General features: G+C 42.8%; 1 protein-coding gene across 1 annotated transcript; it reads left to right on the top strand.

Moving 5' to 3' along the window:
• The first annotated feature begins 35,487 nt into the window (after positions 1 to 35,487).
• On the top strand, positions 35,488 to 136,917 carry PKP1 (plakophilin 1). The gene is made up of 14 exons (XM_077295390.1): positions 35,488 to 35,837; positions 51,864 to 51,955; positions 74,375 to 74,832; positions 79,054 to 79,201; positions 94,963 to 95,170; positions 101,065 to 101,242; positions 114,965 to 115,079; positions 115,170 to 115,328; positions 119,487 to 119,663; positions 121,679 to 121,832; positions 121,963 to 122,149; positions 129,141 to 129,225; positions 136,486 to 136,587; positions 136,726 to 136,917. The coding sequence occupies exons 1-13, from the start codon at positions 35,630 to 35,632 to the stop codon at positions 136,558 to 136,560; spliced, it is 2,244 nt and encodes a 747-aa protein (XP_077151505.1). The 5' UTR covers positions 35,488 to 35,629; the 3' UTR covers positions 136,561 to 136,587; positions 136,726 to 136,917.
• The last annotated feature ends 7,262 nt before the right edge of the window (positions 136,918 to 144,179 follow it).

Genomic DNA, 144,179 nt, shown 5'->3' with positions numbered 1-144,179 from the left:
TAATAATAATAATAATAATTTTTATTTATATAGCGCCAACATATTCCGCAGCACTTTACAATTAAGCGGGGACATGTACAAACAATAAATTCAGTACGAGTTAAGACAATTTAAACAGTGACATTAGGAGTGAGGTCCCTGCTCGCAAGTTTACAATCTACAAGGAAATGGGGGGACACAATAGGTGAAAAGTGCTTGTTATTTCAGGTCTGGCAATTATAATACATAGGGATTTTCATACAAAGCTGCAAGATCCGGTCATCAGCCCGTGTGTTTAAGTGCAATAGTCAAGTATCAAGTGCAGTTAATCGTGTGCATGGAGGGTGTGGAGATAGATGAATAGTAGGGTGCAGATTCAGAGTAATATTTGGAGGGAGGAAACAGGGCAAAGTTAGTTTACTGAGTAGTTGATGTGGTAGGCTTGTTTGAAGAGATGGGTTTTTAAAGCTCGCTTGAATAGGTCGGGGCTAGTTATCAGTCTGATCGTCTGGGGAAGTGGATTCCAGAGAGATGGCGCAGCACGAGAGAAGTCTTGGAGATGGAGGTGTGAGGTTCGGATTACAGGGGATGTTAGTCTTAGGTCGTTTGTAGAACGGAGGGCACGTGTAGGGCGATATACAAAGATGAGAAAGGAGATATAAGGTGGTGCAGAGCTGTGGAGAGCTTTGTGGGTGAGAGAGATGAGTTTATACTGGACCCTGTAGCAAATGGGTAGCCAGTGTAATGACTGGCACAAGATGGAGGCATCGGTGAAGCGGTTGGACAGAAATATGACCCTGGCTGCCGCATTCAAGATGGATTAGAGAGGAGAAAGTTTGGTAAGAGGGAGACCGATCAGGAGAGTTGCAGTAGTCCAGATGAGAATGAATAAGAGCGACAGTAAGAGTCTTAGCAGTTTCAAAGGTGAGAAAAGGTCGGATTCTGGAGATGTTTTTAAGATGCAGGTGACAAGAGCGAGTGAGTGATCGGATACAGGGAGTAAAGGAAAGTTCGGAGTCGAATATGACCCAAAGACAGCGGGCATGCTGCTTTGGAGTTATGGTTGAACCCTCCAGGGTAATTTCGATGTTGGGTAGAGTGAGGTTAGTAGAAGGGAGAAACACAAGAAGTTCCGTTTTGGAGAGATTTAGTTTCAGGTAGAGGAGGACATGATGTTAGAGACAGCCAACAGACAATCCTTGGTATTTTGAATTAGGGTAGGGGTGATGTCGGGGGAAGAAGTGTATAATTGGGTGTCATCAGCATAGAGATGATACTGGAACCCAAATCTGCTGATTGTTTGTCCAATAGGGGCCGTGTAAAGAGAGAAGAGGAGGGGGCCTAGGACTGAGCCTTGCGGAACCCCGGTAGTAAGGGGACGAGGAGAGGAAGAGGAGCAGGCAAAAGATACAGTGAAGGAGCGGTCAGAGAGGTAGGAGGAGAACCAGTAGAGGGCTGTGTCCTTGAGGCCTATGGAGCAGAGCATAGTGAGAAGGAACTGGTGATCCACAGTGTCAAATGCGGCAGATAGATCCAGGAGAATCAGCAGAGAGCAATGACCTTTGGATTTGGCTGTTATTAGAGACTTTAGTGAGGGCAGTTTCAGTGGAGTGTAAAGAGCGGAAACCAGATTGTAAGGGGTCAAGAAGAGAGTTATCCGAGAGATAACGGATTAGACTGGAGTGGACCAAGCGTTCCAGGAGTTTAGAGATGAAGGAAAGGTTAGAGACAGGTCTGTAGTTAGCAGTGCAGTTCTGGTCCAGGGATGGCTTTTTAAGTAAAGGGGTTATGATGGCATGTTTAAATGAGGAGGGAAAGATACCTGAAGAAAGAGAGAGGTTAAATATTTTAGTCAGGTGAGTGGTGACCACTGGTGAGAGAGACTGCAGGATATGTGAAGGAATGGGGTCACTGTTGCAGGTTGTAGGCTGAGCAGAAGCGAGGAGCTTGGAGACTTCTTCTTCTGAAACAGGCTCAAAGATGTCTAGTGAGCTTGAGGTGCGGCAGGGAAGGGGATCCAGGCACTGAGGAGATTGCGCTAAGATATCCTGATGGATGTGGTTGATTTTTTTTCTAGGAAATAAGTGGCCAGATCCTCACCGCTGAGGTTGGTGATGGGGGCCTGTACTTTAGGTTTCAGGAGGGAGTTTAAGGTTTCAAAAAGTCATTTTGGGTTGTTGGATAGTGAGGTGATGAGGGTGGTGAAGTAGGATTGTTTGGCCAGATAAAGGGCAGAGTTATAGGTTTTGAGCAAGAACTTATAGTGGATGAAGTCTTCTGCTAAGAGAGATTTTCTCCACTGCCGCTCTGCACACCTTGAGCAACGCTGCAGGAACCGTGTTTGCATAACGTGCCAGGGCTGCCGTTGTCTGTGTCGGGTCTTTCTGCGTGTAGAAGATGCTGCTTCACCTAGGGCATTCTTCAGTGTATTATTGAAGTGTAACAATGCTAAGTCTGGACAGGAGAGGGAGGGGATGGGGGCTAGAGATGTGGTAAGTGGGGGTGTCCCGGGTGAGGAGACAATTCTTGACAGAGAAGGAAAGAATTGGAGCACAGAGCGAGCATACACACCGCTTGAGCAAAGCTACAATGTACATGTCAATCTAAGGCTGGTTTCACATTTGCCTTTTTTTGTTGCTGCATTTTACCGCAAAAAAACGCATGCGTTTTTTTTCCCTATATTTAATATTAAAAAGGCATGCGTTTTTTTGTATGCGTTTTGCCGCGTTTGACGATGCATGCGTCTTTTCTATGCTTGTGTTTTGTTGCAGAAATGCAACATGTAGTAATTTCTAGAGGCGTTTTTTGCCTCAAAAAAAACGTATTGCTGTCTATGTAAACGCATGCGTTTTTAAGCACATGCGCTTGGTTGCGTTCTAAACGCATGCGTTTCAATAGAAAAAAACAAGAATACACACTGATAAGCCACCCCCCACCATCAAGGTGATAAAGGGATCCAAACCCTAACCCTACCCCTAACCCTAACCCTAAAGCCGGTAATTCAATTGCCGGCTTTTCATTTCTCCTGCCTAAACCCGACATGATATGAGACATGGTTTACATACAGTAAACCATGTCATATCCCCCTTTTTTTGCATATTCCACATTACTAATGTTAGTAGTGTGTATGTGCAAAATTTCGGCACTGTAGCTACTAAATTTAAGGGTTAAATCGTGGAAAAAATTGGCGTGGGCTCCCACGCAATTTTCTCCGCCAGAGTGGTAAAGCCAGTGACTGAGGGCAGATATTAATAGCCTGGAGAGGGTCCACGGTTATTGCCCCCCCCTGGCTAAAAAGATCTGCTCCAGCCACCCCAGAAAAGGCACATCTGGAAGATGCGCCTATTCTGGCACTTGGCCACTCTCTTCCCATTCCCGTGTAGCGGTGGGATATGGGGTAATGAAGGGTTAATGTCACCTTGCTATTGTAAGGTGACATTAAGCCAGATTAATAATGGAGAGGCGTCAATTATGACACCTATCCATTATTAATCCAATTGTATGAAATGGTTAAAAAAAACACACACAATATTGCAAAGTATTTTAATGAAATAAACACACAGGTTGTTGTAATATTTTATTGCTCTCTCAATCCACCTGAAGACCATCGTTCTGTAACAAATTAAAAATAATAAACCAACAATATACATACCTTCCGTAGATCTGTAACGTCCCACGATGTAAATCCATCTGAAGGAGTTAAAATATTTTACAGGCAGGAGCTCTGCTATAATGCAGCTGTGCTCGTGCCTGTAAACCCCGGGGAATGAAGGTAATGTAGGTCAATGACCTGTAGTTACCTTCAGTCGCGGTGATGTGCCCTCTGCTGGATGTCCTCATATGACCTCGAGCCTGGGAACTTTTTCCCACGCTCGACGTCAACCCTGTGTCCTCGTTAGTCACCGCGACCTGCACCACGCACCACCACCTATACCTTTCATTGGACGCCCCTTAGCAGGGTCACGGACCGGGCCTAGCCACCGTGACAACCCCAGAACTGAGACAGAGAAGCCCGGTACCGAGTACCCCGCGGCCCTGCGTCTGGGGGTGCTCCACATGCATGAGGTATCAGGGTCTCGGCTAGCATTTAGAGCTTTGAATTGAAGTTTGAATGAAGACATGGTAGGATAGGGAGCATTGTAATCCTTCTTTGCTGGGAGCTCTGAGGACTCATGCAACAGCTCAGTACTATTGGTAGAAAAAGGAAAGGAAAGTAAAACAGGTAGTTGACTGATCAATTGACCCAAAGTAGAACATTTTATAATGGCACAGAAGCAGTCAGCCATGGTCTATGCATAAGGTATCAGGGTCTAGGCCAGCATTTAGAGCTTTGAATTGAAGTTTCAAATAAGACAATGTAGGTAAGGGAGCGGTGTAATCCTTTGCTGGGAACCCTTATGCCTCATGCATACACCCCATCAAACGTCATCGAACATGTGGCCCAAATGCAGGACAGGAACGCGAGGGTGATGCCGATTGTCAGGGATAGCCTCCTCCAAGAACAAGAGGCCCAGATAAGGGTCTACAATTGATAGGCAAGTCTGAGACAGTTTAGCCCTGGGGACCAGGTGTTAGTGATGATTAGAGTTGAGCGACTTTGTTTGAAGCCCCACTTATTCAGCAATCTATAGCCCTTACTGAATAAGCTGCAGAGGGAACCCAGATACATGGAGCGTGCCGGCTGATTAGCTGATCGGCGCTGCAGCTGCATATGTAACAGCTGTGTCACAGTCACAGCACATGCATGGAGAGCCCAACAAACACTACTGTCCATGCATATGCTGTGATTGTGACATAGCCACGACACATGCTGCTATGGCGCCGATCAGCCGGCGAGCTCCATGCATCCAGGTTCCCTCTGCAACTTATTCGGTAATCGCTATAGCTTGATGAATAAGCGGGTACATGAGCAAATTCGCGCAACTCTAGTGTTGATCCCAATGGTGGAAGGTTTGTTCCTGGCCAAGTGGCAAGGGCCATACGAGTTGGTCCAAAAGTTGAATGACGTCAACTGTAAGGTCCAGCAACCAGGGAGAAGAAAGCCATACCAAGTGTACCACATCGACCTGCTCAAATCGTGGTGAGACAGGGAGCAGGTAGAAGCTACATGCCTGGGAGTCAGTCCTGAAGCCAGGGTCGAGGATGTCACAGTGGCAGAGAAATTGTCACAGGCATGGAAAAAACAGTGCGTGGGCTTCTTCAGTGGAACCGGGACCTGTTTACGGTGTTACCATATTGTACGCAGGTACTGGAGCATGAAATCCTGACTGAACCGCATGTGAGAGTGAACCAAAAGCCATATAGGATTCCCAAAGCCTGCCGCGAGGTGATCTCCAAGGAGGTGAGGAGCATGGTGAACCTGGGCATCATCGAGAAGTCAAAGAGCGGCTGGTTCAGCTCTATTATCCTTGTACTGAAGCCGGATGGAGACAGACACTTCTGTAATGACTACAGTAAGCTAAAGGAGGTGTCGAAGTTCGACGCATATCTGATGCCCCAAGTCAATGAGTTTATTGAGAATCTAGGATCAGCCAGATATATCACCACCCTGGACCCAACGAAAGAGTACTGACAAATTCTGTCCCCAAGTGCCAAGGAGAAGATGGCCTTCTCTACACCTGATGGTTGCTTTTAGTATACCAGAATGCCATTAGGACTACAAGGAGCCCCTCCTACCTTCCAGAGGGCCATGGAAGGGATCCTAGCCTCTCACAAAAAGTATGCTGGATGACATTGTGATTTTCAACCCAGATTAGGGAAGCCACCTGCAGCAGGTCCAGGTGGTACTGGATGCAGTGAAGGAGGCAGGGTTTGCCATAGACCCAAAGAAATGTGCCCTGGGGAAGAGAAGGCAAAATACTTGGGCTACACCATCAGAAGGGCGAAATAAAATCACAAGTAGATAAGGGTGAGGCAATCCAAAAGTGGCCACAGCTGATCTCCAAAAATCAGGTTATGGCGTTTCTGGGAATTGTGGGATGCTATCAGCGATTTATCCCGAATTTCACAATGATTGCCATCCCCCTTACTGATTTTCTTAAGGGCACAAAGACGTCGATGGCCAAATGTTCCTCTGAAGCTGAGATGGCATTCCAGGAGTTGAAGCTTGCCCTATGCAAACAACAGGTCTTGGTCGCACCTGACTTCACTAAGGAGATAGCGCTCCAGACGGATGCCCCCGAGGTCGATTTGAGAGCTGTGTTGTCCCAAGACATAGATGGTGATGAACATCCAGTCCTATACCAGAGTAGGATACTCTCATCCTGTGAAAAGAACTATGCCATCGTAGAGAAAGAGTGCTTGGTGATCAAGTGAACAATCGACACACTGAGATACTGTTAGGTAGGAATTTCAGGCTAGTGTCAGATCATGTGCCCCTGAGATGGATGAGGGAAAAGAAGAGGAAGAATGTCCAGGTGACTAAGTGGTTTCCAGCACTCCAAGACTAGTTTTCATGTGGAGCACAGGCCTGGGAAGTTACATGGTAACGCAGATGCCTTGTCCAGATTTCCCTGTTTAGCAAGTGAAGGTGCCAAAACCCTCAGCTTTGGGCAGAGGGAGGAAATATGTGACAAAGTCACTGGCGAGGTGCTGGAAGAAAGAGACAGTTGCCATTGTGGGTTGTCATTATGATTTAAAAATAGAAAACACAGTAGTTCGACAATAAATGGCTTCACCCAACCACTAACCATGAGTGGAGAAAAAGGTTTGGTGTTATCAATCATTCATATTCTCTAAAAAAAAGCCATGTAAGCAAAAATTCTGCTGGGGTATGTAAACTTTTGAGCACAACAGTATGCTTTGCTTACGCTAATGGCTTCAGTTATTTAAAAATCCATAAGTTATTCCTTCAGCACACTAAGTGTTGCAAGGAGTTAACAGCCAATTTGTTTATAGGACTGAGTTTTTTTGGGACAACCATAAAGCAGCTAGGAGGTTTTCCACCTTATCTCGACCCCAGGGTGTGGTTTGGGGAATAAGTAGCAGGACTTCAGAGGCAGTGGGTATTCAGTGTCTGGAAAGGAACACTCCAAAAAAAGTGTTTGTGGTTTAAGCTAAAACCTGAACCTTGGGTCTTGGTAACTCTGATCAGGATGATCCCGCTAACAGAAGGACTGTGCTTTGTGCTACTACTTTGTTTTTGCTGTTTTTGCCCAGAGGGCTGTGTTTACTTTATGCTTCACCTTGGTTTATGCTGCATCTAATAAACTAAGGAAGTTTTTAAAGAGACAGTGTTCCAGTGTCTACCTCTGTGTACAGCTGAGTATACATTATATATATATATATATATATATATATATATACTGTATTTATATATAATGTAGCTGCAAGATCTGAGAATGAAACACAGTAACCACCTAGAGCAAGAAGCATTCACCATTACAGAAGCAGACATCCAACAGCTGGTCAAGAACATGAAGAGCTGGACAGCACCTGGCCCAGACATGATCCACATCTACTGGCTGAAGAAATTAACAGCGGTACATGAACGCATGGCAAAGCAGATGAACAACTGCTAGAAGCAGGCCACCACCTAGCATGGCTAACACAAAGAAGAACAGTGCTGATCATGAAGGATCCTCACAAAGGAACAGTTCCACCCAACTACCGCCCAATAACCTGCTTACGACAACATGGAAACTCCTGTCAGGCCACCAAGCTACAGAACCACATGAACCAGTACATGAATCCAGTTCAGAAAGTGTGAGGCAGCAACTGGTGTGTGATTTGCGAGGGTTGCCATGTGTCCCCCAGGATGTGCTCAGAAACGTATTAGATCCGCTGGAATGCCGTGTGGTCACAGCAGGATGCCTGTGAGCAGGGGTGGATTAAGGGTAGCCAGGGCCCGGGGCTGTTCAGACACTGTGGGCCCCCCCCCCCCGGTCATGTGACGGGGGTCATGTGACGGGGGTCATGTGACGGGGGGGTCATGTGACGGGGGTCATGTGACGGGGGTCATGTGACAGGGGTCATGTTATACCTGAACCAGATTATTCCAGAAAATGGCCGGGCCCTACTCTACTGTAACCTATTAAATATTTGTTAAAATATGCAATACAATTTAGGTATATTTGGATTTATTTTTCAATTTTTAAAATGACCAATATCACATACAAGGAACAAATACCACCGCACCATGACCAGACCACAAATTACAACCACAGTGATCGAATAATATCACATACAAGGAGCAAATACCACCGCACCATGTCAAGACCACATATTACCACCACTTGGTGACCAAATAGCACATACAAGGGACAAATACCGCAACACCATTTCCAGACCACATAGTGAATGAATACTACAATACTGATCAGTAATAAAAAACAACAACACAATACTATCACCATAAGTGCCAGTATTCACAGGAGATCTGTACTTAGTATGCAGTGTCTGTGTGAAGTCCTTCATCTTTCATCCAGCACAGACCGCCATCATTTCTTCCAGCCAGGACTCGTTTCTGCAGGAAATAACACAATTATCTCGAGCTCCGCTTGGAGAACACATTACTTAATTTTTCCCAACTTATACATTACACCACATGAAGAAAAAAAGGCGACATAGTGTCACTCTGCACAGTAACAGGACCGCCCCCCCATTTAAAACAGTGTCCTCAAAAAGTAAAATAAATACATCACTGCAGTAATAATATCCCTTAATTAGCCCCTATGTCCAGCATTGCCCCCAGACAGTGTGTTCAACAATCTGCCCCAGTATGTCCAGCATATAGCCCCAGAGTGTCCAGCATTGCCCCCAGACAGTGTGTCCAGCAATCTGCCCCAGTGTGTCCAGCATATTACCCCCAGTGTGTCCAGCAATCTGCCCCAGTATGTCCAGCATTGCCCCAGTGTGTCCAGAAATCATCTGCCCCAGTGTGTCCTCCAGCATTGCCCCCAGTGTGTCCAGCAATCTGCCCCAGTGTCTCCAGCATTGCCCCCAGTGTCTCCAGCATTGCCCCCAGTGTCTCCAGACTCCAGCATTGCCCCCAGTATCTCCAGCAATCATCTGCCCCAGTGTGTCCTCCAGCATTGCCCCCAGTGTGTCCAGCAATCTGCCCCAGTGTCTCCAGCATTGCCCCAGTGTCTCCAGCATTGCCCCAGTGTCTCCATCAATCATCTGCCCCAGTGTGTCTTCCAGCATTGCCCCCAGTGTGTCCACCAATCTGCCCCAGTGTCTCCAGCATTGCCCCAGTGTCTCCAGCATTGCCCCAGTGTATCCAGCATTGCCCCAGTGTCTCCAGCAATCATCTGCCCCAGTGTGTCCTCCAGCATTGCCCCCCAGTGTGTCCCGCAATCTGCCCCAGTGTGTCCAGCATATTACCCCCAGTGTGTCCAGCATATTACCCCCAGTGTGTCCAGCATATTGCCACCAGTGCGCCCAGCATATTACCACCAGTGTGTCCAGCATATTACCACCAGTGTGTCGAGCAATCTGCCCCAGTGTCTCCAGCATTGCCCCAGTGTCTCCAGCATTGCCTGTCGTGATTCTCAATGGCGAGAGAACATAGCCCAGCATATATGAGAACTAGCTCTTGGAAGATGGAAACTATACTGACCATGAACTAAACCTGCCGCACAACTAGAAGTGGACGGGTAGCATGCCTACGTTTTTTTATCCCTAGATGCCCAGCGCCAGCCGGAGAACTACCTAATCCTAGCAGAGGAAAAGACAGTCCTGGCTCACCTCTAGAGAAATTTTCCCAAAAGGCAGACAGAGGCCCCCACATATATTGGCGGTGATTTAAGATGAAATGACAAACGTAGTATGAAAATAGGTTTAGCAAAATCGAGGTCCGCTTACTAGATAGCATGAAGACAGAAAGGGCACTTTCATGGTCAGCTGAAAACCCTATCAAAACACCATCCAGAAATTACTTTAAGACTCTAGCATTAACTCATAACACCAGAGTGGCAATTTCCGATCACAAAAGCTTTCCAGACACAGTAACGAAACAGCAGCTGTGAACTGGAACAAAAAGCAAAAACAAACAAGGACAAAAGTCCAACTTAGCTGAGAGTTGTCTGGTAGCAGGAACATGCACAGAAAGGCTTCTGATTACATAGTTGACCGGCATGAAACTGACAGAGGAGCAAGGTTATATAGCGACTCCCACATCCTGATAGGAGCAGGTGAACAGAGGGGATGATGCACACAAGTTAAATTCCACAAGTGGCCACAGGGGGAGCCCAGAATCCAATTTCACAACAGTACCCCCCCCTCAAGGAGGGGGCACCGAACCCTCACCAGAACCACCAGGGCAATCAGGACGAGCCCTATGAAAGGCACGGACAAGATCGGAGGCATGAACATCAGAGGCAGTGACCCAAGAATTATCCTCCTGACCGTATCCCTTCCATTTGACCAGATACTGGAGTCTCCGTCTGGAAACACGAGAGTCCAAGATCTTTTCCACAACGTACTCCAACTCACCCTCAACCAACACCGGAGCAGGAGGCTCAACGGAAGGCACAGCTGGTACCTCATACCTGCGCAACAATGACCGATGAAAAACATTATGAATCGAAAAGGATGCAGGGAGGTCCAAACGGAAGGACACAGGGTTAAGAATCTCCAATATCTTGTACGGGCCGATGAACCGAGGCTTAAACTTAGGAGAAGAAACCCTCATAGGGACAAAACGAGAAGACAACCACACCAAGTCCCCAACACAAAGCCGAGGACCAACACGACGACGGCGGTTGGCAAAAAGCTGAGTCTTCTCCTGGGACAACTTCAAATTGTCCACCACCTGCCCCCAAATCTGATGCAACCTCTCCACCACAGCATCCACTCCAGGACAATCCGAAGATTCCACTTGACCGGAGGAAAATCGAGGATGAAACCCCGAATTACAGAAAAACGGGGACACCAAGGTGGCAGAGCTGGCCCAATTATTGAGGGCGAACTCCGCCAAAGGCAAAAAGGCAACCCAATCATCCTGATCCGCAGACACAAAACACCTCAAATATGTCTCCAAGGTCTGATTAGTCCGCTCGGTCTGGCCATTAGTCTGAGGATGGAAAGCAGACGAAAAAGACAAATCTATGCCCATCCTAGCACAGAATGCCCGCCAAAATCTAGACACGAATTGGGTCCCTCTGTCAGAAACGATATTCTCCGGAATACCATGCAAACGAACAACATTTTGAAAAAACAGAGGAACCAACTCGGAAGAAGAAGGCAACTTAGGCAAGGGAACCAGATGGACCATCTTAGAGAAACGGTCACACACCACCCAGATGACAGACATCTTCTGAGAAACAGGCAGATCCGAAATAAAATCCATCGAGATGTGCGTCCAAGGCCTCTTCGGGATAGGCAAGGGTAACAACAATCCACTAGCCCGAGAACAACAAGGCTTGGCCCGAGCACAAACGTCACAAGACTGCACAAAGCCTCGTACATCTCGTGACAGGGAAGGCCACCAGAAGGACCTTGCCACCAAATCCCTGGTACCAAAGATTCCAGGATGACCTGCCAACGCAGAAGAATGAACCTCAGAGATGACTCTACTGGTCCAATCATCAGGAACAAACAGTCTACCAGGTGGGCAACGATCAGGTCTATCCGCCTGAAACTCCTGCAAGGCCCGCCGCAGGTCTGGAGAAACGGCAGACAATATCACTCCATCTTTAAGGATACCTGTGGGCTCAGAATTACCAGGGGAGTCAGGCTCAAAACTCCTAGAAAGGGCATCCGCCTTAACATTCTTAGAACCCGGTAGGTAAGACACCACAAAATTAAACCGAGAGAAAAACAACGACCAGCGCGCTTGTCTAGGATTCAGGCGCCTGGCAGACTCAAGGTAAATTAAATTTTTGTGGTCAGTCAATACCACCACCTGATGTCTGGCCCCCTCAAGCCAGTGACGCCACTCCTCAAAAGCCCACTTCATGGCCAAAAGCTCCCGATTCCCAATATCATAATTCCGCTCGGCGGGCGAAAATTTACCGGAAAAAAAAGCACAAGGTCTCATCACGGAGCAGTCGGAACTTCTCTGCGACAACACCGCCCCAGCTCCGATTTCAGAAGCGTCGACCTCAACCTGAAAAGGAAGAGCAACATCAGGCTGACGCAACACTGGGGCGGAAGAAAAGCGGCGCTTGAGCTCCCGAAAGGCCTCCACAGCATCAGGGGACCAATCAGCAACATCAGCACCCTTCTTAGTCAAATCAGTCAATGGTTTTACAACATCAGAAAAACCAGCAATAAATCGACGATAAAAGTTAGCAAAGCCCAAAAATTTCTGAAGACTCTTAAGAGAAGAGGGTTGCGTCCAATCACCAATAGCCTGAACCTTGACAGGATCCATCTCGATGGAAGAGGGGGAAAAAATGTATCCCAAGAAGGAAATCTTCTGAACCCCAAAAACACACTTAGAACCCTTCACACACAAGGAATTAGACCGCAAAACCTGAAAAACCCTCCTGACCTGCTGGACATGAGAGTCCCAGTCATCCGAAAAAATCAGAATATCATCCAGATACACAATCATAAATTTATCCAAATAATCGCGGAAAATGTCATGCATAAAGGACTGGAAGACTGAAGGGGCATTTGAAAGACCAAAAGGCATCACCAAATACTCAAAATGGCCCTTGGGCGTATTAAATGCGGTTTTCCACTCATCCCCCTGCTTGATTCGCACCAAATTATACGCCCCACGGAGATCAATCTTAGAGAACCACTTGGCCCCCTTTATACGAGCAAACAAATCAGTAAGCAGTGGTAACGGATATTGATATTTAACAGTGATTTTATTCAAAAGTCGATAATCAATACACGGCCTCAAAGAGCCGTCTTTCTTAGACACAAAGAAAAAACCGGCTCCTAAGGGAGATGACGAAGGACGAATATGTCCCTTTTCCAAGGACTCCTTTATATATTCTCGCATAGCAGCGTGTTCAGGCACAGACAGATTAAATAAACGACCCTTAGGGTATTTACTACCCGGGATCAAGTCTATGGCACAATCGCACTCCCGGTGCGGAGGTAGTGAACCAACCTTGGGTTCTTCAAAAACGTCACGAAAGTCAGACAAGAATTCAGGAATCTCAGAGGGAATAGATGATGAAATGGAAACCAAAGGTACGTCCCCATGAGTTCCTTTACATCCCCAGCTTAACACAGACATAGCTCTCCAGTCGAGGACTGGGTTATGAGATTGCAGCCATGGCAATCCCAGCACCAAAACATCATGTAGATTATACAGCACCAGAAAGCGAATAACCTCCTGGTGATCCGGATTAACACGCATAGTCACTTGTGTCCAGTATTGTGGTTTATTACTAGCCAATGGGGTGGAGTCAATCCCTTTCAGAGGTATCGGAGCCTCCAATGGCTCCAAATCATACCCACAGCGTTTGGCAAAGGACCAATCCATAAGACTCAAAGCAGCGCCAGAGTCAACATAGGCGTCCGCGGTAATAGATGACAAAGAACAAATCAGGGTCACAGATAGAATAAACTTAGACTGTAAAGTGCTAATTGAAACAGACTTGTCAGGCTTCTTAGTACGCTTAAAGCATGCTGATATAACATGAGTTGAATCACCACAATAGAAGCACAACCCATTTTTTCGTCTAAAATTCTGCCGCTCGCTTCTGGACAGAATTCTATCACATTGCATATTTTCTGGCGTTTTCTCAGTAGACACCGCCAAATGGTGCACAGGTTTGCGCTCCCGCAGACGCCTATCGATCTGAATAGCCATCGTCATGGACTCATTCAGACTCGCAGGCACAGGGAACCCCACCATAACATCCTTAATGGCATCAGAGAGACCTTCTCTGAAAATCGCCGCCAGGGCGCACTCATTCCACTGAGTAAGCACAGACCATTTGCGGAATTTTTGGCAGTATATTTCAGCTTCATCTTGCCCCTGAGACAAGGACATCAAGGCCTTTTCCGCCTGAAGCTCTAAATGAGGTTCCTCATAAAGCAACCCCAAGGCCAGAAAAAACGCATCCACATTGAGCAACGCAGGATCCCCTGGTGCCAATGCAAAAGCCCAGTCTTGAGGGTCGCCCCGGAGCAAGGAAATTACAATCCTGACCTGCTGTGCAGGGTCTCCGGCAGAGCGAGACTTCAGGGACAAAAACAATTTGCAATTATTTTTAAAATTTTGAAAGTGAGATCTATTCCCCGAGAAGAATTCAGGCAAAGGAATTCTAGGCTCAGACATAGGTGCATGAACAACAAAATCTTGCAAATTTTGTACCTTTGTGGCGAGATTATTCAAACCTGTAGCTACACTCTGAAGATCCATTTGAAACAGGTGAACACAGAGCCATTCAAGGATTAGAAGGAGAGGAAGAGAGGAAGGCTGCAGTATAGGCAGACTAGCAAGTGATTCAATTAAGAGCACACTCAGAACTAGAGGGAAAAAAAAAAAAAAATAAATTGTAGCAGACTTCTTTTTTCTCTCCTTTCTCAGCCAGTAATTTACCCCTTTTTTGGGCCGGTCAAACTGTCGTGATTCTCAATGGCGAGAGAACATAGCCCAGCATATATGAGAACTAGCTCTTGGAAGATGGAAACTATACTGACCATGAACTAAACCTGCCGCACAACTAGAAGTGGCCGGGTAGCATGCCTACGTTTTTTTATCCCTAGATGCCCAGCGCCAGCCGGAGAACTACCTAATCCTAGCAGAGGAAAAGACAGTCCTGGCTCACCTCTAGAGAAATTTTCCCAAAAGGCAGACAGAGGCCCCCACATATATTGGCGGTGATTTAAGATGAAATGACAAACGTAGTATGAAAATAGGTTTAGCAAAATCGAGGTCCGCTTACTAGATAGCATGAAGACAGAAAGGGCACTTTCATGGTCAGCTGAAAACCCTATCAAAACACCATCCAAAAATTACTTTAAGACTCTAGCATTAACTCATAACACCAGAGTGGCAATTTCCGATCACAAAAGCTTTCCAGACACAGTAACGAAACAGCAGCTGTGAACTGGAACAAAAAGCAAAAACAAACAAGGACAAAAGTCCAACTTAGCTGAGAGTTGTCTGGTAGCAGGAACATGCACAGAAAGGCTTCTGATTACATAGTTGACCGGCATGAAACTGACAGAGGAGCAAGGTTATATAGCGACTCCCACATCCTGATAGGAGCAGGTGAACAGAGGGGATGATGCACACAAGTTAAATTCCACAAGTGGCCACAGGGGGAGCCCAGAATCCAATTTCACAACAATTGCCCCCCAGTGTCTCCAGCATTGCCCCAGTGTCTCCAGCATTGCCCCAGCCCCAGTGTCTCCAGCATTGCACCAGTGTGTCCAGCATTGCCCCAGTGTCTCCAGCATTGCCCCAGTGTCTCCAGCATTGCCCCAGTGTCTCCAGCATTTCCCCAATGTCTCCAGCATTGCCCCCAGTGTCTCCAGCATTGCCCCAGTGTCTCCAGCATTGCCCCCCAGTGTCTCCAGCATTGCCCCAGTGTCTCCAGCATTGCCCCAGCCCCAGTGTCTCCAGCATTGCACCAGTGTGTCCAGCATTGCCCCAGTGTCTCCAGCATTGCCCCAGTGTCTCCAGCATTGCCCCAGTGTCTCCAGCATTTCCCCCAATGTCTCCAGCATTGCCCCCAGTGTCTCCAGCATTGCCCCAGTGTCTCCAGCATTGCCCCCAGTGTGTCCAGCATTGCCCCAGTGTCTCCAGCATTGCCCCAGTGTCTCCAGCATTGCCCCAGTGTCTCCAGCAATCATCTGATCTGCCCCAGTGTGTCCTCCAGCATTGCCCCCAGTGTGTCCAGCAATCTGCCCCAATGTATCCTGCCCCCAGTGTCTCCAGCATTGCCCCAGTGTCTCCAGCATTGCCCCAGTGTCTCCAGCAATCATCTGCCCCAGTGTGTGTGTCCTCCAGCTTTGCCCCAGTCAGTGTCTCCAGCATTGCCCCAGTCACTGACTGTCCAGCATGCAGCATTATTGCCATTACTTATGTTAGCAAAATACACAAAAAAAAACAAAAAAACAACCGAGTTCTCCTCACCTGACCAGCGCTCCAGGCGACGAGCTTCCTGCAGCAGCGCGCTCTCGCCGGCGTCTGTTATATGCCGGCGACGTGTGCACTGCGCATGCGGCCGCTGACTTCAGCTGCCAGCCTCCAATTGGCTGGCGGCTGCCTGTTGTTAACTATTGATATGCGGGCCCGCGCCCGCACATCAATAGGAAACCGCCGTAGCGCCGGTAGGGGCCCGGTGAGCAGATGAGACGGGGCCCGATGCGGGCCCCCTCACTCTGCCCACCGGGTCTGGGCCCATAAATTATACATACGCCAGTGGTCAGTCAGGGGGCCGTGCAGCAGTGCAGACAGTAATGCCCTGATGGCGGCAGCCGGCGGGCAATCTGTGCGGTAGTAGCCCAGGGCCCCCCCACACCACTGGGCCCTGGGCTACCGCCCAGATTGGCCCTCTTATAATTCGCCCCTGCCTGTGAGTCACAAGGCAGAATAAAAGTAAGCATGAACCTGGTCAAGTTATTTGACCAAGGAATTGTTCAGGGAAACCCGGTAGAGCCTTTCATTTTTTAAATGGACTGCAGGAAGGTAGTGGGGCCAGTACATTTCCTCCAGGCCGGATCTTACAAGTGGCCCATGGCCACAGAATCCAGTGAGAGAAAAAACCCTACAGGAAGGGTTTGGTGTGTCAGTGTGAAGTTTGGCGCAAGCAGAGCTGTAGGCTCTGCAGGGCTACACCTGTGTGAGGGAACACAGAGTCAAGCAGAGCGAACTCCTGGCACCCCGCTGTGGGATACAGTGGTGCAATTGCTATCACCAACTGGTCACACTTATGGACTGTTTCATTTCCCGGCTGCGATCAGGAGGATACTGAGTGCTGTACACTTCTGTGAGTTGTTTGACATTAAACATGTTTTGCTCTGAACTTTCCCTGTGGTCGCTGCCTGTCACACTGTACCCAACCCACTGCACTACAAAAGGCATTTGGACCAACACCAGAGGCTCTAAGCACCTGCTCCTAGCAGATAGAGCAGTCGCTCAAGACTCAAGATCCAGACAGACCAATCTCATCACAGCCTGGATTGACTGCAGGAAAGCCTATGACTCAGTGCCATACACATGGATCTGTGAATGCTTGGCTCTCTACAATGTTAACAGGAAATTAAGAACCTTCCTCACAAACTCAATGGGGCTGTGGAGAACAACATTGGACGTCAACTCAAGAAAACTAGCACAAGTGACAATCAAATGTGGCATATACCAAGGTGATGCACTGTCCCCATTGCTGTTCTGCATAGGCTTGAACCCCCTCAGTCAGAAAATTACAGAGTTTGGCTATGGATACAAGTTCAAGAGGTGGACCCACCATCAGCCACCTCCTCTGCATGGATGACATCAAGCTGTATGCGAAAAACCAACGAGGCATCAATTCACTGATCTACCTGACAAGGGTCTACAGCAAAGACATCGGAGAAGTGCAGCCGATTGGTAATAAAGAGAGGCAAGGTAGTCAAGATTGATGGAGAGGAAATCACAGGGCACATAGCAGATGCACAGACATGCTACAAGTACCTCGGTATCCCACAGGGATACGGTAACCATGATGAAGAGGCAAGGAAAGCATCAACATCCAAATACCATCAAAGGGTAAGACAGGTCCAGAAGAGCCAGCTCAATGGGAATAATAAAATCTGCTGCCATCAATACATATGCCCTGTCAGTTATCAGATACCCTGCTGGCAGGGGTGGATTAAGGGTAGCCAGGGCCCCGGGCTGTTCAGACACTGTGGGCCCCCCCGGTCATGTGATGGGGGTCATGTGACGGGGGTCATGTGATGGGGGTCATGTTATACCTGAACCAGATTATTCCAGAGAAATGGCCGGGCCCTACTCTACTGTAACCTATTAAATATTTGTTAAAATATGCAATACAATTTAGGTATATTTGGATTTATTTTTCAATTTTTAAAATGACCAATATCACATACAAGGAACAAATACCACCGCACCATGACCAGACAACAAATTACAACCACAGTGATCGAATAATATCACATACATGGAGCAAATACCACCGCACCATGTCAAGACCACATATTACCACCACTTGGTGACCAAATAGCACATACAAGGGACAAATAACGCAACACCATTTCCAGACCACATAGTGAATGAATACTACAATACTGATCAGTAATAAAAAAAAACAACACAATACTATCACCATAAAAGCCAGTATTCACAGGAGATCTGTACTTAGCATGCCGTGTCTGTGTAGAGGTAATACAGAGATCACTGGTGGTATTATACACAGGAGCTCTGTATATAATGTATAGGTAATACAGTGATCACTGGTGACATTGTACACAGGACCTCTGTATATAGTATACAGTGTATAGTGTCAGTGCATAGGTAACACTGACTCACCAGTGACGTCTCTAGGTGAAGTCCTTCATCTTTCATCCAGCACAGACCGCCATCACTTCTTCCAGCCAGGACTCGTTTCTGCAGGAAATAACAGTTATCTCAAGCTCCGCTTGCAGAACACATTACTTAATTTTTCCCAACTTATACATTACACCACATGAAGAAAAAAAGGCGACATAGTGTCACTCTGCACAGTAACAGGACCGCCCCCCCCCCATTTAAAACAGTGTCCTCAAAAAATAAAATAAATACATCACTGCAGTAATATTATCCCTTAATTAGCCCCTATGTCCAGCATTGCCCCCAGACAGTGTGTTCGACAATCTGCCCCAGTATGTCCAGCATATTGCCCCAGAGTGTCCAGCATTGCCCCCAGACAGTGTGTCCAGCAATCTGCCCCAGTGTGTCCAACATATTACCCCCAGTGTGTCCAGCAATCTGCCCCAGTATGTCCAGCATTGCCCCAGTGTGTCCAGCAATCATCTGCCCCAGTGTGTCCTCCAGCATTGCCCCCAGTGTGTCCAGCAATCTGCCCCAGTGTCTCCAGACTCCAGCATTGCCCCCAGTGTCTCCAGCAATCATCTGCCCCAGAGTGTCCTCCAGCATTGCCCCCAGTGTGTCCACCAATCTGCCCCAGTGTCTCCAGCATTGCCCCAGTGTCTCCAGCATTGCCCCAGTGTCTCCAGCAATCATCTGCCCCAGTGTGTCCTCCAGCATTGCCCCCAGTGTGTCCAGCAATCTGCCCCAGTGTCTCCAGCATTGCCCCAGTGTCTCCAGCAATCATCTGCCCCAGTGTCTCCAGCATTGCCCCAGTGTCTCCAGCAATCATCTGCCCCAGTGTGTCCTCCAGCATTGCCCCCAGTGTGTCCAGCAATCTGCCCCAGTATGTCCAGCATATTACCCCCAGTGTGTCCAGCATATTACCACCAGTGTGTCCAGCATATTACCACCAGTGTGTCCAGCATATTACCACCAGTGTGTCCAGCAATCTGTCCCAGTGTCTCCAGCATTGCCCCAGTGTCTCCAGCATTGCCCCCCAGTGTCTCCAGCATTGCCCCAGTCCCAGTGTCTCCAGCATTGCCCCGAGTGTGTCTAGCATTGCCCCAGTGTCTCCAGCATTGCCCCAGTGTCTCCAGCATTGCCCCAGTGCCTCCAGCATTGCCCCAGTGTCTCCAGCATTGCCCCAGTGCCTCCAGCATTGCCCCAGTGTCTCCAGCATTGCCCCCAGTGTCTCCAGTATTGCCCCCAGTGTCTCCAGCATTGCCCCAGTTTCTCCAGCATTGCCCCAGTGTCTCCAGCAATCATCTGATCTGCTCCAGTGTGTCCTCCAGCATTGCCCCCAGTGTGTCCAGCAATCTGCCCCAATGTCTCCTGCCCCAGTGTCTCCAGCATTGCCCCAGTGTCTCCAGCAATCATCTGCCCAAGTGTGTGTGTCCTCCAGCATTGCCCCAGTCAGTGTCTCCAGCATTGCCCCAGTCACTGACTGTCCAGCTTGTCCAGCATTGCCCCAGTGTCTCCAGCATTGCCCCAGTGTCTCCAGCATTGCCCCAGTGTCTCCAGCATTGCCCCAGTGCCTCCAGCATTGCCCCCAGTGTGTCCAGCAATCTGCCCCAATGTCTCCTGCCCCAGTGTCTCCAGCATTGCCCCAGTGTCTCCAGCATTGCCCCAGTGTCTCCAGCAATCATATGCCCAAGTGTGTGTGTCCTCCAGCATTGCCCCAGTCAGTGTCTCCAGCATTGCCCCAGTCACTGACTGTCCAGCATGCAGCATTATTGCCGTTACTTAGGTTAGCAAAATACACAAAAAAAAAAAAACAACTGAGTTCTCCTCACCTGACCAGCGCTCCAGGCGACGAGCTTCCTCCAGCAGCGCGCACTCGCCGGCGTCTGATAGACGCCGGCGACGTGTGCACTGCGCATGCGGCCGCCGACTTCAGCTGCCAGCCTCCAATTGGCTGACGGCTGCCTGTTGTTAACTATTGGCATGCGGGCCCGCGCCCGCACATCAATAGGAAACCGCCGCAGCGCCCGTAGGGGCCCGGTAAGCAGATGAGACGGGGCCAAATGCGGGCCCCCTCTCTCTGCCCACCGGGTCTGGGCCCATAAATTATTCATACGCCAGTAGTCAGTCAGGTGACCGTGCAGTGGTGCAGACAGTAATGCCCTGATTGCGGCGGCCGGCGGGCAATCTGTGCGGTAGTAGCCCAGGGCCCCCCCACACCACTGGGCCCTGGGCTACCGCCCAGATTGACCCTCTTATAATCCACCCCTGCCTGCTGGCATAGTATGCTGGCCCAAAAAGAGATGGAAGCTGCGGATGTGTAGACACAATAGCTCCTCACAATGCATGGATGTCTCCACCCTAAGTGTAACACCCAAAGATTGTATACCAATAGAAAGGATGGTAGTCCAGGCTTGATTAGCATCCAAGCCACTGTAAGGTACTAGCAGGAACGCGGGATGCAGTGACGAACAGGAGGCAGAGCAAGAGTTAACTTTTTTTATATATATATTTATCTCAACAGTAAATACTCCACGCAAGGAGTAAGGGGGGTGTAAATATACAGGCCCACAATGTGTATATGGCAATAAAGTAACTACAACAGATGAAATAATGGGTTAACTTATCAGTCTCTGGTTCCTGGACGATGGTGGCTGGAAAATCCCACAATGGCGCCGTAAGTGGCGCAAGAAGTCTCTGAGCCGGTCCTGGAGAAAAGTGTAGCACTGTCTCTGTACGGCGATGAAGTATCCTGGTCTTCTTTCACATAGCCTTGTGATCCTGGAACGAGGTGCTGAATAAGGAAAAGTCTGCTGCACGGCTAAGAATGTACAAAGTCCCGGACTGGAGGCCGCAGTCTCATCGCTGTAAACCGCGTTCAACGCCAGATCAGCGTTTCCAAGAGACAGCAGATGTAAGGCTGGTTTCACATTTGCGTTTGTGGCCGCAGCGTTTGTACCACATATAAACGCATGCGTCATGTATTCCTATATTTAACATTAAAAATGCATGCTTTTTTTTGTTCGCGTTTTGCCGCGTTTGACGACGCATGTGTCGTCTCATCGTTTGCGGCTTGGCGCGGAAATGCAACATGTAGTAATTTCTAGAGGCGTTTATTTGCCGCCAGGAAATGCATGCGTTCGATTGCGCAAGGATTGCGACAAAAAAACGCACTGCTGTCAATGTAAACGCATGCGTTTTTAAGCACATGCGTTTTGTTGCGTTTTTGAACGCATGAGTTTCAATAGAGAAAAACATGTCTAGACACTGATAAGCCACCCCCCACCATCAAGGTGATAAAGGGAGGGTGTGGACAGTTGCCGGTCACTTCTCACCAGACCCTGAAGCAGACGAGACACAGACAGGCTACATCTTGGAGGAAAACAAGACCCTGAACAATGTGAGTATATCCTAGCCAATGCCTTCATTTTCTATTTTCTGTCTCTACATGTCCTAATTTCTGCTATTTCTTTCTTTCTACATGCACCAGAATGTCTTCTTCAGATTCTTCTTCTGGTGAGGAGTTTCGGCCAGGACAGTCGGAAGTGGAGCATGTCAGTGAGGTGAGTATTTGCCTCGTCAGATTGGTAAGTATTCACTGTCACATCGACACATGTGACAATTTGATTTTTTCTTTTTTTTAGAGCTCTTCTACTGCGGCAGAGACAGGGCAGGAGCAGTGGAGTCAAGGTCCGGTGGAAAGACGGCAGCGGGTACGTATACAAGGCTGACTGTCCTCAGTGTAATATTCTTGAATCTTCCTTTCTTTCCACTCGTATTTCTTTACTTTTTTCTTCTGGAATCCTTTTGTATGTTGACTTTCCTATTCATGCCATTTCTCAGCATCTTTTTTCTTTCTTTTCCTTATGTTAATTGAGCAAACTTTAATGACTTTCTTTAATTTTTAGGTTTCACAACGGGAGGATGATCTGATAGAGAATGACCTCCTTATCACCCTGGTTCAAGAGCGAGTCCCGTTGTGGGACACCCGGGATCCACTGCACTCGAACAACATCACGATCCGCCGGTTATGGAATGAGGTGGCCCAAGTGATGTGGGATGGCTGGGACAACGCCCCGACACGGGTCCGAACTGCATTTGGTAAGTATTGCACTGCAGTGTGAAGTAGCAGAGACCTTGGGCGTGCTCACTCGACTGTGTGTGATGAAAGAAACTCTCTGGAGTTTCTCTCATCACACACAGTTGTGTGAGCACGGCCAAAAGTACTTTTTCTGACGACAATTTTTTTTTTAACAGTATCCAAAGTCATAACATGTTGGCGTTCGATGAAGGACCGCTTCAATGCAGCGCCCCAGAGTCCTGGTCGTTGCAGTACTGTGGCTCCGCCACTAAGGGGAGCTACGGTGCGTCCGATGGCACTGAAGGAGTTCATCTGATCAGGTATCACAGACACCAATACATTTCACAGCTGGGCCTCCGGGGGGAGCTAAGGGTTCTATTCATTAGGCCACTCCCCACCATAGTGGGTAAACTGGGGGTCAGGCAGGAAGTTAGATTAGAAAGCTGACTGGATTGGACGAAGCAACACCTGGTGGCAGAGGGTGTTGTGGAGGAAGAGACAGTAGGGTCTCTGTCAGGGGTGGGATCCTGACAGAGGCTTGGAATTGAAAAGAGCGTAACGGGTCCGCGCCAGCTCCGGGAAGCGGCGGGACCCAAGAAAGGACTAGAAGCGAGATAGATTGTGCTGAGTGAGAAACGAGATCAAGCAATAGGAGAATACCAGTAGGGGTCATGCTGTAAGACCGGAGCAACACCCTACTGAGGCGCATTACCGGTGGCCGGAACGCCGAGGGAGTGGAATAACATTCAGCTTCAAGCAATACTCCAAACAGCGGCAGGGCAGTCAGTCTCAGGCGGGCTGTCTCACCTAAATCACCTATGAAGTCTTGGGAGGCAATTGCGGGAGAGGGGCGACTCTAGGGTCCCGGAAGAACTCCAGGCCTACCCGACAAACGGGTGCCGTTCTAACTGTGACATCAGGAAGGGACGGATGATTAGCAGAAGATCAGTTAATCGAGTTGTTGTGAGGGAACTTAAGAAACAGACACAACAGTTGTGGGGTACTTTCCGTAAGCATAGCAGGGAAGGACTACAACACATAGCGCTAAGAAGGAAGGCACCGATTTCCACCTGTGAAGAGAACTCTGGAGGTGCCATTGGACCGGCCGGACTTGCGCAGCCTGGTGAACTGTATTCTGGACTGAGGACCCAGAGATCTTCAGTAAAGAGGTAAAGAGACTGCAACCTGGCGTCCTCGTTATTTACCGCGACCTGCACCCCACAACTGCACCGTTACAACACCACTTATTTCACCGGACGTCCCCCACTGACAGACAGGGCCTCGGACCGGGTCTAGCCACCGTGACAACCCCAGGACTGAGATCCCAGAGGCCCGGCTCCGGGTACCCCTCGGCCCTGCGGCGGTGTGGGGGCGCTCCACTAGTGTTTACCTGGTGAAAGTTATCCTTCCTTGCCTCCAAGCGTAACATCACTCTCGCCGTGAGGAATGCAATACCACTGTGATGACCAGGACCCTAGGGCACCACACTTACATAGTAACATAGTTAGCAAGGCCGAAAAAAGACATTTGTCTTTTCAGTTAAGCCTATATTCCGTCAGAATAAATGCCCAGATCTACATCCTTCTAAAGAACCTAATAACTGTAAGATACAATATTGTTATGCTCCAGGAAGACATCCAGGCTTCTCTTGGACCCCTCGACTGAGTTCGCCATCACACCTCCTCAGGCAAGGAATTCCAGATTCTCACTGCCCTAACAGTAAAGAATCCTCTTCTATGTTAGTGGAAAAACTTTCCCTCCTCCAGACACAGAGAATGTCCCCTTGTGACCGTCACCTTCATTGGTATAACCAGATCCTCGGAGAGATATTTGTATAGTCCCCTTATATACTTATACATGGTTATTAGATCACCCCTCAGTCATCTTTTTTTTAGACTAAATATTCCTAATTTAGCTAATCTCTCTGGGTATTGTAGTTCCCCCATCCCCTTTATTAATTTTGTTGCCCTCCTTTGCACTCGCGCTAGTTCCATTATATCCTTCCAGAGCACCGCAGCCCAAAACTGTACACAGTAATCCATGTGCGGTCTAACCAGGGATTTGTAGAGAGGCAGCATAATGCTCTCATCATTAGTGTTGAGCATTCCGATATCGCAAGTATCGGGTATCGGCCGATACTTGCGGTATCGGAATTCCGATACCGAGATCCGATATTTTTGTGATATCGGAAATCGGAATCGGAAGTTCCCAGTGTATGGTTCCCAGGGTCTGGAGGAGAGGAGACTCTCCTTCAGGCCCTGGGATCCATATTCATGTAAAATATAAAGAATTAAAATAAAAAATAGGGATATACTCACCCTCTGGTTGTAACCGCTGCAACCGGCAGCCTCCGTTCATAAGAATGCAGGGAGTGAAAGACCTGCGATAACGTCGCGGCTTGTGACTGGTCGCGTGAGCGGTCACGTGACCGCTCACGCGACCAATCACAAGCCGCGACATCATCGCAGGTCTTTCACTCCCTGCATTCTTATGAACGGAGGCAGACGCTTGGACCGGTGAGAGCCGGGGCCGCCGGAGGGGTGAGTATATCAATATTTTTTATTTGTATTCTTTATTTTACACATGAATATGGATCCCAGGGCCTGAAGGAGAGTTTCCTCTCCTTCAGACCCTGGGAACCATCCAGGATACCTTCCGATACTTGTGTCCCATTGACTTGTATTGGTATCAGGTATCGGTATCGGCGATATCCGATATTTTTCGGATATCGGCCGATACAATCCGATACCGATACTTTCAAGTATCGGAAGGTATCGCTCAACACTACTCATCATGTGTATCCACACCTCTTAATGCACCCCATGATCCCCATGTGTGATTCTTCACACATACATGCATACACATACATACATAGATACGCATACACACACTTGCATAAATACATACATACATACATATAAATACAATACATACAGTGGGTACGGAAAGTATTCATACCCCTTTAATTTTTTACTCTTTGATTCATTGCAGCCATTTGGTCAATTCAAAAAAATACATTTTTTCTCATTAATGTACACTCTGCAGCCCATCTTGACTGAAAAAAACAGAAATGTAGTAATTTTTGAAAATTTATTAAAAAAGTAAAAATGAAATATCACATTGTCATTAGTGTTGAGCATTCCGATACTGCAAATATCAGGTATCGGCCGATATTTGCTGTATCGGAATTCCGATACCAAGTTCCGATATTTTTGCGATATCGGAAATCGGAATCGGAAGTGTGCGGTGCATATGGTTCCCAGGGTCTGGAGGAGAGGAGACTCTCCTTCAGGCCCTGGGAGCCATATTCATGTAAAAAATAAATAATAAAAATAAAAAATATGGATATACTCACCCGTCCGGCGGACCCTGGACCTTAGCGGTGTAACCGGCAGCCTCCGTTCCTAAGAATGCAGGGAGTGAAAGACCTTCGATGATGTCGCGGCTTGTGATTGGTCGCGTGAGCGGTCACATGAGCGATCACGCGACCAATCACAAGCCGCGACGTCATCGAAGGTCCTTCACTCCCTGCATTCTTAGGAACGGAGGCAGACGCTTGGACCGGTGAGAGCCGGGGCCGCCGGAGGGGTGAGTATATAAATATTTTTTATTTTTATTCTTTATTTTATACATGAATATGGATCCCAGGGCCTGAAGGAGAGTTTCCGCTCCTTCAGACCCTGGGAACCATTCCGATATTTTGTGTCCCATTGATATGCATTGGTATCGGGTATCGGTATCGGCAATATCCGATATTTTTTGGATATCGGCCGATCCAATCCGACACCGATACCTCTGCATATCGGAAGGTATCGCTCAACACTAATTGTCATACGTATTCAGACCCTTTGCTCAGTATTGAGTAGAAGCACCCTTTTGAGCTAGTACAGTCATGAGTCTTCTTGGGAATGATGCAAAAATTTTTCACACCAGGATTTGGGGATCCTCTGCCATTCTTCCTTGCAGATCCTCTCCAGTTCCGTCAGGTTGAATAGTGAACAATGGTGGACAGCCATTTTCAGGCCTTTCCAGAGATGCTCGATTGGGTTTAGGCCAAGGCTCTGGCTGGGCCAGTCAAGAATGGTTACATAGTTGTTCTGAAGCCACTCCTTTGTTATTTTAGCTGTGTGCTTAGGGTCATTGTCTTGTTGGAAGGTGAACCTTCGGCCAAGTCTGAGGTCCAGAGCACTCTGGAGGAGGTTTTCATCCAGGGTATATCTGTACTTGGCCGCATTCATTTTTCCTTCAATAACAACCAGTCGTCCTGTCCCTGCAGCTGAAAAACAACCCCATAGCATGATGCTGCCACCACCATGTTTCACTGTTGGGATTGTATTGGGCAGGTGATGAGCAGTGCCTGGTTTTGTCCACACATACTGCTTAGAATTATCACCAAAAAGGTCTATTTTCTGTTGTGAATTCTGCTCTTGGGTTCCCTCCGGTGGTTGTTGGTAGTAATGCAGTTGTCCCTGGGTTGCAATCCTGGGCAGGTGTCCCTGCTGAATGCAGCTCTGACTGGGATATTTAGGTGTGCAGGATTCATTAGCCCTTGCCAGTTGTCCATTGTTCTTGGAGGTTTTGCATCTCTGTCTGGTTCCTCCTGCCCTGCTACCAAATCAGCAAAGATAAGTGTCTGGTTTTGTTTTTGTAGCACACATGCTGTGTGCTTTACAATTCAGTACTATTCAATGTTTTGTCCAGCTTAGACTGCGTTTGGATATTTCAGTCATGTTGGATTCTCAGGAGATGCAGATATACATTCCATGTCTTTAGTTAGATGGTGGAATTTTTGTATTATCTGCTGTGGATATTTTTAGGGTTTTTATACTGACCGCTTAGTATTCTGTCCTATCCTTTCCTATTTAGCTAGTGTGGCCTCTTTTGCTAAATCCTGTTTTCTGCCTGCGTGTGTCTTTCCTCTAATACTCACAGTCAATATTTGTGGGGGGCTGCCTATCCTTTGGGGTTCTGCTCTGAGGCAAGATAGAATTCCCATTTCTATCTATAGGGGTATTTAGTCCTCCGGCTGTGTCGAGATGTCTAAGATGTGTTAGGTACACCCCACGGCTACTTCTAGTTGCGGTGACAGTTTAGGGTTTGCGGTCAGTACAGTTTCCACCTACTCCTGAGAAAGTCTCATGCGGCTCCAAGGTCACTGGATCATAACAGTGCAACTGGCCAACAATTAGTTAAATGCATCTCAGAAGAAGGGAAGAAAGAGCCATTTTATTTTCTGTAGCCTGCTTTGTCTTTTCTTCCCTCTTTTCCTCTGGGTGGCTGAGGAGCCTTGTGCTAGCATGGATGTTCAGGGATTAGCTTCTCGTGTAGACCAGCTTGCTGCTAGGGTACAGGGTATTTCTGATTATATTGTTCAGACTCCAGTTTTAGAGCCTAAGATTCCTACTCCTGATTTGTTTTTTGGGGACAGGTCCAAATTTTTGAGTTTTAAAAACAACTGTAAACTGTTTTTTGCTCTGAGACCTCGATCCTCTGGTGATTCCATTCAGCAGGTTAAAATTGTCATCTCCCTGCTGCGTGGTGATCCTCAGGATTGGGCATTTTCCCTGGAATCTGGGAATCCGGCCTTGCTTAATGTAGACGCCTTTTTTCAGGCTTTAGGATTATTATATGATGAACCAAATTCTGTGGATCAAGCGGAGAAGACCTTGTTGGTCCTGTCTCAGGGTCAAGAAGCGGCAGAATTGTATTGTCAGAAATTTAGAAAATGGTCTGTGTTGACTAAATGGAATGATGATGCTTTGGCGGCAATTTTCAGAAAGGGTCTTTCTGAATCCGTTAAAGATGTTATGGTGGGGTTTCCCACGCCTTTTGGTCTGAGTGATTCTATGTCTCTGGCCATTCAGATTGATCGGCGCTTGCGGGAGCGCAGAACTGTGCACGCTGTGGCGTTGTCCTCAGAGCAGATGCCTGAGTCAATGCAGTGTGATAGTATTCTGTCTAGAACGGAAAAACAGGGATTCAGACGTCAGAATAGGTTGTGTTTTTATTGTGGCGATGCTTCTCATGTCATTTCAGTCTGCCCTAAGCGTACAAAGAGGAATGCTAGTTCATTTACCATCAGTACTGTACAACCTAAATTTTTATTATCTGTGTCCTTGATCTGCTCATTGTCATCATTTTCTGTCATGGCGTTTGTGGATTCAGGCGCCGCCTTGAACTTAATGGACTTTGAGTTTGCCAGGCGTTGTGGTTTTCCCTTGCAGTCTTTGCAGAACCCTATTCCGTTAAGGGGCATTGATGCTACACCTTTGGCTAAAAATAAGCCCCAGTTCTGGACACAGGTGACCATGTGCATGGCGCCAGCCCATCAGGAAGATTGTCGATTTCTGGTGTTGCATAATTTACATGATGCTATCGTGCTGGGTTTTCCGTGGTTGCAGGCACATAATCCTGTGTTGGATTGGAAGTCTATGTCTGTGACTAGTTGGGGATGTCAGGGGGTTCATAATGACGTTCCTTTGATGTCAATCTCCTCTTCTTCCACTTCTGAAATTCCAGAGTTTTTGTCTGATTTTAAGGATGTATTCGATGAGCCCAAGTCCAGTTCCCTTCCATTGCATAGGGACTGTGATTGTGCGATTGACTTGATTCCAGGCTGTAAGTTTCCTAAGGGCCGACTTTTCAACCTGTCTGTGCCTGAACATACCGCCATGCGGAGTTATGTTAAGGAGTCTTTGGAGAAAGGACATATTCGGCCATCTTCTTCACCGTTGGGAGCGGGATTTTTTTTTGTTGCGAAGAAGGATGGCTCCTTGAGACCCTGTATTGATTATCGCCTCTTGAATAAGATCACGGTCAAGTTTCAATACCCTTTACCTCTGCTTTCCGATTTGTTTGCTAGGATTAAGGGGGCTAGTTGGTTTACGAAGATTGACCTTCGGGGGGCATATAATCTTGTTCGTATTAAGCAGGGTGATGAATGGAAAACTGCGTTTAATACGCCCGAAGGCCATTTTAAATACCTTGTGATGCCATTTGGGCTCTCTAATGCTCCATCTGTTTTTCAGTCCTTCATGCATGATATCTTCCGGACTTATCTTGATAAATTCATGATTGTATATTTGGATGACATTTTAATTTTTTCCGATGATTGGGAGTCTCATGTGAAACAGGTCAGGATGGTATTTCAGATCCTTCGTGATAATGCTTTGTTTGTGAAGGGGTCTAAGTGTCTCTTTGGAGTGCAGAAGGTTTCTTTTTTGGGCTTCATTTTTTCTCCCTCATCTATTGAGATGGATCCGGTTAAGGTTCAGGCCATTCATGATTGGATTCAACCCACATCTGTGAAGAGCCTTCAGAAATTTTTGGGCTTTGCTAATTTTTATCGCCGTTTCATTGCTAACTTCTCCAGTGTGGTTAAACCCTTGACCGATTTGACAAAGAAAGGCGCTGATGTGACGAATTGGTCCTCTGCGGCTGTCTCTGCCTTTCAAGAGCTTAAACGCCGATTTACTTCTGCCCCGGTGTTGCGTCAACCGGATGTTTCTCTTCCGTTTCAGGTTGAGGTTGACGCTTCTGAGATTGGGGCAGGGGCCGTTTTGTCTCAGAGGGATCCTGTTGGTTTCTTGATGAAACCGTGTGCCTTTTTTTCCCGTAAGATTTCGCCCGCTGAACGCAATTATGATGTCGGCAATCGGGAGTTGTTGGCTATGAAGTGGGCGTTTGAGGAGTGGCGACATTGGCTCGAGGGAGCTACGCACCGTATTGTGGTCTTGACCGATCATAAAAATCTGATTTACCTCGAGTCTGCCAGGCGGCTGAATCCTAGACAGGCTCGATGGTCTTTGTTTTTTTCCCGTTTTGATTTCGTGGTCTCGTGTCTTCCGGGTTCTAAGAATATTAAGGCTGATGCCCTCTCTAGGAGTTTTTTGCCTGATTCTCCTGAGGTCCTTGAACCGGTCGGCATTCTGAAAGAAGGGGTGGTCCTTTCTGCCATTTCCCCTGATTTACGACGGGTTCTTCAGGAATTTCAGGCTGACAAACCTGACCGCTGTCCAGTGGGGAAACTGTTTGTTCCTGATAGATGGACTAGTAGAGTGATTTCTGAGGTTCATTGTTTTGTGTTGGCTGGCCATCCTGGTATTTTTGGTACCAGAGATTTGGTTGGTAGGTCCTTTTGGTGGCCTTCTTTGTCACGTGATGTGCGTTCTTTTGTGCAGTCCTGTGAGACTTGTGCGTGGGCTAAGCCTTGTTGTTCCCGTGCTAGTGGGTTGCTTTTGCCTTTGCTGGTCCCTGAGAGGCCCTGGACGCATATTTCTATGGATTTTATTTCTGATCTTCCGGTTTCCCAGAGGATATCGGTTATCTGGGTTGTTTGTGACCGGTTTTCTAAGATGGTCCATTTGGTGCCTTTGCCTAAATTGCCTTCCTCTTCTGATTTGGTTCCGTTGTTTTTTCAGCATGTGGTTCGTTTGCATGGTATTCCGGAGAATATTGTGTCCGACAGAGGTTCTCAGTTTGTTTCTCGGTTTTGGCGGGCCTTTTGTGCTAAGCTGGGCATTGATTTGTCTTTTTCTTCCGCATTTCATCCTCAGACAAATGGCCAGACCGAGAGAACTAATCAGACTTTAGAAACTTATCTGAGATGCTTTGTGTCTGCTGATCAGGATGATTGGGTGGCTTTCTTGCCATTGGCCGAGTTTGCCCTTAATAATCGGGCTAGTTCAGCTACCTTGGTTTCACCCTTCTTTTGTAATTTTGGTTTTCATCCTCGTTTTTCTTCAGGGCAGGTTGAGCCTTCTGACTGTCCTGGTGTGGATTCTGTGGTTGACAGGTTGCAGCAGATTTGGGCTCATGTGGTGGACAATTTGGTATTGTCTCAGGAGGAGGCTCAACGTTTTGCTAACTGTCGTCGGTGTGTTGGTTCCCGGCTTCGGGTTGGGGATCTGGTCTGGTTGTCTTCCTGTCATGTTCCTATGAAGGTTTCTTCCCCTAAGTTTAAGCCTCGCTTTATTGGTCCTTATAGGATTTCTGAGATTATTAATCCGGTGTCTTTTCGATTGGCCCTTCCGGCTTCTTTTGCTATCCATAATGTCTTCCATAAATCTTTATTGCGGAAATATGTGGTGCCCGTTGTTCCCTCTGTTGATACTCCGGCCCCTGTGTTGGTTGATGGGGAGTTGTAGTATGTGGTTGAGAAGATTTTGGATTCTCGCTTTTCGAGGCGGAGGCTTCAGTACCTTGTCAAATGGAAGGGTTATGGCCAGGAGGATAATTCTTGGGTTTTTGCCTCTGATGTCCATGCTGCTGATTTGGTCCGTGCCTTTCATCTGGCTCGTCCTGATCGGCCTGGGGGCTCTGGTGAGGGTTCGGTGACCCCTCCTCAAGGGGGGGTACTGTTGTGAATTCTGCTCTTGGGTTCCCTCCGGTGGTTGTTGGTAGTAATGCATTTGTCCCTGGGTTGCAATCCTGGGCAGGTGTCCCTGCTGATTGCAGGTCTGACTGGGATATTTAGGTGTGCAGGACTCATTAGCCCTTGCCAGTTGTCCATTGTTCTTGGAGGTTTTGCATCTCTGTCTGGTTCCTCCTGCCCTGCTACCAAATCAGCAAAGATAAGTGTCTGGTTTTGTTTTTGTAGCACACATGCTGTGTGCTTTACAATTCAGTACTATTCAATGTTTTTTCTTGTCCAGCTTAGACTGCGTTTGGATATTTCAGTCATGTTGGATTCTCAGGAGATGCAGATATACATTCCATGTCTTTAGTTAGATGGTGGAATTTTTGTATTATCTGCTGTGGATATTTTTAGGGTTTTAATACTATTACTGACCGCTTAGTATTCTGTCCTATCCTTTCCTATTTAGCTAGTGTGGCCTCTTTTGCTAAATCCTGTTTTCTGCCTGCGTGTGTCTTTCCTCTAATACTCACAGTCAATATTTGTGGGGGGCTGCCTATCCTTTGGGGTTCTGCTCTGAGGCAAGATAGAATTCCCATTTCTATCTATAGGGGTATTTAGTCCTCCAGCTGTGTCGAGGTGACTAGGATGTGTTAGGTACACCCCACGGCTACTTCTAGTTGCGGTGACAGTTTAGGGTTTGCGGTCTGTACAGTTTCCACCTACTCCTGAGAAAGTCTCATGCGGCTCCAAGGTCACCGGATCATAACAATTTTCATCTCATCAGACCAGAGAATCTTAGTTCTCATAGTCTGGGAGTCCTTCATGTGATTTTTTTTCGCAAACTCTATGCAAACTTTCATATGTCTTGCACTGAGGAGAGGCTTTCATTGGGCCACTCTGCCATAAAGGCCCAACTGGTGAAGGGCTGCAGTGATAGCTGACTTTGTGGAACTTTCTACCATCTCCCTACTGCATCTCAGGAGCTCAGCCACACTGATCTTGGGGTTCTTCTTTACCTCTCTCACCAAGGCTCTTCTCCCACAATTGCTCAGTTTGGCTGGACGGCCAGGTCTAGGAAGACTTCTGGTGGTCCCAAACTTCTTCCATTTAAGGATTATGGAGGCCACTGTGCTCTTAGGACCCTTGAGAACTGCAGAAATTCTGTTGTAACCTTGGTCAGATCTGTCCCTTGCCACAATTTTGTCTCTGAGCTCCTTGGCCAGTTCCTTTTGACCTCATTATTCTCATTTGGTCTGACATGCACTGTGAGCTGTGAGGTCTGACATGCACTGTATAGACAGGTGTGTGCCTTTCCAAAGCAAGTCCTGTCAGTTTAATTAAACACAGCTGGACACCAATGAAGGAGTACTATCGTCTCAAGGAGGATCACAAGAAAATGGACAGCATGTGACTTAAATATTAGTGTCTGAGCAAAGGGTCTGAATACTTATGACCATGTAATATTTCAGTTTTTCTTTTTTATTACATTTGCAAAAATTTCTACATTTCTGTTTTTTTTCAGTCAAGATGGGGTGCAGAGTGTACATTAATAAGAAAAAAATTAACTTTTTTTAATTTACCAAATGGCTGCAATGAAACAAAGAGTGAAAAATTTAAAGGGGTCTGAATACTTTCCATACCCACTGTACATCCCTGCGCCTGCATGTCTGGCACCTGTTCGACAGCCGCAACAGATGCAGGGATTACCTGTTTGCCAGGCAATCCCTGCATGTGTTGTGGCTGTCGAACAGCCACGAGACATGCAGACGCTGGGATTCAAACATATTGTTCGAACACGCAAAAGTCACTTGGTTAGCACATGAGAATGCTCTGATAACATCTTATCTGAACACGTTGGCGGATAACTAGAGATGAGCGAATATGTTTAGCTCCCTCCTTATTTGGCAAGCTATAGCGCTTACCGAATAAGCTGCAGAGGAAACCGGATACCTGGATCGCTCCTACTGATCAACTGCCCAGTGCCACAGCTGCATGTGTCGCGGCTGTTTCACTGTCACAACACATGCATGGAAGCCTGTTTGTTGCAGCTGTGGCGCTGGTCAGCCGGAGCGCTCCAGGTATCCGGTTTCCTCTGCAGCTTATTCGGTAAGCGCTATAGCTTGCCAAATAAGGAGGGAGCCGAGCATATTTGCTCATCTCTACTCATAACTACTGAATAGCTCAAGTGTAAGATCTTCTGCCTGGTGCACACGAGTCACCAGGTTTGAGTCCTGCCAGTCTACTGAGTGTGCCTGCATGACATGCTATGGTAGTTTCCACGACACAGGCGCTGCACACTCACATAATAATCTGACAAGCGGGAGTTACCTTTGACTGTTACATGTGCCGATAATACAGAACATGAGGTCAGATATTTTATATGTAAGGGATGCTGAATAATGCTATTTTAGACCGGTAGTGGCTAGTCATAATTGATTCTCACTATATTTGTCTGCCGTGCTCCCTCCCCTGACTCGCCCTGTGACAAAGCTGGGCAAAACACTCATTGGGGTGCAGGGAAACACATCAGGAGGATGTTACACTATGGAAATAATCATCTTATTTACTTTTAGTCACATCCCTTTCAGTGCTTTGTTGCCTACATGGCTTTCTAATTTCTATCTCCGGTCACATGAATAGTTCTCTAGTAAATACACATATATGCACATAGTAATGTAATGTGCATATTGTAATAGCTGTAATAGTTGTTTTTTTCCTAATTTTAAGTGTATTTGTTCTTAACCTGTTTTAACAGATATCATGAGATTCATATTTTTGTTCGTTTTGGTTGTAGATTTTGAAGTGTTTGAGGTGTCTTGGTTATTTATTACTAAATTTATGGCTTAGGAATTAAATATATGCATGTTACTCAAGTAGGGCACCAAAAAAATCCCTGAAAGACTGTTGGCCAAGAGTGCTATGGCTCCAGATTATACTAGATTCACATAAGTTAGTGCCTCTATTGCTGTCTCCATTAGAAAAAATGGATTCTGACAGAGACGGGAAAATATGCACGAACATACTGACAAACGAGCCTAAATTGTAATTTTGCAGAATAAATTTGGATTTTGCTGTATATACTGTAACGATAATTTAGGTACCGTACTTATTAGGAACTTTTTGGGTACTTTATTTGCATGGCTCATTTTCAGATTTAGGAAATAGTTAATTGGAGGATAAGCCTAAATGTTGGGGAACAGGTCTGTAGGTGTGATGCTAAAGGTGTGGTTCTTAGTCTGTAAAGTTGGTGTGTATGTCAGAGTGGTGGTGCGTGCATTTCATCTGGGTGTGTATAACACGACAGGCCTAACAAGCTATGTGACACAGTATGTGACTATGCCTTACTCTGAGTAATAGTCGCTTACACCCACACGTTGCATAATAACCTATCTTCTACTGAGACGATACACATCTCTCGAGCTTGTCTTGTAAGACAGTAGCACTAGTATTCTCCTGTCATTACTGCTCTACTAATATGCACAGGATAAAATGCCCCAAAATACATCTCTATGCATTTCTTACGTATGTGTGAAGGATGCCTTGCAGTGCCCTGCCCGAATCTATGTGACTAAACTGGTCATAAACAGATTTTAAGACACAACTAAGGAGTGGTTCCATAATATCAAGGTGTGTCACACAAACGCCGACACGCCCTTACAGAATTAGACTTGTACAGACTTCACTGTCAAGTAAGTCATCAGAGAGAGATACATCTATTGAGCTACGTGAGGCTTTTTTTTTGCATTCGTCTTTAACTGAGGAATTTGTTTTCCGTGGCATAGACCTTCATTTATAAACTCTGTGTGTACACACTGCGCTCACCATGTTGTCTTCACCGTCGCCACTGAAAACTGCCCTAGCATCAGAAATCTTTCTGTGGCAAAATGAATCTTCCTTAGCTGTCCCTTCAGATAATCATCTGAGAAGTGGGACTAGCAGGGACCAGCGTGTTCAAGAGCAAGTAATGATGACAGTAAGGAGGCAGAAGCCAAGGAGTTCGCAGTCTTCTGCCGTGAATTACGGCACTAGAGGTAAATGTGGTTGCTATGTAGCGTACCATTGTCTGGTAGGGGAATAATGGCTTAGTTAGTCTGTATCTGTTCTCATTTATTTCAATTGTACATGGTCATTATATATGTTTTATTTCATGAGGCCTTATGGATCCAAACAGCGTATTTTTATGGTGTTTTTTTCCTGAAGCCATATCTTGGCTATTCCATGGTGCCACAGTGGTTTCTTTCATCGTTTGCCAAAATGGACACACAAAAAATGCGCCACATGTGGGAAGTTATACATCTCTTGCTTCTTTGGTAATTTTTTTATTGAAAGGTGTGACATTATTTCATGTTTTTTTCCATTGAAGGGATAAGGTAGATTTATCAGTATTGTCTAATTGTTAGTGCAAAATTAAGGTTCCTTGAGATTGAAAGATGATCGTGGACAAGCGTTCCCAGAAATGCTCATCTCCCGATAATCATGCAGTACAAGCAGATTGCCGATCACCCCACAAACAAGCTTGTTTGTCTGGTGAAATGATCTTTTGCTCTGCCTATAGATCATCTTTTTCGGCAGCTCATCATGTGTAAACAGGACATATGCTGCGGAGAACATTGGCAGCCTAGATGCACTGATCAATCTGTGTGTATTGCTAAGCATGGTCTGCCTGTCTAAGCAGGCGATTAAACGGAAAAAAAAAAATTACAATCGGCGGCCATTTAATGCTGTGGGTCAGATCATGTAAATGAACCTTTAGAGTGTGCTAGATTGGTCAAAGTAACTAATGCTTCTACTTGATAAATCTGGCATATTTTTAGAGTGCCAATTAGCTGGCTTTCTTTGTTCCAGAAATGTGCTCCACAGACCATTCTCTCTTTCACCTAAACCATGCTCCTTTTCATCGAAACCCGCCGCTTTTCAATTAGGAGGCAGAAAGTGTCCAAAACCCCATAAATAAGTATTCTGGTGCAGTTCGCTTGATAAATTTTCCTAATGCATATAAAAATGTTTGCAAAAAAACATAGCAGTTCTTATTCTCTATACAAGCCAGAAAAACAAAATCAGTAAAAAAAACGCTCTGTATAGAAAGGCTAAGAATGGTTTAGGTTTGTATCCGTCTACAGCTCTGTGTGTGCTTTACTTGCATTGTGAATGTAAGCACAGCCATAAGCTATAGAGACTACCACTCTCATCCGCTGAATGAACAAGTATAGTACATGATGGATTTTATCCTACACGCTCCAGAAAGGCTCAGCTTCACTAGCATTAGTCAGTGAGCGGTCAGTTGTGCACACGGAGCATGAAGTGGTACGTAGGGCTGAATTTATTATTTTTCATCAGCTCAAGGCTGTGCACTAAGAAATTCCCTTATTCCAGCAATGTGTCACTTACTGGGCTGCTTGTTGCAATTTTTATAATTTTTTTGTTTAATCGGCAGGAAAGGACAACTTGGCCTGCTGCCAGATATTCAAACCATGCCCCAATCATGGATTGGTAGCTTTCTGCCTATGCACAGTGTACATATAAAGCTGACAATCAGTGGTGTGGGTGGGGATATACAGAGCTCAGCATTCAGAGAACTGGCAGATCTGCAGCAGATAAAACAATTTTTAATCAAAACTTCAGGAACCAGTAATGTAAGTGACACATCACTAGAATCAGGGTCACCAACTCTCTACATGATGGTGCTCTCAGCAAAAACCTGGTGACAAATTCCCTTTAAAATGTGGAAAAGGACTGCACTGCCTGTGACGCAGCTCACACTGTCAAAGATTTCTGCAGCATGCTGCTTCCACATTGCGGTGAGGGGGTACAAGCAAGTTGCAAAGCATCCAGCTAGTTCACACTTTTTGCCTCTTGCTTGTTGTTTTATCATGAAGGTTGTTATACTGCAATGTAACATCTGTGCCATTGTATCTTCAGACTTAAAGGGAGCCTGTCCACTTGGAACTGCTGTGCTCAGAACGAGCAATTATGGAAATTAATAAAATAAAAGTTATATTGACTATTTTAAGAAAAACATATATACCAATTTGCTCATCTCCTCTTGTTCTATAACATGATTCCCATAGATTGCACAGTATTCCCAAGCCAGTAGATTCCCTCTCTGCCTTTTATAGCTGAAAAACTTATGTAAAAACCTATAGTGCAATACAGTTTTATTCATCTACATGGAGTTATACTGTGGAAAAATGAAAGACTACTTGCCATATAACAGTATGATTAGCAGTTTTCTCTCATGTTTATGCTATATTTTTAACATACTGTATGTATTATACCTACAGAAATATGACTATAGAAAAGTACTATGCACTTTTTTGCTTGGCATCTGGATGTATTCTTCTGACATGGCAAAAGTTTGTGCACCCCATTCCAAAATGATGCCATTAAAAGGATTTTGTAAGCAAGGGAGTCTAATATGATTCTAACAAAGTGTAAAAGCATTCAGTCAGGAATCCATGCTATTTCACAGTCCACTCATATGCCAACACTTTCTCTTTTGCTTCTCTCAAAGCAGCAATGTATCTCACTGTACGGCCAGGTATGGACTGGGGCTGAAATTCAGTCCTGGCATTTGAAATCACACAGGCCCATGTTGTCCCCGTCCCCATGAACCAGATTGGACATATTACTAATATTACCTTGGATGGAGGAAAGGAAGATTTACTACAAGACCAATATTTCTAATGATTCCCCTGACCTGCTGGGATAAGTGATGGAGTCAGCGACTTTGTGCTTTGTCGAAACTCTTAACAGTATGAGTGTCTTGAGAACACCAATTCTGTTAACAACTTAGCAGACAAGGCAGCCCATGGCCAGACAGGCCCTTCTGGCATTTGCCAGAATTGCCAGATGGCCAGTCCGGCCCTGTATAAGGCTATGTGCACACGTTGCGGATTTACTTCGGATCCGCAGCGTTTTTTTCAACGCAGAAATGCTGCAGAACCGCAAGTGATTTACAGTACAATGTAAATCAATGGAAAAAAAAATGCTGTGCTACTGGTGCGGAAAATTCCACACGGAAAACGCAGCGGATTATAAAAAGGAGCACATCACTTCTTTTGTGTGAATCTGCAGCGTTTCTGCACCCATTCCATTATAGAAATCAGCAGGGGTAAAAACGCATGAAATCCACACAGAATCCGTAGTAAATCCGCAGGAAAAACGCACAAAATCCGCAAGAAAAACACGTCAAATCTGCACCTGCGTTTTCTGCCAAGAGATGCAGAATCCACACAGAAAATTCCAGAGGCAAATCCGCAACGTGTGCACATACCAAGGCTGTGACGTATGGTGAGATACCTCCTAAAGTCCATATTGATACATGAAAGATATATATCTTTGTAACGTGTTAGCCAGTGGATAGAAAAATATTTAGAATTGAGAGTCCTCAGTGGTTGATACCTTTTAATGGCTAACTGAAAAGATGGTAACAAATTGCAAGATTTCGAGACTACTCCGATCTCTTCATCAGGCATAGACTAAGAGAAATTCTGAAGAATCACATAAATAATGCCATAGATAAGATAGTTGACATGAAGCAGAATTACCATTATGTGAGTGATAAACAGTTATGTCCATAAATATTGGAACAGTTCATAGATAAGGAGTGTGAATGTTTTATTGTCCTCCGATTGGGGTCTGGTTCTATGTTATGATGACCCCACATGGTCTGGGGAGCAAATTCCTTAGTTGATGTAAAAAGACATAAATCCATGCAACACATTCATTCCTGCACTGAGAGTGTCAAAGGTCATCATCAGCTTATATTCCCAGACTCTTCTGTCTCTCTGAGATTTGAAGTTACCTTTTTAATGCAAGTAATTTCATGTCCATAATGCTATGATCGGGGAGACAAAATGTATTGCCACAGGTAGATCCATTCTTTTTTCTCTTATTGTACGGTGATGAGAGTTCATCCTTGTTCTCAGTTTCTGCCCTATCTCCCCCACATACAGACACCCAGTTGGACATTTAGTACAAATTATTAAGTACACCACATCAGAAGTGACGCAGCTGAAAGTACCTGGTATCTTGTAGCCGCTGTGATGTGGATTGAGCGAGCTGCCATAGCACCGCTCACAGACAAAAATGGCAACATAAGGTATTTACAAAAATACCTATTTAAAAGATTTAAATCAATGGACGGAATATACATTGCCGTGGACCGCCCTTTTAATCAATTTCCCCTGCTCCAGTGCTGAGTCACAGTTGCTGCTCCAGGTGTGCATTATTGTCTACAGTCCTGATATCAACTCAATAGCACCGTAGCCAAACATTGAGCTCAGAAACTGTGCCTGAGAAGACACATGAACCTCTCAGAGTCACAGAGATGTCTGATTGGCTGCAACACAGTCAACTATCAGTGTTGTAGAAATTAACAGACCCCAAAAGCAGCGGAAGAGACTCAGAGATGGACCGGGGGAGGGTGAGTAAAGTTCAGTTTGTGTTTTGGAAAGAAAATCTGGTAAAAAGTAAGTTTTTTTAAAACTGAAAACCATCTTCATGCAAGATATGATCTTAAAGGGGTATTCTCAAGTTGTGTCTTGAGTAGTTCAGAGCAATGCAATCTCCTTACAGCCGGGTTGCTAGTGGGGTGGGCTCTTCTCTCACTGTGACAGCTTTGGTGAATAGTAATACTTTAATATTAGTAGAACTATAAAGCTCTGCATGAGTTCTGCTATAACACATTCAGCTATCAATGGTTAGTTCTGATTATACACTTTACACATAGAGATGACAGAGAATTTAAAGAATCACAAAGGTTAGGACAGGGCGAACAGAGAACTGTGATTTGGAGACCTGCTGTGAAAGCTACTATGCTGATGATTAGTGTTGAGCATTCCGATACCGCAAGTATCGGCCGATATTTGCGGTATCGGAATTCCGATACCGAGTTCCGATATTTTTGCGATATCGGGAATCGGGATCGGGATGCATATTCATGTGTAAAATAAAGAGTAAAAATAAAAAATAGGGATATAATCACCCTCGGACGCGCCCTGGTTGTAACCGCTGCAACTGGCAGCCTCCGTTCCTAAGAATGAGCGAGTGAAGGACCTGCGATGACGTCACGGTCTTGTGATTGGTCGCGTAACCGCTCACGTGACCGCTCACGTGACCACGACATCATCGAAGGTCCTTCACTCGCTCATTCTTAGGAACGGAGGCTGCCGGTTGCAGCGGTTACAACCAGGGCGCGTCCGAGGGTGAGTATATCCCTATTTTTTTTTTTTATTCTTTATTTTACACATGAATATGGATCCCAGGGCCTGAAGGAGAGTTTCCTCTCCTTCAGACCCTGGGAACCATCCAGGATCACTTCCGATATTTGTGTCCCATTGACTTGTATTGGTATCGGGTATCGGTATCAGCGATATCCGATATTTTTCGGATATCGGCCGATACAATCCGATACCGATACTTTCAAATATCGGAAGGTATCGCTCAACACTACTGATGATTTATTATTGCATTTCTTCAGAAGATGAGAGGAAGGGGAGCAGCTAACTGTTGTATAGAAATCAACTGGCTGGAGAGAGGTGGCTAGTATGTTAGGAGTTCCTCTCTTGGAATGTAAATACTGCACACTGTGCCAAGCACTAAAGGTCTGGCTCCATGGAAACAAGCTGTACACTATTAAAGATAAAAGCTCTCATTGCATCACAATTATATTAGAGAAAAAATCACAATTATAGCAGATAGAAAAAGCAAGTCAGCTGCAAACTTTTATGCTGTCTAACAAATTAAAGGAATTTAAGAACACTCCTTCAATAAAAAGTGTATCTTAGGACTGTTTTTTTATGTATGTGATCTATCTTTAAATCTCATGGATAGAAATCGTATCTATTATAATCTATATAGCCATTCACATGTCCATTTTTTTACGGACCATGTGCCCACAAAAATTCACAGAGATTTCTGTTTTGCGAGATCTCGATATTCAAAGTAAACAAGCACGGTTTGCTCTTTTATATATTAATGCTATTTGACGTTTTTATTTGTTATGAGCACATTTCACTTAGTGCTCCATATAAGATATGTCCGCCATGCTGATCGCTCTGTACAGTTAGCTGCAGGAGTCTGACATATTCACAGCCAAGCTCATCCTTTAACTGCTAGATATCTTGGTCTGCCCAACATTACAGCATATCATATCCTGCCTGAGGTGGGGTCTGATAAGCTTTTGTCAGTCAAGAACTGACAAGATAGACTACCGGCAGTATTTCCCAAACTCCAGTCCTCACGGACACCAAAAGGTCATGTTTTCAGGATTTCAATAGTGCTGCACAAGTGAGAGAACTCCTGATACTCCCATCACCTGTGCAATACTAAGTAAATCCTGATAACATGACTTGTTGGGGTCCGTGAGGACTGGAGTTTGGGAAACAATTACGGTATACAGAACAAAGAAGACAAATATCCATATAAGCTAAAAACAGACATGAATGCATCTGATAACGAATAATTACTGTTCCAATAGTCCATGCTATAGCTTGTAAGGCAATATCCCAATGATATATGGAACTACAGGTAAATAAGAGACACAGGAGTACCTGTGATATGGATACCTGCAAACGAGACTAGCAGTAACAACCCTGAAGCTGCCTAGCCATGCAGGAATAACATGCTAAGACATGAAACATGAGAGCACGCATAAGAAAAAATACATATATTAATATAAGAAATGCAAAGTTAGGGATACCAGCTGCAGTTGGTTTGGGAGTAGAGCTGGGTGGCACGTTTTTTCATTAGCTGGGCTGGTGCAATGTCATCACTGCAGCCTGGTTAATCAAAAGGTGCTAGAGGAATCCCGGAGGATAACAAATTCACGAGCCTCCCATTCAATAGCAAGAGACTACTAATCTGGCCAAAGGATCAGAGTCTCAAGAATCGATCTGCCCAACTCTAGTCATAAGCATTATGACTCTCATCTTACATCCTTCTCCCAGCATAGTTCTTCCACCCCTTGTTTCTGTCCTGTGTTTCACTTTCATTCCTTCTGTGTCACTGTGCATAATTGAACATTCTTTTAACAGCATGGTCCCGCTACCCCTTATACTTAATTTCATTAGTTTCTGTCTCTATGTCAGAAGTCCGGACAGTCTTCCTTTCCTTCATTCTGTGATCCGACAGCCCTCCCCATTGCCTCCTGCACAAGCCTTTGATTACAGAGGGAAGACTCAGAAGCACTCATTGCATTTACTGAGTGTGGAGGGCTAAACTCAATCTCGGCACAGTCGTTAAAGATATGACCTGTAAGGCCTCATTCAGACATAAGTGTGTTACTTACGTGTTCTATCTTTGATTTTCACATATAGAACATACTCCCATTATAGTCTATTGAGTTGATCACATGTCCATATTTATTGCAGGCCGTGTGCTCACAAAAACATTCCAGAGACATGTCCATTTTTGATAGGAGACAAATCAAAATTACCCCTACCTGTCTATAGGTCCATGAAAATCACTAACATCACATGTATGGCATCAGTGGAAATGTGTCCATGATCAAAAGGGGTGTCCACTTCTTGGACAACCTCTTCTCAATTAATATGTTTCCTTCAAGTAAAGTAATCACACCTTTACTTACCACCAGTGCTTTTGCTGTTCCAGTGGTGTCGGCACTGGCTCTCCCGAAGCTCTTTTGACATTGTTATGTCACTCGACCAATCAGTGACCACTTCACAGTCCCCTCCTTCGGACGTAAGTGACACCTATAGCAAGTGATGAACTTTGCCTGCCTTCTCACTTCCACCAGACGTCTAATTTGTCTGAAGGAGGAAAGAGTGAAGTGGCCGCCGATTGGCCATAGAGATTGGGTGATATAACAATGTCATGCAAGCCTTGGGAGAACCAGTGATGACACCGCTGGAACAGTGTTTTATTTATGTATTTATTAGTCTGTGAAAATCCCTGGTAAAAACTGATACTGACAAATCACTGATGTAACTCAAATCCAAAACACTGATGATTAACAGTCCATGTTTTTACATATAAGAAAAAACATGGACGTCTGAATGAGCCCTAGGCCTCAGTATTGGTAAGAAAGTTGAGCATCCCTGAACGCTTAGTAAAAATAAAAACTGTAATAATCCATTTATACTAGAAAACCGGTGGCACTAAACGATTGCCAATCTGTTACTTGTTTACCAATCGACAATCGTTTAGTAGCCTGTTTGCACATGTAGACCACAGCTCAGATGCAGAGTGAACAATCTATAATAGAGTGTTCAGTGTGCATAGTCTGCAATTGTTCTTGATCGTGATGAGCGAGTGTACTCGTTGCTCGTTTTCACAAGCACGCTCTGGTGGTCTCCCAGTATTTGTTAATGTTTGGAGATTAAGTTTTCATCGCCTAAGCTGAATGATTTACAGCTATTAGCCAGGCTGAGTGCATGTGGGGGTTGCCTGGTTACTAGGGAATACTCACATGTAATCAAGCTGTCTAGTAGCTGTAAATTATTCAGCTGCGGCGATGAAAACTTAATCTCCGAACACTAATAAATACTCGGAGATCACCCAAGCGTGCTCGGGAAAACCCGAACAACGAGTACACTCACTCATCAGTATTCTTGATTATTTTTGTGCAAACAAAAACATCATTTCACCAAGGAATGAGCTTTTGTTGGAGTAACTGATGATCGGCAGCCGATTTAGACTGCATGATTAGCCAAGTAACCAGTGCCCAATGGGCTCCATGGCAAAATTTGGCCCTGGGCGCCCACCAGCTTGTTAGTCAGATGTATGGGTCCCTGTAGCATTCTAGATTCTAGGAAGTCAGATTTGTTCGCTCCTCTTCACCCCTCATAAAAAAGTCATCATACAGCTACTCATATTGCTACTGTACAAGTACCACAAAAAGGGAATAAATACCATTGTATAATGACCATATATTACTGCCACATAGTGTCTGAGTATAACCACCATTCTGTTACTGAACAAGTTCTACTATACCAATAAGACCAGCGTATACCAATAATACCACATACAAGGAATGAATAGCATCACACCATGATCAGACCACATATTATCACCATATAATAACTGAATAATACCACAATACTGATCATCATTAACAAAAACACAGTACGAGCACTAATACTACCACCAGTGACATTATACACCAGAGCTCTGTAGATCATGTACTGTAATCTCTATATGATAAATCTACGGTTTTACTTGTAATGCCTCTAATTTAACTCATTCCATTTTTTCTTTTTTATCATATGGCACAGACTGTTATGACTTCTTTCACTCGTCTCCACAGAAAGTAACACACATACATCTATAATTGAACAATTCTACAGCAAACTCCACACTGTTTTTACCACTCTTACACTGCACCAGAGGAAGAAGAAAATTTCAATAGTACCACCCTGGTGCCCAACACAATAACAGTGCCTCCTTTTTTTCTCCCAAGTCAACAGTATTGGGGGGGGAAATAAAATCTTATAATAGTGATATCTCCCTTTATGACCCCTTTGCAGTAGAAATGCCCCCCTCTGGGGATCTCAAATAATAATGCATATGTAAGCCACATACAATAGTAAAATTCCTCTTTATAATCAAATACAATAGTAATGTTTGTCTTTGCGCTCAGATAAAATAGTAATGCCCCTTCCCCAGTGGCAACAATACAACAGTAATGTACACCATTTCTGCCTCCATACAGTGATAGTCCACCTTTTATGTCTCAGTACAGTTGGGATCATCTCATATTGTGGCTTCAGCAATTAATAATAAATAATATATGGGCCACACTGGCGAAAATTATTAATGTTCCCCATTGTGGAGCTGTAAGGGGTTACAAGGACTGATGCGCGCCCTCATCCCTTTAGTTACGTTCCAGTTCAATGTGATGTATTAGTACTGTATGTGTCTCGTCTAGTACTGTGTATATTATAGTATATGTGATAAGTGTATATTTTGTTTTAGCTGCTTTTGCACTTTGTAAATTGTTTCAGTATAGGGAAAGTGCAGAGCCCATTTCTGGCCAATAGATGTTTTGGAGTGTTTTTTTGTTTATTTTTCATGATTCCATAATTTTTTCCTCAGCATTGAGTGATTCCATAATTTTTCCCTATGCTTGGTTAAAAAAAGTAACCATTACTGACAACCACATTTTTTGTTCTTGATTTCTTTTAGTGTTTCTTAAAGCCAGAATGTTGCCATTTGAAATGACTTTAGTTTTGTGCCATGTTTGTGATCTGCTTTTTTTCTACAAAATTAAACAAGTGAATGAATATCCTCCAAGGCCGGTGATTCCATAATTTTTGCCAGGGGTTGCAGATAGATAGATAGGTAGATGAATCATATTCAGTAGAATCCCATTGTTTGGGTAGCACTGTTCTAAAGGATCTGTTTTTAAAATCTGCAGTATATCAATTTTCGTCAAAATTTCTTTGTAATTAACTATTGTAATGCATAAGGAAAAATGCAAGGCAAATCTGTCAAATTTGCGGCAAACACATGCAGATTTGCTGCAGAAAATCCACAGAAAGTCTAATACATCTGCATTTATCAAAACAGTCATTTTGCAAAGAAATACAAAAAGCACATCGCTCTTCATATAACTGTTATGGAGCCCAGTAAACTGAACATTTTTGTTCTGTGAACCTTAAAATACCCTTCTCTACTCCTGAGGGCTCATTCGGATGTCAGTGAATTTTCTTGTGTGAGAAAATCAATCCAAGCTTCATCAAAGTTTCTTTTTATCCAAGTTTGGGCAGAGTGTCAGCTTTCATCACCAAAAGAGTTTGGGCGCGTTTCATAAGTTTTTATCCAATGAAAAAAAATGATGGAAGTTTGTCAAGCTTCTCCTATCAAACACTCCATGATAAACAGACAGCACATGGATGGCATCTGACTTTTTTAATGGATTCAGAGACTTGCATTGATGATTTTGATCTCATACTCGGGTCAATATCGGACAAGTCTTACTTCTTTTGGGACATGTAAACAGCCCTAGAGACTATCATAGGTACAAACGCTATCCATGAAAAACAAGGACAGCGCTCGTACAAGAAAACTGTTGTCAGAATGAGCCCTTAGTAATAGTCCTGTCCTCCTTTCTTTAAACAGTTAGGAATGAAGGTGTGGGGAGTGACATCTCTAAAAATCTAAATGACATTTACTCTAAGTTATTAAGATGCCCAAAATTCTGCAAGTAAAAATGCATGCGCTTAAGTAAAAAAAAAAACAGGTTTACGGGTTTCCATATTCTTGAACATTGTATCACTTCTTATAGTATGTAATATGATCTCCATTAAATGTCAAGTTGGTGGTATCTGTTATGCATTTAAGCTGGAACTTCATTATTGTTTCTATTACACTACCCTCTTCAACATTGAGATTCCAGCACCAACAATAAAAAGTCATGGCATTATGGAAATTACAGGATCAATAGACATGTTAATGATAATCAAATGATTGAAAAATGGAAGAAACATTTTCAAAAAATCTAAATTTATTTATTATAGGGTATTAGTGCTATGCAGAGAAATAAACGCACTTACAATACATCAAAGAGGTTATGTGAAGAATTTTCTGCCATGCTAAATGTACGTGGGCGTGCAAATAGTCAAGAGCCACTGCTGGCAGATCTCTTTGCAAATACCGACAAATGACGTTCGTGATGTGCACGATGGATCACAAGTTAAGAGATGCAGCAGGCACTGACAGCACGTTTAGGCCATGAAGGCTGTATACAGTATCATCTGCAACATACAGCCAGGCAGAGGCATATCTAGGGGGGGTCAGCCGGGGCATGTACCCCAGGCGCAGCCGACAGGGGGGTGTAGTCGGGCCACCTAATGCGGCAGTCTGCAGTGTCTCCCCCGGCGGCTGCATTCTGCCCCCCCCCCCCCCGGACTGGGAGTCAGCTATTCTCTGTGCCGACTGTCAAGCTGACAGCTGGCACAGAGAAGCTGCAGCGCGCCGGCACCCAGGGATCAATTGTACACGCATCTTACAGAAGCAAGTACAATTGAGGCTCTGACTACCGGGTCAGAGCGACGCGAGCACCGTGATCATGTCATGTGATCACGCTGCTGACGTCACCCACCGGCGCTGCAGAGCAAGAGACCCAAAACTGTAGTAAGTGCTCCAGCTGAAGATACCGAAGGTGCAGGGGAGAGAGATTTAATGTGAGTGGGGATGGGGGGATTTATTGTGGGGGGATTTAATGTGAGTGGGAATGGGGGGATTTATTGTGTGGGTTGAGAATTTGAGTGGGGGTGGGGGGATTTATTGTGTGAGGGAAGAATTTGAGTGGGGATGGGGGGATTTATTGTGTGTGGGGGAGAATTTAGGTGGGGATGGGGGGATTTATTGTGTGGGTTGAGAATTTGAGTGGGGAGGGGGGATTTATTGTGTGAGGGGAGAATTTGAGTGGGGATGGGGGGATATATTGTGTGGGGGGAAGAATTTGGGTGGGGATGGAGGGATTTATTGTGTGTGGGGAGAATTTGAGTGGGGATGGGGGATTTATTGTGTGGGTGGAAAATTGGAGTGGGGATGGGGGATTTATTGTGGGGGGGAGATTTAATTTGAGTGGGGATGGGGGATTTATTGTGGGGGGAGAATTTGAGTGGGGATGGGGATTTATTCTGGGGGGGAATTGGAGTGGGGATGGGGGATTTAATGTGTGGGGGTAGATTTGGAGTGAGGATGGGGGATTTAATGTGTGGGGGGAGATTTGGAGTGGAGATGGGGTTATTTATTGTGTGTGTATGGAGATTTGGAGTGGGGATGGGGGGATTTAATGTGATTTAGATGAAGAGCAAAGGGGGAGATGGTGGCATGTATGAGGAAACAGTACAGGGGAATGGGGTATGTATGAGGAAACGTACGGGAGAATGGGGGGAATGTGTGAAGAAACCGTATGGGGGAATGGGGGGCATGCATGAGGAAACATTATGGGGGAATAGGGGGCATGTATAAGGAAACAGTACTGGGAAATGGGGGGCATGTATGAGGAAACAGTATGGGGAATGGGGGCATGTACGAGGAAACAGAATTGGGGAATGGGGGGCGTGTATGAGGAAACAGTACTGGGGAACGGGGGGCATATATGAGGAAACAGTACAGGAGAATGGGGGCATGTATGAGGAAATGGGATGGGGGCATGTATGAGAAAACAGTACAGGGGAAAGGGGGGCATGTATGAGGACACCGTACAGGGGAATGGGGTATGTATGAGGAAACAGTACGGGGGAATGGGGGGCATGTATGAGGAAACCGTACGGGGAAATGGGGGGCATGTATGAGGAAACAGTATGGGGGAATGGGGGCATGTACGAGGAAACAGAATTGGGGAATGGGGGGCATGTATGAGGAAACAGTACTGGGGAATGGGGGGCATATATGAGGAAACAGTACAGGAGAATGGGGGCATGTATGAGGAAATGGGATGGGGGCATGTATGAGAAAACAGTACAGGGGAAAGGGGGGCATGTATGAGGACACAGTACAGGGGAATGGGGTATGTATGAGGAAACAGTACGGGGGAATGGGGGGCATGTATGAGGAAACCGTACGAGGAAATGGGGGCATGTATGAGGAAACAGTATGAGGGGCATGTATGAGGAAACAATACGGGGAATGGGGGGCATGTATGAGGAAACAGTACAGGGGAATGGGGGGCATGTATGAGGAAACAGTACAGGGGAATGGGGGCATGTATGAGAAAACAGTACAGGGGAATGGGGGCATGTATGAGCAAACAGTACAGGGGAATGGGGGTATGCACAAGGAAACAGTACAGGGGAATGGGGGCATGTACGAGGAAACAGTATGGGGGGATGGGTGCAGACAGTATGGGGAGCGAACGGGGGAAGGTATGCGGACACAGCAAGAGTAGCGATGTGAAAAATGTACAGGGAGTGAGGGTGGTGGGATGTGTGCTGACACAGTATCGGGAGTCAGGTAAGCAGGCAGTATAGAAAGTGAGGGGGGTAAATATATGAGGAGATAATATAGTGAACAGGGGGATGTGAGAGGAGACAGTATGAGGAGGGAGGGGAGTAGTGTGAGGAGACAGTATGGGGGGAGAAAAGTGAGTGGGCACAGAATAGAAGCTGAGTAGTGGGGACAGTGTAAGGGCACAGCCAGGAGGGGACAGTATACCAAGGAGGGGGAGTACAGTATAAATACTGGGCCCTATAGGGGGGCACAGTATGAGAGGCCAGTGTGAAGAGGGGGACCGGTATGGAAAGGAGAGGTCAGTGGGAAGAGCATGTACAGTGTGGGGGTCATATTTTGTGCAGACAATATAGCAAGGGGCAATTTTTTTTATTCAGGAGCATTATAATGATACTTCTATCTTTAAGGGCATCATATGGAGCTTTTCTGCAAAAGAGCAGAGAAGATGGAAGTCTGCAGAGATGGCTGTGGATTAGAAAACATCATGGGGTCTGGACAAGATGAAGAAAAGAAAGAGAATGACTCCAGACTCCAGGGAAGACGTCATCTATAAAGTACCTGGATGTCAATTTTATTTGTGATACTAATTCTCATGATCTTATTTATGTTTGGAGCATTAAAAGGGGATGTCCAGGTGTGTAATATGTCTGCAGTCATTCATTGTGACTGCAGACTTATGAGTTCTCAGAGTGCGCACTGCACGCTGTCTGGATTCTCTCGTGCTGGCGATTTACATACATGCGGTCATGTGCTGACTAGACATGTGTGGCCTCAGTCAATGAAAACTAACTGAGTGAGGCCGGGCACGTCTAGTCGGAATGTGGTCAGAAGTATGCAAATCACATACGTGTGCTGACATGACTGTCCACCGGCAAGTGAGAATCTTAAAAATGTGCAGTGCATTAGTTGTGAGAATTTAGAAGCCTGCTATGTCAGCATTCAGCTCTGCAGGTTCCAGTAGTCATCACATGGACAATTCACTCATATGCAACTTTCATACCTATGGTCCTGTGACTACGAGCTTCTCTTCCTGCTTCTCTTAGTTTTTCACTGAACATTGAGAGCATTAGGGAGAGAGGCTCGTCGGTACATGACTAAGTGTGCAAATCGCATATGTCCTGGGGGGGGGGGCGCCAAAATGAATTCTTGCCCCGGGTGCCAGAAACCCTAGATATACCTCTGCAGCCAGGCATTATTGTGTTGAAAATGCCTTCTTGGACATTTTGAGGAAATGGCCATACCATTGGTTTGGATTAAATCAATATATTGCCGAGATGTTAGTGTACCTGAAAAACGACTAATAGGGTCCAGCTATCTTAAGCCATTCCATACAATTATCCCAGTAGCACTAAGCATTTGCATGACATTGGGATATGGGCCAGATATCCAGCTGCAGATGTTTTCATTGGCCATCAGCTACTGCTTTCAAACACCATCATGATGCAGAGCAAGATGACAATGAAGGTTGGAATGGAGATCTATCCTCTTCATCTATCCTTTTCTCTTGGACACAAGGATAATCACTATTGATCTGAAGTTCATGTGGCCAACACCATAAAGAGGCCTTCAGGAGGGAGCGTCACACCGTCTGCTCATAATCGAATGTCGTAGTCCAAAATGTTTTCAACATCACAACACCAGGCTGCATATTTTTCAAGCTACTGTGAGCGGCTTGCATGGTTTAACCATACTACACCGACCTATAGCATCTACAGACTTGACTCCCATTGAGCACATTTGGGAAATCATTGGTCAGCAATTGTAAAAGGAGCTGCCAGCAGCAGATCTTGATGATTTAACGCCCAAGTGAATTCAGCATGGCAGAACATTCCTCAGACAACAAATAATAATCTCATTTATAGCATGTGAAGGCATGCAAGTGCATGCATGTGTGCGTGTGGCATTCATACTGAGAGAAAAATGAAATGTTTTGAAAAGTTATTTCGCTTTTTTCATTAACAAATCTATAGATCTTTTGATTTCCATTATTGTACAAATTTTCCTTGTTGGTAGTGCAATTTTAACGTTGAAGAGCGTGTAATAGGAAAACCATGAGGCAGATGTGGACAGTCACCATTTTTGAGTTCGCATTAACACTAAATTATGTTTAAATTGTTTGTTTTCTGTCTTAATAGCTGGTTCAATGTACGAGACCCTGGACGATTCTTACAACATGAATCGCAACAGTACAGGCAATAATTATGCAAAATACACATGGGGTTATCCGGTAAGTTTGCGCGTAAGTTATAAACTAATTAAAATAGAATGTTATAGGTGTTTTCCTGCAGAACTTCATTTTTATGTCATCTTCTGATGTTGAGTTGGCACCATTTTGGGCACATTGTTAGGCGTTGGGATTCTGCCGCTGCACAGGGGGAATTCCAAGCCATTTCTTCTGCGGTCTCCCATTCTCTCTCAGCTGCAGAGGACCCTGCTCAGCAGAGACGTCGGTCCCAGCATCTTGCTCAGGCAAATGCTGTGCATCTGGCTGCTGCTGCCTCCTCAGGTCCAGCTATAGCAACCAGCATTAGTCAGCGGCGATCAGACGCTCCTGGGATTAAGTCCTGCTTTTGTCCTTCTGAGCATGCCCGTGAGACGACCTCTCATTGGTGGTCGGAGGTAACATGCCCAGGTCCTCAATCAGCTCGGATTGGCCCACTAACAAGGTCCTTGCAGACTGCAGCTATAAAAGGATCTCACGGCAGTACGGCTGTGAGCTAGTATAGCCTAAAATCGTGGTGTGTGTGCAAGCGTGTAGGTTTCTGGTGCTAGCTCCTAATTATCCCCTACCCACGTGTTGTAAATGTGTCTGGGAGATTGGAGCAAGAGACAGCGCCTACTAGTGGCATCGCCAGTGCGACGCCATGCGCTCAGTTTTCACAGAACCCGATAGGTAGCGTCTGGTAGTGGGGTTCGCCAGTGCGCACTCAGTGCGCTAAATTCGCTAGTTAGCGATTGCTAGTGGCATCGCCAGTGCGATGCCGTGCGCACTAGTTGTACTAAATCTGCTGTGCCCTGTGACCGCTAACATGGTATGGATTCCATATACTAAGGTACAGCGGTTCTGTGAAGCAACAGAGTTCGCCGCAGTATACACTGGGTGACTGCTAACTCGCGTGTGTTCAGTGCGATACAGCCATATATCGTCTGCCATTGCTGAGCAGCAGTTACCAACTCTGCACGGTGGACCCCGGCAGGGCCGGACTGGCCATCGGGCAGTTCTGGCAAATGTCAGAAGGGCCGGTGGCAGTAGTGGGCACACTCTCCCCGCTGTCGGCGCACTCCCGGCCCCGCATTCAACTATACCGGCGTATGACGCCAGTACAGTTGAATGCAATGATGGAGGAGAGAGCGTCTGCTGACGCTTCCTCTCCCATCATTCCCCGCTCTGCCTGTCGCTGACACTGCGGGTGCGCGATGACGACATATCATCGCGCACCTGCTGTGTGGCCGGGCAGACTGCGACTGCTGAGACCAGAGCCAGAGCAGCGCGGGGCAGGAGGAAAGGTGAGTAGAGTGGTTTTTTTTGTTTTTTTTTTTATCAATGAGTGATGACTGGATTGTGGAGCTATTGGGGGGGGCTGCATTCCATTCTATGGGCCTCTGCTGCATTATATTCTATGGGGCTGGCTGCATTCCATTCTATGGGCCTCTGCTGCATTATATTCTATGGGGCTGGCTGCATTCCATTCTATGGGCCTCTGCTGCATTATATTCTATGGGGCTGGCTGCATTCCATTCTATGGGCCTCTGCTGCATTATATTCTATGGGGCTGGCTGCATTCCATTCTATGGGCCTCTGCTCCATCATATTCTATGGGGCTGGCTGCATTCCATTCTATGGGGCTCTGCTGCATTATATTCTATGGGGCTGGCTGCATTCCATTCTATGGGCCTCTGCTGCATTATATTCTATGGGGCTGGCTGCATTCCATTCTATGGGCCTCTGCTGCATTATATTCTATGTGGCTGGCTGCATTCCATTCTATGGGCCTCTGCTGCATTATATTCTATGGGGCTGGCTGCATTCCATTCTATGGGCCTCTGCTGCATTATATTCTATGGGGCTGGCTGCATTCCATTCTATGGGCCTCTGCTGCATTATATTCTATGGGTCTGGCTGCATTCCATTCTATGGGCCTCTGCTGCATTATATTCTATGGGGCTGGCTGCATTCCATTCTATGGGCCTCTGCTGCATTATATTCTATGGGGCTGGCTGCATTCCATTCTATGGGCCTCTGCTGCATTATATTCTATGGGGCTGTGCTGCATTCCATTCTATGGGCCTGTGCTGCATTCCATTCTATGGGCCTGTGCTGCATTATATTGTATGGGGGCTGTGCTGCATTACATTCTATGGGGCTGTGCTGCATTACATTCTATGGGGCTGTGCTGCATTATATTGTATGGGGGCTGTGCTGCATTACATTCTATGGGGCTGTGCTGCATTATATTGTATGGTGGCTGGCTGCATTACATTCTATGGTGGCTGGCTGCATTACATTCTATGGGGGCTGTGCTGCATTACATTCTATGGGGGCTGTGCTGCATTACATTCTATGGGGGCTGGCTGTATTACATTCTATGGGGGCTGGCTGTATTACATTCTATGGGGCTGTGCTGCATTACATTCTATGGGGGCTGTGCTGCATTACATTCTATGGGGGCTGTGCAGCATTACATTCTATGGGGCTGTGCTGTATTATAGTCTATGGGGGCTGGCTGTATTACATTCTATGGGGGCTGAGCCGTAATGCTGGATACAGCTGTAATTATATGTTATACAGTCGTGTTACACTCCCCTCACTTCTTGTAGCCTACAAGTGTACAAAGATATTATACAGTCACCATGTGACAAGTGGGCCTGTGTGACTTCAAATGCCAGGGCTGAATTTTAGTCCCAGTCCGGCCCTGGACCCCGGATTGCGAATTCACCTTTTTATTATTATTATTATTATTATTATGGTTGGTTCCGCCAACCCTAACACACATACAGTACCACTTTTTGCATTCCTTTTCCATATTTTTTTGAACTCTCAACAAAAAAGAAGTGGAAGAGCTATGCATGCTACAGTTTGCATCACTTGCATTTATTTTATGTCATTTTTATTTTTTGCATGTAGTATTTGTTACCCCCATGCGATTCCTAAACTTTGTGCAATATCAAACAATCTTTTTTTTTTTTTTGCCTTTGACTTGTTTTCCAACCTGGGAAACAGTCACACAATTCGCAACATGACACTAAAATTGCTCCACAATATCATAAAATCACTGCAAGAAAGTACTGGAGTACATTTCTACATTTTGCTACTCCAATCTCTGCCCTTAACAATAAATATAAAAAAGAAAAAAAACAGGTGAAGGAATAAAATAGACTGCAAAATAAAAGAATTAGGCACAAATAAAATATTTAAAAACAGGCACCTGCCCCCCCTTCCTTCCCAACAAATAGATTAAAATAGGCATAATGTTTTTATTTTTGCACCTATTATTTAGTTGATGTTTGTCATTGAGTTTTCGTTTGCATTTTTTAACATGCATTTTTACAGTGTTTTTGATGCTGCATTTTTTGTCTCTTTTTGATGTGTCATGCTTTGTTTTGATACTTGCTAATATTTGGTTTTGACAAAAAATGTATTTATTAGTGTTGAGCGATACCGTCCGATACTTGAAAGTATCGGTATCGGAAAGTATCGGCCGATACCGGCAAATTATCGGATCTAATCCGATACCGATACCCGATACCAATACAAGTCAATGGGACTCATGTATCGGACGGTATTCCTGATGGTTCCCAGGGTCTGAAGGAGAGGAAACTCTCCTTCAGGCCCTGGGAACCATATTAATGTGTAAAATAAAGAATTAAAATAAAAAATATTGCTATACTCACCTCTCCGACGCAGCCTGCACCTTACCGAGGGAACCGGCAGCGTTGTTTGCTTAAAATTCGCGCTTTAACTTCCTTACGTGAAGTCCCGGCTTGTGATTGGTCGCGCGCCGCCCATGTGGCCGCGACGCGACCAATCACAGCAAGCCGTGACGTAATTTTAGGTCCTTCAGTATTTTAAAATTACGTTCCGGCGTTGTGATTGGTGGCGTCGCGGTCACATGGGCGACGCGACCAATCATAAGCCGTGACGTCACGGGAGGCAGGAGACGCGCGCATTTTAAAATGCGCGCGTGTCCAGCCTCCCGTAAAGTCACGGCTTGTGATTGGTCGCGTCGCCCATGTGACCGCGACGCGACCAATCACAACGCCGGAACGTAATTTTAAAATACTGAAGGACCTAAAATTACGTCACGGCTTGCTGTGATTGGTTGCGTCGCGGCCACATGGGCGGCACGCGACCAATCAGAAGCCGTGACGTCACGGAAGGAAGGAAAAGCGCGCATTTTAAGCAAAGAACGCTGCCGGTTCCCTCGGTAAGGTGCAGGCTGCGTCGGAGAGGTGAGTATAGCAATATTTTTCATTTTAATTCTTTCTTTTACACATTAATGTTGTTTCGATACCGATACCCGATACCACAAAAGTATCGGATCTCGGTATCGGAATTCCGATACCCGCAAGTATCGGCCGATACCCGATACTTGCGGTATCGGAATGCTCAACACTAGTATTTATATATCATGCTTAGGTGTGGATAACATGCATTTTTTTATGTGTTTCTGCCATGGAAACACACTAAAAACGCATGGGTGTTTTTTTCATGCAGATTTTACGCATCCAGTACAAGTCTATGATTTTTGTTTGTCTTTCACCCCATTGACTTGCATTGATGAGTGTGATTCAATTCTCGTAGATAATCTTTTCTCAGTCCGATACAAGCTTAGAAATTTTTTTCCAAATGAGCACTGACTCATTGGATAACATTAGTAAGAGTGCAATGCAATGTTTTCTTGTATTGCACTCTTCTGTATTGTATGCCAATTGATCAAGCCCTAATTCTTTATATGGAGCAACATTTAAGTGCTGCATAAATAACGTGTTCATTTTAGTCTGTGTTTCAGCACGATTATGTTGATACTAAATGTATATAGTTTATTTTTATACTATAAATACAATGTTTTAACAAAAATCATTTGTTTTTGTGTCGTCATCATATTCTGACAGCCATAAGTTTTCCATTTTTCCATCAATGGAGCTGTGGAAGGGCTTATTTGTTTGTGTGACAAGAAGTAGTTTGCAGTGCTACTATTTTCTGCCACATACAACTTTTTGATCACTTTTTATTACACTATTTGTGGAAGTAAAATGTACAAAAGAAACAATTCAATAAACGAGTCTTAATCTAAGCCTCTTTGTGGTAGCAGTTTTAGAGCTACCAGGCGACGAGTAGCAGGCTCATGTGACATGGAGTGATTTTTTTATTCCAATGTTTTGCCAGATGGCACTAAGACCAAATATATGACTATAAGCACGAGTCCTGAAAAAGAGTAATTTCCCCTGCCAAAAAGGACCATGTAGCAAGACATGCCAGAAGGTAAAAACATGGCCCACAAAAGAAATGCTATAACAACCCACAGTATAGTTCTGGGATATACCTTAGGTATACAAAAATGAATAAGTGTATAAAATTTTCAAATTACTATTTTTTACCTCCACCTTACTCTCCCATCAAAAAACCATAACAATGCTATGTTGATTGTTAGGTACGCGTGTCAAGGAATATTCTTTGTTACTTGTACATAAATCAGTTTTTCTCATCAAACTTTTCACCATGATACAGTATCTTCAGAAGTTTTGCTCCCAAGCTGAACTTCCACTCAGACCAGCAGACACAGAGCATGCTGCTCTCTGGTAGCTTGCTTTTAATCGATCATGCTTAGTCCCACCTGAAGCTACTGGTCAAGAGGAAAAAAATAAGGATGGGAGTATTGGAGTGACCTACCCAACCTGACTCTTCAGTTACTTCTCAAACCTTGACCCAAACTCCCATTAAATAATCTACTCAGTAACATTACCACTGGTCATAACTTTTCCAGGCAAGAAGCCTCAGTGACAAATTCCTGCAATCCACCATTTTACCTCCTGATTGTTTCCTTTATTCAAAGCTGTGGGGCTTGGCACCTTCCGTCCCCGAATAGTGGATCCTTAACAATGCATCTGAATTAGCAAGTAATTTACTTGGCCAGTGTAGTCTTGTAAGGCCAGGAACCAGTGTGTTGCCCTAGCATTTATTTCCTTATTGTGACTCTTCCACTTCAAAGGAACATTATTTGAGATAAATCTATTTGCTTAGATGCTCATTTCTATTACATTCTTGAGACATTAGATACCCAGACCCACCTCTGATGCTCCTGTTAGTTAAACAAATTATTTAGAAAAAATCTGGTGCTCGCTACCAACACTGGCTGTCTACACAATCACATTTTCAGTTTTTTTAAGTGCCCTCTGTTGCATGGGACCATTGAATCATTACTGATTTCTTGATTTTTGAAAAGTCAAGCAAGCTGCCCAAGAAAGTTCTTACTTGCTTTTCAGTGAGCGGCAGTGGCCAAGCTTGCATTGCTTTACCTTATTGACTTGGGGTTTAAATATATTAAAAAAGACCAATACATGGTTTCAATTTATTTCATACAAATAAATACATTTTCATCAATACCAGATGCATGTAATGTAGTCATATATATTGCAGGACAGTATAGGGAAATGGCCAGCATCCCCTTATGTATGCTTGCCCATAATGAATTCTCTTTTTGCATGCAGTATAGAGATTTATTACTATGTATTACTATTGGCTTAGTATTAAATATGTACCGTCGTACTAGTCTGTATAAAATACTGGAGAAAGAATAATTATGTGATTCATGTGATAAGCCAATTATTATGTTTTTTTTCCAGAGGGTGAGGAATATAGCTTATGAGTATATGAAAGTATGAAGCTAAATGTTAGCATATGACAACTTTATTGAAGAATGTTAAATATGTGGAATGATCATACCTAGTGCGTGTCACTTTGTTCTAAAGGGCATGAATATGCTTTATAGTATTTAATTTCTTATGATTCTTAGGATAAATGATGTATGATAATACAGGAGATTAGATCTACTCTGTACTGTATTTGATACATTATAACTTAAGCCCAAGGATAATTCCAAATGTAAACATTCTTCAATAAAGTTTGTAATATACTAACATTGCTCTTCACACTTTGAATAAATACTTCTTCTTGTGATTGATAGCTCCGAGCCAGGGAAATATGCTCTGCAGCTGCATTCCATTCTAATGTGTGTCACTTTGCTTCAAAGGGGAAGATTTGGCTACATAGTATTTAACTTAAGATACATGGCACATGATAATAGGTCACGTCTACCCTGTAGTGTAGGAGTTATTTGATACATTATGAGTAGTGTTGAGCGATACCTTCCGATACTTGAAAGTATCGGTATCGGATAGTATCGGCCAATATCAAAAAAATTTCGGATATCGCCGATACCGATACCCGATACCAATACAAGTCAATGGGACACAAGTATCGGAAGTGATCCTGGATGGTTCCCAGGGTCTGAAGGAGAGGAAACTCTCCTTCAGGCCATGGGATCCATATTCATGTGTAAAATAAAGAATAAAAATAAAAAATAGGGATATACTCACCCCTCCGGCGGCCCCTGGACCTTAGCGCTGTAACCGGCAGCCTCCGTTCCTAAGAATGAGCGTGTTAAGGACCTTCGATGACGTCGCGGCTTGTGATTGGTCGCATGACCGCTCATGTGAACGCTCACGCGACCAATCACAAGCCGCGACGTCATCGAAGGTCCTTCACGCGCTCATTCTTAGAAACGGAGGCTGCCGGTTACAGCGGTTACAACCAGGGCGCGTCAGAGGGTGAGTATATCCCTATTTTTTATTTTTATTCTTTATTTTACACATGAATATGAATTCCGATACCGCAAATATCGGCCGATAATTGCGGTATCGGAATGCTCAACACTAATTATGAGCCCAATAATAATTCTAAGTCATTCTTCAATAAAGTTTGTCATATTTTAACATCGCCACCAAAATCTGTTCCTGCAACTTCTGCTTCTGTCGCCAGGTGCCACCACATTTACTCTGTGGGCAGCGCTGGTAATAAACAGAAGCTCTAGGAGGTGCAGACTCTTTCCAGCCATCAAAGTTGAAGTGGCTGGGACCAGCAGTGGTGCCCAGTCTGACAGTATGGGTGTGTGTGCTGTACAGCTGAAGTAATCAGCTCCCTGCTCTGGCCAAATGGAGAGCACTACACCCTACTGAAGCTTCCAGCTTGCTATTTAGTTTTTGCGCTGGTTTAGGTCTGTGTTTTTAGCTCCAGTTTAGTATTATTTTCCTGTTTTGACCTCGCCTTGTTTTTGACATCCCTCCTGCCTGACGATTTTGTACCTTTGCGGTTTTGACCCGGCTAACCTGACTATCCTTCTTGCTAGCTTGCGCCACCGAACAGCAGCTTACTCTTTGACCCTTGCCCAGGAACCCTGAGTAAGTCCAGATCCCTGTATAGAGGTTAAAGGGTGAAGGCCAGGACAACCCCAGGGCTCTGGGAAATGGAGTAGCCTGCTGCCAGCCAGTACATTGTAGACATGATATAGCTGCCAGGTGACACTGACAGAGCAGCATTACATTTATGCTAAGATTAATTTTAACAATTCAAATACCTGTTCATACTGAGCAGAGCATAAATGAGTACACCTCCGCTGATAAGTAAGAGTTTAATAACTCAATTAACACAGAAACAGTTTACAAAATTTTGACAGGACTAAATTTCATTGAACTTTTTTTTTAACCTGAAAGTAAGGTTAATAAATAATATAACCTACATTGCAAAATCTTCAGTTTTACTCACATTAGTTGATGCAAAAATGAATTTTTTCACCTCCATGTCAAAAAACAACTGCATTTAGTATTTTGTATGACCTCCATGATTTTTAACAAAATCACCAAGTCTTGCAATATCTACCTTTTTAAATTTTTCAAGAGCAATCTCTTAGAGCCTGGAATCTTAATGGACAGTAATGTTCGTCTTGTGTCTTCAGAATTCACAATAGATGTTAGATTGGGTTTGGATCAGGAGACATATTTGGCCACTGAATTATTTTTACTCTATTCTTCTTCAGAAATGAAACAATAGCCTTAGATGTGTGTTTTGGATCATTGTCATGTTGGAAAAGTGCTTGTCTACCAAGCGGATCAAAAGTGATGGTAGCATCTTCTCTTTCAATATAGAGCAGTATATTTGTGAATTTATGATGCCATCAAGCCATCAGTGATATGTACAGTGGGTATGGAAAGTATTCAGACCCCTTTAAATTTTGCACTCTTTGCTTCGATGCAGCCATTTGATAAATTCAAAAAAGTTCAATTTTTTTCTCATTAATGTACACTCTGCACCCTGTTTTGAGTAAAAAAACAGAAATGAAGTAATTTTTGCAAATTTATTAAAAAAGAAAAACTGAAATATCACATGGTCATAAGTATTCAGATCCTTTGCTCAGACACTTATATTTAAGTCACATGCTGTCCATTTCCTTGTGATCCTCCTTGAGATAGTTCTACTTCTTCATTGAAGTCCAGCTGTGTTTAATTATACAGATAGGACTTGATTTGAAACGGCACACGCCTGTCTATATAAGACCTCACAGCTCACAGTGCATGTCAGACCAAATGAGAATCATGAGGTCAAAGGAACTGGCCAAGGAGCTCAGAGACAAAATTGTGGCAAGGCACAGATTTGGCCAAGGTTACAAAAGAATTTCTGCAGTACTCAAGGTTCCTACAAGCACAGTGACCTCCATAATTCTTAAATGGAAGAAGTTTGGGACCAGCAGAAGTCTTCCTAGACCTGGCTGTCCAGCCAAACTGAGCAATTGTGGGAGAAGATCCTTGGTGAGAGTCGTAAAGAAGAACCCCTAGATCACTGTGGCTGAGTTATTAGAGATGCAGTAGGGAGATGGAAGAAAGTTCCTCAAAGTCAACTATCACTGAAGCCCTCCACCAGTCAGGCCTTTTTGGCAGAGTGGCCCAACGGAAGCCTCTCCTCAGTGCAAGACATATGAAAACCCGCATAGAGTTTGATAAAAAAGCACATGAGGGACTCCCAGACTATGAGAATCAAGATTCTCTGGTCTGAGGAGACAAAGATAGACCTTTTTGGTGATAATTCTAAGTGGTATGTGTGGAGAAAACCAGGCACTGCTCATCACCTGCCCAATACAATCCCAATAGTGAAACATGGTGGTGGCAGCATCATACCATGGGGGTGTTTTTCAGCTGCAGGTTCAGGACAACAGGTTGCCATTGAAGGAAACATGAATACAGCCAAGTACAGAGATATCCTGGATGAAAACCTCTTTCACAGTGCTCTGCACCTCAGACTTGGGCAAAGGTTCCCCTTCCAACAAGACAATGACCCTAAGCACACAGCTAAAATAACAAAGGAGTGGCTTCAGAACAACTCTGTGACCACTCTTAACTGGCACAGCTAGAGCCCTGACCTAAACCCAACTGAGCATCTCTGGAGAGACCTGAAAATGGCTGTCCACCAACGTTCACCATCCAACCTGATTTTTTCTGTATGGGCCTTAGGGGAGACATGGGGCAAAAAACTATTGCAGTATGTCAAAAAAGTATTTATGTGCACTGAAGTTTTAAAGGATTATATATATTAAAATAAATAATCATAAAGTATCACTGCCCCCAAGGAACATGTTCCCTCTATCCATTTGTATAGGGATTTAAATAACAAGATACTAATCTTTTATTCTATAAACTAGAAACTATGCTTGTCCCATTATCTGTTAAATGACATGCTTATACTGTAGCCCCATTATTGTATCGTTGCCTGCCTGTTCTTATAAGTGGTATGTAATGTGTGGAGAAATTTACACTTATATGTCTTGTTCATGTGACTATAAATAAGGGATTTTGAGTTATGTTCTAAACAAGATTGCAGATTTATTTGAGATGGTATTCATATTTTTTTTTACCAAGAATCTAAGCTCCCAAATGTTCTCTATTGCTATCTATGTTATAAGGAGAGTTTCTCTAATTAATGAATATGGTTTCTATATTAATCCATAATTCTAGCTACCGTATGTATTCGTAACCAAGGTGCTTCCTTATAAATGCAAAGTGTATATCAACACATCACAAATTCAATTAATAAGAATACCAATGATAACTATTAATCAATCCTTGAGAAAGCTCTTTGCGAAACATAAGTCGCTGTGGTTTCTCCTATTTGATATGTCTTATTATGGCCCAATATGTAAGTGATACTCCATCTTTAATTTCCTATAACCGTCTCTACTAGTAATCATCTGATCAGCTATATATTCTATTTGTTTCCATGTTATACTTTTCACGCTTAGACACAATTATGTATTAACTATGAGATTTTCTTTTCATCTAAATTGATAAGATTTAAAAAAGATTTTAAAAGACATTTTGGACATTTTTCTTTTTTTGTGCTTTTGTTTTTTCCTCCATTTCCTTCTTATTTTTCTATCTACATAGCCATATGAGGCCTTGTTTTTTGCAGGCCAAGTTGTGCTTTTAAATTACACTGTTTAGCAAAAAAATAAACTAGAAAAAAGGGAAATAATTCCAATTGCATTTTTTGGTGACCTAAAAAACATCATTCTGTCAAACTGTCAAAGGCAGTTCCCTATCCAATATGGAGCTGCATATCTAGAGATAAAAGTGCAGGTGAAAAGTATTTAGTGCAGCAAGTAGCTGGCAGCCCTGACATCACAGTCCAGTGCATGTACAAGGTTGCCCCTGGGACGTCAAACTATGAATGTTTACTGACATTAACAGTTGGGTGAGCACTGCAGTTTTTAATTATAATGAAAGTGTTATCACATTATCATCATGCAATTAAGGTTTTCTAATATTATATACACAATACATGTGACCTGGCACAAATAAATTATTGTTGTATGTACAATGACACATGAGGAGAATAATGTTATTGTGCTGTATACATATGCACCATGTTTTCCTGATGTGCATTCCTAATCACTTTTTATACCTTCAATATGTACTGTGAATGTTCATGGCTTGAAAATGGCTCACAGTTTAATCCATCAATGACCTCTGATACGCCTTTTAACGGCGGCAGTTAAGGGTACTTATTCTTTAGTAAGGATATGATGCCCACCAGAGTCAGAAAATCTCTGGGAGATTCCCAGAGAACATTATCGGGACTGGTTTTTATGGTCCCCTGTCACATAATTGCTGTTATTCAGTGAATAACTGCAATCACAAAAAAAAGTCTGAGTTACAATTCAATTCTCTCTCCTATAACATGATCTAACATATCAAATCAAGGGGGATTTGATTTACTATTTCCTTTTCTTTGTCATCCCCTTAGTTAGATAAAAATTCTAAAAAAAATGTTTAACATTTTTTTCATTCTTTGCAGTTGTGGTTAAGGTTAGGGTTGAGGTTGTGGTAGGGTTGTGTTAGGGTTAGGGTTGGGGTTAGAATTATGGTTTTTTTTTTCAAAAGTAAAAAAAAATCATGACATATGATGGCTTTTTTTGTGGCCAAGCGCTCGCTACTTGGGTTTACATCGGGTGCTCTGATATGCATGGAGTGTCATGGATCGCCGCATTTTTGGGGGGCGTATAACAGCCATGAAACATGCAGGGCAGGGACTCTACCATATCACTCAATCACCTGTGATATTTAGTGCATACCTGAGCACCTGATGCAAACTGGAGTAGCGAGCACTTGCTTGCAACACTAATGACGACATATTCAATATGACAACCTAATGTTATCAAATTCTGTGTCGTACCTGTGGGTTCAAAATGATCACTGAACCCCTGGCTAGAATCCTCAAGGAGAATGGTTTCTTAAATTATGTCACTTGTGGAGGGGTTTCCACTGTTTAGGTACATCAGGGGCTCTCCAAACGCGACATGGCATCTGCTCTCAATTCCAGCCAATTTTGTGTTCAAAAAGTCAAACAGTGCTCCTTCCCTTCCAAACCCTGCCATGCACCCAAACAGTGGATTTCCACCACATATGGGGTATCGGTGTACTCAGGAGAAATTGCAGAACAAATTTTTTTGTCCATTTTCTCCTGTTACCCTAGACAAAATAAAAAGTTGGGGTATGAAGTACATTTTTTGTGAAAAAAGTTAAATGTTCATTTTTTCCTTCCACATTGCTTCAGTTCTTGTGAAGCAACTGAAGGGTTAATACATTTCTTAAATGTGGTTTTGCACACCTTCAGAGGTGCAGTTTTTACTTAAAATGTAATGTGGTCTCTAAAAAAATGTTTTTCTACATTTTGTTGGAAAACTGCAAAATTGCTAGTCAAATTTTAACCCATCTAAAAAATGTTTCCAAAATTGTACTGATGTAATATGTGGTAGATATGCGGTAAATGTTATTTATGTACTATTTTGTGTGACATATTACTCTGATAGGCACAAAAATAAAAAAAATTGCAAAATTTTAAATTTTTTGGACAAATTTACGTTTTTTTTCATAAACAAGCGCAAGGCATATCGAAGAATTGTTACCGCTATTATGATGTACAATATGTCACAAAAAAAATTCTCAGAATCAGTGGGATCCATTGAAGCGTTCCAGAGTTATTACCACATAAAGTGACACTGTTCAGAATTGTAAAATTTGGACTAGTCATTAAGGTCAAAATTTGCTCGGTCACTAAGGGGTTAAAGAGCCGAAACAGCACACATACATGGGTAAATAAAGACCACTATTTTTTTTTAATATCTCATGTCTTAAGGTCTGCCATTTTTGCTGTATGTATATGGAGGATACTGAATATATCAGTCTTTTATAGTGCTGCTTTCTTTGGGAATATCAAGAGACTTAATCTGTTTGTATACATTACCATCAATAGCTGCTATAATAGGTAATTTACATTATATGTAAACATATATAACATTTTCCAATGATAATAATGAATGTGAGAACAATATTAATGGTAATAGTGGTTATTCTAATAATAATAACAATAAATATAATAATCTAGAAAAAGTTCTCTAAGAATAATCGTGAGAACAATGCAAAAATGAACAAGAAAGCTCATAAATTTCAACATTTAATCTACAGTATTGATTTTTAATAGGATATATGATGGATTCTAAAGCACCTATGATTGTGGTATATGTGTAATGTTCATCAATTTTATTCTTCTGGAGAAAAAACTGAGTGGTAACTTTCCAAATCCACCTACAACATCTTCCATTACGTAATCTCCGGTCAAACCAAGACCTCCTTCTCTCCTCCACACTTATTCGTTCCTCACCCAATCACCTCTAAGACATCTCCTGAATATCCACTATCCTCTGGAATTCTGTGCCCCAACACGTCCGATTATCCACCACATTCGGATCCTTCAGACGGAACTTGAAAACCCACCTTTTCAAGAAAACTTACAGCCTGCAATTAACCCGCTGCCTCCTCATCACTATTGGAGCTACTGCAAACCCAACCTACTGTGTTTTTCCCCATCATCCAGTAGACTACTGTAAGTCCACAAGGGCAGGGTCCTCTTTCCCAGTCTGTCATTGTTAGATTGTTCCCCTTCTCGTGTACAGCACCATGGAATCAATGGTGCTATATAAATAAGTGGTAATAATAAAGATAAAACACATCAAAACTCTTTTAAAATGTGGAGGTCCTGTTGAGTATTTGCTCCAAAAACACTGCAAAAAAGACTTTGTTATGGAATTATGGAAAGCGCTATCGGCAACATATCAACACGTGGATTGTTTGTGATTGATAGCTCCGAGCAGGAGAAATAAGCTTGGCAGCTACATTCCATTGTAGTGTGTGTTACTTTGCTTCAAACGGAAAGATTTCCCTACATAGTTTTTACCTTTTATGATACTTTGGATAGATGATGAACAGTATGATAACAGATCACATCTACCCTGTATTGTAGTTTCTATTTGATACATTATACTGCCAATGATAATTTCAAGTGTATGCTATATTCCTCACCCTCTGGAATAAAAAAATAATTGGTTTATCACATTAGCTACATAATTATCCTTTCTCTACTGGGCGACTTCACTTTGAGAACCCCAGAAAAGAGGTTTTCAGGAGTGGTATATCTTTCCACAAAGGTGTCCTGCCTGTTTGCATTCTGTTGTTCTCCATGGACAACCCAACATTGTGCATGCCAAGAAAGAGCACGGACACAGCGTTCTATCACAACTCTTTTCACCTTCTAATCTGGGGTAGATGTATCCGTTTGCAGTCACTTTTTCTTAAATAAAACAGGTCACACATCTGGGACCTTGGTAGTTTATATTAATGGAAAGTCCTTTGCTGCAGGCGCTGTGCCTGTACTGCTAGACTCTTCACTAGGAAAGTATTTCAGCCTTTGACTTGCTGCAGTCCTTAGAATCATGCATGGAGGGGTTATAATTAGTTTTTCCATGGTCTACTATTCAAGATCGGAGTGAGTACTTCAACCCACTGGACTAAAGGAAGTTTTCCTCTATCTGCAGTTTGCTCAAATAAAGTTAAATAGGCCCCCATATCATCATCATTGGTCATTTTCTGCATTCTGGACTGGTTTCCACGCATTAACACAGGAGCTTTGACCAGCTATAAGCACACTTCACTACAATAATAAGGCTTCGATAAGTGCAGTCATTTGCTCTAATAAGAGGAAATTCATTTTGCTGTTACAGATTGGCCTGCACAATCTGTTTAATAGGTTCCTCCATTAAAGCAATCTCTTATGTAGTCCTGCTGCCACTGATACCCAGGACATAGACTAGTTTATGGAACTTAAAACAACTTTACTAGCAATAGGGATGTCACGTTTGTGCTGTCAGATTACCCATGGCCAGGGACTCCTACACTGTCCCTAATGCTAGGGGTGCCCTAGCTATCCCTGCTCCCCAGATTACTTCTGATGCTTTAGATGCTGGGGCCATGTGCCTTACTGAACTCCTGAATCAGCCCTATAGCTATCCCCCTCCCACACCCAGGGAAGTAGGGTGGAATAGTGTTTGTATATATGCAAACCAGACAAACAAGGAAGGATGTACAGGTATAAAGGAAACATACCAATCATACAAATATGCACTCACAGACAAAAGAGGGGAACACTGGGTAGGAAAAGTAGGTAAACTAAATAGGAGAGGATGAGGGATTTCACACAGCCGAAACATCTAGCAACAGTCAAAGATAAACACTTCAAAATGCCTCCACCAATAACCGACTTCCCCACTCCTCATCAGGCAGTACTAAACTTAGCACTGGCAATCCAGATTGTCAGAAGCGAGTGTTTATAGGAGAGGGGAGTGGCCAATACTGAACAGTGTAGATCCTCCAAGCAGGAAGTTAGAGACTGCAAGTTGAACAGTTTAACCCCTGCACTGCTAACAGAAACCTGCTCGGTTTAATATGAAGAAGTGCTTCTGATCAGTACACGAGTACGTGAAATCAGACCCTGTGGCCTTCTGGCCCCTCTCTATCCCAGTAAACCAGTGACTAGGGATGTCCACATCCTCCACCATATGTGAATGGAACCCTTCAGATAGCCACGCAAAACGGGCACACTCTGGCAGTAAAAGTTCAAATGTCCAGGATTTATTGTTCACATCCAAAAGAAACAGTAAAGGAAAACTGCCATACTTCTGCAGCAAAACAGGAAATTTACATTCTTGACATTGTCACTAGCAAACAAATTAATGGCTCCATTTAGATTCTATACTTCTCTTAATACATCCCAGAACTGTATTTGCCTTTTTTTCTGCTGCATCATACTGTTGAATCATGTGCAGTCTCTGATCTATTAGTGTTCTCAAATCTTTTTCACATGTGCTTGTTGCTTAGTTCTATTCCTCCTATTCTGTAGATGTAATTTTTGTTTTTCTTGCCCAGTTGTGGAATCTTCCTTTTCTTCCTGTTAAATACTATTCTATTATTCTCGTCCCATTGTTCAAGCTTATATAGATCCTTCTTAATCTTCTCTCTGTCTTCCCTAGCATTAGATATCCCTCTCATCATGCATCGTCTGCAAATTTGATTAGTTTACCTTCAGCTCCCTTATCTAGATCATTTCCTTTTTTTATCTCCTCCGAACACCCCCCTGATCCTGCTGTTCTTTCTGTTATCAAGGTGTAGGATATTTCTTCAGTTCTTGATATTTTTTATCATCTCTTATACCCCGCAAGTTCTGCATTCAAGACTGCAATGTGTAGAGTCGGTGTCCCTGCGCTATTCCCATCCTCCACTCCCTCAGCAGGAATGCTGATTCAATACCTGCCATGGCCCCTGGCCCACACTTTCTCCTGCAGCTGCAATCTTCCTGGGTCAGCACACATCTCACAGATCTCCAGGTACTTAAAAAGACAGTGCACACTGTCCTAAACTGTCTACAGCCAATGGCTAGGAGGCACCTATTATTTAAGACACCTCCACCTGTTGGGAGGTGACTGAGCAATGTGTTCTGTCAGTTGTTTACAGGCAAGTTGTCAGGTCCCATGTTCATGTATATCTGCCTGTAGCTGCCTGTAACTACGTGTTACTGCCTGTACCTGACTGTCCCTGTCAGTACCTGCCAGAGTCCACCATCACCTGCCGTGCATGCCAAAATCTGCCATGCCTTCCTGTTTATGCTCCATACCTGCCAGCATCTACCATATCTCCCTGTATATCAACCATGCCTTCACCTGCTATGACTTCCTATATACAAGTCATGCCTGCCAGCACCTGCTGTGCATTTCTGTATGTCAGCCGAGCCTACTTGCTCTTGCTGTGTCCACCCATTCCTGACCGTTCCAGCTCCCTACCCCTTTAGGGGTCCACTGCTGTGTGTCTGTGGTCTGTCCTGGAGTAGCACCTGGCGTGCATCTGGAGCCAAGTCTAACCACACCTTTGGGGGGTTTAGCGAAGAGTTAGGTGTTCACCTAGTCACCCCCCCTCCAGGCTTTCCTCAGTCCACCACGGCACAGTGGTTCCACTACATGCATTATACAATTGCTCCTACCTTTTCCCATGAGTACAGTGGATGATTACTTTTCAGTTCCATCAAAGATAGTTTTTCTTTCAGAGTTATATTCCTTTATTTTCTGTTTTGACTTCTTTAGTGCAACTCAGTCTTTTTCAACTAAGTCCTGAAGCATATCAAAAGCAGGTGGTCCAAAAATGCTGATCATAAAACTAACATCAAGTGATGTTTTGCTATCTATTTAATTTTTTCCAATAATTTTAACTTTAGTAACTTATGCTGTCTATAAATTATTATCCTTAACTGGAATATTAGATTATTATCAATATTATTAGAAGAGGTTGGCAGAAGACCAGCCAAAAACTTTGAAAAAAGTTATATTTACAGTAAGCTTTAGACAACATGTAAGTGGGTTAATTCCATCCTGGACTTTCTAGCATTTTAAGTTCATTATGTCTTATGGTTTCTTCCTGTCCACTTCTTACACTTCTTCCTGTTTTTTACTAGATTGCATAAGGGTTGGATCTACACTTAGGCCAGTCCTAGCCACTGGTCCAGTCTGCTAGACCAAAAGTTCAGAGTATCTGCTAAAGAAAGGACACATTCCAGATATAAGGGATCCATCTGCTCATCTGCCTCAGGCTTGCTCGGTAGCTGATAAAACCTCCTGTCAATCATGTCATATATAAACTGTAAAGGCTGCTTGTTGCTGTAGTGCTAGCACATTTGGGATAGTGTTGACTTTTTATCTGTCTCCTTAGTGAAATTTTCAAATGCAAAATTATAGGCACCCTTCATGGTAGCACACCCTTTTGAAACTATGACAGCTTGTAAATACTTTTTGTAGTCAGTCAAGAGTCTTTTAGTTTTTGCTTGAGGGATTTTCATCCATTCTTCCTTAGAAAATTCTTACATTTCTGTGAGATTCCTTGGTCATCTTGCAGGCATTGCTCTTTTGAGGTCTAGTCACCGATTTTCAATGATGTTCAGATCAGGGGACTGTAGGGCTATTGTAAATCCTTCAGCTTGCACTTTTTGAGGTAGTCTACTGTGGATTTTGACGTGTGTTTAGGATCATTATCCATTTGTATTATCCATCCTCTTTTCAACTTCAGCATTTTTTTACAAATGGTGTTATGACTGCATCAAGAATTTGCTGAAATTTCATTGAAACCATTCTTCCCTCTAGCCTTAAAAAATGTTCCCTGTGCCATTGGCTGCAACACAACCACTAAGCATGGTTGATCCACCTCCATTAAAACAAATCATATAATCAGTTAGATCTCAGGACGTTAATGCATTTTGGGAAATTCACCTTCTTCAGGAACAAAATACACACAATGACCAGAGATGAATGGATCAGACAAAATCCGAATTTGCAAATTTGCGTAAATTTTACTGCTTACTCTTCTAATGCTCTGGGATGAGCAGAGAATAAAATAACTTCTCTGCAAATGTAAATTTTTGCAAATGTAATAAAAAAGAAAAACTGAAATATCACATGGTCATACAGTGGGGAAAAAAGTATTTAGTCAGCCACCAATTGTGCAAGTTCTCCCACTTAAAAAGATGAGAGAGGCCTGTAATTGACATCATAGGTAGACCACAACAATAAGAGTCAAAATGCGAAAAACAAATCCAGAAAATCACCTTGTCTGATTTGGCAAGATTTATTTTGCAAATTATGGTGGAAAATTAAGTATTTAGTCATTAACAAATGTTCATCTCAATATTTTGTTATATATCCTTTGTTGCCAATGACAGAGGTCAAACATTTTCTGTAAGTCTTCACAAGGTTGGCACACACTGTTAGTAGTATGTTGGCTCATTCCTCCATGCAGATCTCCTCTAGAACAGTGATGTTTTGGCCCTGTTACTGGGCAACACGGACTTTCAACTCTCTCCAAAGGTATTCTATGGGGTGGAGATTTGGAGACTGGATAGGCCACTCCAGGACCTTCATATGCTTCTTACGAAGCCACTCCTTCGTTGCCCTGGCAGTGTGTTTGGGATCATTATCATTTTGAAAGACCCATCCATGTTTCATCTTCAATGCCCTTGCTGATGGAAGGAGGTTTGTACTCAAAATCTCACGATACATGGCCCCATTCATTCTTTCATGTACACAGATCAGTCATCTTGGTCACTTTGCAGAGAAACAGCCCCAAAGCATGATGTTGCCACCCTTATGCTTCACAGTAGGTATGGTGTACTTTGGATGCAACTCAGCATTCTGTCTCCTCCAAACACAACGATTTTTGTTTCTACCAAACAGTTCTATTTTGGTTTCATCAGGCCATATGACATTCTCCCAACACGCTTCTGGATAATCCAAATGCTCTCTAGCAAACTTCAGACGGGCCTGGACATGTACTGGCTTAAGCAGGAGGACACGTCTGGCACTGCAGGATCTGAGTCCCTGGTAGCATAGTCTGTTACTGATGGTAGCCTGCTCTATGCATGTGGTTCTGGGATTTTTGCTAATCGTTCTTGTAATCATTTGACCCCACGGGGTGAGATCTTGCGTGGAGCCCCAAATCGAGGGAGATTATCAGTGGTCTTGTATGTCTTCCATTTTCTTATTATTGCTCCCACAGTTGATTTCATCACACCAAGCTGCTTGCCTATTGCAGATTCAGTCTTCCCAGCCTGGTGCAGGGCTCCAATTTTGTTTCTGGTGTCCTTCGACAGCTCTTTGGTCTTCATCATAGCGGAGTTTGGAGTGTCACTGTTTCAGGTTGTGGACAGGTGTCTTTTATAATGATAACAAGTTCAAACAGGTGTCATTACTACAGGTAATGAGTGGAGGACAGCGGAGTATCTTAATGAAGTTACAGGTCTGTGAGAGCCAGAAATATTGCATATTTTTAGGTGACCAAAATACTTATTTTCCACCATAATTTGCAAAACAAAACTTGCCAAATCAGACAAGGTCATTTTCTGGATTTGTTTTCTCATTTTGACTCTCATAGTTGTGGTCTGCCTATGATGTCAAATTACAGGCCTCTTGCATATTTTTAAGTAGGAGAACTTGCACAATTGGTGGCTGACTAAATACTTTGTATTGAGTACAAGCACCCTTTTGAGCTAGTACAGTCATGAATCGTTTTGGAAATGATGCAACAAGTTTTTCATACCTGGATTTGGGGATGCTCTGCCATTCTTCCTTGCAGATCCTCTCCAATTCCATGAGGTTGTATGGTGAACGTTGGTGGACAGCCAATCTTCAGGTCTCCAGAGATGCTCAATTGGGTTTAGGTCAGGGCTCTGGCTGTGCCAGTCAAGAATGGTCACAGAATTGTTATGAAGCCACTCCTTTGCTATTTTAGCTGTGTGCATAGGGTCATTGTCTTGTTGGATGGTGAACCTTTGGCCAAGTCTGAAGTCTAGAGCACTCTGGAAAAGGTTTTCATCCAGGATATCTGATTAATTAAACACAGCTGGACTCCAATGAAGGAGTAGAACCATCTCAAGGAGGATCACAAAGAAATGGACAGCATGTGACTTAAATATGAGTGTCTGAGCATAGCGTCTGAATACTTATGACCATGTGATATTTCAGTTTTTCTTTTCTTAATAAATATGCTAAAATGTCTACATTTCTGTTTTTTTTCAGACAAGATGGGGTGCAGGGTGTACATTAATGAGAAAAAAATGAACTTTTTTTGATTTTACCAAATGGCTGCAATGAAAGAAAGAGTGAAAAATTTAAAGCGGTCTGAATACTTTCCATACCCACTGTATATTTCTAATAATGAAAAAACAATTGGCTCCTTGGAGCTGTAAATGGTGGACACTGATCATATTGAGGCAAAAGTCATAAGTAGTAATAACTGTTCATGCTGGTCTCACAACGAAATCCAAAGCAGCACGGTGTAGGCGGGATGTTAGCACTGCTTGGGGGAAAGCACATCCATGCTGGAGGTAAGGCACTGTGATAACGCATATTGAGCGGCTTTAAATCGAGTTGAAACTGGTGACTGGAGACTTAGGACTCAAATTGATTTGCACCTACATGTTCATGATTAAATGTAGCGTAGTACTTAAGCTTATGGTTTTCTGTTATTAGTTTGATATCAAACTTTACAATATTTAGTTTGTTATATGTGCTTTATCATCAGTTGACACTGTCATGTCCTATGGTAATAGTAGAAATTCACCGCACAACGTTTTTGGGTTACTTGGTTGTTGGTGCAAGAGTAGAGGGTGGAGAATGTAGAGAGGGACCCTTGCTGTTTAGGTACCCGAAACTGCTGGTGGCGTTGGCAATTGAAACACCAAGGGTCCCTCTCTACATTCTCCACCCTCTACTCTTGCACCAACAACCAAGTAACCCATGACTAAGACCCAGGAGGGTCAAAACGTTGGGTTTTTGAATCAGACTATATCACTTCACTGCTTGTGGTTTTTATATCTTTTTGAGACTATCTTTGGAATAAATTGTGAAAACACGTTTGCAAACTAACAAAAAGAGTGTGCGGTGAATTTCTACTACTACGTTCTGGGGCTATCACAGTCCGTTCCGCCTGCACCTCATATTCTGGACCAGACTGCACACCATTTTCTCCTTATCATGTCCTATGCTAAGGCATATTTTGCAAACTTCCAAATTAAAAACAAAACAAAACTGAATTTTCTTTAATTTGACATCTAAAAGAAGAGAAAATAAACTTTTATCTTTGCTTCTTTTTTTTCTCCCCTACTTTTGTGCAGCCTCATTACAATGGAACTATGAAGAAGGAGAACAAGAGGTTTAGCTCACAAAGCCAATTTGACAACTGGGGAAAACAACAGTATATATCTTTGGGAAGTCCGATTGGTCCAGGAAATGATTATGGCCAAATACAAACCTTGAAGACAAGTCAAAGTGAAAATGACCTTACAATTCAAAATCACAAAGCCACACTGAAACGCCAAAACCCCTATTATGCACAGAACCATTATTCTCAGCAGCAATATTCTGGAAGGGGGGGTGTCCAGAACTCAAGTTTTTACAGTCATCAAAGTTCACAGCCATGGAAGCAAACGAGTGTTCCAGCAGCACGTACACCATCTTCCATCTCGGCTACACAGCGGCAAACCTATCAGCAGGTTCACAGCACAATGCAGAGAAATGATGGGTGTTACAGTCAGAAGCAAGAAAACTATGTAGGCACGCAAGCACCATCCAGGTTAGTAAGCAAAAAATAGCTACTTTAATAAATTTATGCTGATCTACAGTTAAACTATTTGACATTATATATACATTGTATTTGTTATATACATATACAGTATACAGTGTGGCAAAAAAGTATTTAGTCAGTCAGCAATAGTGCAAGTTCCACCACTTAAAAAGATGAGAGGCGTCTGTAATTTACATCATAGGTAGACCTCAACTATGGGAGACAAACTGAGAAAAAAAAAAAAACAGAAAATCACATTGTCTGTTTTTTTATCATTTTATTTGCATATTATGGTGGAAAATAAGTATTTGGTCAGAAACAAAATTTCATCTCAATACTTTGTAATATATCCTTTGTTGGCAATGACAGAGGTCAAACGTTTTCTGTAAGTCTTCACAAGGTTGCCACACACTGTTGTTGGTATGTTGGCCCATTCCTCCATGCAGATCTCCTCTAGAGCAGTGATGTTTTTGGCTTTTCGCTTGGCAACACGGACTTTCAACTCCCTCCAAAGGTTTTCTATAGGGTTGAGATCTGGAGACTGGCTAGGCCACTCCAGGACCTTGAAATGCTTCTTACGAAGCCACTCCTTCGTTGCCCTGGCGGTGTGCTTTGGATCATTGTCATGTTGAAAGACCCAGCCACGTTTCATCTTCAATGCCCTTGCTGATGGAAGGAGGTTTGCACTCAAAATCTCACGATACATGGCCCTATTCATTCTTTCATGTACCCGGATCAGTCGTCCTGGCCCCTTTGCAGAGAAACAGCTCCAAAGCATGATGTTTCCACCACCATGCTTTACAGTAGGTATGGTGTTTGATGGATGCAACTCAGTATTCTTTTTCCTCCAAACACGACAAGTTGTGTTTCTACCAAACAGTTCCAGTTTGGTTTCATCAGACCATAGGACATTCTCCCAAAACTCCTCTGGATCATCCAAATGCTCTCTAGCAAACTTCAGACGGGCCCGGACATGTACTGGCTTAAGCAGTGGGACACATCTGGCACTGCAGGATCTGAGTCCATGGTGGCGTAGTGTGTTACTTATGGTAAGCCTTGTTACATTGGTCCCAGCTCTCTGCAGTTCATTCACTAGGTCCCCCCGCGTGGTTCTGAGATTTTTGCTCACCGTTCTTGTGATCATTCTGACCCCACGGGGTGGGATTTTGCGTGGAGCCCCAGATCGAGGGAGATTATCAGTGGTCTTGAATGTCTTCCATTTTCTAATTATTGCTCCCACTGTTGATTTCTTCACTCCAAGCTGGTTGGCTATTGCAGATTCAGTCTTCCCAGCCTGGTGCAGGGCTACAATTTTGTTTCTGGTGTCCTTTGACAGCTCTTTGGTCTTCACCATAGTGGAGTTTGGAGTCAGACAGTTTGAGGGTGTGCACAGGTGTCTTTTTATACTGATAACAAGTTTAAACAGGTGCCATTACTACAGGTAATGAGTGGAGGAAAGAGGAGACTCTTAAAGAAGAAGTTACAGGTCTGTGAGAGCCAGAAATCTTGATTGTTTGTTTCTGACCAAATACTTATTTTCCACCATAATATGCAAATAAAATGATAAAAAAACAGACAATGTGATTTTCTGGGTTTTTTTTTCTCAGTTTGTCTCCCATAGTTGAGGTCTACCTATGATGTAAATTACAGACGCCTCTCATCTTTTTAAGTGGTGAAACTTGCACTATTGCTGACTGACTAAATACTTTTTTGCCCCACTGTATATAATTGATCAGAGATGTCCATAAATATATTAATTGATTAACTTATGTGTAAAAATGAGAAATGATACAGGGAAAAAGAAAAGTATTAAACACATGAAGAAGGCATTGTTTACAGAAGAATTTTTAAAGGGAACCTTTCAGGAGGATTGTGCACAGTAAACTATAGACTCTGTCAAGTCGGTTATACTGATTAAAATGATACCTTGGCTGATTAAATCTATCTTGTGGTTGTTTAATCTTTATTTTCAGTTTTGAGTTAAAATGGTTCTCTGATTAGGTTTTCAAATTTTTGTTTTTTCTTCTCTAGCAAGATGGTGCTGCCAGTGCCTGCTCAATAATGATCTCTGATAGCTGCTAGTGTGCAGGGCGCCGGTGGTGCCATTCTGCAGGAGGAATTTATTTTTTTCTCTAGCAAGATGGCGCTGCCGGCACCTGCACAGTAGCAGCTATCGGATCACCTCTATATACACTGTTAGCGTGGGTGCCATTTAAAAATATATAATTTTTTTTATTTTTTTAATATCAGGATAACCTCAACCATATTAATTATAAACACAGTACACATGCGATTATGCTGCAACGCAGATGCCACGGCTGGCGCCTGCAGAAGGTTTTTTTTTCCAGTATGTATATATAATATTCATTACGTTAACTAGATCAGTGACCTGTCAGCAGTCTTCATTATGAATACTTAAGCAGAGCACCACATGAACCCCCCCATTGGCCGACCCGAAGCATGAGCATATCATTAACTCAAAACTGAAAATAAAGAATAAACAACAACCACAAGATGGATTTAATCAACCAAGGTATCATTTTAATCAATATAACGGCGCCGACCAGACAGTGTCTGTAGGTTACTGTGCACTATCATGCTGACAGGTTCCCTTTAAACTACTGAAGGTTCCAGTGAGCACTGTTTGGGACCATAATCCGGAAGTGGAAAGGCCATCATTTCACCATAAACCGACCATGATCAGGTGCTCCCACAATATTTCAGTCAGAGGAGTGAAAAGAATTATCAGTAGAGTTGTCCAATAGGCAAGGTCTACCTTTGGAGAGCTACAGAAAGACCTGCAAACAGCAGGTACAATTGTTTCAAATAAAACAATAAGTAATGTACTCAATCTCCATGGCCTGTAGGCACACTCACCACGCAAGACTCTATTCCTGAACAAAAAGCATATTCAAGTGCATTGACAATTTGTTCATCAACATTTACACAAGCCTGTGAAATACTGGGAGAATATAGTCTGGTCAGATGAGACCAAAATTGACCTATTTGGATACCATAATACACACCATGTTTGGAAGCCAAAAAGCACTGCATATCACCCCAAAAACAACATACCAAGAGTGAAGGTTGGAGGTGTGAACATCATGGTGTGGGGCTGTTTCAGCATACAGCACTGGCAAACTTCATATAATTGAAGGAAGGATTAATGGACAAATTTACCGAGAAATTCTTCACAAAAATCCACTGCCATCTACCAGTATGATGAAGATAAAAAGAGAGTGGACATTGCAGCAAGACAATGATTCCAAACATACAGCCAATTAAACATTTCATTTGATTTCAGATAAAGAAAATAACGCTGCTACTATGGCCCAGCCAATCACCTGACCTAAATCCAACAGAAAATGTATGAACTAATGCTCAGAGTTCATAGAAGGAACCCAAAGGATCTTCAGGATTTGAGGAGTGTTTGTGTTAAAGAATAGGCCAAAATCATACTTGAGCAATGCATGCAACTAGTTTCTCCATACAGGAGGCATTTTGAAGCTGTCACCACTAACAGAGGATTTTGTATGAAGTATTACATTTCAATAAGCATGTTCAATGCTTTTCCCTGTGTTATTTCATTGGTGATGTTTGACGAATCACACTCGTACTGAAACTACGGTCTACTGCTTCATGAGCCCTTACCATCAGTATCACATGCGTTCAGCACTGTCCCTCAATCACTGCAGGCCTCATACTAACACATGTACACAATATCCAATAATGGTCATGCCCTATTGAATAAAAACAAGGGCATCTAGTCACCCGTAAGGAAAAAACAAAGACTGCACTCATCAGTGGTGTTATTCTTCATTTATTAACTTCAATCCATTAAAAAACATGCCAGACAATATGCGGCGACAATTAGCACGACCCATCTCAGGACTTGCGGTTGCTGTTGAGGGGCGTAAAATGGTCTTTGCCTGAGACGCTTCCTGCTAATCATTATTTTCATGTTGCCTGGCACTTTTTTAATGTATTCAAGTTGATAAAAGAAGAATAACACCATTTATTGAGTGCAACCTTTTATTTTTTCATACGGGAAATTGGATACATTTATTAATATGTTTCCAGGTTTTGAAAGAATCTCCTGCACCATGAGAACAACTTAAGATTGTATCCCATTATTGTTTGAGATGGGAAACAGAAGTGCCAACCAACCTGATGTAACTATTATGTGTCACAGCACTTTCAGATTCTACTTATTTATGTCTCTTATTGCAGGATGGATTCCCAAGATGAGTTTGATGGAGGTTCTATGACCTTAGAAAGAGCAATGGAATTTCTTGCCGGAAATAATGCTAAATATCAGGCGATGGGAGCAAATTACATACAGCATGCTTGCTACCAAGATGAGAATGCAAAAAGTCTGGTATGTCTTGTGCACTAATTGACATAACCAGGTGTAGAGAAAACAGATGTAGTATTATTGTTTTGGCAGAAAAATAAAATAATAGTTCTCTATACAATGAAAATTGAATAACAATTTTTCAATATACATTCTGTATCGCACCCCTATGGCTTTTACGATCTATGCTCCATTTCAGTTAACCTCTTTCTGCCATCTGTTGTACAATCCCGTCGAGGTGACCTGGGACTTAATTCAAAGGGACGGGATAGTACGTCATGGGCGATCAGCCGCCACGCTGAAGGGGGGAGCGCGGCCGATCATCGCCGGGTGTCAGCTGATTATTACAGCTGAAATCCGGCACTATGTGCCAGGAGTGGTCACGGACCACTCCCGGCACATTAACCCCCGGAACACTGCGATCAAACATGATTCCGGCATTCTGGCGGCATAGGGAAGCATCACACAGGGAGGGGGCTCCCTGCGTGCTTCCCTGAGACCCTCGGAACAACGCGATGTGATTGCGTTGTTCTGAGCATCTCCTCCCTGCAGGCCCTGGATCCAAGATGGCAGTGGGGCTCCTTCCGGATCCTGCAGGGAGGTGGCTTGCAAGCGCATGCTGAGAGCAGGCATCGGCAAGCCTGCAGCACTGCCTGTCAGATCGCTGATCTGACACAGTGCTTTGCAAAGTGTCAGATCAGTGATCTGACACTATACAACCATGTCCCACCCTGGGACAAAGTAAAAAAGTAAAAAAGTAAAAAAAAAATACATATATTTACATGTGTAAAAAAAAAAAATCCTAAATAAACAAAAAAAAAAATTGTTTCAATAAATACATTTCTTTATGTAAATAAAAAAATACAATAAAAGCACACGTATTTAGTATCGCCGTGTCCGTAATGACCCGACCGATAAGGGTATGTGCACACATAGAAAGGAGCTCTGCGGATTTTTCCGCAGCGGATTTTATAAATCCACAGTTAAAAGGCACTGCAAATTTTCCGCGGTTTTTATGTGGATTTTGTGCGGATTCCACCTGCGGTTTTACACCTGCGGATTCCTATTACGGAGTAGGTGTAAACCGCTGTGGAATCTGCACAAAGAATTGACATGCTGCAGAATGTAACCCGCAGCGTTTCCGTGCGTTTTTTTCCGCAGCATGGGCACTGCGGATTGCGTTTGCCATAGGTTTACATAGTACTGTAATCACATGGAAAGCTGCTGCGGATGCGCAGCTGCAGATCCGCTGCAGATCCGCAGCAAAATCTGCAACGTGTGCACATAGCCTCAAACTGTCCCACTAGTTAACCCCTTCAGTGAACACCACAAAAAAAATGATGCAAAAAACAACTCTTTATTATCATACCGCTGAACAAAAAGTGGAATAACGCGATCAAAAAGACGGATATAAATAAGCATGGTACCGCTGAAAACGTCATCTTGTCCCGCAAAAAACGAGCTGCCATACAGTGTCATCAGCGAAAACATTAAAAAGTTATAGTCCTCAGAATAAAACGATGCAAAAATAATTATTTTTTATATAAAATAGTTTTTATCGTATAAAAGCGCCAAAACATTAAAAAAATGAGGCATCGCTGTAATCGTACTGACCCGAAGAATAAAACTGCTTTATCAATCTTATCAAACGTGGAACGGTATAAATGCCCCCCCCCCCCCCAAAGAAATTTATGAATAGCTGGTTTTTGGTCATTCTGCCTCACAAAAATCAGAATAAAAAGCGATCAAAAAATGTCACGTCCCTGAAAATTGTACCAATAAAAACTGCAAGTCGTCCTGCAAAAAACAAGACCTCACATGACTCTGTGGACCAAAATATGGAAAGATTATAGCTCTCAAAATGTGAGTGAGTGACAGCTGCCAATCATTAAAAGAACCCCGCTATAAATAGTAAATCAAACCCCCTTCATCACCCCCTTAGTTAGGCAAAAATAATAAAATGAAAAAATATATATTTATTTCCATTTTTCCCATTAGGTTTAGGGTTAGGGTTGGGGCTACAGTTAGGGTAAGGGCTATATTTAGGGTTGGGGCTACTGTTAGGGTTGGGGCTAAAGTTAGGGTTATGGTTTAGATTACATTTACGGTTGGGATTAGGGTTGGGGGTGTGGTAAGGGTTATGGTTGTAATTAGGGTTAGGGGTGTGTTGGAGTTAGGGTTGTGGTTAGGGTTGGGATTAGGGTTATGGGTGTGTTGGGGCTAGGGGTGTGGTTGGGATTAGGGTTAGGGGCATGTTGGGGTTAGGGGTGTGGTTAGGGTTATGGTTAGGGTTGGGATTAGGGTTAGGCGTGTGTTTGGGTTAGGGCCTCAAAATTTGGGGCTTTCCACTGTTTAGGCACATCAGGGGCTCTCCAAAAGCGAAATAGCATCCAATCTCAATTCCAGCCAATTCTGCATTGAAAAAGTAAAACAGTGCTCCTTCCCCACCGAGCTCTGCCGTGCACCCAAACAGGGGTTTACCCCAACATATGGGGTATCAGTGTACTCAGAACAAATTGGACAACAACTTTTGGGGTCAAATTTCTCTTGTTACCCTTCAGAAAATAAAAATTTGGGAGCTAAAATATCATTTTTGTGGGAAAAATGATATTTTAATTTCACGGCTCTGGTTATAAACTGTAGTGAAACACTTGGGGGTTCAAAGTTCTCACAATATATCTAGATAAGTTCCTTGGGGGTCTAGTTTCCAATATGGGGTCACTTGTAGGGGGTTTCTACTGTTTAGGTACATCAGGGGCTCTGCAAATGTGACGCCTGCAGACCAATCCATCTAAGTCTGCATTCCAAACGGCGCTCCTTCCCTTCCGAGCTCTGCCATGCACCCAAACGGTGGTTCCCCCCCACATATTGGGTATCAGCGTACTCAGGACAAATTGGACATCAACTTTTGGAAAAAAAATTTTGGGGAAAAAAATAATTTTTATTTTCACGGCTCTGTGTTATAAACTGTAGTGAGACACATCTCACACATTCAAAGTTCTCACAACACATCTAGATACGTTCCTTGGGGGTCAATTTTCCAATATGGGGTCACTTGTGGGGGGTTTTAATGTTTAGGCACATCAGGGGCTCTCCAAACGTGACATGGCGTCCTATCTCAATTCCAGTCAATTTTGCATTGAAAAGTCAAACGGCGCTCTTTCCCTTCCAAGCTCTGCCATGCGCACAAACAGTGGTTTACTCCCACATATGGGGTATCAACCTACTCAGGACAAATTGTACAACAACTTTTGGGGTCCAATTTCTCCTGTTACCCTTGGTAAAATAAAACAAATTGGAGCTGAAGTAAATTTTTTGTGAAAAAAAGTTAAATGTTCATTTTTTTTTAAACATTCCAAAAATTCCTGTTAAACACCTGAAGGGTTAATAAACTTCTTGAATGTGGATTTGAGCACCTTGAGGGGTTCAGTTTTTAGAATGGTGTCACACTTGGGTATTTTCTATCATATAGACCACTTAAAGTGACTTCACATGTGATGTGGTCCCTAAAAAAATGGCGTTGTAAAGATGAGAAATTGCTGGTCAACTTTTAACCCTTATAACTCCCTAACAAAAAAAATTTTGGTTTCAAAATTGTGCTGATGTAAAGTAGACATGTGGGAAATGTTACTTATTAAGTATTTTGTGTGACATATCTCTGTGATTTAAGGGCATAAAAATTCAAATTTGGAAAATTGCGAAATTTTCAAAATTTTCACCAAATTTCAGTTTTTTTCAAGAAATTTTACCACTATCTGAAGTACAATATGTCATGAGAAAACAGTGTCAGAATCATCAGGATCCGTTGAAGCGTTCCAGAGTTATAACCTCATAAAAGGACAGTAGTCAGAATTGTAAAAATTGGCCCTGTCATTAACGTGCAAACCACCCTTTGGGGTTAAGGAGTTAACGGTTGTTCTCCACTACTTGGACAAACCCTTCTCAATCTTTATGTTTCCCCCTTTTAAAATAATAAAACTTATACTCACCTCCAGTGTTTGCACTGTTCCAGCTCTGTCAGCAATGACTCTCATTCCATACTTTTTTTATCACATATACCCGGAGGAAGAGAGAGAGCAGCAGCTCTCACTTCCTCTGGATGTAAGTGATTTTTCTGAAGGCAGGAAGATAGAAATAGCCACTGATTGGCTGTTATGCGACTGCTGGGAACGGCTTTAGGTAAATATAGCTATTGTCATTTTAAAAAGGAAAAAAATACGTAATGAGAAAGGATTGTCCGAATAGTGGACAATCCTTTTGAGAATGCGTACCATCTTTTTCCTGTGGGCTGCCCTAAGCCTCATCGTATTAGAAGAAAGATCTTTAGTAACTGTGCTGTAACAAACTTTGTATCTGTGTGTCCATAGCATAATCAGAACAGATACAAGTGAAAAATTAAGGCTCCAGGTCAAAGCTGTAAGCAAAGATCTTAAAATCTGCGTCTGTTAAATAAAGTTGCTGAATGCGGATTTGGCCATGCACAAAATGTAATACTAAGATGGCAGGATGCTTAAAGAGGTTGTCCACTACTTTTTCCTTAGGAAAGGTAAAAAATAATTATCTTCTTTTTATTAAGATAATAATTCTAAATTCATAGTTAAAGTGGTTGTCCACTACTTTTTCATTGATGATCTATCCTTACGATAGGTCATCAATGTCTGATTGGTGGCTGCAGTAGGGTATTGCACATTCACCTACTATTGATCGGAATAGTCGGCGGGTGTATAGTACCCTGCCGCAGCCACTATTAGAAGACGGAGCAGCTTCACAATCGAGCAGGTCCAGCATGCAAAACCCCAGCCGAACAGCTGCTCTCGGTGTCTGCAGCCGCCGGCCAGAACTGCTCGATTGTGAAGCTGCTCCGTCTTCTAATAGTGGCTGCGGCAGGGTACTATACACCCGCCGACTATTCTGATCAATAGTAGATGAATGTGCAATACCCTACGGCAGCCACCGAGCCACCAAGGATAGATCATCAATGAAAAAGCAGTGGACAACCTCTTTTAACTATGAATGTAGTATTATTCTCTTAATAAAAAGAGAATTATTTTTTTAATAATGCTTCCTCTCAAATGAAATGTCACCACAGTATTGCTTATAGTTTAAATCAGGATTTTACGTTACAAGTATTTAAAGATAAATTGTCAATATTTTTTTTTTTTTACATCGGGATCTGTATTATAAAAAAAAACAAACAACAAAACATGAAGTCTTGCAGTTTTCACGCTGGTCACTGGGACTTTTTTTTAGACACTTACTTCTTGTCATTCAGGAAGAACTTTCAGAAAGCTCTTTATCATTAGAGACAGGCAGGGCCGGACTGGCCATCTGGCAAAAACCAAAAGGGCCTGTCTGCTTGTGGGCTGCCTTATCTGCTATGTTGTTAACATAATTGGTGTTCTCAAGACACCCATAAGAGTTGTGATGGAGCACAAAGTCGCTGACTCCATCACTTACCCCAGCAGGCCACAGGTATCATTAGAAATATTGGTCTTGTAGTAAATCTTCCTTTCCTCCATACAGGGTAATATTAGTAATATATCCCATCTGGTTCCTGGGGACAGGGACAACATGGGCCTGTGTGATTTCAAATGTCAGGACTGAATTTCAGCCCCAGTCCGTACCTGGATACAGGATTACAATAACGGATAACATTAAGAGCACATCTACTAGACATAATAGGATAGGTGATTTCATATTTCTTTCTCTTTCCCCTCCTTTCCCAATGACCTTTGCGCGAGCTCATTATGTGCTTCAATAAAAAAGATAGGATCAGAGTCTGTTCATTGCTACTATTGAACTTGTGAATTTTCCTTAAAGCACACGAAATTTGAGAATTTTCTTCTGTGAAAATTGCATTTTTAAAATGTTTTTTACTGCCTTTCTGGCATATGATGTGCCATATGATGTAGGTGAGCATACATAATTTCTAGAAGATGATGGCTATGCTACATATCCAGCATCTGCCTCCAATAGCAGCCAGTGAAGTTGAGCTCACTAAAGCCTAAAATGCGGCTGTCAATCTCTGGCAACAACATTTGTGGGAAGGGGTGCAATTTCCGTTGCAGAACCTTTAAGGAATAATAGGATCTCAATATTATTTAAAACCAAAAAAGAGATAGACCTCTAAGAATTAACTTTTATTGATATAAAGTAAAAATCAATTTTTGCTTAAAAATGGTGCAATACAAAAATATGCGGGCCACCAGGTAATGCCATGCGCCCAAACAGTGGTTTACCCCAACATATTAAGAGGAAATATCCAGCATGGAAGCAGGTAATAAAATGTCCAATTTTATTGAAGAAATAAATCACATCCATAAAAACATGGTAAGTGCAGTTCTGGTCATAGTGGATACAACCGACATGTTTCAGCCCCGATGAGCCTTATTCATGGTTGTTTAGAAAGTCAGACTTACCTGCTTTCATAGAAAGAATACTTGCGAAAACAATCAGCATGGCAAATACGTGACTGTATAACAATCAATCATAATAATGAATAGCCAGCTAAATAGAAAGGACTAACTAAATATGGACTAGTCGCTGAACAAGACACAAAAGGGAAAATGTGGCTAAAAAAGCCACACAAAAAAAACGACCAAATGCAGTCCATAGATGTATAAAAAGGCAAATACTTTATTTGTAAATAATAAAGACAGACAGCACGACAGGTAAGGGAACAGCATGCAATACAGATATCCAAGAAATTAGCAACGGTAAAAACATGCACAGGTGTGCACACATACAGGGACCCACCAAAAATAAATACCAATATAAAGTAACCACCATTAGCAAAATTGCAATATAGGAGGAGGTGCCTAGAAAAAGTACACAGAAAATCACTAGGTAAATAATGCTCTGAAAAAGCAGAGTAACCTTACAATTAAGTAAAAAAGACATGCACATTAACAACTATACCTATATGATGACAGGCACCGGAATGGGGGTTCCTGGATGTGTGCACACACCCCAACGCACGTTTCGGATCTTATCCTTCCTCAGGGGCAATGATAAATGATGTCAAAAAGCCGGTTTAAATAGTCGGCAGCGGCGGAAGTACGTCTCAACAAAAACCGGAAGTAAATACATTTGTTGAGACGTACTTCCGCCTCTGATGTTTCTGAAAAAAGTTATTTTGTTCCTTCCACATTGCTTCAATTTCTGTGAAGCACGTGAAGGGTTAATAAGCTTCTTGAATGTGGTTTTGAGCACCTTGAGGGGTGCAGTTTTTAGAATGTTGTCACTTTTGGGTATTTTCTGTCATGTAGACCCCTCAAAATGACTTCAAATGTGAGGTGGTCCCTAAAAAAAATTGGTTTTGTAAATTTTGTTGTAAAAATGAGAAATTGATGGTCAACTTTTAACCCTTATAACTTCCTAACAAAAGAAAAATTTTTGTTTCAAAAATTGTGCTGATGTAAAGGAGACATGTGGGAAATGTTATTTATTAATTCTTTTGTGTGACATATCTCTCTAATTTAAGGGCATCAAAATTAAAAGTTTTAAAATTGCTAAATTTTCGCCAAGTTAAAATTTTTTACACTATTAAACACAAGTCATATCAAAGAAATGTCACCACTATCTTGAAGTACAATATGTCACGAGAAAACATTCTCAGAATCAGCAGGATCCGTTGAAGCGTTCCAGAGTTATAACCTCATAAAGTGACAGTGGTCAGAATTGTAATAATTGGCCTGGTCATTAAGTACAAAATTGTCTCTGTCACTAAGGGGGTTAAGGAAGTTAGAAAGGTTAAAAATGTAATAGTAATTTTTCATTATTCCAACCACATTTAGAAATCCTATTTTTTTTTAGGATCATGTGTCCGGTTGCCATTTTACTAAATAAATATATATACTGTATATACACACACATACGTATACATGGCGGGAGCCATGGTGGGAGCCATTTTAAGGGTTTCTTCTGGTGAGAGCCATGTCACTATTGCAGAGCCTTTATGCTACCAGTAACATGGATGCCTCATTTCTATTAACAGGTGACAGACCCGAGTGGGGATGTGTTTTTTTGTGGGTTGAATTGAAGCTCTTATCGGTGGCATTTTGGGGTACAGAACATTTTGGATCAGTTCACATTTATCATGTGCTCTAAGCTCACCAATTACATCACGTTTTCTATCTAAATATCTGAGATACATGTTTCAGATGAAACCCCTGACTGATCCTCTCACTACTGAGGCAGCAGAGTTACTCCAGACACTGCTTGGCCTCTGTTCAGCAGACAAGGTGACATTTTTAGCTATACCATTCCAATTTACTTTTGTCTTTTTGATCACTTTTCATTCTATGTTTTGTTCAACTGTATGACGAGAACACAATTTTTGCTATTTTGTTTTCTGTGTTCACTGAGAGGGTTAAATAATGTGACAGTTTTATAGATCAGGTCATTCAGGTCATCAAGTCATGGATCTGATGCCACACAAAAGGTCACTACTCACTATGGCATATGATTTTTTTCTCACACCCTTTGATTTCGAAGTGAAATCTCAGCATGCTGTGATTTTTTTACTCACACTAAATACAGCTGAGAAAAAATATGCAGGTCTGCACTGCCTCATTGAATAACATTGATTTGAGTGCAATACCATTTTTTAATTGGATTGCACTGGTCCAATTTATACGGTGGTGTGAGTGCACCCATACAGCAATTTTATTTCCCCCAAGTCTGTACATGGAAAACATTGGATATGTGCAATACCCTATATACTATCATTGACCCCAGGTGCGATCCAATGTTTTGTCAGACTGCACTTGAACCGAAAATACGGTTGTCTGCAGGAGCCCTTAGAGTTTCAATTTGAAAGGAAAACAGTTATATGATATGAAAAAATAGAGGCTGCCCTCTCTAAGGTTTGGGAACTTTGCTGTGGTTCACCCTTCACTGTTTACCTCTGACATCCTTAGGTCCTACCTGGCCATGAAATTTAGTGGTAGAATATAAGGATCAATAAGCCTTAGCCAAGTGTCTTTCTAACATCCTACAATGTCTTTTGGTCCAAATTTGGCAATGTACAAGGATTTGTATGATCGTTTGCACAGTTATTTGTGTAATTTCTTCTATATTTATTTTTAGAGTTATTCCACTATATTCTTGTAAATGATAAATCAGTGTTAAATGTTCTCTGAACATCAAAACCACATAAGCAAAGTATTGTTTAAACCCCTACATGACGGGTGACTTTCTGTTTTTACGCCTTCTTATTTTCCTCCCGTTCTTCTGGGTAGGAAATCAGAGATATAACTTTTTAATTTTTCCATGAGCAAAGCATATGAGGACTTATTTTTTTTGAAGGACTAGTTTCTTGAATTATTCTATTTGTTTTTATAAATCACGTATTAGAAATTCTACCACTGTTACAGTTAGTATGATTATTTCAGTCGTGAAAAAGAAATTCCAACATTTTTGAAAAAAAAAAAAAATCAGTCATCTTTTTCTGAAATCCGTAATAGTTTCATTTATCCATTGATGACACTGTGTGAGGGCATGTTTTTGTATGGCAAGCTGACATTTTTATTGATACAATTTTGAGGTAGATATAAACATTTGATTGCTTCTTATGGCATTTTTGTAAAAAGTTGTGGCTACCAAAAAAAATAATGAAATTTGGGTATTTATTTCTACTTTATGGCTTTTACCATTCAGAATAATTAATTTTGTATTTTATTAGCTTTTTATACATAATGATACCAAATGTTTAATGAACTTTAGATTTTTGTTATGTTTTAAAAAACTTTTTTTACTTTACATTTTTAGTTCACTGTATTCATCTTAGCATAGCAGCACTTTAGCATTCTAGTATGTGCTAAAATTCATGATCTCACAAAAAGCTGAACCACAGGCTGATGTTCATAGGTTAACAGATTCTGAAAAATCCAAAGGTAAAACGCCCTGCAGATTACCTGCAGATTTACTGTGGATTTACCGCTGTTTTTTACACTGACGGAGGGAGTGAAGGCAAAGGGTATAAACAATGTTCAACAATAGTAAACTTATCGGTCCGGCGACTTCAGAGTGAGGAGTCTCAGATGCGCACGGTGGTGCCGACACGGTCAGCACATGATGGAAACGATTCAGGCTTGTAGGCGTCAGTGGAACGGTTCCTGGCGATGACGGAGAGCCCTTGATGTCTGTCCTGGGGTCCTGAGTAGCAGGGAAAAGAGCATTCCTGTGCTTTGATGGGACTGGGCAAAGGCCGGCAGAAGTAAGTGGGTGAGTAAGGGTAAAGTTCTCGATAAGTCACTTTCTTTTAGGCAACACACTCGTGTTATACAGGGGCCCGAGACGTGTAGTGGCTTGAGCAGTAGGGGCAAAGGGCGGAAGACGGTTCTCCGGTCACAGTCATTGTAGGGTGCAGCCGGGACAATGTAGCACGGCCCTGCGCTGTCACGGTTCTCAGAGGATGGAGCACCTAAATTCCCCTGCTGCACGCTGCATCTTCCCGCCAAGTCTGCCTGTCGTTTTGTGTGCTCTGCCCTTTGTATCCTCACTCCACCCCCTGCTGTCATGTGCAAAGGTCGGTCTGGGTCTCTAAGCTTTACCCCAGACAACAAAGTGTGTGAGTGAAAGTCCCGACAGTTCTGCCCTGGCGTGAAAAAGGTACCGCCGATCTAGGCTCTCTTCTTGCATTCCCCCTCCCCTTTTGCTTGCTATTCCACGGGCGAGAGATCTGACAGCCTGCTGGACCTTGGACAACTTGTTGCCAAATAAATTGATCCTGATTGTATCTATTTGGGGTATCCCGGCTGTAGCCCGCTCAGAGCGCCTTAAGTCAGAAGAGGTAGTTGAATCAGGTTGAGTAATCGAGTCAGTATGTATAGACAAGGGTGGGGACACGCCCATTTCCACAAGAACTATCATTTCAGGAGCCTCACCTGCTTTAGGAATCTGTCCCACTTCCGAATCTTCAGGCAACTCATCTTTGCAGTCAACAACAAGAGAAGGGGGTATTTCAGAAGCACTATTCTCTTCTTCAATTTGGTTGGGATCTCTTGACATACAAGGATGTAGCATATTTTGATGGACTACTCGAGTGGGGGCATCTTTTTCTCCTTCAGGTTGGATTTCATAGAAGGGCCCTTCTGAGCTGATTCTTTGCTTTACTCGATACAGGGTTTTTTCCCACCGGTATTACAGTTTGTCCTTTGGATGCTTGTCTCGAACCAACGCTCGGTCTCCAGCCTGGAGAGCTGTCCCTCTCAGAGAAGCTGTCTCTGGATGATCGAGTTCCTGGAACCTGGTCTGCACTAAGCGATGCAGCGTCTGCAGCTGATGACGATGTTCTCAGACCCGGGTGGACAACCCGTCCGTGAGTAGTCCTTCTCTGGGTCCAGTTCTAACTCAGTGATTTCTCTTCCTGGCTGGCCAAAGAGTAGGAAATAGGGTGTGTATCCAGTGGTGCGATGTACTCGATTGTTATATACCCACGCCAACTCGGCTACAAATTCAGGCCACCGGGCCTTTCGGGCTTCTTCTAGCGTTCTTAACATTTGGATAAGAGTTCGATTGAACAACTCACAAGCTCCATTTCCCTGAGGGTGATACGGCATCGTCCAGCACCTTGATCAGAGTGGATTCTCTTTGGGCAGCCATACACTTGGATTAAATTTTTACAGATGGCATGTGCTGCGGACTCGGCAGTTCGGTCAAGTGTCGGGGTCACAATGGCAAACTTGAAATGGCCAATAATTGCTAGACAATGCTCGTATCCCTGGTGGGCCGGACCTATAGTAAGATAATCTATCATCAACACTTGCAGAGGTGCGGACATCATGATGGTTTGTGTAGGAGCTCTTTGCTCCGGCGGCTTAGCTAATTCATAGTTTCTGCATTTCCGACAGGCCTCTTCTACGGCGGCTTTTAAATGAGGATGGTAAACCAGCTTTTGTAAAAACTGAAAGGCCTTCTTTAGACCAAAGTGAGCTCCTCTATTGGGTGCCTCTTTAGCTATCTTGAGCAACTGCATTTCGGCGATGACCACCTGCCAGGTGACTCCCAGTTCCCGTTGTAACTGGATCTTCCGGTATAATAGCCCATTCTTCAATTGAAGTCTTTCCCACTGTCGTATGATTTATAGAGCCCCCGGGACAAAGTGTCCCTCTCTCTTCGGCTGGGTAATTGATTTAGAGTCACCCACTGGCTCATTTGGGCAAGCTCCTCATCTTCTTGTTGTATCCAGACCTAGTCATCCCAGGACTGCCCAAGAATGCTTTCCCAAATAGCTGCCTGTACCTGATCCTGTGTAGCTGCCAACGTCCTGGCAGTATCCCCGGAACTCAGGAACCTCTTGTGTCTCTAACACTCTGTCCCGATTGGGTCCAGGTCTTTCATGGGACACTCTGGATAGGGCGTCAGCGTGAGTATTCTCATCTCCCCTCTTGTAGGTGATCTCATATCGGAATTTTGCCATCCGAGCCACCCAGCATTGCTCCAGGGCTCTGAGTTTCACATTTTCTAGGTGGGCCAAAGGGTTATTATCAGTGTGGACTAAGATGTCAGAGCAGGACAAATATTCCACAAACTTCTCAGTCATGGCCCACACTAATGCCAACAGCTCCAGTTTGAATGAACTTTAGTTTTCTGGATTCCGTTCGGAGTCATGCAAGGATCTACTCACGTAAAAAAATCACCTGCTCTTTTCCGTGTTGAATCTGACACAGATCCGAGTCCAGGCAGGCTTCCATCGGTGTGGAGGATAAATGGCTGGGAGAAATCTGCATAGGCTAACTCCATTGCTTCAGTTAAAGCCATCTTCAATTCTCAAAACGCTTTCTCTTGTTGCTCTCCCCACTGGACAGTCTTATTTTTCACGACAGACAGCACCCCTTTCAGTAGTTCCAGCAGCAGGTTCACAATGCGAGTAAAGTTCTTCATGAATCGCCGATAATATCCAATGAGACCCAGGAAGGCCCGTACATCTTTCACGTTCTTTGGGATGGGCCAATCTTGGACTGCGGCAATTTTCTCACGGGACGGTCTCACCCCGTCTGCAGAGACAACATGTCCTCAACAAGTACTCAAACTGGGTGCGGAATACATGAAATTTCTGAGGCTTTACTTTCAACCCGTGTCTTTGAAGATGACTCAGCACCTATTCTACTTTTTGCAGATGTTCCTCGAACGTGGCAGCATACACGGTAATATCATCTAGATAGAAGAGAGTGGCCTCGAAGTTCAAATCACCTAGGCACATCTCCATGAGTCGTTGGAACGTACCAGGAGCATTAGCCAGTCCGAACGGCATCCGGTTGAATTCATTCAGGCCCATAGGGAGTATGAAGCCCGTCCTGCTCAGACATAGGTATTTGCGAATAACCACCGTCGAGATCCAACGACAAGAAGAATTTTGCGCTCCCCAGCGCAGACAACGATTCCTCTCTCCTGGGTAAGCACGAAGCACCTAAATTCCCCTGCTGCGTGCTGCATCTTCCCACCAAGTCTGCCTGCCGTTTCACGCACTCTGGCCTTTTTATCCTCACTCCGCCCCTGCTGTCAAGTGCAAAGGTCGGTCCGGGTCTCTAAGCTTTCCCCCAGACAACAAAGGTGACAGTCCTGACAGTCCCGGCTCAAGCTTTTAAAAGGTAACCCCGATCCTGGCTTTCTTCTTGCACAGGCATAGGGACTTTCAGTGGGCTCTCGGCTGATATGGCAAACCAAGGCACTCAGTTATCATGTCAAGGGAAGGAGATGAGAGTTGGTAGCTCTGTAGAATGGTGCGCCCTGATTGACCACAATCCTTAAATATCTTTGTTGGAGATTGTCTGCAGTATTTAAGGTGTTAACAGTGATTGGCACTTGCTAGCGCCATCTTCTACTGTTGAAGGCAGATGTGGACTTTGTAACACAGACATCTGCCGAGTATGTTGCCAGCTCATGATACCCAAGGAGCAGACATTGGACATACCAGTACGTCCATTCTCTATATGTCACGGGTATGTCAGAATCTTCAAACAGTCGCACTGCGTCTAGCTGCAGAAGGTATCTGCATTTGGCTTTGCAGATACCTTCTTAACCCTGCTGACTCTTTGACCCAGTGGCAACCTTTTTCCAGTTCTAGTTGACACACCTGGACCGGGATGTTTATAGACTCCTAGCCTGTTGCTGGGAGTTGCCGGTGATACTTCCATTTCACCCTGTTGAGGCTTGGAGCTATAGCAGTCGGAGATCTTCCTCTTTGGTGTTGCTGGATGATGTCTGTGTTACATCTGAGTCTTCTCAAGAAAAATGTTCCCCTTGTTTGTCTACCCCAGCTGTCTTTAGTGGACAGGGTGGACTTTAGATCTGCCTAGAGGTCTCCACTCCCCCTTCCCTATTGTTGGGCTATCTTCCCTTCATCCCTTCATGTTGCACTTAGTCTTTCCTACATTGTGCATGTCACTATAAAGGGTTAATGCACTGTATCCTTAAAGGGCCACTGTCACCCCCTCCAGCCGTTATAAACTAAAAGAGCCACCTTGTGCAGCAGTAATGCTGCAGTCTAACAAGGTGGCTCTTTTAGTTTTTGATTCAGTTATTCCCTCAATAAAGCGTTTTAAAATTTGCCCTAAATACCTGTCCTTAGACCTGGAGGCGGTCCGAAGCCTCCTCTGTGAATCTCCCAACGGCCGTAACTATTCTCTTCTGGGGATGTGGTCACCGCCCCCTTCGCGCTGTTTCTTCTTAAATCCGGCGCCTGCGCTGTGCGTGCCTGCCTGGTGCAGGCGCAGTCTTCATTGTCCTTCATAGCTCAGATCCAGGGTGCCTGACTGCGCCTGTGTGGGCAGTGCGGCCACCCTGTTGCTGAATCCCCGCCCCGCACTGTGTTATTCATTATGCACAGTGCGGGGCTGGGGTTCCCGGGCATGCGCACTGCGCTGTTCAGATGCTCCCCCGGTCCCCCGCCTTCCAGCGTTGCCGGAATATACAGGTTTCCTTGCCAGCGTTTGAAATGAAGCAGCCGCAAATAACAACGCTGGAAGGCGGGGGAGCTGGGGGAGCGTCTGAACAGCGCAGTGCGCATGCCCAGAAACCCCAGCCCCGCACTGTGCATAATGAATAACACAGTGCGGGGCGGGGATTCAGCAACAGGGTGGCCGCACTGCCGGCACAGGCGCAGTCAGGCACCCTGCATCTGACCTATGACGGACAATGAAGACTGCGCCTGTCCCAGGCAGGCACGCACAGTGCAGGAGCTGGATTTAAGAAAAACAGCGCAAAGGGGGTGGCGACCACATCCCCAGAAGAGAAGAGTGACGGCCGTTGGGAGATTCGCAGAGGAGGCTTCGGACTGCCTCCAGGTCTAAGGACAGGTATTTAGGGCAAATTTTAAAACGCTTTATTGAGGGAATAACTGAATCAAAAACTAAAAGAGCCACCTTGTTAGACTGCAGCATTACTGCTGCACAAGGTGGCTCTTTTAGTTTATAACGGCTGGAGGGGGTGACAGTGGCCCTTTAAGCTGTAAGTTCAACAAAACAATTTTCAAAATAATAATAATAAAAAAAATAATGTTTTATGTCGCCATATTTTAAGACTAAAACATTTTTTTTTATTTCTCTGATAATGGAAATGCAGAAAGTCATTTTTTATAGGGTCACTTCTAATCGTACCATTTTGGGGTATATTGATTCTGGCATCATTTTTTTCCTCTACAGGGTTCACCAAGCTGGATAATTCCATTAAATTCAACCTACAATCATTTTTTTAGTTTAGAAACATTAATAATTTTAAATAATTATACTTCACATCAGTATTAATTTATTTATTTGTTTTTTTTTTCTTCTTCTTCTCAGATTAACCAATATAATGGCATACAAAAGCTAATAAACCTCTTCAAAAGTCCCAATCAAAATGTGCAGCTAGCCGCTGCAGGAGCTGTAAGGAATCTCGTATTCAAAAACAACACAAATAAGCTGGAGACTAGCCGACAAGGAGGTGTCTATGAGGCTGTTAGCCTTTTACGGAGGAGTCCAAATCAGGAGATTCAAAAGCAAATAACAGGTAAATAGATGTATTCTATTTGTATGTTAGCATGCGCATAAATGATGATTTGAATTCATTTGCATAAAGCCTCATTCATACTTGTTTAGTGTTTTTCATCAGTATTCGTACAGCAAAAACAGGAGTGAAGCTTAAAGGTACCTTCACACTCAGCAACTTTACAACGAGAACGACAACGATCCGTGACGTTGCAGCATCCTGGATAGCGATCTCGTGTTTGACACGCAGCAGCGATCTGGATCCCGCTGTGATATCGCTGGTCGGAGCTAGAAGTCCAGAACTTTATTTGGTCGTCAGGTCGGCGTGTATCGTCATGTTTGACAGCAAAAGCAACGATGTCAGCAATGTTTTGCATGGAGCTAACGACCTGTGAGAATGATAAGTGAGTCACCGTTACGTCACAGGATCGCTCCTGCATCGTTGTGGAGCTGCTGTGTTTGACGTCTCTACAGCGACCTAAACAGCGACGCTGCAGCGATCGGATCGTTGTCTATATCGCTGCAGCGTCGCTGAGTGTGACGGTACCTTAAGATTGTAAATATCTGGACCTCTCGAATGATACATCTCCTTTACTAAGAACTTATTGAACAGAAACTGCTTTAATTATGTGACCATTCTGTAACCGCTTATTGAAGGATGCAGCAGTGCTTGGTTAGTGAAATCTTGTGTTTTCACAGCAAGGGTGTGGGGGGCATCCATACATGGAGAATCCCATAACCTAAAAGTTGCTAAAAAGTTTGATTCTTTATGGGGACACTAGGTATGCTCATGGCCATTATTGATTATATATTTAGAAAATGTACCAGTCTCTGGCTGTCTGCTGATTTCTTAAATAAAAAGGCAGCAAAAAAGTCAGGAGAGGTACTCTAGAAGTCAGGAGACATAGTGTAAGGGTACCGTCTCACAGTGGCACTTTGATCGCTACGACGGTACGATCCGTGACGTTCCAGCGATATCCTTACGATATCGCTGTGTCTGACACGCAGCATCGATCAGGGACCCCGCTGAGAATCGTACGTCGTAGCAGATCGTTTGGAACTTTATTTTGTCGCTGGATCTCCCGCTGTCATCGCTGGATCGGTGTGTGTGACACCGATCCAGCGATGTGTTCGCTTGTAACCAGGGTAAACATCGGGTTACTAAGCGCAGGGCCGCGCTTAGTAACCCGATGTTTACCCTGGTTACCATCGTAAATGTAAAAAAAAACAAACAGTACATACTCACATTCCGGTGTCACGTCCCTCGCCATCTGCTTCCCGCACAGACTGTGAGCGTCACCGCTGTGCTGTGCCTTACGGCCGGCACGCACAGTCAGTGCGGGAAGCTGACGGCGAGGGACGTGGCAGACACCGGAATGTGAGTATGTAGTGTTTTTGGTTTTTTTACATTTACAATGGTAACCAGGGTAAACATCGGGTTACTAAGCGTGGCCCTGCGCTTAGTAACCCGATGTTTATCCTGGTTACCCGGGGACTTCGGCATCGTTGGTCGCCGGAGAGCTGTCTGTGTGACAGCTCTCCAGCGACCACACAGCGACTTACCAACGATCACGGCCAGGTCGTATCGCTGGTCGTGATCGTTGGTAAATCGTTTAGTGTAACGGTACCCTTAGAGTCAGGAGACGTTATCTAAGAGACAGGAGATGTAGTCTTTGATATGGAAATTTACACTCCTAGCAGAGATCTGGTCTTTACTGGTGATTTGAATAAAAGGAAATTCATTTGGAATTGAAGTTACAATTAAAAAAAGGATAAATAAGAGATAAAAAAGTGCTTGGACATCCAAGGAATTGAGAGACAGAAAGATTTGGTTCATCATCTTGAATTAAGATTGACCTATGTTTATGGTCATGAAGGGTCATAGAGGGATAGTCCTCAATGAATGTAATGTTACGTAAATCCTAGGGTGCCAACCTCTGCGGCAAGGCAGGGATCTACAGAGAGATTTATAAGGACTAATAGGCTCCTTCTGTAACTGTTTTTGTTGGCTTACTTATCCATTTCTGTGGTACTGGAAATTTATCAATTCTATATTTGTGATGTATAGGTTTTCTGCAAGTGTCTCTGAACACTAGAACACTGTACCACAATTACAGAGTCTGCTAAATCTTCCTGATAGTCTTTTGCAGTCAAGCGGGGGGTTCTGATTTGCCTCTCTAGCAATCCTATGAGCAACTCTCAATGAAATTTTGCTTGGTCTTCCAGATATTATCTTGACCTCCACTGTTCCTGTTAAATGCATTCCTTAATTACATTCTAAACTGAGGAAAAGGCAACTTGACAACGTTTTTCTATCTTTTTATGGCCTTCTCTTGCTTTGTGTGCCTCTAGCATTTTCATTTTCAGAGTGCAAGACGGCTGTTTTGAAAAACCCATGGCTGCTGTTTTTTGGCACAAGTTTAGAGAAGGCTGGGTTATTATAAAGCTGGGAAATTTCCATCGCCTTACCTTTCCTAACGATGATAGCGAAGAAGCCATAACCTTAACAGGCTAATTACGATCTGAAACCTTGGTCAAAGTTATCTGAGCACACAAATCTCCAAGGTTGATCAAACTTTTGCATTGACCCATTTTTTTTTATTTTTAAAATGTAAAAGATGAAAATATATATTTTTTTGCCTAAAATACAAAGGAAATGTGTCATCTTTAGGCCTTTTAGAGATATTTCATCTTCAACTTGCAATAACATTAATTTTGACCAGGGGTACCCAAACTTTCACATGCTACTGTATATTATAGCTTCTCCAGTTGTGGGCTTCTCTGGTTAGAATCATAGAATCATAGAATTGTAGACTTGGAAGGGACCTCCTGGGTCATCTGGTACAACCCCCTGCTCAAAGCAGGATACACTAAATCATCCCAGACAGATGTCTGTCCAGCCTCTGTTTGAAAACTTCCATGGAAGGAGAACTCACCACCGCTTGTGGCAGCCTGTTCCACTCATTGATCACCCTGTCAAAAATTTTTTTCTAATATCTAATCTGTGTCTCCTCCCATTCAGTTTCATCCCATTTCTTCTAGTCTTTCCTTGCGCAAATGAGAATAGAAATGATCCTTCTACAATGTGACCGCCCTTGAGATATTTGTAGACAGCTATTAAGTCTCCTCTCAGTCTTTTTTTTTTGTAAACTAAACATTCCCAAATCCTGTAACTGTTGAGCATGCGCAGATGTTTTTTCTACAATTAATGGGTTATGTGTGTGGAGCCTGAGCAGCACTCATAAACTGCTGTAAGTAGTGCTCATATTACTGCCCCAAAAGGAAATTGGAGAGTTTATGTGAGGGATCATTGTGTTTTCTAGCTGTCTGCCTGTGCTATTGCTGAGAACCCACAGTGAGCACTTCTTAAATGACTGACTGTTGACTTGTAAGTGCTGCAGAATATGTTGGTGCTATATAAAAAAAAAAAATATTATTAATTATTATTACTTGAATTGTGCATGCCCCAGTCAGATAGTTTTGTTCTATAAAGCTGACTGGTTAAACAGTACAATCCAGCCATCATATACAGTCACAGAAGATGCAATCATTATCGGTTCTTGGCAATATTGTAGGCACAGAGCTGCATAGAACAATGTGTCTGCTCAGAAAGCAAAATCTTATTGTTCATCTGAAGGAGACAGACAGCACAGTTCTGCCTGCACTATTGTGGAGGACTGATAATGACCACATATATGGGTGCAGCACAGTGGCTCAGTGGTTAGCACTGCAGCCTTGCTGCGCTGGAGTCCTGGGTTCAAATCCCACCAAGGACAACATCTGCAAGGAGTTTGTATGTTCTCCCTGTGTTTGCGTGGGTTTCCTCTGGGTTCTCTGGTTTCCTCCCACATTCCAAAGACATACTGATAGGGAATTTAGATTGTGAGCCCCATCGGGGACAGCGTTGATAATGTGTGCAAAACTGTAAAGCGCTGCGGAATATGTTAGCGCTATATAAAAAATAAAGATTATTTTTATTATATACTGTGACTGTGTGTGATGGCTGGCTTATACTGTGTAGCCAGATAGCTGTATAGAAGAATGCTGTCTGACTGGAGTATGGAAAGTACAAACCACTCACCATCACGGAAGAAGTGATCACTCACTGTCACGGAAGAACTGCTTACACCCTATGCTGCCAATAAAAATAATCTTCTCATCTATTCTGTAAATCTACTCTATATATCTATGGTAAGCAAACCCACATAGAAATGGCAAACAACCACTTATAGGCTATGTGGCCACAAAGAAAATACAGATTTCCAGGCAGAATCAGAGATTTATTTATACAAGGTAGAGGTACTTGTTCACTGCAAGAATAAATCAATTCTGCTGCTATACATTCAGAGCTTTTCTGCCAGGTAACTTTCTGGTTAACAATATGTGCATAGGATATATCAATAGTATTAAAGAGCATGTGTTGTGTTTTTGTCAAAGTGATGAAAATGGTGTGCCACCTGACTCATTCTTGCACGTTTATTGTGCAAAATGGGTCAGGAGATTTCTAGGACTCTTCCAGGACCTAGTTACAGTCATGGCCGAAGTGTTTGCACTCTTGAAAGTGTTCCAGGAAATGACGTATTTCTTCCAGAAAATTATTCCAATTACACATGTTTTGTTATACACATTTATTTCCTTTGTGTGTATTGGAACAACACATAAAATAGAGAAAAAAGGGCAAATTGAACATAATTTCACACAAAACCCCAAAATGGGCTGGACAAAATTCTTGTCACCTTTCCAAAATTGTGGGTAAACAACTTTGTTTCAAGCATGTGATGCTCGCTCAAACTCCCTGTTGGCAAGTAACAGGTGTGGGCAATATGAAAATCACACCTGAAACCAGATAAAAAAGGGAGAAGTTGACTCAGTCTTTGCATTGTGTGTCTGTTTGTGCCACACTAAGCATGGAAAACAGAAAGAGAAGAGAACTGTTTGAGGACTTGAGAATGAAAAATGTTGAAAAATATCAACAATCTTAAGTTACAAGTCCATCTTCAGAGATCTTGATGTTCCCTTATCCACAGTGCACAACATAATCAAGAAGTGTACAACCTATAGCTAATCTTCAAGGACGTGGATGGCAAAGAAATATTGATGAAAGGTTGCAATGTATGATAGTCCGGATGGTGGATAAGCAGTGCCAAGCAAATTCCAAAGAAATTCAAGCTGTCCTGCAGGCTCAGGATGTATCAGTGTCAGCGCGAACTATCCGTCGACATTCGAGTAAAATGAAACGCTATGACGGGAGACCGAGGAAAAGACCACTGTTGACATGGAGACCTAAAAAAGCTAGACTGCAGTTTTCAAAATTGTACATGAGTAAGCCAAAATCCTTCTGGGAAATGTCTCGTGGACAGATGAGACCAAAATAAAGGTTTTTAGTGAAGCACATCATTCTGTTTTCTGAAAATGGGATGAAGCCTACAAACAAAAGAACACAGTACCCACAGTCAAATATGGTGGGGGTTAAAAGATGTTTTGGGATTGTTTTGCTGCCTCTAGCACTGGGTGCCTTGACAGTGTGCATGGCATCATGAAAGCTGAAGATTGCCAAAGGATTTTTGGTTGCAAGGTAGTTCACAATGTCAAAACAGCTGGGTTTGTGTCCTAGGTCATGGGACATCCAGCAGGACAATGACTCAAACATACTTCACGAAGCACCTAAAAGGTGAGGTGAGTATAAGTTGTTTTTGTTGTTGTTTTTCTCATCTTACATTGTCTTCAAACACCAGAACATATTAAGAGAAATTCAATTTTCAGAGAATAAGTTCTCTACTAATCAAACTTCCTTGGAAAATCCATGCCATTTGGCAAATTTGAATTTTGTCAACGACCTAATTCGGAGGCTGTGGAATGTTTTGTAATATTTTACCACCACTGCTTTAAAAATATGTAATTCCCTGTTTCATACAGGTTTGCTTTGGAATTTATCATCCACTGATGAGCTGAAGAAGGAACTAGTTAATGAAGCTCTTCCTGTATTGAATGAATGTGTTGTGGTTCCATTTTCTGGTTGGACAAAGAATACAGTGTCTGCTCAGAAGAGTTCAATGGACCCTGAAATATTCTTTAATGCAACTGGATGTTTAAGGTAAGAGATGTATAAACAGTTTGCTTGTATAAGCACACTTACAATTTATTCATTCAATTAGTTGTTCATAGTAAGCCCATAGTAGCCCATGGCCCTCCTCTCCGCACAACTTATTAAGACATGTGGATGTCATAACAGGTGTTTACTTGAAATGTTTATTGATCAGAATAGACAGTTGTTGGAAAGAGTACCTCCAGTTCGGAAGAAAATAACTTGTATTCATGGTTGTCCTTTAATGTGAATGGACACTTTGTACTGCTAGATGTCATAGAGGGGAAAAAAGGATGACAGCTAGGGATGATTGAATTGATTAGATCAAAATCAAATTGAAGTTGAATTTTATGAAATTTGTAGATCCTGAAAAATTCAAACAATCTGTGTCTCGATTCAAGCGAAATGCCAAAAAGATACCTGTCACCTTTTTACACATTGCAGAACTTTGCATTTGTAACAGAAGGCTGGCATGATCTCAGGTGTGAATACACAGATTTTCCCATAATTCCTTTCAACTATCACATTACAATGTATAGTGCAGCCAATCAGGAGGACCTATCATAGCCTGTATAAAAACCTATGCAGGGAATGCAGCAGCCATTTTTGAGTGATTTTAGGATGAGAGAGTAAATCAGAGCTGACAATTCAGCAATAGAGGTTGGAAGAAAAAGCCCTAAAACATTGGACAAATACTGCAGACAGTAATATGATGACTAACTGCTGCAGTGAAGATAAATAGCAGTCTACAAATAATACAGTCAATTGAGTTGAGAGAGAGCGATAGGAGAGATGCAAGGCTTAGTGTGATTGATCAGTGATATGGTCATAAACTTTTTTCTGAATTCTCAAACCACTAAAAAGCAGAAGAAAAACAGCAGATTAGTTTTTATAGTTCAAAAAAATGACAATGTCTAAGACAATGTGCTTACTTGACACAATTGACTGTACTCAGTTTTTGCATTCCTCGTGCAAATGTTTTGTGGAAGGAATAATTGTTCTTTTAAAAATAAAACACAAAATTCCCTAAATTCCACACATGTGCATACCAGATACATTTTTTGCACACCTGTTTTACTAGAAAAATGTCACACCCAAACATGCCACACTAATACAGCTCTCTGTTGTAAGTGTTTTGGTCATGCAGCTACCAGGCATTTTTGTAATTTTTTTGGAAGTGGGTTGAACATACAACATTTAACGTAAAAACCACCAAAAGAGATAGTGAAGTGGCAACATGATAATAGTATAAAACAAATTAATGATTTTATTAGGATATCAAATAGCGTAAAAAGAGTACAAATATATCTCACTATAAATAACCATATATATAATACTCAACAGAGGTGAAAAAAACAACCCTGTTGCTCATGGACAGAAAATGGCTAACAACAGAGAAAATCGAAAATGTGACTCATATTCCTGACACTGCTAATTTTCAGGGATATTGACCGGTCTAAATATATAAAGATGTAATATCATATAGCAAATATCCCACATGATGTAAATCTACAAGGCCGCTACACATCACCCACCGTAAATATACATGATAATTTGATCCACCATAGATCATGCCCAAAATAAGGCACCAGTAAGCTCAATCTCATGAGACATGCTTAATATAAATAGAGGCATCAGTTACCTGCGGCCATCGCAGTATAGGGACAATGATCACAAGGCTGCACCTCGACGCGCGTTTCGCTGTACACACAGCTTCGTCGGGAGGTAGACAGTATTGTGTATAGCATCTCTTTATATAGTGGCTATAATTACCCGAGTGTCTGCAGCTGTAACGGCGCATCCCCGGCATGTTGCCACTCGGTGATGAGAGCGGCGCTCAAGGATCGCGTCTTCCGGACACATGATCTGGTCAGCTGACTGGACCCGTAACCATGTCAACGCGATACCTGTATAGAGCACCGGCACTCACACCGAATAGCAGCGCATGCGCAGGTCGCGCACAAGCCTGCAAATACAATAACTAAAAGATATATATATCCCAGAAATAATGATAAATAGAATCAAAATAGAATTGGGCCATTGTACAAAAACATCATATGTGAGGATATCTATAATTAACTATATTTAACAACCCTATACCTAACATTTAACATTAAAAGCCGCAGCCGTCCAGGCAGGATACCTATCGAATGCAGGCTACAATTGGCCTCCTTTTGCCTCTGGCAAGTGAGAAAGAAGCAAGGACATTGTGAAATATATACAAAATACAAGAAAGGAGGGGGTCAGGTGGAGGAGGTTAAGAACAAAGTACACTAACCTGCCATGGTTATGCTGCCAGAATAACCACGTTTGCAGAGCCTGCAGTACTTGTCATGCACCATTCGTAATCCCGGCTTCCAGGTTCAGGGGTTAGCTGGTCACATGGAGTGTCACGTGATGCTGATGTCACCACAGGTCCTCCGTCTTTCAGGTTGTACAGGATGACTGATAGTCTGCTGGATCTGTGCTGCACCAAGTCGCTCACCCAGAGAGGTGTAAATTGCAAGGAAGGAAAAGTACGGCTGATTAGGGCGCTCAGACCAAGACAGACACTCGTTCTAGATAGAAAAGAAACTTCTTTACTTGGTCATTATCTCCTCACAAAGCTTTTCGGTGTTGAATCTGCCTTCATCAGGTGAAATATGTGTGGAATATATGGCACATCACTTGTTTCAATCACAGCAAGATAGTGTTACCTCTGACAGCGACACAATGAGTTTGATATATTGTTCTACACAAATTAGTCTGCCTGATCACAAATGACAACAATAGATGATTTTTGGAACTTTTTTTGCTATTTTAAAACATATGAACAGTTTTTCAGTGCACTATGTTATTAAATGGGCTGTTGGTTATTATTGGATTACCATCAGTTTCTATTGTGTGGTCTATTTATTTAGATCTCCCCCCCACATGAACTGCTAGGACCTTATCTGAAAGGTATTAGTCATCTGTGCTTTAAGGCTGAGTCACACATAATGATATCGTTAACGATATCGTTGCAACGTCACGCTTTTGGTGACTTTGCAACGATCCCGCTAACGATCTCGTTATGTGTGACAGCGACCAACGATTAGGCCCCTGCTGGGAGATCGTTGTTCATTGGGGAATGATCAGGACCATTTTTTGGTCGCTGATCACCCGCTGTCATCGCTGGATCGGCGTGTGTGACGCCGATCCAGCGATGTGTTCACTTGTAACCAGGGTAAATATCGGGTTACTATGGCAGGGCCGCGCTTAGTAACCCGATATTTACCCTGGTTACCATTGTAAAAGTAAAAAAAAAACAGTACATACTCACATTCTGATGTCTGTCACGTCCCCCGGCGTCCACAGGGTTAAAACTGCTTTCGGCAGGAGCGCTGCTAATGCACGCGCTGCTGCCGAGAGCTTCCCTGCACTGAGTGTGTCAGCGCTGACACATTCAGTGCAGATAAGCTCTCGGCAGCAGCGCGTGCATTAGCAGCGCTCTTGCCGAAAGCAGTTTTAACCCTGTGGATGCCGGCGGGGGACGTGACAGACATCAGAATGTGAGTATGTAGTGTTTTTTTTTTTTACTTTTACAATGGCAACCAGGGTAAATATCGGGTTACTAAGAGCGGCCCTGTACTTAGTAACCCGATGTTTACCCTGGTTACCCGGGTGCTGCAGGGGGACTTCGGCATCGTTGAAGACAGTTTCAACGATGCTGAAGTCGTTCCCCTGATCGTTGGTCGCTGGAGAGAGCTGTCTGTGTGACAGCTCCCCAGCGACCACACAACGACTTACCAACGATCACGGCCAGGTCGTATCGCTGGTCGTGATCGTTGGTAAGTCGTTTAGTGTGACATAGGCTTTACTCCCAGCACTTTCTAATCAAGCAGGAGGTTAGACCTAGAGATGAGGGCTGTCTGATATTGTACATCACACACACTGAGAAACCTGCTTTAAGCTAAGGTGATCACATGTTCATCTGAGTGTTTCTGTCTGCTTATAATTGGTCAATGTATACAAGAGGACAAATGTGCATTAGAGGCCAAATATTTTGATTGCTAATATGTCCACAAATGAAAGGTAAAATTGAAAAAAGTTTTATTGCACTCTGCAGCAAATATTACATTGTGAGTCCAACCTAACATGAAAAATGTGATACAAAGTCTTTTTTTCCCTACCTTTTTATTATTCTTTGCTGTTTTTTGTTTGGATAATGAATATAAGAGTTGGAGGTTTTCATTGCACAGCCTGCCATTTGTAAGCACAAGTGTAATAGGAATTCCTGGGTGAATGATGATGTGGCAGATGTGAGCATGTTGCCTACCTTGGAAGCTTAGTTTCGAGATCTGAAGGAGAGATCCACAACAAAGAAAGTCATTAACAATTGTGAGAGGTGCATGCTGAAGAGTTTGGGATTAGTGGGGAAGACATGGAGAGTCGGGAATAGTGCCGAACCTTGTAGCTCCCAATGCAAAATCTTCAACAAGACACCCAATTATCACAGGTATTTAATAGTAATAATCTTTTCATATGGGGCAAAGGAACAGGGCTCTCCTCTATTTGTGTCTGCCCTTGCTGCACATGTTCTAGTTATTATATTTACATCCCTGGTGAAAAATGTTTAAAGATGAGCAGGCAAGTTAATTTAGTAAGGGGGAGTGGAAAGGAGTCTAAGAAAATAAAGGCCATTCCTGTTTCTGTACTTCCAAGCAAAATTACCATATGATGATGCAAGGGTCTCAGTGTTCAAAATGGCAACCCTAGTGGATGTCACTTTTCATAGCAGCCGAGAGAACAACCCAGCTACTGGTTGGGTAAGTGGGTAATGTGGGTAGGGTAAGAGCTCGTGTATCTGACTGTATTATCGTTCCGAGTGCAAACACTGGATTGCACCCAGACTCATTTTCAGTCTCTGACAGAGGAAATCATCCAAAAGAATTGGATCACACAATGCTGACACTCTGATCGGTGTAATTTGCATAATTGATCTAATTTTCTCGGATGGCAAAAAATACACTTGTCAGCACCTTGCCTATGACAGTTGTTTTTTTGGGGGGGAATCCTGTAATTGGGAAGACTGATTTATTTGACACCAATACCATCTCAATCAAACTGGTTGATAAATTACTGTGGAGGGTGGTGATGATCCAGCCAGCATGGTGATCGTGAAAACCAATGACAAAATATGTGGTAATGCAGGATCCTTAAACAGGACCTATCACTAGGTCAAAAGTTACAAGTTTTTGCTTTTATTTTATTCACTTGCTACCCTGATTATTCCATTTTTTTTTACAAAACCACCATATGATTTTTAGAGATATGGGTGTTTTTACATAGTTTTAATTTTATGGTTTTTTGGATATTAATTTCTGGAATGATCTACCTCAAGAGCTGGTCATAGTGGGAAGCACTGATGGTTTTAAAAAAAGTTATGGATGCTTTTTTTTAGAAGAAGAAAATAACCTAAATATTTATGTAAATGTACAAAGTTTCCTTCTTAATGTTTGGTCCAGTGGATCGACAATTGGAATCAGGAAGGAAAGACCTCTTTTGGAGTGGAATTTATTATGCATTGTGATTGTGCATATGCTTGTTGAATTTGTCCTTTTCCATCCCTCAGTTGACCCTGAAGGAGAATTGTCTTTTTTCATTCATACAAACTATGTAAAAAGTATGTAATTCCAGACAAACTTGATAATATTGAGATCAGGGCTCTGTGGGGTGCATATCATCACCTACAGAACTCCTTGTTCATCTTTATGCTGACAATAGCTATCAATTATATTGGCTGTATGTTTAGGGTCATTGGCCTGCTGCAGAATAAATTTGGAGTAAAAAAAATGACTCTTTGATGGCATTGGATAATGGTATCTGACTTTATTTCCCAGCATTGAGTACACCATTAATACTGACAAAAACTTAACACCATTTGATGGAGTGCAGGATCGCCATGCTTCACTGTTGAGTGCAAACTTTCATTATTGTACTGTTCTCCAGGTCTTCTATGAACAAACTGCCTTCTGTTATTTGAATTTTTTTTCTCATTTCTATGTCGAAAATATGATTTTCTAACTGCTCTTAAAGCATCTTCTGAACAGACTTCTCTAAACAGTAGATGGGTGCAGCTGGGTCTCAATGATTTTGGGTAATTCTAAGCTGACAGCACTAGAGATGAGCAGATCAATCCACAAAAAAACTAATTTACAAATTCAAACAGCTTACAATTCCATTTGTGAGGATTGACCCCCCAAAAACTTATTGTGCCATTTCTCACACTTCTAAGGAGCAGACTTATTTTGTTGGGCGCAACTGCATGGGCGTCACCATAATGCCCAGCAACTATTACATATTGGGGGGATTATCAAAAAGGTAGAAAAGAGGAGGGCTGGCCAAGCAGTACCAGTTTAGGATTCTACAGTATAGGGATAGGAGGAGGTCAGAGTGCACAGATCAGTCCATAAAGAGACAAGAGACAAAAAAAAGGTCTACATTAGATTGTGCTGTACTGCTGCACCAGTGCTGAATCACATTGAAAATGGGTGTAGTGGTTAGTACCTGCAAAGTTAGGTCACAGTCAGACCATTGTATAAATCAGACTGAGATCTTATCGCATTGCATAGACTGGCCAGCGGCTCTCTCAGCCTGAGCGTGACAGCTTCATGTATTTCTATGCAACTGTCACACTCAAATCAGGAGAGCCGACTGCCAGTCCGAGAACTGCAGTCCGATTTACACGGTTGCCTGACTGTGCCCTTAGGGTGAGTGTAAATTCATTGATCTGTGATATTCTGCAGGAGCACCTTAAATGGGTGGTCTGAAAGTAATATTTATTTACAGTTGAGCTCAAAAGTTTGCATACCCTGTCAGAATTTTTGCTTCCTTGGCCTTTTTTCAGAGAATATGAATAATGACACCAAAACTTTTTTTCCACTCATGGTTAGTGGTTGGGTGAAGCCATTTACTGTCAAACTACTGTGGTTTCTCTTTTGAAATCATAATGACAACCATAAACATCTAAATGACCCTGATCAAACGTTCACATACTCCATTTCTTAATACCGTGTATTGCCCCCTCTAACATCAATGACAACTTGGAGTGTTTTGTGATAGTTGTGGAAGAGGTTCTTTGCTTTCTCAGGTAAAGCTGCCCACTCTTTTTGGCAAAAAGCCTCCAGTTCCTGTAAATTCCTGGGCTCTCTAGCATGAACTGCGCGCTTGAGATCTCCCCAGAGTGGCTCAATGGTATTGAGGTCAGGAGACTAAGATGGCGACTGCAGACCCTTCACTTTGTTCTGCTGTAGCCAATGACAGATCAACTTGGCCTTGTGTTTTGGATTGTTGTCATGTTGGAATGTCCAAGTACGTCCCATGTGCAGCTTGCGGGCTGATGAGTGCAAATTTGCCTCCAGTTTTTGGGGATAACGTGCTGCATTCATCTTTCCTTCAACTTTGACCAAGTTTCCTGTGCATTTGTAGCTCACACATTCCCAAAACATCAGTGATCCACCTCCGTGCTTTACAGTAGGAATGGTGTTCCTTTCATCATAGGCCTTGTTGACCTCTCTCCAAATGTAACGTTTATGGTTGTGGCCAAAAAGTTAAATTTTGGTCTCATCACTACAAATGACCTTGTTCCAGATGTTTTGAAGCTTGTCTCTGTGCTGTTTTGTATATTGTAGGCAAGATACTTTGTGGCATTTGTACAGTAATGGCTTTCTTCTGGTGAATTAACCATGCAGGCTATTTTTTTTCTCTTATTCTTTTCTTATTGTGCATCTTGAAACAGCCACTCCACTAGTTTTTAGAAAGTCCTGTATTTCAGCTGATGTTATTTGTGGGTTTCTCTTTGCATCCTGAACAATTTTCCTGGCAGTTGTGGTGACATTTTTGTTGGTCTACCTGACCGTGGTTTTGTTTTTACAGAGCCCCTGATTTTTCATTTGCTAATCACAGTTTGAACGCTGCTGACTGGCATTATCAATTCCTTGGGTATCTTTTTGTATCCCTTTTCTATTTTATACAGTTGAACTACCTTTTCCCGTACATCCATTGACAATTCTTTTGCTTTCCCCATGACTAACTATCCAGAAATGTCAGTGGCTGGATGAAAGATGCAAGAGTCTGTCTGGATCCCAGAAACTCACTCAGCTTTTATGCACACACACTGATTACAAGCAAACAGGTCACAGGTGAGGATGTGCCTTTAGTAGCCATTCAAACCCATTAGTGTCAACTTCTGTGCATGTTATCAGGCCGAAATCACCAGGGTATGTGAACTTTTGATCAGGATCATTTGGATGTTTTGGGTTGTCATTATGATTTAAAAAGAGAAAACACAGTAGTTTAACAATAAATGGCTTCACACAACCACTAACAATGAGTGGAGAAAAAGTTTTGGTGTTATCATTCATATTCTCTGAAAAAAGGCCAAGAAAGCGAAAATTCTGCTGGGGTATGTACACTTTTAAGCACAACTGTAAGTCCTAAATGTCTGTCTATTTAATTACATAATCTTATATTTTTTCTAATATACTTTAATTTAAAAATGTTCTATCGTTCCCTCACTACGCTCTCTGTTTCATTTAGTTTTACCTACTTCCTGTTTAACGACGGTTCATTTGAGAGCCCCCAGTGCATTCTGGAATACTCAAACAAGTTACTATTAGGGAGCAGGGGCTGCGGTCACTGACGCAGTTGCGCAAAGACAGGAACTCACTACTGACTGAACCTCCACTTTAGACTTGTATACATATTACCCTTACTGAGGAGCCCATGCAAATTGGGGTGGCCCACTCCCATCAACATAAATGGGTCAAATGACAAAAACTGGTTCTTGGCAATAACTGAGGAGAGTCTAGACGTCAGATTAATTTCTATGAAAGTCACTGCTATTGACACAAAACACACATATTTATTTGTGAATATGTCTAAAGCCATATCTAGCAGTATACCTTAAAAATTTAGACATTTTGCTGATGTATTGACCTAGTACTTAACTTCCACTTGCCTCAAGGGAAAAATATATAATCTTTAAGGTCCAAAACATCAAGCCATGAAACATAATGTAGCAGACAGTCTGCAATAAGGGTTCATCAGACTGTCCATGTCACCAGTATGTGCAGGTTTATTTTTTGTAGATGAAAAAGATGGTGGTTGCATACTGTTCAAATTCTCTGGTACCTGCAAATTTCTGGAAATTCAACTTGAATTTAATTCTCCATGTATCATGGATGTGGTTTGTGAAACCACTGTGCCACGGACCGCGAAGACCCTGGAGGGGCATAACTAAGCGATCACTGAACTGTTCACTAGAGCCTCTGATGGTGAGGTTAGGCTTGGCTCCCGATGAATGCCAGGTGCCACTCCAGGACAGACCAACGGACGCGCAGCAGCTGGACTCAGTAGGACAGACTGTATGGGGCAGCAGGCAGGTTTAGTTGGTATCAGAATGCAGCAGGCAGAGCTTAATAAGAGTGCAGCAGGCAAGATCTGCACCAGAGTGCAGCAGGCAGGATCTGCACCAGAGTGCAGCAGGCAGGATCTGAACCAGAGTGCAGCAGACAGGATCTGCACCAGAGTGCAGCAGGTAGGATCTGCACCAGAGAGCAGCAGGCAAGATCTGCACCAGAGTGCAGCAGGAACTGGTACGCAACCTTACGCAACTTAGACTGCAGAATAGGAAGGTTACTCAGGCACCACCCCAGTGAGGAGGAAGCAATATATACATAATGCCCCACAGCCATTGGTTGGCGAGGAAATAGCAAGTGCACTCGCTGGCCCTTTAAGAGGGCGGGAGCACACGCACGTGCCCTAAGGACATGGCTGGGAGCCCGTCTGGAAGGTCTGCTGGATGCATGCAGAGCATGGGGAAGGAAGGAACTGACCGCAGCGCGGGTGAGTGAAGTGACATGCCGGAGACCCTGCCTGTCAGAGCAGGGCTCTGGCGTGGTGCTAACACCATACATCGTTCCAATCATCTCTATCAGGACATCATTAGTAACCTTATTGATAGCATGCCAAGTCATACATGTGCGTGTATTTCTGCACATGTTGCTCATTCTCAATACTGAATAAAGATGTTTTGTAAATTTTGCTTACATTTTTTCATCTTTTGCATATCACTAACACGTCTATCTATCTTGTGATTTCCCTAATGCCACAACATTTCCTTCTTGGTTTTGCAATTTCAATGTTGAGGAGTGTATTTTACTATTCAAAATACAGTACTTATAAAATTGACCAATTTTCTTTGTGTACTTTAAATTTTGAGGATATTATTTTAGTTTATTGCATCTAGATTATCTCTTAGCTGATGAAAATTAGCTTTACAGAAGTTGAGTGTTTTTGCAGGCTGTGATGAACAGCCCTTGGCAGCCCCAACTAATGTCACTATTATGTCGAAAGGATCACACAGTACGGTCTCACAACTTTAAAAAACTTGATGTTCCCCAACACTTCAGGGGTGGATTGGCACAGTTTTACACAGACACCCACTGTCCACATGTGCACAGGGAAGCACAGGGAGTGAGAGAGGGTGGGTGGCCTACACAGCGGCTGGCATGGCACAATGCCTGCTCATAACTCTGAGAGGTTGAGAGGCACCCTTCACTAGCACCAGTGAAACAGAGATGTAGAGATACAGGGTTAGTGGGTGCTCTCGTCGGGTGGCCCAGATGTTTTTAGAACGACTGCATGAACTAGGGCTCATACCACTGAACGCTCATTCTCTCTCCCCATGGGCAGAACACTACTCAGACAACACAGAGTGAGGGTAAAACAGTGTGGCAATAATTTATTTAACCACCAACACACAATAGCATATAGAAGAGTCTCAGCAAATACCCAAGATGGTGCAAAATACAGAGTCTCACTCTTCCGCTGACTCACCAGGATTAGAGCTGCTTCCAGTGTCGAATACCCCCACCAGTGGCTCCCCACTTTTAGTGGGCCCCCACAGTGAGGAGGTAATGATAAGCTTAGAAAACTGACAGTCCATTGATGTATGAGGCCAGGTGACTTGATTGTCCCAACCTGGATTCTCTAAACGTCTATGAGGGTTCAGTGATGGTCAATGAGGCAGCTCTGCATTTCTTCAATTGGAGCCATGATGCCATGGCTTCTGTAATGTAGAGTCTCTCTGAACATAGGCAGATCCTCCTTTTTATGGTGCACAACTTCTCAACCAGTCCTTTCACCACAGGCTTGGGAGAAGTTGGAAGGAGGCCATCCCTCACTTCTGGAGTATTCAACAGAATGCACAGATTGTCCTTCTTATTGCAGAGCATAAATGGGTCATCAACATATTAACAAACATTCAAACGTGACTTGGTTTCCCAAAGATAGTAGAACAATACTAGAACTGCAATACTAGGACAGATACAATAGCTGATCAGCAGCCAATCAACAAATGGCTGCTATTGAACATTAATTCAATTACAATAAGAGTCAACAGTCATTCTCACATGAACTCTACCTCATGTCCCTGGACCTACTGAAATAATATGTCTGGATAATTGAGATTAAATGCAGTGTTGCCACAAGAGCCTTGCCAGCCTGGAAGGGCTGTCACCAGTTCCTCTTTAATGTAATCCCTGTCCATTAACAAGATTATAGTGGGCCAGAAACCAACCCTTGTAGCTTGTGAAGTTAAACTGAGAACACGGACTTGTGGATTTGTGAATCAAGATAAAAGAGCAGCCCAACCATAAATTATATATTTAATCACCTTAAGAGCACACTAGACAAAACACTTTATACACAATGGTTATATATACTGTATATAATGGTCAGATGTGCAAATACAGGTGGTAGTACACAAGGTGTAAGCATATGGAACATGTCAGTTACCGGCTTGATGATCATCCTTAGAGCTGAACCACATGGGGATTGTGGAGTGCCAGCTGTTTCCAGTTCCTTCCAACATGATACATTTCATGACCCCCCTCAGAAGTGAACCCCAAGAAAAATAAGAGCAGAGCCACACAGCCTCACAAGAGCATTTAACTCTAAGCATTTAACTCTGTGATCGGTCACTTCCTTTATCGTCCCTGGGATGGTTCTAGTCCTACCTGCCCTGGACTCCTGGTAGCTGAAGCTCCAAAACCTATGATGGATCTTACCTTCTCAACAGAAGGTCATCAGATTGGCCTACCGCCTCAACGCATTAACCTAATTATCCCTGTGTGGCCTATTAATAAAAAAACAACAACATAATCACGTTCCTCCATCATGTTCTCATACACTTTATGCAGTTAATAGCCTCTGTGTCTGTACTGCTACACACTTAGGCTGTTAACTGGTTCATGCAGCTTTACATGAACACCCGAGCCTTACACTATGGCTGGTCCAAATAACTAAAGCAATTGTTACCATCCACCTCTCGTGTCTCCCCTTTTCCTCATAGATTGTAAGCTTGCGAGCAGGGCCCTCATTCCTACTGGTATCTGTTTTGAACTGTGATTTCTGTTATGCTGTAATGTCTATTGTCTGTATAAGTCCCCTCTATAAGTTGTAAAGCGCTGCGGAATATGTTGGCGCTATATAAATAAAATTATTATTATTATTATTATTATAACTGTTAATTTTGGCGCAATCGGATCTGGTCATGTCCCTGTGATGCTTGGAGACCAAACACGGCTTTGCTACCTGGCTTCTATTCAACATTCTACATATCTCCCCACCCTGGAGTGCTAGGAAAAATTGAGACCTTGGCAGGTGGTCAGTCAGTTCCCGAGATCTTGAAAATGTAACCAATATACAACTAGGATGTCCCTATAAAATTCCCATCTAACCTGGGGAACTTGAATTAAGCAGTTACACAGCATGCAGCAGGGGGTCATCCTGTCATGAGATCCTTGGTATAAACTAAGTAGGGGTTTGGGTTTTTTCTTTTTAAAGCTGATGAGGCTGGACCACCTGCTGAGTCAGGTGTCCTGTTTCAGCTTCACATTTTGAAGGAGGATTGTAATCTCGGACCAGATACAATACATTTTGTTGGCATGATATTAAATCCCCCCATATTCTTCACACAGCCCTTCTACTAAATATCTGACAAACAGATATGTTGAAGTGTTTTACTTTGTGATCACTATTGAAATTGGAATCTAAGTGCTAAATAGCAATTATAAGAGTTAGCTCCCATTTCTGATGTTAGAGGAAACTGCAGACTGCATAAAAAGTGTGATACTCGCTGCATGTGGACGTCAGTAAAATATAGTAATTCTACATGCAACTATGTGACAAAAAGACACATCCCCAAATACAAGCTGGTATTCTAGTGGCATATGTTAGAGAGGCATATATTAGAATAAGTAATTAATCCAATGTGATAACTGGCCATGAGCCAATGTTCCCAAAGATACATATCAGATTTGAAAAATCTGGCTTTGTCCCAAGGTCAAAATAGGGTCTGCCCTTAAGAGCTTAATTTGGCCATAAACAAGAAATCACTGGACAGTTGTTAATGTTTGATGCCCCAAGTTATCCCTGAGTTCTACTTTTGGATGAAACAGGATTAGACCTTTTTGGAGTTTAAAATACCTGAGGATATACGCCAATCACATGCAGAGGATGAGGGTGATTCAATTTTGTGCATGTAAATTTATAATGGCAGAAGTTTAACAGTACAGTGAACTATTTGTGAAAATATGTTTTCATCATTCAGATATTACAAAAATACAAACATTTTTGTTTCTACTACATTCTTCCTTTGAAAAGATTTTTCCATTTTCTAGACTGATGTTTTAATATTTCCATCAGGAACCTTAGCTCTGCAGATGTTGGACGACAGGCTATGCGCAATACTCCAGGGCTAGTGGACTCGCTAATGCATTATATTCAGCAGCGTGTGGCTGCTCAGTGTGCTGATGACAAGGTAATATTTGCATCTCATATTAGCTTGTCTCTAAAAAATTATAGATGATTTTCTATTATTTATTATTTCTCTATATTTGCTTCATTTTAGTCTGTTGAGAACTGTGCCTGTATTCTTCACAATCTGTCTTACCATTTGGACTCAGAAGTGCCCAATAAATATACACAATTGAATGAGCAAATGAGGAATAACCAGCAAACCAACAAGACATCTACAGGATGCTTCAGCAACAAAAGTGACAAAATACAGGTAAACAAAGATGTGACTAGTTTTAGTCTTAATGGGAATCTGTCAGCTCAGAAAATGTTAATTACCTTTTAGATCTAGGGTTAATCTGACAATAAATAGCATTACAATGCTGCCTTGTCACCTTACTGAAAGTGCAGAGATGGGGGTAAACTTATTTCCTCCCGGGAGCCACTCACTTTCAGGCATGGGGTGTACACTGAGTGGCTACAGTCACTGTTCACATCACTGCTCTGCAGTGCTCCAGCACTTTGAGTGACAGTTCGCTCATACCTAGTATTACAGGTATGAGTGCTATAGCTTGTGATGGGACGTTGATATAGGGAACTAGTCTGATTTTACCTAATAACAGCCCTTCGCATCTACCTCATCACGGTTTTGCCTTCCTACGGATCAATATGTTAGGTAACAAGTTGAAATAGATGACCCTGTATCTATTTAAAGCTATAAATATATAAAATTTTATTTACTGTGATACAGATTCTGCTGCTGAGTACTCACATTCCTTTCTGTGTTGCGAAGTCACAGATATGAGGGAATGGCTTGTTTCTAGCTCAGGATTCAAGCTATCCAACTGATAAAGCCTCCTTCCCTGCAGTGCTGGTTTTTAGGCAGGCCATTCTTCTGGCCATGCTTGAGGTTGATTGTATGCCTGTTTGTACTGCCATGGCTCATTTTGTGTTGTGCCTCCATGTGTTCTATGTCTGCTTCTTTAAAGCTAGTAGTATGTAATATTCATAGCTTCTCTCCATACATCTTGGCATGTCACATACAAGCCGTGAAGCTGCAGGTTGGGAGCACAGAATAAAACATAACAATGCATAATATCTACTGACATGACTCATTCTGTGCTCCCAGTCTACGTCTGGGCGTCCCTCAAATATTGATAAAAAAGACCAAATGAAAATTGGTCCAAGAGGCTGCAGAGGCCTACAACAACATTAACCTCTTACTGTCATATTACGTACTCGCACGGCGAGCCCTCATCTTTCCCGACACATGACGTCCCGCCGCTATTAACCTGTTAAATGTAACTGTCAATGTTTATCATGCAGCGGGAGTTCGGTACTTCATTCCACACGCTCATCAACGCACTCATAACATGATCTTGGATGCCGATTGGTTGATATGACAGCATCGGTCTGCTGAAGAACCCCGTGCCTGTCATTACATTACTCCTGTGAAAGCCAGCGTTTAGCCGGCGTTCACAGGACATTGTGATTTTCTCTATACATAGAATTGCTGATGTACTGCAATGTATAGCATAAGCGATCAGACTATTGCAGCTTCAAGTCCGCTAAGGGGACTGTTAAATACAGTAAAAAGTGGAAAAAAGTTTTTAAAAAATATGAAAAAAAATAAAACAAGTTCTAATTGACCTTCTTTTCCTCCATTAAAAATGAAGAAATAAAAAATAAAATAAAAATACACATATTTGGTATCAGTGCTTTTGTAAAAGTCTGATATATCAAAATATAAAATAGATTAGTGCTAATTGTAAAACGACGTAATGAGATAAAAATCGAAATGCCAAAATTGCAGGTTTTTTTGGCCTCCACAACAACAAAACAAAATATGTTACGGGTAATCAAAACATCAACTTGGGTCACAAAACACAATGCCTCACACAGGTCCATATCCTGAAAATTGAAAACGTTATGGATCTTGGTAAATGACGACACAAGCGTTTTTTTTTGTTTTTTTTTTACAAATTTCCGTAATTTTTTTCACCACTTAAATAAAAATAAAATATACATTCTTGATATCTGCATAAATCATGCTGACCTGGAGAATTATATTGCCAAGTAATTTTTACTGTAAAATGAACTTTGTAAAAAAAAAAAAAAAAAATTGCAGAATTGTGTTTTTTGCTATTCCACCACACTTGGATTTTTTTCCCGCTTTCCACTACTTCACATGATAAAATGATTTAAATAATTAAAAAATGCATCTCACCCTGCAAAAAAAAGCCCTCACATGATTATGTCAATTGAAAAATAAAAAAGTTATGGGACATGGAATAACGGGAAGAAAAAACAAAAGCGCAAAAACAAAAAATTGCCCTGTCGGGAAAGGGTTCTAAAAAACTTTATTCTTTATGTTAAAAAAAACTGTGTAGAAATAATACATTCATAAAAATATATATGTTAAAAATATACATATATAAATATGATTGAATTACTAAATAAAATTGATATCATACTACCTAAAAAACAAGGCAAACAATTCAATTTCACTGATCAATTATTTGGAATCAAGACAGCGCAGGTGTTTTCATTGCTAATGTACACATTGATTTTTTTATTTTAGCTCACAGAGGCACTGTTCTCACCTTTTATACATAGCATTTTTCGCTATTTTTTCCCATTTTTCAATACAATGAAAGGTGAAATGGATGGTGAAGTACAACTTGTCCCACAAAAACAAAACCTCATATGGCTATGTGGGAGGAAAAAAAAACAAAGTTATGGCTCTTGAAAGAACATGAAGTCTAAATGCAAAAATGAAAAATCCTGTCCTGAATCACTCCTCTTCTATTTGGTATACACATTATACCAAAACACTGTTGAATTAACTGACAATCTTTTAGGCTGTGACTTTGGTATAAATCCATAGCAGGCCTTGGTGCCTTTGTTGCGTTCCTGGCTACCCTAGCGACCTATCGTCATCCGAATACCAAACCCCTTCCCACTGTCAAACTCCGTAAGAGCATTGGTCATGTCTTCTAAGGGTTTGAATGGGTGGATCAGTGGTTTAGTGGTTTCCCTGCTTCCAGATATTGCAGTGGGATGTTGGCTGAATATTGTGGTGCTGAATCTGATGCCACCATTTTTTTACCCATAATGTTACAGCATCACCTGTTGATATGTCATAAATGCCTGAAATGAAAACACCTCTATGCCTATGTAAGCAGATAACTAAATGCAACTGCGCGGTCACCAGGCAAAAGCAACAATTTATTTATTGTATTACTAATATGAACTAGAAACAAGGACACTGAAGATACTGACAAGAAATTATGTAACAGGGGTATTTGGATTCATATACAACAGAAATCTTCAGTATCAGCTCAGAGTCTGCAGTCCAAGCTAATTCTATGTGGGGGAGAAGGGGAATCCCAGTATTCGGCGGAACAGTCTCTTGCGGCTTTCTGGGCCTTGATGAGGGCCATTTCTCTGTCTCACTAGCAGCTTGTTTTTCTTTCAAAGTCTAACAATGCTCTCTGAGCTGCTCTAACATCAGTCGGACATCTTGTCATCCTCAGCCCTCCTCCTGCCCTATCCCAGTAGCATAAGTCTGTGCTGGAAGTGATGCCCCATATCACATGTCTCCTTCAATCACTGGCCCAGGTTGGAGTATCTGGCCAGGTATTTCCAGGGCCTTTTTGGTGTTCATCCATTTTGGTGGGGGCTGGTCTCTGACTGTTGACTGGCTTTGTCTAAGTCAGGAACCTTCACCGGCATTGTTTGGGTCTTCAGTGCTTGACCATCATTGAGCGTAGTCTGTACCTTGACCGGCGTAGCTCAGGTCTTTTGGTGGGGGCTAGTCTTTGACTGTTGACTGGCTTTGTCTAAGTCAGGAACCTTCACCAGCATTGTTTAGGTCTTCGGCGCTTGATCATCATTGAGCATAGTCTGTACCTTGACCGGCGTAGCTCAGGTCTTTGGTGCTTGACCAGCTGCGGTTTACTATCTTAGCTATGGGAGCATCTGCCACCTCTCTTGGTGCCAAATCCTCCCTCATTTTGGTGTGCTGACCTTTAAATTGGAGACTGATTTAATCTTTGTCACCTGATTCGGGACACTGCCTAATTCTGTCCCTTCTGCAATTCTTCTCCTTGATAATAATTCCTCAGGGTTTTGTTCAAGTCTGGAGGCCATACAGATTTGCAACCCTTTCTCTCCTATTCTCCTTTCTGCTACACCTATGCTTGTAACTATGCTTCTGAGTTGAACATCTTGGATCAGTGTTCAGATCTAATGTACCTTTAGAAGAATTTGCATCTCTTAGAATGCTTGACATTGACAAGCTATCGTGACACTTAGAAAGTTTTACACAAATCTTAGCATTAGGATACTTTGAAATGCCCTGTTGTGGAGACCAAATGAATGTCCATCAATTTCACTGCTTTGTTGTGTTTTTCTTTTTCTTCTGTTGCAGAATAATAATTTTGAGTTACCACTTCCAGAAGAGGATGCCAATCCTACAGGGTCTGGTCTTCTGTCCCACTCGAACGCCATTAGGACTTACCTGTCTCTTCTAGGACAGAGCAAGAAGGACTCAACATTGGAGGCTTGTGCTGGAGCTCTACAAAATCTTACTGCTAGCAAAGGATCAGTAAGTAACCTAAACTTTAAAACAGTATGAGATTGTATTATTGCATAATTACTACTAATTGTTATATTCAGATCACCCTTTTTTTGTTCCTTTTTTGTAATCTTTTGGTTACAAAGTCAGGTACTGCATACTGGCATTTTGTGTTTATCTTGTTTTTATTATACACTCTGACAACAAAATACAGGGTGAGTCTCTCGCTACTTTACCCAGAAAAATTGCTGTAACTTCTAAAGGAGATGATCAATCATACTGAAATTTGGACTGTAGGTTCCTTGGTTCGTGAGAATCTGATGCTTTAAAGCAGACGTTGAAAATGTCCACCATTCACATTGAAACATGCCAGAATGTTCCATTCCATATTGTTGAATGTATTCCGCAGAACGTTTGGAGTCATAGCCTGAATTTCTCGCTGTATGTTCTCTCGGAAGTCCCTGTAATGTTTATGGCTTGTTAATGTACACCTGGCCCTTCAAATGGCCTCAAAGGAAAAAATCTTGCAATAATGAATTAGTTAAACTTGATTGGAACTTTTCAATTCCTGAATGACAGTGACTCTGTACAGGTGACCAAGACCTTTCTTGGCGCTGACATGTTGAATAGGACATGGCTGCCTAACAGCTAGGGTCGAAGCTGAGCTCCAAGCACTGCTGTTAACCATTGTAATACCTTTGCCAATCATTAACAGTATTTAAATGGTGCAGAGACAGGTGCTCATGACCACTATACCCCATTGCCCCATGCAGTGGGGCTGTGAGGCACCAAAGGGTTACCATGGCAACCAGGGGCCTGCCAAAGACTTTCATCACTGCTATCTTCATTCTCCTATTAAAGTCATACTAGATTCTTCAAATCCCTGTGATATTTGGCCTGATAGGTGTTTTAAGGGAAGTTTTTATATTACCTGAAAGCAGCATGATGTAGGGGAAAATACATAGATTTAATTTTATGCAGCAAAGTTGATTGGACAGCACTTCACAGTACAGTTAGATAATGCACTGATATTGAAGGGCCCCTGTGCAGGACTTATGTCTGGCCCCCACTATCAAGCCCCACCCGTATAAAAACATGCACATTTACATGTAAATTCACATTAAGCATAATACAATAAAATAAGCATATTACCATTAACACTTTTCACACATGCACAAAATATATATACAGTATAATATGCACATAACACAATGACATTTTTGTGATACTCAACATGTGATGCATGTTCAAACTGGCAATTACATAATTTAAATGCTTCTGTCAGTGATTGACAGCAATATTTAACTGGTAAGACAGCATCGATCAAAGCAAGGTACAGTCGTTGCTGTTACGGGCATATGCCGGCTGTGTAATGATTGCTGCATCTGGTGGGTATGGAGCGGGCTCAGCACCTGAGCCTACTCACTACATGGGGACCCAGCACAGGACATACTATTATGTCTTATTTTGTGAAAGGGTTACATTTATTTAAAGAGTTTTAACAGTTATGATTCATTCAGATGATTGTGTATTTGGTCGTGCACTGTCCGTTGCCTATGGGAAGCACACTGACGGCGTATACAATCAATCCTCATACAATTTTTCAGATGGATTGACGGTCTGTGTGAAAAGAGGAAAAGTGTAATAGAAACACGTCATCACTTCCGCATTTTTCACCTGCTCCTGATGTAAAATACTGACCAAATACTGAAGGTGTGACCGTGGTGTAATATTATTGGTCTTGTCATATTAGTTTTTCACCTATTGGCTCCCCTTGGCTCCAAGGCAACCCCTGCACCCACTATTGTTATGCTCCATTAAGATTTACAATTCACAGTTTATATGAAAAAATAAGTCCAAAAACATGTTTAAAAAAAGTATGGAAAAGTGTTGTTCTTGTGATGGGATCACCCCATGAAATACATTTTGAAAGGATTTTTTGAAGGCTTTAGCATAATGTTTCTAATATTTAGTATATATTTAGTATTTATATTTTAGTATTACGTATTTAGTGTTATTTTTTTTGCATTGTGTTTCTCTTCTAGATGTCTAGTGGAATGAGTCAAATCATTGGACTGAAAGAAAATGGACTTCCCCAAATTGCACGTCTGCTCCAGTCTGGAAACTCTGATGTAGTTAAAACAGGAACTTCACTTCTTAGCAACATGTCCCGTCATCCATCGCTTCACAAGAGCATGGGTAGGATGCCATATTACATTGTTTGTTTTGCTTTTTTTATTCATCTTTTACTAACTTCATATAATTATTTTCATAATTGTTTTATTACACTTTCAGTTAGTTAATTTTATTAATATACCTTTATTTGCAGGTACTCAGTTGCTTCCTGATGTATCTCGACTTTTGTCACAAACTTCTGGAAATACATCAAACTCAGAGGATATTCTGTCTTCTGCATGTTACACCATGCGAAATCTTATAATGGCCCAGCCACAGCTGGCAAAACAAAGCCTTTCTACAAACTTGGTAGGAAATTTGGTCAACATGTGCAAATCTGGGTAAGTATTTGTGTCCTAAGTATTTATGGTATGGTGCATCCGGTTTTTACTTATAAGATTCCATGCGCACTGACTTTATTTATTCACACACTCTTAATTCACTGGTAAAATCTGTACACAATGTGAAGATTGGATGGACTTTCTGGTTAAAGTGGTTTTCCTCTACTTTTAAAGTCTTTCCGTATGGACCAAAGGTGGGGTAATTTAAAATATACATTTTTTGGCTTGCCTCCCAGACCAACGTTCTTCATCTGCACTTGCTTATATTGTCTGCCAGGCTTATGGCATCATCATCAGGAGAAGGACAGGGCTAATGTGAGTATGGCAGCCAATCAGCTCCCACTTATCAGCTGCATCCTTCATACTCCATCCTAGCCACCCGTTTCCACTCAAATGGAATGTGAAGGCTGCCGCCAATCAATGGTCACAATTTGGCAACAGTCATGTTGATAATGTTGATATCCTCAAACTACAGTAGAGGGGGACTCAGAGAGTGGGGAGGAGCAGGGCTGTTCCAGCAGGTGAGTACAACATTCTTTCACCTTACCCTTGGTCTATACAGAATAATCTTAAAGTTGGGGAGAATCCCTTTATCTTTCAAGTCATGTTACAGCTGAAGTCCATTGCTGTTTATGTATAAGGGACGTGGCTTCTGTAATCTCACCCCAGAGCTGGATTTACAACGACACTGCTCATTTTATGTGTATAATGCCCTATATCTAGGTAGCATCATTTATAAACAAAGGTGGGCTGGAGGGCAGAGGTCTATTACCTTAGGGGAGTCCCCTAGTACCCGCTTAAGGCCGCTCAAGCATTTACTGCCTTAACGGTAGCAAGCCAGCCCTTGAGGCATTATTCTAAGTATGGCAGAACTATGGGAGCATTAGACTGCATACAGAGGGCTATGAAGGCATTAAGAGGGCTATGAGAAAAATGTATTAAATCTATTAAATCTGTAAAAATGCTTTTACATTTGTTAACGAATTCCATTTGTCCTTTGTGTTTTAGGAAGAGACAAGTGAAATTAATGTGCAACATGGATTTGCTGCATAACAAAGCAAAGAGAAGGTGATGGGTCCCATGGTTTCTGTCTGGGTTTTGCTACATTATTGTTCATAGAATGGAGAAAAAGTTTTGCTCCATTCTAAAGAAGAACTATTAGCGAAACCCAGACCGAACGCATAGTCCCTCATCTCAGAAAGTAGCTAAAACTAGCTGTAGTGATAAGAATGGGTACATTTTGAATGCTTGAAGCTGCAGTGCAGGCTCTGAACCCACAGGCAGATTATACTGGTACACAGAGATACATCTGTACATACCGAAGCAGTGTATTTTCATGTCCCTTTATTCTAAAGGTGAAGAAAAAGTCTGAATTTTTTTTGCTATACAATTACTAAAAAATAGGAATCAAACACATAACCTCTATCATTTCAGGCTACAGCTTAAGACATAGGGCCACAGGCAGCACCGACATTACTGGGAGGATTTTCTATAGTTGAAGCTGCATTGTAGGTGGTGAATCCAGATTATACTGGTGCATAGTAATACCTTATTTTGCGGATTATAAGATACATTGGACCATAAGATGCATCCCAAATAATGGGGAGAGAAATAGGAAAAAAAATGTTTTAATAAAATGATGGTATGGTGCATCTTACAGTTCGCTTTTACAGTAGCATACTGGGGGCCCCTGCGATGGAGCAAGGTCCCAGGATGCGGGGTCGCTGGTGCAGGAAGATGGCAGCAGCAGCAGGAGTGGGATGATGCCGCGGGCCTCTGGCTGAGAGGAGGGAGTGCGCGGCAGTGTGAGGCTGTGGCAGGCTCCAGGAAAAGTACCTTCGAAGCGGTGCATGCGCAGACTGAGATCTCAGGAGACAAGAGAAAATTAAATAAAGATTTTTTTTCCTATAAAATTATTAAAAATAATGAAAACCAATTACAATAAAGTCATTTTTACTGCCCTTTTTTTAATAAACATCACAAATTAGCTAAGAACACATACATGTTTAATGTCCTTGTAATTGTAATGATCAGAATAATACAATGATCACATTATTTACGGTAATCAGTAAATGGTGTAAAAAATGGCATGAATGATATTTTTTTCTCCATTACGAGAACCGTAAACCCATAAAAATGTAATAGTAAAGCTGCAGAAAACAAAAAAGACAGTATTTCTGCAACATGTGAACACGACTTTCCAGACCCAAAACAGCCGGATGTCATATAGTGAAGTTGCCTCCGACTGTAAATGAAGGAACAAAAAATAAATACCCAGGTCCCGACTAGAGATCAGCAGGACGCACAAATTACTTCACATGAGTTCTGTCTATAACCAAAAGCTACACCAGGGACGCCAGAAGATAACTGATTCGCAGGCCTATAAAAGCAATAGCTGAATTGGTGGTTTTTGTTCATTCTGCATCTGAAAAACCTAAATAAAAAGTGATGAAAAATATTATATACCTCAAAATGGGCTTGCTTTGCTCAGCAGAGCTACTGCTGAGGGTTACTATACATTGGGAAGGCTTCCAGGTGACTTGGAGAGATGGGTGGGTCCAGTCACATACATACCCCACCAAAGGGGGTGTGTCTGAACACCCAAGATGGAGTCTGTGTGTTTGTGCACGGGCAGTACTGGCTAGGCTGAGCCCGAAAGAGGAGGCCTGTGGTATACCTCCGGAGAGGAAGCCTCTGAGGATAAGAGGTATCCGGAAACCTGTGCAGTCGTCACGGACAGTTAACAGACACTAATCCATGTTAGGCACACCAAGGCTCAGCGAGGACTGTGGGAAATGTAGAGTTGAACGGTTGCCGGACCGTGCACAGGGTGCTGTATGTTACCAAGTACCTGAGATTCGGTTTATGCTATGTATTAATAAACCAAATTGGACATTTATTTTAATCCTGATTGTCCAAGCGTATGCCTCAATAACCGGCCAAATGAGTACTCCCCATCCACAGATAGTGGAGAAACACTACGATATTTACAGATGAAAGAAATGAAAGAAAAATTATATACTAGATATATGCATGTATATATAATTACAAATGCTATATATACAGTCATGGCCGAAAGTGTTGGCACCCTTGAAATTGTTCTAGAAAATGAAGTACGGTATTTCTCCAAGAAAATTATTGCAATTATACATATGTTGTAATACACATATTTATTTCCTTTGTGTGTATTGGAGTAACACAAAAAACCTGAGAAAGAATTCTAATTTGGACATAATTTCACACTAAACACCAAAAATGGGCCAGACAAATTGTTGGCACCTTTAACATAATATTTGGTTGCACTCCCTTTGGAATAAATAGCTGCAATCAATCTCTTCCTATAGCCATCAACAAGCTTCTTACACCTCTCATCTATAATTTTGGACTACTCTTCTTTTGCAAACAGCTCCAGGTCTCTCATATTTGAAGGGTGTCTTCTCCCAACAGCAATTTTAAGATGTCTCCACATGTGTTCAATGGGATTTAGATCCAGACTGATTGCTGGCCACTTCAGAATGCTCCAGTGCTTTGTTTTAATCCATTTCTGTGTGCTTCTTGAACTTTGTTTGGGGTCATTGTCCTGCTGGAAGACCCATGACCTAGGGTGCAAAACCCAGCTTTCTGACACTGGCATATTGTGACTCAAATCCTTTGGTAATCTTCAGATTTCATAATTAGTAATGGGTGAACCCCCTGATGTTCGGGATCGGCGGGTTCGCCTGAGTTTTTCTGTGGCTGGAGATGACGCGAACCCCAAACTTGGACTTTACAGATATGGGATGGTGCGGGGGGGCTGTAAAAGAAACAATAACATTAATAATAAACATTCTAAATATTATACTTACCTGTCCAGCGACGCGTCCTCCCATCCCGCTGTCTCCCGGTCGCATCTGCTTCCGAAGCCGCTCACTACGTTCCGGCGGTAGTCACTGCACTCGACAGTCTTCGGCTTTTTCTGTCAGTGTGCGGTGATATCACCAAGTTGTACTTTTGAAGGACAGCATTTGTTTTTACCTTGTTGTGCACTCGAAAACAGAGAAAAAAATTTAAAAGTGAGGTGAAATTGCAAAAAAAGTGCAAATCCACAGCTGTTTTCTTAATTTTTTTTACCATGTTCACCAAATGCTAAAACTGACCTGCAATTATCATTCTCCAAGTCATTACAAGTTTGTTGATACCAAATATGTGTAGGTTGTTTTTTATTTAAATGGTGCAAAAAAATCCAAAGTTTGCTAAAAAAAATAAAATTGCGTCATTTTCCGAGACCCGTAGCATCGCCATTTTTCGTGATCTTGGGCTGGGTGAGGGCTTTTTTTTTGTGTGCCAAGCTGATATTTTTAATGATACCATCTAGGTGTAGGTACGATCTTTTAATCGCCCGTTATTGCATTTTATTGCAATGCTGTGGCAACCAAAAAAACATAATTTTGGTGTTTTGACTTTTTTTCGCTACGCCATTTAACAATCGGATTAGTTCTTTTTATAACTTGATAGATCGGTTGATTCTGAATGCGGCGATAACAAATATGCATATAAATATATTAATTGTTTTATTTTGAATAGGGCGAATGAGGGGTGATTTGAACTTTTATATTTGTTTTATCTTTTTAACATTTGTAAAAACATTTTTTTTTACTTTTTGCATGCTTCAATAGTCTTCATGGGAGACTAGAGGCTGCATTTGTCCAATTGCCTTTGCTGATGATTAGATCGCCTGTGTGTAGCAGAAATGCTCATTTGTTATAAGCGCCATCCACCGGGCAGCGCTCATAGCAATCTGGATATGACAACCATAAACGTCTTCTGGAGACCTCTGGTTGTCATGCCGACCTATCAGTGACCCACGATCATGTGACAGGGTCACCGATGGGCGGAATTAGTAACACGCTTCAGTGCGATCACATTAAATGTCGCTTTCAAAGATTGACAGTGGCATTTAACTGGTTAACAGCAGTGGGTGGATCGCGATTCCACTCGACGCTGTTGCGGGCACATGTCAGCTGTTCAAAACAGCTGACATGTGCCAGAAAAAGATGTGGGCTCAGCTCCGGAGACCACATTAAAGGGACACGACATGCGTGTACGTGTACGGCACATGTCATGAAGGGGTTAATATAGGAGCATTGCAAGCCACGTGACCCTGGCGACTCCACATTCAGGAGTAATCCGAGGGACTGGGATAGAGTAAGGAGCCTCTAGTTTGAGGGATTGGGTAGGCACACACAGTCCCTAGTCACTACATGACACATTATAGCCTATGGGACTAGTCTTTTTTCATTCGATTTTGAGATCAATTTCGCCCATTCAAGTGATAAAAACAACAGCTGGGGAGAGCATCATATACCACCCACCATAAACAAATACCCCAAAGAACTTCTCCTCACCCTCTTTTTTTTTTCCTTTAAGTTTTTTATGGCACAGGCATATTTATTTTACTAGCAAACACAGAACTCAGAATTGGAGGATGAAGTTGGGTACAGTTGTAATTTTATACATTGCACTTAAAACATTATCCTCAAAGGATAATAGCCATAAAACCCGACTTGAAGCCACATATCTGTGGTGGACTCAGTCTAGTCATCTCCCATCAATATGATAACACTGGCCTCTGGCTGTGACTTAAGAACAAAATACTACAAAATCCAAGAAAAAACATACAATGAGGGAGGGGGGGTTGGAGCCTCCACTGAAGCATCCGCTCTAAAAGAGGAGCTACCGCCCAAAGTGTGAGTTATATTCTCAAATTCTCAAAGGACTCAACTTCTTTTTTGACCCGAGACATGAGGGGGGGGGGGGGGGGGGGGCGGGGTGAGAATCCCAAATATTATAATAACAGCCAGGACTCCCACCAGTGGCTGGAGTTGCACGTTAACTAATCTCCAGTACAGGACAATACAGACAATACAGGGGGAAAAAAGAGTGTAATTGTAAAACATTTAAAGCACCCTGCCCACCGTTGCGAGGGGAAACAAGTTTAGCAACTGCGGTGCCCTACAGAAGCAAATAGCATGCGGAAACTATCTGTGTGTCATCCAAACGCAGTCCATTTTTCACTAATGGAAAGGAGGAACATGGAATTTTTTCTTTGAGGCTGTACTATGTGGCTTAAGTAAACTGTTTACTATAATTCTATCATTGTATTCATGAACTAGAAAACTTCAAGGGGTTTTTGTTTTTTCAAGAAAGAGCTAAAAAAACCAAACAAACTGTGCTTTACCCAACCTCCCTGGGTCCAGCACGGAGTGTCTGACGCTGATCTCATTGACTAATATTTTTTGCAGCACCGATGTTTTCGCGACAGTGCTATGCCAGTTAGTGAGCTCAGCGGCTCTGACCGTGTAGATGTCATGAGCTGCTAAGATGAGTGATGTTCTGTAGTGGCAGCAGTGGCGAAGACTTATTGCTGGACCTGTGAAGGGGAAGCAAAGTTTGTATGTTTTTCCAACAAACTGCATCTGAGGACACAACTAACTTGAAAATGGAAAAACACTTTAAGCCCCCCCATACACATTAGATATATGTCAGCTGAAGCTAAAAGCATTCCCCCTGTAATTTTAAAGTGTCACAAATTTGTCCTAATTGTCATGACTGAAATCAGGATGGATTTTTCTTTCCTAATGCAGGTCAAATACGACCCCCCTCATTGGGGGTCACATGATGGGATTGTAAATTTGACTTGATGGATTTGTGTCTGTGCCGAAGTGGTCTTTCACTTTTGAAGGGAAAAAAGCCACACAGGTTTTGTATTGATAACACTAACAGATAGATCTCCATTTTTTTGGGGGGAAGGGGGACCGCACCCCAAAGCCTGAATAAAGCCTCATTTTTTTTGTATATTTTGTAGGATGCCTCTTTTGTATCTTTTAACGTTTAATTTTTTTTAACTTTATTCTTGGATTTTAAATTTTGGTATAAAAAAAGATTAATTTTCTAAATTGCTGGTAACATTTTCAATATATTGTTTAGTTTTTAACTCTTTTTACTTTTACAGAGCTTCGCCTAAAGCTGCAGAAGCAGCCCGCCTTTTCTTGACAGACATGTGGTCTCAAAAAGAATTGCAAGGAATTTTAAAACAGGTACAGTAGCATTTGATATTTTTACAGAAAGTTCCATAAAGTTGAATTAATTTAGAACATTTCTCAATTCTGTTATTGTATTTTCCATCAAAGTAAGGTCATTAGCAGAATACATTTCCAAAACTAAAAACTTCATATACAAATATTACTGCTTTTCCAGGGTTTAATCCAAACGTCTGAATATTCTGTTACTGTTGTTTTGCTAGGCTGACCAACCAAATTTACCGTATATAAATACATAAATAATTTATTACATACAGAAAATTATATTACGATACAAGTTAACACACTTAGAGGAGTTATCCATGTCCTTGGGGTTTCCTGGCTATCGGGCTAAGAACTTACCGGCAAGTGGAGCTAAACTACCTGCCTTTTCTGCTCTGGAACAAAGTGTTCTGCCTCAGGTAGTCATTCTCATTTGACCTCACATCAACAGAGCAGCTCTTTCACTTCTGCTTTGCTCTGTCGACAGGCTGCCTCTGCCAAAGTCTTGCTTATTGTCAGCCAGCTCCTCACAGTTAGGTAGTGGAAAGCTAGCTGTCAATCTGCATGACATCAGCAGTGACACACCATCAACAGAGCAGTGCGGAAGAGAAGCTGCTCTGTTGATATGAAATCACCTCAAACATGAGAATTGCTGGTAGGACTGATCCATGACTGTCCGAGGAGGACGAAATTGGAGTTTGGTAGAGCAGACGGGTAGATAGCAACTACCTAAGGACTCCTTTAACCTCTTCATGACATCTGCAGGCTATATATGCGTATGTCGGAAGCGGGTGTATACAGCGGGCTCACGCAGCAAGCCCGGCAGATGATGATCGATTGTTACAACCAGGACCTGCCACTAACAATCGCGGGTGGTGCTCCACCAGCAATTGTTAACTTGTTAAAAACTAATCTCTGTCAATCTCTGAAAGCAGCATTCAATAAGTGCCGACGTACCCGCGCGTCATTACCTTCTCCCGTGACGTAATCACGGTTTGCCGATGGATTGCCATGACAGCTGATGACTCCCGTGCTTGTAGTTACGAAGCTCCTTGAAACCCTGCCTGTAGCAATGAGAACATGATTTCTGCTATGCGCAGTGATGTGGCACAAGCAATTGGATGATCGCAACTTCAAGTCCCCTAAGGGGGCTAGCAAGAACGGGAAAAAGTAAAAATAAAATTGGGCCTTTGTAAATATATCTGCAGTCATATCATCAGTTGGACAGTTTCTGTTAATATCCAAGTTCTTGAATCATGCATAGATTTATTTTCTGCTTCTGCTGCCTTTATCCATTTACTTGTTTCCCTTTCTGAGAGTCAAGATATATTTTCTTCAGACTTATCATACTTTGGAGGAGTTACATTGCATTGTCAGCAGATGGAGCTGTTGTATATGTTGATGCTTAGTAATATGTAGTGTATATAACTGTTTCATTTGTATTATTTTGTTTGTTTTTCCCACTGATAGCAATTTATTTTGTTTAAAGTGTCACTCTAGCATAGCAGTTATTTTAGGACGAATCTCGTTTTTCCTCTTTGTTGATGATTTGTACAGATCCCATATGTCACAAGTAAACTCTGGTTTGTTCCACAAATGTCTGATTGCTGTTACTTCTGCTGAAGTCAAACAAATCTGGAGCAATAGTGACCAAATAATACCACATACAAGAAATAAGTACCGCCACACCATGAGTAGACAACATATTACCACTACACAGTGACCCAATTAGAACACATACAAGGAACAATTACCACCACACCATGACCAGACCACATACTACCACCACATACAGGGCCGTATTTAGAGTTTCTGCTGCCCTAGGCACTTTTAGTGCTGCCTCCCCCTTTGGTGAGTATGACATTATCAGCAGTGACTTTGGCAAGAATCGCTGATGTGAAAGTCGCCTTTTGCAACAGATCGGGCAGTTTTTCTACATCTGCCACGTAACGGATCACTTACGTCAACACTGCGTTCGGCCTCATTCATTCCCTATGGGATTTGTGGCACTTGCCATGATCTGGCAAATGCGGTACCATACCTCCCAACTTTTTTAAAAGGGAAGGAGGTACAAAGTTTGCGGCACGCGTAGAGCGCCGCGGCACATTTTAGGCCACGCCTCTGACCACACCCATTTCACAACTAGTCACACTCATATCCACGTCCCAACCACAGCCATTTAGCACTGCTGATCACACTGTTTTATATACAAAAAAAATATGGCCACAGTGCTCCATACTGTATAATAGTTACATAGTTACATAGTTACATAGTTATTAAGGTTGAAGGAAGACTGTAAGTCCATCTAGTTCAACCCATAGCCTAACCTAACATGCCCTAACATGTTGATCCAGGGGAAGGCAAAAAAAAACCCATGTGGCAAAGAGTAACTCCACCATGGGGAAAAAAATTCCTTCCCGACCCCACATACGGCAATCAGACTAGTTCCCTGGATCAACGCCTTATCAAGAAATCTAGTGTATATACCCTGTAACATTATACTTTTCCAGAAAGGTATCCAGTCCCCTCTTAAATTTAATTAATGAATCACTCATTACAACATCATACGGCAGAGAGTTCCATAGTCTCACTGCTCTCACAGTAAAGAATCCGCGTCTGTTATTATGGCCACAAATGATGCTCAATACTGTATAATGGCCACACATGATGCTCCATACTGTATAATGGCCCCACATGATGCTCAATACTGTATAACGGCCACCACACATGATGCTCCATACTGTATAATGGCCACACAGTTCTCCATACTGTATAATGGCCACACATGATGCTCAATACTGTATAATGGCCACACATGATGCTCCATAGTGTATAATGGCCACACATGATGCTCCATAATGTATAATGGTCACACACTGCTCCATACTGTATAATGGCCACACATAGTGCTCCATACTGTATAATGGCCACACATAGCGCTCCATACTGTATAACGGCCACACACAGTTCTCCATACTGTATAATGATCCCACATGATGCTCAATACTGTATAATGGCCACACATGATGCTCCATACTGTATAACGGCCACACATGATGCTCCAAACTGTATAATGGCCATTGGCCACACATGATGCTCCATACTGTATAACGGCCACACATGATGCTCCATACTGTATAATGGCCATTGGCCGCACATGATGCTCCATACTGTATAAAGGCCACACATGATGCTCAATACTGTATAATGGCCACACAGTTCTCCATACTGTATAATGATCCCACATGATACTTAATACTGTATAATGACCCCCCTCCCGTGTGCATGGCTCATATTCCCCCCCTGTATGCATGGCTCATATTCCCCCTCCTGTATGCATGGATCATATTCCCCCTCCTGTATGCATGGCTCATATTTCACCCCCTCCCGTATGCATGGCTCATATTTCCCTCCCATATGCTTGGCTCATATTCCCCCTCCAGTATGCATGGCTCATATACCCCCCCTGTATGCATGGCTCATATTCCCCCCCTGTATGCATGGCTCATATTCCCCCCCTCTATGCATGACTCATATTCCCCCTCCTGTATGCATGGCTCATATCCTCCCCCCCATATGCATGGCTCATATTTCCCCCCCTGTATGCATGGCACATATTCCCCCTCCTATATGCATGGCTCATATTCCCCCCTGTATGCATGACTCATATTTCCCCCTCCTGTATGCATGGCTCAAATTTCCCTCTCCTGTATGCATGGCTCATATTTCCCCCCTGTATGCATGGCTCATATTTCCCCCTCCTGTATGCATGGCTCATATTTCCCCCCTGTATGCATGGCTCATCTCTCCACCTCACCCCCCCTCCCATCTTGAATGGCGCGGCCTACCGTCCTCCTTCATCCCCCCTCCCCTGTCCCCCCCGTCCCTCATACTTACCTGTTCCTCACCGCACGGCCGCGCCGACATCCTTCTGGCTCTGTCCCAACTCCCGTCGCAGCACCTTCTTCCTGCGTGAGCGGTCATGTGATACCGCTCATTAAGGTCATGAATATGCGTATATTCATGACCTTAATGAGCGGTACCACGTTACCGCTCATTCAGGAGCGCTGCAGAAGCCGAGACCAGGCATCGCTGGAGCAGGGTGAGTATCGTCTTCAAGGAGGATGGGAGGCGGGTGGGCAGGCGGGGGGGGCGCGGTCGGTCGGGAGGTGACCCAGCTTTTATTAAAAAAAAAAAAAACAACAACAAACCTTGCTCAGGTGCCGCCCCCTGCATTGTCCCCGCCCTAGGCACGTGCCCTCTCATGCCTAGTGGCAAATACGGCCCTGACCACATAGTAACCGAGTGATACCACATACAAAGAACAAATATCATCACATCATGACCAGACCACAAACTACCACCATATAATGTCTGAACAATACCCAATATACAGTGAGGGAAATAAGTATTTGATCCATTGCTGATTTTGTAAGTTTGCCCACTGACAAAGACATGAACAGTCTATAATTTTAAGGGTAGGTTAATTTTAACATTGAGAGAGACTATCAAAAATAAAATACAGAAAATCACATTGTATAAATTATATAAATTTATTTGCATTTTGCAGTGAGAAATAAGTATTTGATCCCTCTGGCAAACAAGACTTAATACTTAGTGGCAAAACCCTTGTTGGCAAGCACAGCAGTCAGACTTTTTTGTAGTCGATGATGAGGTTTGTGCACGTCAGGAGGAATTTTGGTCCACTCCTCTTTGCAGATCATCTCTATATCATTAAGATTTTGAGGCTGTTGCTTGGCAATTCGGAGCTTCAACTCCCTCCATAAGTTTTCTATAGGATTAAGGTATAGAGACTGTCTTGGCCACTCCATGACCTTAATGAGCTTTTTTTAGGCACTCCTTTGTTGCCTTAGCTGTATATTTTGGGTCATTGTCTTGCTGGAAGAACCAGCCGCGACCCATTTTTAATGTCCTGGTGGGGGGAGGGAGGTTGTCACTCAGGATTTTACGGTACATGACTCCATCCATTCTCCCATTGACGCAGTGAAATAGTCCTGTGCCCTTAGCAGAGAAACATCCCCAAAACATGTTTCCACCTCCATGCTTGACAGTGGGGACGGTGTTCTTTGGGTCATAGGCATCACTGCTCTTCCTCCAAACACGGCGAGTTGAGTTAATGCTAAAGAGATCAATTTTTGTCTCATCTGACCACAGAACCTTCTCCCAATCACTCACAGAATCATCCAGGTGTTCATTGGCAACCTTCAGATGGGCCTGCACATGTGTCTTCTTGAGCAGGGGGACCTTGCGGGTACTGCAGGATTTTAAACCTTTACGGCATAATGTGTTAGCAATGGTTTTCTTGGTGAGTGTGGTCCCAGTTGCCTTGAGATCATTAACAAGTTCCACCCACTGTGCAGTTTTAGGCTGATCTCTCACCTTCCTCATGATCAAGGATACCCCACAAGGTGAGATTTTGCATGGTGCCCCAGACTGATGTCGATTGACAGTCATTTTGTATTTATTGCATTTTCCAGTTGTCTCCTGCCTAATAATTCTGGACACCTTGACAAAGGAGAATGATATCATTAGTCCTCACCTGCCCTCATTACACAAATACACATCACCTGATCTGCTTCATCCAACAAGCACTCGAGTTTATGCAGATTGGAGTTGGAAAATATGTATAAGGCTGGGGTCACACATGCGCGTTCATTGCGAAAAACTCACGCATCAAGTGACAGCACTGCTGCCAGCACTCAGGACTGGAGCATTCAGCTGCATAGAAATACATGCAGACGCTCACGCTCCGGTACCGAATGCCGGCGGCAGTGCCGGGTATTGATGTGAGAGACTTGCGTGAGTTTCTCGCATTGAGCTCGCAACTGTGACCCCAGCCTAAAAATAATTATGGTTGAAATACTCATATGCCTAACAATTCTCTACAGTGTAGATAAAAATCACATCCTGCTATGACGGTGGGATTTCACAGCCCATCGGCAGCAGAAGCCAGTGTATGTGTGCAATCGCGATCTCACTGTTTAAATGCAAATATCAGTGACCGATGTCATCATTTAAAGGGACCTGTCACCAGGAATAATTCTGTTAACCTGGAGATATGGAGTTAATCTGAAGGTTAACAGCGTTATGATGCTGTCCGGCACCTGCACGTAGCCAAATGCAGCGGGGAGAAAATGATCATTATTCTCCCTGCCAGCATTCAGTAATCAGTCATAGGGGTGGCACCAGTCCAGTCACCCGCACTGAGAATACAGAGCGCCCCAGCCCTGACTGTCACTGGCTCTACATTGCGGCTGGCTGTCAGTTAGGGCAGGCAGTGCAGTTACTCAGAGCGGTGACTGAATCGCCGCCCCTATGACTGAATTCCAAATGTTGCCAGGGAGAATAAATATCCTTTTCTCCCCACTGAATTTGGCTGCGTGCAGGCGCCAGACAGCATAATAACACTATGAACCTACAAATTAACCCCATATCTGCAGGTTAACAGCGATTTTTCTGGTGACAGTTTCCCTTTAACTGTTTAAACAGCAGTGATTGGCGATAGCTCTGGCTGCTGCTTTTACAGCAAAATGTCAGCTGTGTATAACAACCAGCATGTGTAGGGATATTTCGTGTTCATGAGGAAAAGATTTTCAACCAGCTTTGGCAAAGGTTCCAAAAGGAGAAAAGATATTACTCCCCCAAAAAATATGGAAGAGGGTGCCAGTTTCTACTACCCATCCCCTGTAAGTAGATAGGATTGCAGGATTAAGGCAGTGCAAAGTGAGCTTGTGTTTCCCTATCGGTAGTACAAATGGTCTACTTAGCCGTTCTCTACCATATAAGGCCCCTTCACACGGCCGTTTTTTGTGTCCATATGTGGTCCAGTAAATAAGGGGACACACCCATTGTTCAAGATCTATATAAACAGATGGATCTGATTGTCATTTGCAAGAATGTCTCCAAAATGCTGCCATTGTGAAGATACCCCTAACTGGGAATGATTTTTAATGCATGTAAATGACTGTCGGACATAAAGCTGCTTTCACCTCACTATTTTACCTTGTCTTACACCCATTACACCCCAGGAGAGTTTTAGGAAAGAGGCCAGAGAATAGTAGACCATACAGGTCCAAAAAGTAGCAGAAATGTTCTAGAGGTTCGGAGAGTTAAAAAGTTGTTTTGTTACTGTGCGCTTTCATTCATTAGTTTGGAGGTTTTGCTGTCTAAAGCCATTAATACATTTTTATTGTACTTTTTTATTGTTGTGTTGAGTTTCATTATTTATCTCATTCTCATAATTCTCTTAAACAGCAAGGTCTAGACAAGAGCCTTATGGGATCCCTAGCAAGTTCTACCCTTCGAAGTACAGTGAACCAATTATTCTAACGTCAAATGCAATCTACATTACTGACGGTAAAAAGAAATAATTAAATATTATTAATGTCATTCAGAAAATAGCTGAAATAATTTGTTTTGAGGTCTGCATAGTGTCATGCTTTGCACTTGGTAAAAAAAAATGTTTGTAAAAATGTTTTCTTCATTTGTTTTCAGATGTTCTTCCTTATCAACAAACTTGTCTTTCTGCTGGAGCCAACCAAAGCATGAGGGAAGAAATTTACATTTGTAAATGAAAAACAAACAAAATTAAAAAGCAATCAAGTTCCCCCTTTTTAATGGAGTTCTGAAAGTTCTGAAAGTTAGGCTTTGTATAGTTATATAGTTACTTATGTTGACAAAAATGAATATTTTCAGTGCAACCTTTGTAACCTTCTGGGCTAAAAAAGAATGTTTCATCGGAAAAAAAACCTATTGTTTAAATCAGGTTTTTGGTAATATAATGTTTGGCAATGTTTTTTTTCTCATTTTATAATCTATATTAAAAATAAAAATTATGAATGTTGCAATTTTCACACTGGTCACTGGGGCTATTTTACACTTGTACTTCCTGTTGTTTCAGGAAATGCACATGTACATTAGCAGCAATAGTCTGACTCAAAAAGACTCTTTTGTATTGAATCATCGAAAGGGGGTCTGTGTTGGGGAGCACCGCCTATTGTGAATGGTGGATTTTGTGTTATCAGCTGGGTATAGAGGTGCTGTTAAGGCTCATTCAGCCATCGGTTTTTCATGTACAAGTTTTAGGCATGTTTTTTCACAACTAAAACTCGTACGTAGTATAATCTACTTGCTCTTAAGTGACCATTTTTGGGGGGCATTGTCAATACAAGTCTGACAACACTAGGAAGCCAATTTTTCACTGACTGCTAGATAGAAAAAGGAGACTTTTTTATTATCCAAGAAAAACTAATGAAACTTGAGAACAAAATCACTGACTAAACTATCTCTTATGCACAAAAAATGGATGTCCAAATACGCTCTTAGGGCTGTCCCACACGTCCAGATAATTCCGGTACCGGAATAAATCGGTACCGGAGTTATCCGTGTCCGTGTGCCTGGGAACTCACGGAGGCCATACCTGCGGCACACGTGTGCCGCCCGTATGGCGAGTGGGTACCACACGGAGCGTGTGGTACCCACTCTGCATGGTGCTGAAGCTGCGATTCATATCCTCTCTGCAGTAACGTTTGCTGCAGAGAAAATATGAAGAATAGTGTTAAAAATAAAGATTTAGGTGTCCGCCGCCCCCCCACCCCCTGTGCGCCCCCCCCCGCTGGTCAGAAAATACTTACCCGGGTCCCCCGTCGGCTGTCGCTCCTTCTTGGTCTTGCCGCGGCTTCTCCTGCATGCGGTCACGTGGGCCCGATCATTTACAGTCATGAATATGTGGCTCCACCTCCCATAGGGGCGGAGCCGACTATTCATGATTGTAATTGATCGGCCCCACGTGACCGCATACAGTAGGAGGCGCGGCCAGACCAGGAAGGAGCGACAGCCGACGGGGGACCCGGATAAGTATTTTCTGACCAGCGGGGGGGCGCACAGGGGGTGGGGGGGGCGGCGGACACCTAAATCTTTATTTTTAACACTATTCTTCATATTTTCTCTATAGCAAACGCTGCTACAGGGAAGATATGAATACCGGCTTCAGCACCATGTGGGGGGGACAGCGCTTACTGTAGCGCTGTCTCCGGCACGCACACGGACCCCAGACGGAGAATGTCCGTGTAAGGTCCGTGTTTTACGCGGACCCATTGACTCTATTGGGTCCGTGTAAAACGTGCGCTCCCACGAACACTGACATGTCTCCGTGTTTGGCACACGGAGACACGGTCCGCACACGGTCCGCAAAAAATCAATGACATCTGAACAGATGCATTGATTTTTATGGGTCTACGTGTGTCAGTGTCTCCGGTACGTGAGGAAACTGTCACCTCACGTACCGGAGCCACTGACGTGTGAAACCGGCCTTATGGTTTTCCTGCTTTTTAGGGTTCACTCACACCACCGTATAAATCGGACAAGTGCAATCCGATAGAAAAAGTTATTACACTCGGACCAATGTTATTCAATGAGGCAGTGCAGATCTGAGTCCTTTTTCTCAGCTGTATTTGGTGTGAGTAAAAAAATTGCAGTTTTCTGCTATAAAGACTCCGAAATTGGGTGGGTGTGAAAAAGAAATCGGATGCTATACAGACCATCAGTATAACATCTGATTTTTCAGGATATATTACACTTCTGTAAGATGGGAAACTAAATGGCCCTGTAAATGATTAATAGCTGCTGAATAAAAATGGATTGCACATGGATGACATGCAAAGAAAAAAATCATCCCACTCCCCTGGATGAAAATAGGACTAATTTTTTACTTTTTTTTATACGCTTTTATATGTGACCTTAGCGAGACTCTTCCTAAAAGGTCAAGGAATATGAGTCTAAAACCACTTGAGTGGCCAGTGTGAAAATTTTAGAATTATTTATTTATTTTTTTTAAAATACACAACTTGATATGAACAAAAAAAATGCAAGAAAAGTTAAAAAAATACATGTAATACAAAATCTGATGTAAACAATTGGTAATTTATTGATGAGACATTTTCTTTAAAAATGTTTCAATATACTGTTCTCATCTTAGCTATTTTGCACTATTCTGCTCAGTTTGCCGTTGATTATCCTACATGATCAACCTGAGCTATGACAATAGCTGACTGTCATGGTTCTGCAGTTCAAAAATATTTTATATCTTAAGGAGTAACTAAACTTTGTTTTAAATTATCGATCAGCTTTTGTAAAGTTTTGCATTTTTGTGTTATACTCCATTACCTTGTGTTACTTTCTTCTAGCTTGAACACCAAGCTGAAAGTGCTGGCTTGTCTGCCTAGGTCATCCTGACATAGTAGCTAAATGGAACTGCAGATCAAAGATCTCTACTCCAGAGGGTGATCTTCTCTGCTCCCCTCCCCCATGCTCATAGTATTAGAACATGGGTGTGGGGAACAGAAAACATCCTTCTGTATGTTCTGTACAGAGCTAGACCTGCAGTTGAAATCAACCACTAAGGAAGAATGAAGGTGACAGACAAGTTAAAACTTTCAGCATCGGGTTAAAGCTAGACTAAGGTAAAACATAGTAATTGAGTTTATCGAAAGATTCCTAATTTTACTAAGACTGTTCAACAATTAAAGGGAACCTGTCACCTGAATTTGGCGGGACCAGTTTTGGGTCATATGGGTGGGGCAATATTGCCTTGCGCAGGCGTGTACTCCGGAGGACAGAGAATGAACTTCAATCCAATATTGCGGCCAGCATGCAGCCAGCGGGTAAGGAAAGGGTGAATCAAATACCCGAAAACCCCACCCATATGACCCAAAACTGGTCCCGCCAAATTCAGGTGACAGGTTCCCTTTAAGTAAAAAGAAGTTTTAGTTACTCTTTAAGCTTTGCAGTATAATTTCATAACAGCTTTTGTAATGGTGTTAAAACATGTATAACCAAGCTTTTTTTGTTTCTATAATTTGTTTTCATATGTTTCTTATATCGGTTTTGGGAGAAGTTTTACAATTTTATGAAAAGTAAAAAAAAAAAAACATCCATGAAAGAGTAACTGCCATTTGAATTTTTTACCAGGAGAAAATAAGAAACCTTACAATATGTCTAATATAGGAAATATTTCTCCTCGTGGACTAATTTTTCATTCCTAAAATTCTCAAATCAATAGAAAAAATGTGTTTTAAGTGAATACAGACTTTTCCCATTACAGATATAGATGACAGTTGTGCTCCTAAAGTTCTATGGAGAACTGTAACTGTCGTTTCAGAAGAACTTGCAGAGAAATATCTGTTTCTTTACTAAATGCAGATTTTAACAATGAATTAAGGGGAAAAGCTCATTCCAGGAGAGGAAAGAAAATTAACACAAGGAGGAGAAAGAAATTTAAAATGACAATTACTCTTTAAATGAACAACCAAAAAGTATCAGTATTTGCTATTTTTAATAATAAAAAATGTTTAAATGACTGCAAGCAATCTATGGCTCAGTGACATACACATTATAAAAAGTATATGTACTTTGCTTTATTGAAATAAACAATGATTTATGTAAGCTAAAATTAGAAAAAAATCATATAAAAGGTGTTTTTTATTTCAACTTCTTCATCTCTTATTGACCTGTGAGTGTACAGATACATTTGTAGTGAAGCCTGAAGTAGAATCCAGATAATCAGCAGATTTTTATATGGAATCTATAGCAATAATGAACTTTTTCCTATGGTGCTCAGTAAACCACCAGTGCTTTCCTTCACTACAGAGGAGAGTGTGTGAGGGACGGCCAGGGCAGTAGTCATGGCCACCAGCATCTTCAACAGTGTGCCCTGACCTCCCATCACATAAACACGCTGTCCATCACACAGGATACCTGCAGCGTCTTCTTCAGCTCCATCACGAACCTCAGCATGTTTCACGAGGTCCTCTGGAACCACTTTAGAATAAACAGAGTCACAGTCAATTCCAACTTTAACAAGAACTTCTTTACTAGGGCTTGTGCACAGCATGAGTATATTATTCACAGTATTATCATCATCAGGGTATACAGCAATTATCTCCTCTTCTGTCCCTTTCCTTCTCTTTCTATCGCTAAGCTCGCTTTCGGGACGGACCGTACCATTCAATCCCTCAGCGTCCTCTCTGTCCAGATTTCTTGCCTTGTGTGGGGGTTCCCTCACAACAGCTGCTTCGCCTCAGCTCCGAATGCATCAGCCCACGCAATCATCTGCCACATGATGAGGGGCCTGCCCGTACTGCTTAGCCTTCTTCCACAAGCAACTGCAGACCCACTTAACTGCACTGCCAGCATTGCTGCTGTTACTCCTTCCTGAGACAATCCAGGTCCCGAATATCTACTGGGTTCTGTGCCTTATTAACGTTGCATGGCACGGTGTTGCCCAGGGCTAGCCAGCCCTGCTGAGCTAATGGGCGCCCTTGCCCCGACTGAGAATTATCAGGAATTCCCTCCTGTCTTATCCAACGTTCCCCTCCTATGTTTAACTATTTACTATGTACTACAATTCCCCATCTAGTGGCCCATCTGATGCAATGCTCCCCTTTTACATTTTGCCTCATCTAGTGGCCGACCCGGGGTAATACACTTTTCCCTAAATATAACATACATATTATACACATTTTACATAAGACATCTTACAAGGAATACACTAAATATACACATCATAGCAGCATGGCAAATATACTGAAAGGGGTTGGGGAAAAGGTGATACATATATTACAACCCCTTACAAGTGCTCACTGCCTAAAAGAAGCTTCAGTTAGTGGCAGTGACCGGCTGACTGCAGCCTGCAATTTTCATGAGTGTTGTCCTTGTACAAACAGAAAGTGATCATTAGTTCCTGAATGGCTCTTAGCACACAGTGAAATCCCTGCATTGTGTGACAGGTCCATCTGCAGTGAATAAATGCTAGAGGTCCAGTACAAGAACATGGATATTCCTCTTAATGTCGAGGACTAGGGATGAGCGGACGCTTGGAAGATCGGGTTCTGGTACCCGACCCAAACTTTATACCTGAACCAGAACCCCATTGAATACAATGGGAACCCAAACTTTTGGTTGTAAAGTTATCTCTCTCTGCAATCGACTTCCACCAGATCTCCGAACATTGCAACAGACTATTAAGAGAAGTCAGTGTTTGGGGTTTAGCACCGGGCATTAACTGTCCGGTACGAAAGCTGAACTTTTAACTTTGGATTCTTTTATCTCTACAGGTTACCAAGGTGTAAAGAAGGTGCAATGAAAGTTTCTCTCAGCCACTAAAAGGGCTTAACGCTGCTTTGAGGCAGGTTTATCAATATGTGGACAGGGCTTAACGACAACATCAAAGCTCCCAACCGTCCGGATTCAGCGGGACTGTCCTGATTTGAAGGGACTAGAGATGAGCGAATGTGTTTGGAAAACGTTCACCAATCTCAAATTTGGCACGAATGTAGCACATTCAGATTAGTTTTTGGTTTCCCGGGCATTTTTACTCAAAGTTGGCAAAGTTCAGTCACCATTCGGTAAATCATCGCTTTTCCACTAATGCTTTTGTTATTACTTTGGCTAGGATAGTGATGCTGTATGATGAGCGGCGTGTACAAGGACACGTGTTTGATGAGGGGAGGGGGCGTGGAGAGGTTAGAGGAGTGGCGCGCTCGTTTTTTATTCCCTTAACCTCGTGTTTTGATTCCGGCAGCCAATCAGGGCCCAGAAACCATCCACAACATCATGACACAAGGTCTTTTGTAGAAGAGAATAAACTTAGGCACTCAACTTATGCTGAGTTTGTTTGTGATTTAATGTAGTCATCAAATTAAACGTTTCGGCCACAATGGACGACCATGTTGTATATAAAATTGATATATGCACTGTGTGCAGAATTATTAGGCAAGTTGTATTTTAGAGGATTATTTTTATTATTGATCAACAACTATGTTCTCAATCAACCCAAAAAACTCATAAATATCAAAGCTTAATATTTTTGGAAGTTGGAGTGTTTTTTTTTTAGATTTGGCTAACTTAGGAGGATATCTGTTTGTGCAGGTAACTACTACTGTGCAGAATTATTAGGCAACTTAATAAAAACCAAATATATTTCCATCTCACTTGTTTATTTTCAACAGGTAAACCAAAATAACCGCACAAAATTTAAAAATAAACATTTCTGACATGAAAAAACAAAACCCCAAAAAATTATTGACCAATATAGCCACCTTTCTTTATGATGACACTCAACAGCCTTCCATCCATAGATTCTGTCAGTTGCTTGATCTGTTTATGATCAACTTTGCGTGCAGCAGCCACCACAGACTCCCAGACACTGTTTCGAGAGGTGTACTGTTTTCCCTCCCTGTAGATCCCACATTTTATGAGGGACCACAGGTTCTCTATGGGGTTCAGATCAGGTGAACAAGGGGGCCATGTCATTGTTTTTTCTTCTTTGAGACCTTTAATGGCCAGCCACACTGTGGAGTAGTTGGGGGCATGTGATGGAGCATTGTCCTGCATGAAAATGATGTTTTTCTTGAACGATACCGACTTCTTCCTTACCACTGCTTGAAGAAGTTGTCTTCCAGAAACTGGCAGTAGGTCTGGGAGTTGAGCTTTACTCCATCCTCAACCCGAAAAGGTCCCACAAGTTCATCTTTGATGATACTAGCCCATACCAGTACCCCACCTCCACCTTGCTGCGTCTGAGTCGGGGTGGAGCTCTCTGTCCTTTACTGTTTCAGCCTCTGGCCCATCCATCTTTCCCATCAAGAGTCACTCTTATTTCATCAGTCCATAAAACCTTTGAAAAGTCAGTTTTAAGATATTTCTTGGCCAAGTCTTGACGTTTTATCTTATGTTTCTTGTTCAAAGGTGGTCGTTTTTCAGCCTTCCTTACCTTGGCCATGTCTCTGAGTATCACACACCTTATGCTTTTAGTTACTCCGGTAACATTGCAGCTCTGAAACATGGCAAAACTGGTGGAAAATGGCATCTTGGCAGCGTCACGCTTGATTTTCCTCAATTCATGGGCAGTTATTTTGCCCCTTTTTTGCCCAACATGCTTCTTGCGACCC

Source organism: Ranitomeya variabilis, chromosome 3 (assembly GCF_051348905.1).
Source record: "Ranitomeya variabilis isolate aRanVar5 chromosome 3, aRanVar5.hap1, whole genome shotgun sequence".
NCBI lineage: Eukaryota > Metazoa > Chordata > Amphibia > Anura > Dendrobatidae > Ranitomeya > Ranitomeya variabilis.
This window is presented reverse-complemented; position numbering and strand designations above follow the sequence as displayed.

Bases quoted from the DNA above. Each gene is read 5' to 3' on its own strand.
- PKP1 (XM_077295390.1), top strand. From the start codon at position 35,630: ATGTTGTCTTCACCGTCGCCACTGAAAACTGCCCTAGCATCAGAAATC. The intron at 79,202-94,962 runs GTATGTCTTGTG...TCTTCTTCTCAG, and splicing joins ATGAGAATGCAAAAAGTCTG to ATTAACCAATATAATGGCAT. The intron at 129,226-136,485 runs GTACAGTAGCAT...TCTCTTAAACAG, and splicing joins TGCAAGGAATTTTAAAACAG to CAAGGTCTAGACAAGAGCCT.